Below are 144179 nucleotides of genomic sequence, written 5' to 3'. Positions count from 1 at the left end.
TCCACACTCACATTCATACACCAGTGGCAAAGGCTGCCATGCAAGGTGCCAACCTGCACACTGGGAGCAATTTGGGGTTCAGTGTCTTGCTCAAGGACATTTTGATGTGGTCAGGAGGGAACCAGGGGCTCAAACCGGCAACCCTCTGGTTGCCGAATGATAGCACTACCACCAGTGCCACCATCTTCCCCCAAGAGGGAATACTGTACCCTCTTCAGAAAGGACAAAGGCTTCTACAGCACAATTTCCTCTGTTCAACAAGCCTCGGTCATCTCATACTAAAGAGCTTTTAGTAATGTCGGAACACCAAACGATGTTTCCATTCATTCCCTGCTCACCTTTGAATTTAACAGTATTCTTTATTTTAATTTGTTCTCATTCATTTGTTTTTGCCAAGGTTGCCTCGCAACTGCCAAAACACTGGCCCAACCCCCCACCCATATTTGTAATAAACATGGCATTTATACAGATGACCTGTTTAAAAGTCTTACATATGGCACAGGTTTATTATGCGTTCGGGCCTTTAGGTGGTGCCAGTGGTTTGGGGTTCCCCTATGGCTGGTTTGATTTTTCTTTTTTCTTTTTTGGGGCGGGGGCGGGGGGGGGGGGGGTCATTGGGGTTACAGTATTACATCACACCACATTCATGGCAGTAAGTCTTTTAGAGCCATGAAGGATGAAATGTGTAGACAAAAATGTCTCAGAAGGGTAAAGCTATTTTTTTTCTAATAATTTTCTTAGACACTTAGAAAATTCCGGAAATGAGTTCTAATTCATTCCAAAGGAGAATTAAAAAAAAAATCTGTGCTGCATGAGCTTATATTATGTATCATAAATGATATTATATTTTCCTCTTGTCAGTAATAATAATAATCAGTAGTAATACTTGGGCCCATATGTCTATTCCTTCCGCCTGAGGTTCTCACCAATTACTGACCTTCATTGTAAGAACGATTAAAATGTGATATCTAATACCTTCTCATTTTCTCTTGACTCCATTGTCCATTTTTGCCCGGAGTCATGAAGTTTTTCTGGATTTTTGTATAGAATTTGCTCCATTATTGCGTTACACATTGGTCACAGAAACATCTCACTCAGAGCTTGCATTGTCTTATTGCCAGTTGCTGATTTAAAGCTAATTACTCTTCCACGATCTGATTCAGATGTTTCTGGAGAAAATGGGAGCTATCCAGGCCCAGCTCTTGTCCATGATGACATCATTGCAGCTGACATCTGGAAAAGATTGAGCTTGGACTCAGGGAGAGGAGTGAGAGGTGAAAAGCTCTGCTCAGCAGGCCTACATCAGCAACTTTAACACGCAGAGAACCTGGTGCCTGATAGGAGACACGGGCGGAAAATGAGCTGTAAGAAAAACTGCCGATTTATAGTGCTATATTCATGTCTGAGATCTGAAGAGATGATCAGCAGGGGCTTTTTAGTGCTCTTTAAAATACACAACAGCTTATTTGTGTGAAAAGGAAATGTACCCAACTGAAGCAGAGTATATAAAAATTCAGTACTAGAAACTATTCTATAAAATAGAATTATTATCAGCTTGGGATAGCCAGCATTTCTGGAGCTAACATGAAAGTTTGTGCATTAATTATTTTATTATGCAGGATCACCAGTGGATTCTTAAAATATCAAAAAACCATTAACCATGCAACATCGCCATTGAAGTTATGAATGTTTATCTTAATTGATTTAAAATCAATTATTATTATAAAATATAATAAATATCTTTGTGGGGACCGTCCTTTCACCCAGTCCTAACCTTAACCATAAGTAACCAAACTAAATACGAGACTTCTGATATTTTAATTTTTTTGATTGTGTTCACAGATCTTAGTGGGGACCTAAAAAATGTCCCCACAATGTCAAAATAACAGGATTTTATCACATTGTGGGGGACATATGGTCCCCACAATGTAATATACACTTAATCCACACACACACACACACACACAGTATGTGGGCGGTTTTGACACATTTGTTAATGCCTTTGGACTGCAGAAGGAATTTCACAGAAGTACCCAGAGGAGAACTCCTGCCAGCCCAGGGAGACCACAATGCAGGACGCACGCGATCCACGCAAACTCTGCACAGAGAGTAGGAGGCTGCATTTCAGTAGTAATGAAAAATAATGATTTTTACCACTAGAGGGTAGTCAATGTAGCCATATAGCAAAGACAGAGAAATCAAAAAGCACATTCATCAAGCCTTATAAGTGGGACTGTGAGGAAACTGTCCCTACAAAAGAAGAGGAAAAAAGGGGAGGATCTCAATGGCACAAAACCTCTACAGAAGCTTGGAGACCAGATGTTCACTTCCAGATGACTTTGTAAGTCCCATAACCTCCCTGGGTAACACATGACACACCCACATCATGGACAGACAAACAGCTAATTCAGTAAAAAAGGGCGATTCCAGTTTGCTTCACCATTTTTTCTTAAACGCTAAAAAGTTAAAAGTCTATATTTTTTTCCTCTTGGACTTTTATACACAAAAGACCAGATTCCTTATAGTAATCGCTGTTTTTGTTTAATATCCATATCATAAGCAGGACTGATCCTTTTAATGTTTAATCACACAATGGACTACAGTGAAGAGGTTGGACAAGCTGTCCTTATTCACTTTGATGCATTCATGTTGACAAATGTGATCTAGAAAGCACAGAGGAATTAAAGTTTTATGGGGGAGGGGGGGAGAGAGATGGGACATGTGCAGAGTGTTAGAGCGATGTCGCTGCTTCATCACCAGCTGACATGCATATTGAAAACATGTTCCCTTCCCTTAGAGCTGCCAGAGCCTCCAATGAATGTCAAACAGCGGATCTGCAAACCAAGCAGACATGGTCCACTGAGGTAGCACATCAGAGTCACACAGGGTTAGACTTGCCCGTAGTGCAAGCGCCGACCTGATATTTACTTACTTTTAACCCTATTACTTAGTCTTCTTGGTAGGTAGTCGCTGTCCTCATCCCCAAAATATCCAGTGGTTGGAACTCTGAGTCATGCTGAGCGATTCTGGTACAAAGTGATCCGAAGACGTGGACATCTACAAACCAGCATGTTAAATCTTCATGCCACCGAAACTATTATCTCTATACAGTCTACACAGTGTCCTCTTGTTGTTTTGTTCACTTTATATACATTGAAATGTCAATTATAACTAAAATCACGCTTGATTATCAGCTTGAAATGGAATGATTAAAATGTCCTTAACATCATACTTAGAGTTGGTGGAGAGAAATGTGTTGGGGCCAACTAACATTGCTTAATTGCTATAATTGCCATAATGCATCCAGAGTTGGATATATTAACACTTCTGCTATGTATGCTGCCGGCTGTGGAAGTCCACTCGAGGGCCTATCTGATATAGACCCAAAACTAACAGTGGCAGGGTTCAGTGAATGAGATCGGTAGGAACAGAAGTGCAGAAATATTTGCTGGAGGCCCAAACATGGCATGCACCCATTCTCGCAGTAATGTCTGTGCTGGCCAAAAGCGAGAACTAGATAACATCTACTAAGGGTCTCCAAAAGTCTGAAGAAGCTTGTTTAGCATTTGCGAATGGCTGGGTGCTTCTGTGAAATGCACCGTGAACAAGCTGGCAGCTGACAGTTTAAATAATATCAAGGTTTGACACGTATGTGAATTTATTTACCCGTCATTCTTTCCAGTGCCTCATATCATCAGCAAATACCATCTCACATGATTGGTTTTCCTGACATTATATGCTTAGATTCCTACATTAAACTGGAGATGGAACGAGCTTCTCTAGAATGCAACAATGCGCATATAGGAGAATTTCTGCAAGAACAGTCTGTGCTCATGTGCCTCTGTAAATATACTGTAAAGGAGAAATAACTTTGCCGTTCATTGCTGTTAATTGCTCAGATGAATCAGAGTTCTATTTATTGCTGGCAGAATGATTTTTCATATTCCAAACTGTTGATGATCACAATTTATTTATTAATATGTCATTTTAAAAGTCAATTCAAGAATTCATGAAATTTTAAATCGTTACAACATGCATAAGCCTTAATTTAGCAGCTGTACTTTTAGAACTATGGTCAAGAGAAGTACCTGCTCACTCTGCCCACAACACTAAGCCTTACAGGTACTGCCAGTGGTCACACACACACACACACACGTAGGGTAAACATATCCTTATGGGGACCGCTCATTCATTTCAATGGGAAATATGCTAACGCTAACTATGACAACCTTAACCCCTACCCTGCCCTAACCATAACCATAAGTAACCTAACAAAATACAAGAGATTTTTCATAGCAGTCACCGATTTTTATAAAATAGAGTTTTCCCTTATGGGGACCAGGAAACCGGTCCCCATAAGGGGAAAAAATGGATATTTATCACATTATGGGGACATTGTGTCCCCATAAGGATAGGTAAACCCGCTCACACACACACACACACACACACACGTTTGTATGTGTACAGTATGTGACAAATAAACCTCTTGATTGATTGATTGATTGATTGTATTCATATCTTGGGAGAAACCATTAATGACAACCTTAACCTCTACCCAGCCCTAACGTTAACCATAACTAACCAAACAAAACACAAAACTTTTGACATTTTTAGTTTTTTGATTGTAATCACAGATTTTTATAAAATTGAGTTTCCCCTTGTGGGAGTTGTGGGGACCAGAAATGTCCCCACAAGGTCAAAATAACAGGTTTTTGTCACATTGTGGGTAGATTTGGTCCCCACAATGTAATATATACATCTCTTTGGCAGTCCATCGCGAACGAAGATGACAGGTCCTCAAACTATTGGGGGTTTGAATAGGGACTAAGGGAGGAATGGGGTGGTGAAGGGGATACTATAGTTTCTGTCTGTTGTGCCACTGTGTGTGGCTGTAAAGCCCGATCCTAGATCTGCATATCTTGCCGCAGGTTGGACATGTACTGTAAGAGCTGGATCAGGAAGTTCAGGTCGTGCTGTGACGGCACCGAGGAGTCGTCGCTGCCATCGTTCTGCCCGCTTCTGAGTGCGGCGTTCTTCCAGGTGGTTGACCCCTTTGTTACACATAGTATGCCACAACTGTTGATCTGTCGCATAGGCCTCCAGAAGTTCAGGCTTGATGTTACATTTCTTCAAGGTCTCCCTAACTTGATCTTTGTATCGTCGTTTTTGTCCACCTGGTCTTCTGGTTGCAGTTGGTAGCTGACCATAGAGCACCTGGCGAGGTAGACGTTGTTTAGGGCTTCGGATGACATGACCTACCCATCTCAGTTGTCTCAAAGCTAGAATTGCTTCAATGCTGAAGGACTGAGTCTGTTGGAGAATGTCAGTGTGAGGAACATAGTCTTCCCAGCTGATGCCAAGGATACGTTGGAGGCATTTAATGTGGAAAGCCTCAAGTTGTCTTATATGTCTTTGGTAGACTGTCCAAGTTTCTGAGCCATATAGTAGTGTAGAAAGGCATACTGCTTGGTAGACTGCTACTTTTGTTGATGTTCGTAGATGGTGGTTCTTAAAGACTCTAATGCAGAGTCTGCCAAAGGCAGAGGAGGCATGATTTATACGAGCCTGTATATCATCATCAGCTGAGCAGTTAGGTGTTAATATGCTGCCGAGGTAGCAAAAGTGCCGGACAGTCTTTAGAGGTTTTCCTTCAATAGTGAATACTGGTGGAATAGCAGATGGACAAATCTCCTGAACCATAACTTCAGTCTTTTGGGTATTAATCTGCAGACCCAGTGAGTGGTACACTGAAGACACAATGTCCAGGGTATGCTGCATAGCTCTAGCACTGTGGGCAAGGAAAGCGCAGTCATCCGCATATTGCAGCTCTTGGACATTACAGATGGTCGTCTTCATTCTTGATTGAAGGCGTCTAATATTAAACAGGCTTCCATCAAGTCTGAACTGGATTTGTATGGCATCTTGTGCCTTCAGGGACTGTCTGTAGAGAATTGTTACTGCAGCCAGAAATAAGTTAAATAACACTGGAGCTAGCACGCATCCCTGCTTCACCCCTACATTCACAGGGAAAGCTGGTGATTGCTGGCTGCCCACCAGTACACGTGCCTGCATACCATTGTGTAAATTTGGTCCCTACAATGTAATATATACATAAGAACCACACACACACACACACATGCAGAGCAATACAACACAGCACAGGATCAATCCATCTGCAGGTATTTATCCAGTCTCTGGTGGTACAGCACAAAACCTTAACACGCAACACACCATTAAAGCAATATAAAAACTAAATCAAGGTAGAGTGTGCTTTTAGAATGATTTTATTCAAACAAAATGTGGGCACACTTGTTCCCTGGGTTTTGCCAAATTGCCTTTCAGGAAAGAGCATGTTACTTCCCAGGGATGAGCAGTCATTCCTCATGAAGTGTGGCGTTCATGCACTGAGCTGATTGGTTTAAGATGACAGTAGGATTACAACATCACTTAACGTTTTATAATGAAAACACAGCTGATGATGGAAAATGTCCCATTTGTTCTTCCCAACTGTATACACAAGTGATGTATTTTTTTATTCAAACGATACATAAGAGTAATGTGATGCAATTAAAACCTATGCAAAAACCTCTTGTAGCTAGACCTATAATTTCTCGATACTTGGCAGGTACGTTTTACTTGAGTGTACAGTTTTACATACAGTACACAGAAAGGCGTTATAATTAACCAGTCCGGTTAATTATAACGCCTGGTTTAAAGCTCATTTCCTTTACCTCACTACTGACTACACTGTTCCCTTGTCTTTCTAACTCTAGTTTCTCGTACTCTACTTCCCGACCAATCAGGATTTTGCAGTGCTCAGGCTCTTAAGGAGTCTTGTCCACTGGTGTCGCAAACAGTACAGACTAAAAATGGTGCCTATTTATTGCCTGATCTAAGTCTCCCTGGCAGCTTCCACACCTACCACACGACCTTTGACTTCCCACACCTGTCCATATCTTTGAGCCGTTTACACTCACATTAATATAGACAATCTTATGGGTTCATGAATCAAGTCCAACTGAAATGACAGCAAAGTTTTTTTCTTCTTTAATATATTTTAAACCATTCTTTCACTCAGATGAAAATGCGAGGAAAAAATGCTTGAACTAGTGAATATGTGATGAGACCACAATGGAAAGAATGTGCCCTGCAGCCGGTTTACAAGAGAGCCATGAAATGGTCTGAGGCGATCAGCTGCTGCTTCCCTCTCAGCCACACCCCCGTCTGCTTTCCCATCCAGCAAGAGCAGCGTCAGGAGCTGACTGGACAGACCTCTGCTGTTTCTGCCTGGCTGACTGAGACCAAAGGGATTGATTAATGATGTTTCACGGGGCAGCGATAGGAGACTGACAACTAGTTCTGACTTTGACTACCAAGTGAACAGATATGTTTAAGTGTACAACAAGATATATATTTATTTCACCTTGTCTCCAAACAGAAAGGCGTTTCCATGTGTGAACACACACGCTTGAAAGTTTTTGTTTTCAACACATCTTTTGAATCATTTAATATATAGAACCAAAACTGAATCAGCTTCTTTCATCTTCCAACCACTTCTCCATTAAGGATCCTATTGCAGGGAACCTAAGATACTAAGCAAGGGAACGTTCCTAATTTAGGTTCTCCATGCTGATGAAAACAGATTAGGATAACTATGATTCATTAAAAAAATCTGAACAAGGCCAGGATTGAAGAATCTTTCATGGAAAAGGAGATGGTCTCAGTGAATATTGTTTTTATAACTGTATGCACCAATATAAAGTTATTTATTTTCTGGCTGAAATTTACACTGACTAATGAAGTATTATTGAATACCTTTTCCCTATATTTTTGATAAACGTTCCGTCATAAAAATCCTTTTGAATTTGAAATATGACATTTATATGTATTTAGATTTCAAACTTTGTTTTAGTTTTTGCTGGGAGAAACAACAATCTACTGGTCAGAGTAAAATCCATAAATTTTCTCTGATGTGAAAGGAATGCATATGTGTTTTATTATTGTAGACTGTGTAACCATAGTTACCAAAAGAAGTAAATGCATGTTACATCTTCACAAATTTAGAAAAAACCTTGCAGAAATATGTGTGTCCTCCAGAATGGTAATGTTCCACTTCCTCAGAATCACGTATGGAAGAAAGAGAAGCTTCTTTTTTTTTTTAAAAAAAAGAAAACTCAAATTGTTGCAACCAGCAAAGTTGCAGAGGAGTACAGCTTATCCAGCTGAGCTGTATCTGGTATGTTGTTTACATTTTCTAAGCATCATGTTGGGTGGTCATGAGTGTGCTGTCCAATAAGTGTATATAATTTTGATATATTGTTTGATTCTACAGGGATCAAATTTAGAACATTTCCTGCAAGCAAACTGTTACTTAGCTGTATATACAAAAGACAAAGAAATAGAGTCTTTCTAGTTATCAGTGTTTTAGTTTAATATCCATTTCACAAGCAAGCCAACCGTTACCATGAAAATGTGGCTTTGCTGTAAATATGATATTAAATTTGCTTGCCAGGATAATCCTTAACATAACCCTCATCATAATCTTTAATAGGTCTGGAAGTAAACCTCCAGTCTACTCCACGTTAAACTACACACTTCCTTGTTCATGTCAAAACCTTTCTCCCTAAATGAAACAATATGTAAGATATGATTCAAGCTTATGTCTGTATTTGAACTGTTAGCATTGAGGTTAGTGATGACTCTGTCTGTGTTATCAGATTGCAGCAGATCAAAAGCTAAATGGCCTGCAGCTATTTTAATCTTTTTATGCAGCCGTCACTGGTCTTGCAGTCCTTCATTTGAGCTTTGTGTTCCAGTGCAGTCAAGTAGTGATCAGCTTACTTCATTCACTAAGCTACACGACCCCATTCTTAAAAAAGTGAGTAAGTAGCTTTGGGCAACATGAGGGTAGTTTCAGTTACCAATCATGTCTGTGTGATGAGTATGTCAGCGAAGCCACACAAAATGCTACCTGCTGCTAAATATGTGGAGAAGAATCAAACACTTATCAATATCTGAATTTATCAAATACATAAAATAAGAAAAGTAGGCCTCATTTTCATTATCCTAGTTGTCACAACTTTAAGAAAACTGAATTACCGTTGTTTATGTTTGAACCATTCTTTATATGCTGCCATTGAACAACTTAGACTGTTGAAAACAGTTGACTGCACTCTTATCCTTGGGGCACACATGAAGGCCACGCACAGTGATCTAACCTAAGAAACTTTGCCAAAGTTTGACTTTCCTTGGAAGTGAGGAGGTATTCAGATTCAGATTCAGAATACTTTATTAATCCCTGAGGAAATTATGTGGTTACAGTTGCTCCAGGAAAGTTAGAAAGTAAGAAAGCAGAACAAGTTAAAATAATACAATATATAACATATTACAAAATATTACAAGTAGCTTAATAGGGTGTAAATACAGTTGCTACATAGAGAAATATTCTAAAAAAAACAAGTACGAACTGGTGACAACCTATAAGTTAATGAAACAACCAATATGCACTCCTGGTAGAAATGCAGCCCCCCCACACAGCTTCCCCATACAGAGTTCAGGCCTCTTAATTCATGGGTTTCCTTACCTGCTTCTTTGCGGGCATCTCATCACAAGTCCATTTTTACCAGAATTCACTATTTTCAAATTTTGAAAAAATATCTGTGTAAAATGTGTAAAAATCTAACATGCAAGGGGAAACATTAAGCAAAATAGTGTTGTAAATGCTGACAGAGGGAATTCTCCGTGCACCATGCAAGCCCACCCTCCTGCTGGACCCTTCCACATCAACATATTACGTAACCATGGATATGTGGTCCATGATGGATATGTTCGCGAGACTATAAAAGAAACCGTATATCTGTGCTTGGCTGGGATTTGGGCTTGACAAGACAAGGGGCTTTAATTCCAGGGCAAAGGACGACGCTACATCAGTCCTCACCACAGCTGCACGGTCATAAAATGGCACATTAAAATAGCAGCTGAATGCCAGGATGGGAGTCTCGGTAACCTACAGCCATCATTGTCAATGCCTAAAGAATCTTACTACGGTATTTGCAAAATGCACATACTTGCACCATGTTTAAACACGTTGGGTTTGGATGGGGGCAATGAGATGTGCATATGGCTATAAGACTGACCCAAAAATTGGAAGCTGAAATGCAGATTTCAGTACATTTCCACTGTGAATTTTGCACTATTCAGTCAATTTTTGTTCTATTTGAATGAGCCAGAGCCAGTTATCCAAGGGATTTATTGTAGCAACATATACATATATTTCTGTTTTGTTGAGTGAACAGAATTGTCCTTAAATACACGGTATCCACTATTACTAATTGCTACTTTAATGCAATGATGGATGTTTGGCGCTGTAATTAATAAAGTAATTGATGTGTACAATTATATGACTGTAATTCAAGTCAATTACTTTTCCTTTGATTTTGGCCTTGGTGTCTGTTCATCCAAAGAATGCTAAGTACACAGGCCACACACCAAACATTCTCCATGGCACTTCAAAATGATTTTGTTGTGGGATCCGTGCTGTTGTATGATTCCATAAACCCTGAAGCCATCAATCATGGGGAAATAGTCAAATGTTGTTACACATATTCCAAATGTTATATATTGTAATGGTATTAGGAGGCCTTTCCAAACAAATAAACTGAGGACTTTTTTGCTGTCTGACACCATTTGAAATACTACAGTAATTGTTCTGCTTTAAATGTAATCTGAAATTATTTTAAAGAAATTAAAAAAAAATATTTTGTGTGCAATCAATACTGGTCCTCTTAAACAAAAAGAAAGAATATTTATAAGAATATCTGAATGTGCAGAGGAGTGTGGACTATGTTAAGTTCTTTAACATATGACTGTGTGGTCTTCCATGAAGAATTGGATATTACATACCTAAATCAAAATGCTGACTTTCTGTTGAATGATTCATGTCAAGAGGTCATAGTTAAGGGGTAAAATGGTCAAAGTGGCCATTTTAGACGTGACCTCAACATTCCAGGATAGTGACCGTATGTGAGGATTTTCCAGCCAGCCTTTATCAGGTCCTTCGTCAAATGGCTTTTGCTTTTGAAGCTGAGTTAACCTTTAGCTTATCCATCACTCATACCACAACACCCTCAACTTTATGAGCGGAAGAGGAGCGTAAGGAGGGTTTGCCTATCAAAAGATGATGCTGAACAGGACTCTTTTGGATAGGCTAGCATGTTTTAGAAAAGTAAGGTTAGGCCAGGAACATGCTGTCATATAAATTCACAAGTCATGAAAACCACCAAATAAGCTTACCTGTATAGATGTAAGTTGTAGAAGAAGGGAGGTGGCTGTTGCTTATTTTATGAATTCTGAATGAATTCTTCACATTAGCCTGGAAGAATGGTTTTAACATAAATAACTAAATAACATTCCGTTATATCCAAAGTCTGTTATATCCAGAGTTGCTGTATGCCCAGAACACAACTACAGGACACCATTTACTCATGCCACACCCCAGCAGACACACTTGTGGTATAGATTATTATATTGTACATGTAGTAATCCAACTTTACCTGACCAGATGTGTGACTATTAATAATCCCGACTACGTATCTGTGCTGGATATCACCGGCACGCCAGGCGCCTTGTAGGCGGATCCTGGACGTCAGTTATAGCCGAACAAAACTACAGCTAAAAGCGGCGCTGGGGACTAAATCGTTTGTCCGTTATAAGCGAAATTCCGTTATATGCGAGTCCGCTATATCCGATGCTTTTTCTACATCTTCTTAAAGGCGCACGGCCGGGACCAGCGGACCTCGTCCGTTATAGACGATATTCCGTTATAAGCGAGTTCACTATAACGAGATTTTACTGTAGTGATACTTTATTGATCCCCATTGCCTATCCCAGCCTGCTCTCCATGAGAAGCACCGACACATTTAAAAGTGAGAGCAAGCTTGGGGATCACAGCCCAGGGCAAACCAGCATGCAGGACCCCTGGAGCCACTGGGGGGTATTGGCGTTTGCTGCTTTATGTCTCTGTTTAGTTTCCTCTCTTGTAATACTGTATGTTGGGGAACTTGGTAATATTCTAGCATGTATTTCTTCTTAATGTTTTGTCATGTTACTGCAGTTGCAGTCATCATTGTTTTCTGATATTGTAACACCCATGGAAGTCTGTAATGGTAATCTGTGGATTTGACTCAGCTCTCAATGGGCTGTGCTTCACAACACAGGATTTCCACGTCTATCCATTACAAGTCAGACCACGGCACCACGACAAAGTATTCATAGGCTCAGACTTTCCATACGGCTTGTACTGATGCTAATTTCTTCCGTCAGTGGTGACTAAGTAGACTGGCTGGGAATTTTCAGCCACTGGATTTTAAAGACCAAAGTGTGCTTGAAGTTTGTTTTATGGTCTTTATGCCCAGGGCAAAGAGACCGACCGGACCGGATGAAAGTCTGTCACACAAGGGCTTTTCAGAGATACCATTTGACCTAAAATGCATGTATTTAGGAAGTATCTCTGGCAAACCTAGAGAGACTCCTCATCCTCTACAGGCCATAGCAGGAATTAACGTCATAAAAAAGCGTTAAAAAGTGTGGATGATACCACCTGCTTATTTTAGATCACGAGAAAAGACTGTTTCATTACCAGTTCACAGAGCTTGAAGGTGCTTTTCTTTCTTGTACTCTTAAACTGAATGTAAGAACTAAATCATGTTGCTGTTGGGTATAAAAGCATAATAAATTATAACAGTTTTAAAATGATGGCCAGCCAAAGAGAAATGCTCATTATGAGGTAGAACATCCTGTTGTAAAATCCTGAGACTGGTGTGTACAGCCATGTCAGGGAAATATATGTGTGGTATATTTAAAAACAATGCCCATAAAACTTTAATCATCATATGCACTAATTAAACAAGGGTGTTGTTTTGTTTCTGTGCAGAAGTCTGTATGTATATATCTATGTTCCATAACTATCCCAGCATCTGCATTCTAACTCTAATTCAGAAGGTGCCTTGCCTATTATTATTATTATTATTATTATTATTATTATATTGGTCAATAAAGAATATAGATTACGTAATATAAAGGGTAGACTGTGAGGTAAACATACAATCTGTGTTTTTCAGTAAGCAGTATTTGTGCCTGCAGTATTTTATCTCAAGACATTGCCCCCCCCCCCCCCAGCACACGGTGGTGAATCTTGTTAGCAGAAAAACATTGCATCATTTTTAGTCTGTGGAAAAACGAAAGATCTATGGCCAGATTTAATAATGAGTTATAAACATGTTGCGGAAAGAGACCTCATAAGTGGTGAGTGAACCGACAGAATCCCGCGTCCTCCACTGCGGAAAGCACCGGAGCGTCCAGTGCTCTCATCTCCATTATTTCAATAGTTGTGTCTTTAGCTCTGGTGCTGCTAACTTTGAATACTAATAAAGTTTAAATATTGCTCGGTAATACTGGTATGTCAATGGATGTATCATTGCATCCCATATAGCCTATTGTTTGTTCCAGAACCATAAAGACAGTGGGCAGTGGTGACCTAATGGTCAGGGAAGTGAATTTGTAGTTGAAAGATTGTTGGTTCAAATCCCTGGCCTGCAAGGTACCACTGAGGTACCCGAGCAAGGTACCAGGCTCAAGCACTGCTCCCCGGGTGCTGAACCAGCTGCCCCCAGCTATGTCCCATATGGGTTAAACTCAGACACATTTCATTGCTGTCCACTGTGTGTTGTGATGTGTCATCACTGATCACCTAATTCTAATGTCTAGCACGTAATAATAATAAAGAGAGAAAAATATTGTGAGAAAATCATGGTCTTCTGAGTGAACAAAAATCATATTCATGATTCATATTTTACTCAGCATTGTACAGCCCTACATCTCCTTTTATGTTTCTGTTTAAGACATGAGGTTAAAAAAAATCATATAACATTAGCAAAATAAATAGTTTAAATGCCAAGGGTATGCAAGGGTATGCAAGGGCATGCAAGGGTATGCAAGGGTATGCAAGGGTATGCACATTGCGCACAGGCGTGCTGCTGCAGGCACCGTTCATTTTGACCTCGGTCCTGTATAAATCCTCTATCTTTGTTCTAAGCAGAACCTTATCAAAATGTTTCTCCTTGAATAATATGTCTGCTGCACTTTTGATCACTATCTGACTTTAACTGGAGCCCTGAAACTGAAATGGAGGAAGAATCTCGACTAAATCCTATAAAAGTCTTTGCACTGTGGTTGGATTGTGTGCCATTACAAACACGCTGAAATGGTAGCACTCTGTATAGAGTATATCAAAGTCATCATTTAAATGGACATTGGTAGCCCAAAGAGCAACACAGGTGTCTGCAGAATGGCAGGGGAGGGCAGGTGGCTGTCCGGCAGAGCAGACCACATCTAGGTCCCTTGTCTAGGTCCCTTGTCTAGGTCCCTTGTCTTACACAGCCTTAATGCTTTGAAGTACTGCTTTCTGTGCATGTGCCAATGCTTTTTGATGAGTCTTACCCCAAACTCTTTCTTATGATGAGTGGTTTACCTTAAAAGCTGCAGTAAGATCTCCCAGGTCTCTGGCACGGACAGGGAGCCTCTCCTTTAATTTATTTCTTTCTCAGTCTAACTCTGCCTTTCTGAATGTTTTGCATCTTCCTCACTCAGTGCTGTATTGATGCCTGTATAAATGTTTTTGTTAAATGTTCCTTACACTTCCTCATTGAGTGTCTATTTAAAATGACCTTTCTTAGGAAAACGGCTCTAGTTTCAAGGAAGGGATGGGAAAATATACAGTGCTGGTGCATATACATTATATTATAAATACTCCAGGCAATGCAATTGAAGCTGGACCAATTCAATTTTATCCTCAATCTATGGATGTAAGCTTAATAAAACTAGTATTACACCTAAAATGTCAACCGTTGCTTAAATGTTAGTATAGTGATGAAGTGGCGGATCTTGGTTCTGCTTAATCTAGCGGTGTGAGAAATGTGATGCATGATGTGAGGCACAAGCATGCATCAGGCAGGCAGGTTACCCTCCCCACGTGGAATTTCCACAGATTTCTGGGAAAGCGATCCCCCCCCCCCCCCCCCCGGAGGGACTGTGATTCCAACAAAGGGGGGCCTTCTGGGAAGGACACGTTCGCAATCACTCGCCATTCCGTGCTTGTCTGCATATTTAAGATGATGGCTGCCCAATGGCTGTGTTTTAACGAAGATTCCATTGATGTACAAACTTAATGAGTTTTCCATCATCCCCCTGCTCCTGTCCCACCCCCAAATAAGTCAGAACATATTCATCATCCCAAGCAGCTATTTAACACTCCCACCAAGGTGACAATGACTGCATCTGTGTTCATTTTAATGAACACAGATGAAAAGAAAAATCTATGTGGACAAAGATACTTGTATTCTCTCTGTGGTGGAAGAACACATTTTACATTTCTTTTCTATTTATTATATTTAGTAGCTTCCTTAGAGGTTCTATTAAGAGGATGCCAAGCTATGCTAAGAGTGTGTGACACCACATCTGACAAGTTTCTCTTGTAAACTGGACTGTTGACATATCAGAGGAGCAGGGAAGACTGGGAAGACTGAGTTGACTTTTTAATGGCTGAATGTCATTTAACTTCTTTGTGATCAGCAGTCTGCTCCATGCCCAGTGAAGCATCAGAAATTGAAAAGCATTTTAATAAAAGAACATTTGGAGACTCTAGCTGGGGAATATACAGCTGCACTTCAAAAGTAAGTTATACTTTGGTCAGAATTTACTTCTTTGTAAGTAGCAAGCAGAGTGATTTCACCGACAGGCCCGTGATCAAGGCCGTTAAGCCCCAGTTGCTCCAGACTGGCTAAACTTGCTTTCTCAATTATCATTGTTACGTTGTATAAAAGTGTCTGATAAATAGGATGTAATGTAAGTAGCATGAATGGTTAGGGTTAGGGTTAGGGTTAGCCCTGTTGCCTCACACCTCTGGGACCTGGGTCTGGTTCTCCGCCTGGGTTACATGTGTGTGGAGTTTGCATGTTCTCCCCATGTCGTCGTGGGGTTTCCTCTGCTGCTCCGGTTTCCAACCATAGTGCAAAAACATGCTGAGGCTAATTGGAGTTGGCAAATTGTCTGAAGGTGTGAATGGTGTGTGTACCCTCTGATGGGTTGGCACCCCACCCTGTCTTATTCCCTGCCTTGCATCCATAGCTTCCAGGATAGACTTTGGACCCGTGGTCCTGAATAGGACAAGCAGGTATAGAAAATGGATGGTAAGTGGTGTGGAAGGAATGAATACCGACACACTTGGAATACTATTTCAAGAGTTGTGCTGAAGAACTTAATTATCCAGAGAGACACACCTGCATTGTATATTAAGACATTCTCAATGTTTCCCCAAATCATGAACTCCATGGCCTCTTAAAGTAATATTAGCTATTGGGTGGGGGGTAGGGGGTTGTGGAGAGTGGTGGTTATGGGGGGGGTGAGCTGGTTACCCCATCTAAGTGTTTCCTGGCTTAGCATAGAGCACTGTGATTTTTCTGTGATGAATCAGAAGGCTTGCCTCATAGTTGGACAGTACATAGGTTCCATGTGTTGTCAACTGACAGAGGTTACCGTGAAGTTATGAAGTCTCAGACACTACGAAAATTGACATGATTCAGTGCTCCCTTAACAAGGACAGATGGTTGTGAGATAACTCAAAGTGTCCTTTGAGCTGTGGCATCGTGTTCAGAGAAAGAGAAATGAAACTTCCAGACTAGGCTTGATGGAACTTGAATGTAAGTACCCCGTATCTCAAAAATGGTTTCTGATTTCACACGAACAGCCACCCTCACCAGGAGAACAAGAATGAAGATGGGGGAGGAATGGGTGAATGTTCCACACTACCATCTCAACATGAATACATGTCTCATGTCAGCCAAGATTTTTTGGTTTTAATCACATTTGTGCTTCTGAAAATTGTCCCAGAGAGTTGAATATTAGCCCAGTATAATATAGGGTTTAATCCAATGCTAGAGAACTGGATAGAGAATAATTGAGAGATTTCATTTAAGAATGAAATATTTGCCAAATTAACAATAAAACTGGGTGTCTCCAATCAATTGAAAAGTAATTTTGTATCAGGTTCAAATTTTGTATCACCTATCATCTTTGTATTACACTTTTTGAATTAACATTTTTATCATAAATATACATTTAATCTCTAATTTGAGCAAAATTACTTCAGATTTGAAATTAATCAGTGGCATTAAAATCTGAGAAATACCACCACCAAATTTAATATTCAATGTCATGTTTCTTTAAAGTAACAGCAAATAAACATCAGCCTAATAGCATAACCACCTGAGAAATGTTACTTTATTCATATTAGAATACATGGATCTGTGCGCCCTAAAGCGCCTCTAGTCACATAGTCGGTATTCCTATATGGATATTTAGATAAGCGTTTCGTTTGGTGTTTATTATAAAAACATGTCTGCAGTGTTTAATTTATGACATCAACTTGCATGGATGCGGAGAAAGCATGAGATGAGAGCCAAGAGAAGAAGCTGGACTCCACATGTCTGCAAAAATGGGGGAGGGGCTCCAGAGTCCTCCAGTGAGAGCGAAACAGCGCTTTATTTTTGGGAATGTGACTGACAGACTATAGGGATTCTGAAAATTAAAAGGGACTATAGAGAGAGAGACAGATAGATAGAGAGAGAGACAGAGATAAAGAGAGAGGAAGGCAAGCTATGAGATGTGAGAAGAAGCAAATATATGAATCGTCACTTTAACTAAGAGAAGGGAAAGACCTGGCTATGAGTCACTACTGGTGACCTTTGACCCACGAGAGGGGCAGGGTGTCTCTTCTGCTTCAGGAAGATCAAACGCCTCATTGGAAAAGCAGCTCTGGCTCTGTGGGACATCTGGCACGCAGACATCAGTGAGAAGGATACGTTAGATAGGGGGCGTTGAATGTCAGGGAAATGCGGGGGGTTGTTCCACATGATTTAAATGTGCCATCCTTGGGAACCAGCGGAGAGATCACAAATGGGAGGGCGTGTCAGAAGCCCTTCCGGGAGCTGCAGCTTCGCGCCGACTCCCGACGTCTCCCCTGCCTCCCCTGCAACGAGTCGGGAAGAGCCCCTCCCGATTTTTCCACCAATGGCAACCCCTAGCATTTTGATTATCTCTTTTTGGTTGAAGGTGGGAAGGGAAACGAGTGCAATGAGGCTGTGGAATTTTGGGTAGTGATGGAGGGGATTGGGGGCGGTTCTTTGATATGACTCAGACTGTGGAATGGAAAGTTGAAATGAGGCGGTCAGATATCAGCTCTTACTCCTTTTACTCTCAGAGACTATTTTAGAATCCAAGTCCAAAGTTAAATTCTAGGGACATTTTGTTTAATGACAGCTCCTCTGTGTGCAGCTCTTGAATGATGTAACGTATGATTTAAAAAGGCAGGTGGTTTTAATATTACAGCAGCCTACCATTATAAAACAGAGCCTATTACTCAATGTTCACATGTGTCTGGGTAATGTGGCATAATCACTCTTTCCATGTGGATACAAGATTACACTTCTAGTATATCATAACTTTAGGGTGTCGCAGTGTCCATTCCAAAAGTATTTCGGGATTCCGCAATATATTCTGGAATATCACATGACGACACTCTTGGTATGTAATTGCAATTCTGGGTCGAATACAGTCATATAACTTTTTCAGTTGAAGTGGTTGTCATGTCCCGCTTGTCCGATCCTCCCGTGTGCCAAACCCCCCTCGCTACCTTGTGAGGAATCCCCTTGTTACCAGCTGTGTCTAGTCTTGTTCAATGTAGTCTGGTGTATTTAAGTCCCTGTTCATCTTCCCCTATTCCTGTCATTGACGTTGCTACCTGTTTTGCCCCGTGTGCCTGACTATTTCCACAGAAAAACCCTTGTTTCCCCAATAAATCCCTCGCTTCCCCGACTCCCTGGACTCCCGCTCCTCTGTCTCCGCTCCGTGCCCATTTGCCGCGTAACAGAATGACAGGACTCCACAAAAGAACACCTCGCCTCACCGAGGAGGAGTACAGGTACCTCACCTTGGTGGACGAGGTGATTTACTGGCTCCGGCAGCCCAAGGTGAGTGAAGACCTAACTGCCAGAGCCCTTGCTTTCCGAGCAAGGGAGATCCTGGAGCAGATCTCCCCACCCCCTTGTCTCGCACCTCGCGGAGAAGATGCGAGCCAACTTGCGGCACTTAAGGGGCGGAGTGGCAGAGGCCCTAATACGGCAGGTACACCTGGACAGTGGGTTGCCTGTCCCCCCGCCGTCCGGGCAACACGCATACTCCATCACCCCCGCTGCATCTGTTCGGGGAAAAAGGTGGACAGATCACAAATGGGAGGGCGTGTCAGAAGCCCTTCCGGGAGCTGCAGCTTCGCCACCTAACACCTCACTAGCTGCCCCTGGAGCCTGGCTGCGTCGTGGTAGTTCCCCATCTTTCAGGGGAGGCTACTCCCTGGGGCTCTGGCCAGGATTATCCAAGGCCCATCGACCACCTAGCCCAGTCTTCACTAGTCCTGTGTTCCCGTTTCTGCCCCAGCGTCCTGCCCCACTAGTCTCCCTTGCTACATTTCAGGCCCTGATTCCTCCCGTACTGCACCCGTTTTGGTCCCTTCGTCCTCCCCAGCCTCACCTCCTGTGTGCCTAAGTCTTGTGTCTCCTATTGTGTCCAGTGCTGTGCCCTGTCCTGATCCCCGTGTACTGTGCTGAGTTGTGCACTTGTCTTGTCCAAACCCCATGGCCCTGCTTTTGTTCCCCAGGTCTTGTCACTCTGTCCCCATTCTAGGGTGTTCTAGGGTGTCCTCACCCCCTTCGGTGGTGAGGCCTCCTGCCTCTCAGTTGCCGAGGGTCCCTCCTGCTCCTGCCTTGCAGTCGCCTAATGCCTCTGTGGCTCTCGCCTTCCACAGTTCCCTCCTGGTCCCTTTGTTCCTCCTGTTGGTTTATTCCGGGGTGTGTCCCTTCGTTGCCCCCTCCTTGGGCTCTATGTTTCTGTCGTTGGTGTCCCTGTGTCTGTCTGCATTCCCTGTAGTGTCAGTTAGTGTCTTGGTTGTTGCCCTTGTGCCTGTACTGTGCGTCAGTCCTGTTTTCAGTGCCTCATTAATGTTCTTGCCATTGTTTCCCCGGGTGTTGTCGTGTCCCCGGTCTCGTCCTTCGTTTCCTTTAGGCACGCCTGGAGTGTCTTCCTTTGGGGGGGGGGGGGCTCTGTCATGCCCCGCTCGTCCTATCCTCCTGTGTGCCACACCCCCCTTGCTATCTCGTGTGGAATCCCCATGTTACCAACCGTGTCTAGTCTTGTTCAATGTAGTCTGGTGTATTTAAGTACTACCCTGTTCGTCTTCCCCTAGTCTTGTCATTGATGTTGCTACCTGTTTTGCCCCGTGTGCCTGACTATGCTGATGATGAAATCCATGCACGTGGAGCAGGCTTCCACATCAGGGGATACTGAGGTGCTCAGAACCCAGGGTCCATCATCCATGTGTCTGGATAGTTCCAAATCGCATCACTGCGTGTACTGAGCTTCAAAATCCTGGCTGCTGGGACATTTGGAGAATACAGCTGAGTCGCTGACTTGTTTGACTAACAAAATCACCAATGAAATATTACATTTTAAAACTGAATTTAGTTTATTAAGAAGGAATTGGAATCGGCCACCGGAATCAAAAGTACAAAATAATGTCCATTAATTATTAAGATATTATTATAATACATAAAACAACCTTCATAAAAATCAAATGTTGGTTGGCAAAAGTCTTTGTAGAGCAGCTCACTAGAGAAATATCTGGCATTGTAAGATTTTTTATATCATTTCAGATGAATAAGAAATTATAAATAAGTCAATATCACCTAATAAAATGAAACATTTCAGGTTATGAGCCATTATTATAAGTCATTGCTATTATGTTCAATTCCTGCCTTGTTCAGCCAGTTTCCCTATTTGGCCAGTAGGGGTTGCTGGTCACTCTGTTCATTCCTCTGTTTAGCACCTTCACTATCCCTTGTGTTTCCCTCTGCTTCCTGGGCCACCACTGAATGGGCTGAGCGTGTGGTCAAGTACTCAAGAATTCCTCACCATTGTGTGTTTGAGGTTGGCCAGAGGCTATATGCTACATCCCTCTATAGTGAATATTGTAGTTTTGATTTCTAATTTTGCACCTTTGTTCTGATCTTTGCCTGTGTTTAGTTTCATAGTTATGCCCTGTTACCTATGTTTCTCATCTCAGTGTTTGTATCTTTAGTGCTTTTTAATTGTTAATAATCTATACCTCTCCCTTGTTTAAAAATATTAAAATCCATTCATTCGTTCATCATCTTCTCAAAACTTGTGAAGTTGATTGTGTCGGTGAGCCTAGAACCTGTCCTGGGCAACACAAGGCAGGGGGCATCTTGGGCAGGATGATATTTTAACATCTATTTTATGAATAAATATGTGTAGAAACTGGGCCACCCCTGGATCTATGTTTATAGCTACAATGATGTATTTTCACTAAGGTTTTCTGGTTTGGTTTCCGACTCATTTCATCCGTATATATACACGAATATTCTTTTTTGAATGAAGCAAAGCTCATTCTTCACCAAGAACATTATTATTATTATTATTATTATTATTATTGGTTAATAAACAGATTACCTAAAATAAAATAAAGAGTAGACTGTGAAGTAAATGTACATGTCAGTATTTGTAAAGTCAACTTCCATTGTGTTATTGTGACCTCAGTCCTGTATAAATCCTCTATCTTTACTACACTCACGTAGTACTTGTTCTAAGCAGAACCTTATCAAAATGTTTCTCCTTGAATAATACGTTAGCTGCACTTTTGATCACTATCTGACTTTAACTGTGGCCCTGAATCTGAGATGGAGGCAAAATCTGGGCTAAATCACATAAAATGTGATAGCAGTAGTAGCATCAGTAGTAGTAGTAGTAGTAGTAGTAGTAGTAGTAGTAGTAATAGTAGCAAAAATAATAAAGATTTGATGATGCATTTCACATGTTTTCTATGAAGGCAGCTGCCTCTTAATTTTAAAGTGCTTTCCCCTCTGTTGTCCCTGATGGTAAAATCACCCAGAACTCTGCCTTCCAATCTCCCTGGGGATGATGAAGATGATCGTTTTCACCTCACCCTGACAGGGTGCAGGCCGTGTATATTTAGAGTAAAGCTAGGTCTTTTTTTAGCGATTTCCTGATCATGACATATCATCAACGTCACTGATAACCATTTTTAATTTTTTTTTGGGGGGGGGGAGGGGGGGGGGGCATTGTTGCATGTGACTACCTAACATTAATATGCCTAACAGTTTTATGAAAAGTTCCTCAGCACTAATTAGATTAACACCTCACATACGTTTCAATGTTCTATTGCGGCAAAGCTGCCACCACAGAAGACAAGCCGTCACAGGTCCTACTGAAATTCCGACATTTTATGGTTGTGAAATTCCTCTAATATCCTAAGCAACATTGTGAACAGGAATGGTGTCACTGCCGGGTTTGTTGACAACATGGCTGTGTTCTCTTTGTAAGGTACCAGCAGGGGCTGTGTGTTCAAGCTGCTGTTCAGAATGCAGTTGTAGATTCCTCCCTCCAGGATGCCGGGACGGCCCCACATTCCTCTCTTTGGGATATTTGTCTCCACCCTGTGATCCCCCCCCTTCCCGGGATGGCTTCCCCACACACTGGAAAAGTCCTGGACAGATTGTATGATCTATGCAATGCCACACACAGTGCCTTCACGAGCTTTTTCTTGATTAAAAAACAAAATCATTATGCTGATTATATTAAGTGAAAATATTCCTTGAGACTTGAGTTCAAGTTATTTAATTCAACTTATAACTAAAAGTAGAATAAGTTCCACTTATATTTTTATTGTGGCAGAAAATAACTATATTAGTATATGACAAAAAATATCTATCATTTCATGCCATGAATGAGTTACGTATTTAACGTATTTAATTCTTATGTTTGCTGATTATTAACTTGGTTTTGAAAAAAAAAGGTACAGACTGGGTCAGGCTCCCGTAAATTTGTATCCAACATCTAATCCAGTTTCCATTAAACCTTTCTTTATTCACCATCTTGCTGGAAGAATGATGTTACATACGCTTTGATTTTCCTAATAGAGTCTGCCAGAAGGCGCTGGTGTGGAGTGCACGTGCTAACATTTATTTGCCCAAAACCTTTATTTATTACTCTTTGTCGTTTACAGGTTTGGTTGCGTAACCTCCATTTGTTTTTATAAACGCCTTCTTCTACCCAAAAGATTGTTTTTGCACAAAATAACTTTTCTCAGCTTGGTACGGGTCTTTTTTCACGGTAGTGGAAAGCACGGGAGCACGTGCAGGAAGCTATTAAAGCAGTTTCCAGTCTTCTGAGCCTAACTTCCATGCGGAGGTAATGAGGGAATGGCACCAGTGATGTTTTCTCTGCTCTAGCCCTTTTCAGCATGTGTTACGGCTGAACCTCCTTATGGTGTCAGCAGGAGCTGGGGGAGTCATTACCACTGCGGTGGAGTGAATTGAGCAGTTTTTGGTCTTCGCAGCAAAAGTTCCCCTTAATCTCGTTTTAAATAAACATGTACATTTAAAGTGCCTTTAGTTGTAATTATTAGCTAATTGTGGTGTTAGCAGTACACGGTTACCCTCAATTGTTTTTAGGCTCCATAGTCAGTGTCTGCGGGCTGTACAGAATGGCTCATCATAACTGATAAGGAAATTGAGGGAATGGGACGTGGGTCTTCTGCATTGAAATCTTTATCACACAAATTTACAATGGTAATGTAAACCTAATATACCCAGATTACGATTATATAACTTAATAGTTAAATTACAAAAACTTAAGCAAATCAGAGTTCGCACTTCAGTCTTTTTATTTGGATAAATATGCGTATATTCGTTTTGCATCTTTATCTCGTTATTTTTAGTGAATGCGAAAATCTAGGTCTTTATTTAGCTCCAAAGGCATGTGAAACGTAATATGATATGCGCTTAACAATACTCTTGATGCGAACTTGGCGCTTCTGCCAGTCGTAACGCCTCTTTCGAGGAACATTAACATGACTGGCCGGGGTAGAGACGGCTTTTACCGGCAGCTTTCTAATAAGGACCGGTGTGGGGGGGAAGGAGGAGCAGTCGCGGAGGCTGAGAACTTCCAGCAAACTCTTCGCTTCCACGGGCGCCGTCCAATGAGAAATGCCGCCGTGCCGTGTCGACCGCTGTGATTGGCCCCGCTTTCCTGGCAGCTTTCTAATCTCCGCAAAACTTTTCCCCCTATTATTTGCAGGACCCTCCAGTTGCGGAGACGGAGAAGGGACATCACTTATGATCACGGCCAGAAGAGGAGAGAGGGCGAGTGCAGAAAAGGGTGTCCCATCCATGAACTGACGCAGTAACGGAATCCAGGCTGCAAACTTATGGCTGCATCCAAATAATATTTCCCCCCGTTTTTGGATTTTGGTTGCGAATTCTTTCATCATCTGAAGTTGTCTCTTTACTTTAAATATACGTTATCACCGCCGGGGACATTATCGGTGGTCATGGATACCCATATAAGATGGAAAATAAAACGGTGGAAAGACCTATATGTAATTTTATTAATAGCCATTCTTTCTGTAACTTTGCAAGTCAGCTCAGGTAAGTGGTGCCGTAAGAACAACGACTTGATGATCTTCTAAACTTTGTTTTTAAAATGCAATGTCCAATAGCAGCAAAAGTATATTCCTCTTTGCTGGTCACTTGTCTGTTCATAGTGCAAATACTAGTACCAGCGTACCCCGAGGTAACTAGTTTTAAGTTGTCTTTTTCGATTTTGTAGATGCAACGAGGCTACGTTGTACATTGTTAAATTTTTAAGAACAATAAAGATCATTAAAACTCTGCCTTAAAGCAGATCAAATTGAGTTATTCTAAGTTCATTAACAAAGAGTATGTACTGTATCTGACTGGAGGTATTTGGGTTCAACCTGATTTGTTGTGTTTAACGTCTAAACAATAGATGAAACTATACATTAATTTTATTTTAGGTTTATTAAGCGTTTGTTTATTTTCTTGGGTGCGATAATAGTCCCGTTTCCATTTTAGTTTCATGAACGCACAGAGATTTAGAATCCTGCGCCACCTATAGTACCGATTGTTCATAGAGAACCTAGTCCTGTCAAAATAAATAATACGGTTATTATTATATAAACGAAGTTTTAAAATAATAATAATTCAATAAAAGACGAGATCCTTTCTGTTTTATATCAGTTAAATAAATTAGATGCTAAAGAAATCTCATTTTGGTACTTAGGAACTTCATCCGAAATAGCATACACGTTATCACATCTTCTTATGTACTTAATTTTCCTGCCTTTTTGATCACTTTTGCCTTAGTTTCTGCAATTTATATGCATATCATGTGCACCCTATAATTTTGCTGAAATGTGAGCGTCCCATTAACAAGAGCATCTTCAGGATCTCTGCACTGGAAATGAGATGTTTTGGATTCTTGTGTGTGTTTTTTTCTTGGAAGAGAGCTTCCTTTGCTACAGCTGTTGTATTTGATAGCTGCTGGTCATATCTTGGCATTTCAATGTCTGATGGCCAAACGAAAGGTAAAAGTGAAACGAACCTCAAGCGGGTCTCAAAACTTCAAACTACTTGAATGCAGCTGGATATTTTGGAAGGAATTACTGAGGAGAATCACCACTTGTGGTCATTCACCACTGACTACTACTTGAATTCAGTGCTAAGACATCTGAACATGTACCGTGTGGGCAGAGTATACAGGGAAGTGGTCACTGTCTTGCGAGGATGCTTTGTAGTACAGATATCTAATGTTTAAAGAGAACATAGTGTGGTTATATGCTTGTGGTTAAGTGCTTAAATGCATTACACTGGCCCAACAAAGAACTGAAGAACTCCCGAAGAACACAGAAGTTTTATTGACAGTTAATTGAAAAATAATTATTTTCTGTCTTTCAGAGATATGTACTGTTAAGTGATTTGACATTATTCATTGAGAAATATAAAGCAATCTCCTTTTTCACACCAAAACCCTTCAGCCCATATGGCTTCTTCTTTCCAGAGCATAACAAAACGAGGAAGAACATAGGTAGATTAATAGATGGATGGATGGATGGATGGATATAGATAATAGATAGGCCCTAGATTGATAGACACAGATAGATAGATAGATAGATAGATAAATAGACAGATAGATAGATAGATAGATACAGACGCTCCTCTACTTACAAACTTTCAGACATATGAATGCTGGGCTCCCGTTTCCTGTCCACAACATCAATTTTTTTAATCTGCGCGCCAATTCCGCCTAGTACGACTTCTGGCCGCTACTCCCGCCGCGCAGCAGCGTAGCGTTTGTACTCCCAGCATCCTAGTTCTGTGTACTTGCATATACCGTTAAAATTATGCTGGTTAACGACTTACAAACATTTCAAGTTACAAACAGCCATTCGTAAGTAGAGGAGTGATTGTAGATAGATAGTCCTAAACATGCACTTGGCTAAAGGTCTTGCCTTTATGGTTGCTTGTTGGCACTGGCAACAAACATTGAACAATAAGTTTAATTTTGAATAAAACCTGAAATCTAGAATCAAGGGGTTGACAAAAATCAAACATAGCAGACATTTCATGAAATAATTCTTGTTTTGTTTGTAAAGTGTTTGCAACAGGACGTGAAATTAGATATGTCAGAACTATATGATGGTCCTTCTGAGGAGAAACTATATATCTATATATATCATTCATGGAATTTGATTAAATTGACTGGCAGGAAGCCAGAATGTGTAGAAAAATTATTTGATGATTCTACATGAAAAACATGTTAGAAACCTGAGTCATTTAAACAGGTAACTATATGTGCATAATATTTATAGTTTTCTCTTATAAAGATTATATACCAATATTATGAATATTCTGTCTCATACACGGTGAATGATATATTACACATCATGCTCATTTTTATTTTGCAAATGATAACTCTTTGCTGTAAGTCAATTGAGCTTACATACATTTGTTATAGAAGTAAATACATTTTAACTGGTAAAAACTAGAATTGTGAAAGGTTGTGTGGGCAATAGGTTACCAATCCCCTTCAATTCAGAATTACTAATTGGTGAAATAGGCAACACGTTATTTTTACATGTTGGGTAATTAATGGAAGGCACACATGCAAAACTCAGGGCTAGCGAGAGGGGCACTTTCTCTTTTTATCTTCCTGTAGAGCAGATAGTAAGAGTTGCAGTCCCAAGGGGATGACACCTGGTCTGCTTGAGAGCCACTGCAAAGTGAAGCTCTAACGTCATCAGTATCTCTATCCAGGTCTGACTTTCCCAGCAGTGCTGAGTGGTGCTGAAGTCAAAGGGGCTTGAGCAGCCACCTGCAGGACATTAGAGCGCATTCATGCCTGCAACAACAGCATGGCTTCTATTGCGAGGAAGAATTCTCGGAATTTAATTTAAAGGTGCAGAGGGACCGATTTGACAAAATATCCATTCCTCTTAAGATCTGGTACAGGATAACATGCTTAATTGTATTCTATATAAGGTAAATGCTATGATGAAATCAGTGCGGGGGGGGGGGGGGGGGGGGGTGTGTGTGGGGGGGTACTGCTTGGAACATTCAGCATGCTGATAAAATGCGACGCCATGCTTCTCCCCCATGACTGCTGTTTATTGGCATGCAGTGTAAAATGAATGCAGCTTTTGATGAGTTGCAGAAATCAGGCAGAGATGCTCATAGTTCCCCAGTGTAACGTAAACCCTTCTCTGCGACGTCATCCTCACATCGCGCATCGGTGAGGGAGCAGCGTGTCACAGTGCTTGCTCTGTATTTAACCTCTTGGCCAGGATCACAGTTGGCCGGGGTCAGTTTAGTTTGCATAGCTGATATCTATGACATAGCTAATGCATATTTTATAGTGTGGTTTTATGGATCACTATTCAAATGTTGTAAATAAAAGAGATCCCCAGAACCCGACAGTGTCCTTTTCTAGCAGAAATGCGCTGACGCACTGGAGAGTTCAATGCCAGACCATATGCTTTCCTCAGATATACTTGGAAAACATTCTTTGAATACCTTGTATAGGAGGGGAGGGTCCCCCTGATAGGCTCAGCATCAGTGCATTTGGAGGGATTTGACAGGATGGTCAATTTTTTTCAGCAGAGAAAGATTACCCAAAGAGGCACTGACCATCCTTCATGCCACAGTCTCATTTCATACACATCTGGATCTGATATGTGCCATTGTGCTGTGTGTTTGTTCCAGAGGAACCTCAGTCCAGATGTTTTTTTTGTCTTCTGGCAGAGCATGGATTGTAAAATAAAATGCTATTTAATTTCAAATTAAAATATAGTTTTGTTTCTTTTTTTGATTAAGAAAGGCTTGGAAGATAGCATGCCCTGTTAATTAATTTTCCAAAGATTTAATGGATTTCTTCTATTTGTATTTGAACTGGGCTGTTTCTGAAGATTCTGATCAAAAGTTAATGCTAAATCCAGATATAGGAATATTTCCAGCTCTAGAAGGTTTTCCTTTACAGACTGGCTACAGTTAAAGGCAAAGTACAGAGTGATTTCATTCACATCCTGAGTCTGGCCTTGGCCGTGTTTGGCTGGTGTTTTCGGTTTGGCTGTTTTGGTGCCATTAACTGATGGTGAGGCTTTTATTTAATGGTAAAATAAAAAAAAGACAAGCCAGCACAGTCTCTCATGACTTCTAGTTCTTCTGGCAATATTTATAGTCAAAATTTGTTTATATATTATAGACAATACTTGTTTATATGTTTGGTTATATGTTTGAATACCCCATTTATAAGTACAATATATACACATGTATTGTTTATGTATGTATAAATATGTCAATTTGACAGGTGAAATCCTTTATGTTTCCTCCAATGGCAGGAGACCAGCTCTTCATATGCATCCAGCAATGTTGTTTAACAGCAGAACAACACGATCGTAATTTCAAAGACATATTTTTGGCAAGTGCAAGAAACAGCACTGGAACATCATGGCCATTGCTGTTATTAATTGCAGGTTCTCTGTTGATTTATGGTTGGGTTTTTAATCGCTCACACTCCTACAATCCAGTTTGAACTAGCTTCAGTGATTGGACAGTGAGATAGACTCGTGTATCACGTCATGTATCTGCTAGTAGGAAAAGCTGAAACTTTAGCTCCACTTCAGCCAGTACATTATAGTGAAAAGGCAATTTTGCACCCTTATCTCTGTAGCAAAAGGCAGTGTTTCCCAGTACAGTCCTCGGGGACCCATGCACAGCTGAGCTGCGTTTATGCTCTCTCGGAGCTCCCTGTCACACAGTCCACACTTTTGGGCTCTGGAGTCAGGCTCTTGAGAGATGCAGTGACTCCAGAGTGTACAATTTTACACTGTGAATGGTGGCATTATTGTAGCTGAGGTCAGCATGTGAGATCCGATGGCCAGAGCCAGTTCAAATGAGCTACAATCCTTCAGATGACAGTCTTTATTTCACATCTTTCCTTTTCAAGTCCTAAGATTTAGTGCATTTATATTGTTCCTTTCTGTACTGCCTTAAAGGAACACTTTGTGCCATGTATAATAAAATAGCCCAAAGATGCTCTTAGAGCACACAGCTTTATCTCCTGCACCCCCCACCCCAGCTCTATGCCGCTGGGTCAGTCCCTGCTTTGTTTGGTGCCGATGTGCAACATGCGCTTATCAAACACGTGACAATGTTCCTGTTGGCACGAGGTAATGCATTAAGGCAGGACTTGTTGAAAATTCCACAGATTCCTCCTTCAGTGGCTAAGCCATTTCTTGGAGTCAGTGGTCTGAATTCAGGCTTGAACAGACCAGCCGACGGAAACGACATTGCAGGGGTATCATGCCGTTTCTTTGGCCTGAGGTTTCATCATGGGTTTCTGAGTTGCCTGTAAGCCCTCTGGCAAGATCAGGAGGCTTTCTGTTTCAGATCCATCAGAGAATGTCTGTGGAGTTACACCACTCACCTACCTATAAATCAAAAAAGACTCGAAGGGCTATTTTTGAGGCGAACGCACATTCTTCCTTCCTGACCTTGAACGTTTTATTCATGAGACGTGGCCGTGGTCGTCATGGTTCCTAGCAGTGGATGCGCATTCTCATGCTCGATGAGAAGATGTGGAATTGCTTTTTCAGGGCACTGTCGCATTGGGTTGGGATTTTGGGTTGTCTTTTCTACCCCGCTTGATAATGTGTCAGTTTGGTGAAGGTGTCTGAGCCATGTGGCATCCCACAGGGTCTAAATTAACCCCCCTCGTGGACTGGTTTACATTGACACATTGGCGCGAATACTCTGTCATCGTGGTAAGAAACCACTCAGGGTTTAGGTGTGTATACAGACAAGAGAATGACATTCCGACTGACTGAATAAATTTATATTATTGTATATGCATGTCTTTTGTAATGTACTAATGTAATGTAATGTAAATGAACAAATTAGCTCTTATAATTTACTTGTAAGAATCCAAATCAAGAGTGAAGTTTTTTTTTGTTATTTTGAAGAGTGAGACCTTCATAAATAGAGATCACAGGTAATTCCCCTGCCTTAAGAGCCCTAAGGCCTGACTCAGCACTCAGAAAGCACCCACTGATTGATTGTCAGACACATAGAATCTGAATGAAAGAATACATGCCACATACAGGCATTGTTTTTTATTCTATGAAACATTACTGCAGTGTCATATAGAGTTGAGTGTAAAACTGATAGAACGTGACAGATGTGATGGTTCGCTTTGCCATTTTCGGATGGTACATGTGAATGTAGTTAGAACTGAAAACTCTGCGAGGGAGATGAGCTCATTTGTAGAAATATGATCCTTGGGCCAAAGGGAAGCTAAATACGGCACAGAGCAATACGGAGTATTTAGGGCTTTGTCAGTGATAAATGTGCTGTGTGTGTCTGCGTGTGGCCTTTTGCAGTGTGAACTGCCTGGCAGCTCAAGGAACCCCACTGGTAACACATTTTTATAAAACAGAGAACTTAAACAAAGCAGTTCTGCATATTGTGAAATGGTTCTGTGGAATATGCAAAATGGGCAAAATGTCGTTGAACCTTTTTTTAATTGTACTTTGAATTATCTTTGAATATATGTTTAAATGCACATGAAGACATCCTTATTGTTTATGAAATGCATTGCATCTGGGGAGTAAAGACATTTGGGGACATAAAAAATAGTCTAGAACAAAATAAGCAGATGCAATGGTTTGAAACACATTTGAAACAAGAAAGAAGAAAAGGGAAGCGATATATCTAAATCCTAAATCCCTGTAAGTCAGGGAAGAATTGTGTCTAGATCCTAATTCCCTGTTGGTCTCGGAAGAGGTTTATCTAGATCCTAAATCCTTGTTGGTCAGGAAAGAGGTGCACCTAGAACCTAAATCCCTGTTGGTCAGACCGGAGATGTATTTAGACTGTACACTCCTGTTGGTTGGTGACAAAGTTCACCTAGATCTTCAGTCCTCACTGTCCCCCCTTATGTCCACCTCAGTGCTTAGGATTTATGAAACCAGGAGAGGTTAGGATGTGTAATACTGAGGGGTATCATCTTGAGGGAAGAACCAACTGATGAATCAGTTGTTCCATTCTCAGCTCCAGCCCCAATCTTAAGGCAAAAGCATTTAAATAAAGATTAAGGATTGCACAAGGTTGTTATGGAACCGTCCAGAAACCACGTTTCTGTTGGAATGTTTCTATTTTTACTCAATAGTGAAACGATTAGAGCTCCGCTTTAAAGCAATATAAAGTAGGGCTGAGGTCAGAGTCTGCTAGCTCAGCTCTAATGCAAAACCACTTCATTATCTCAGCAGTGTGGGTACTCTGCACTTGGACCACTTCTGAGCTGGTTCTGTCATAAAGCTCCCTTGTTCTGAAGAGATTGTTAATTTGTTATGTACATGTAAGTCAGACAGTATGTTTATTGGTCTGTGAGTAAGTGTGACACAACCTTCCCAGTTCCCAAGTGACTAGTCCCTACATGATTATATATAAATTATACCATATTTTCATATAATGTTGGTTCAAATTCTTGGCAAAGAAGTGTTCTTATATTCTTTGACCAGGGTATTAAGTGCAATTGCTACCAAATATCCAGTGGTATCGAGCTCATGGATGGGTGTGTTATAGGTGCAGTTGTTCATCCTATGGGATGTGAAGGTCAGTTGGGCCACTACAATAAAATTGTGCTAAAATAAGGCAGGACGGGGAAGTTCCTGTCCTTTAACTGGGGAAGATCTTCTCAGTGATCACCTTCTACAGTGCACTACCGCCTGGCAGGAAACTTCCTGATGCATGTTGCTTCGGTTTATGTAGGAAAGATGAAATGAAAGTTGAAACCCACACAGTAAAGAGCTGAAACATTTTGTTGGGCTCTTTGTAAATTATTTATAGCCTTATTAAAGAATAAAATGTGTTGAATTACTCTGGGTAAATTAAGGACAGGGTGTATTTCAGGACTATTTCAAATTTTCTTCTCTAAAAGCTGTTTACATTGTATTTCTTTACTTGATAAGTCCGAATAGGTGGAGTCCTGCATACTCACTGTCTTACATTCACAGTGCTGTGTGTCATTTGAACTGTTGCTTCATCTCCAGCTTCCTCTCTGTTGATGCCAAATTCGGCCCCTTAACTGTCCATTGGGGGATTAGCATGCAACTGGCTCACTTTGGTTTTTTTTTTAACTTTTTGCACACAATAATACAGTTGGCGCCTTGTTCCTCAGTACATCTGTGTTCGTCTGTGTGTATGTGTGTGAGAAAGACCTCTGCTTTTTCTCTGCATAAGCTAGTTTCCTCCTGCAGACCAAAGTCACACAGTTTCATGTGGTTTTGCATCTGCATGTGTCCAGGCTGTATTCCTTCCTGTCCATTCTGGGATACGCTACAACCTTCATTGCATAAGGATGCTTATTTATGATTATACTAGTTTTAGGGCATTTTGATTTTCAATCTCGATGTTAAGTTATACGCAGTTTTACTGACTGTGCCAAGTTCTATTGTCAGTGCATCCAACAAAACAGTGTGTGTTCCAGTTCATACTGGGAGAACATGACATTTGTCCTCTGGATTATCCTACATGGGATTATGTTTTGATTGTGTCTTGTTAAATTTACTGATAAAAAAAAAATGTCAAGATCACAGTAAAGGCCAAGAGCTGGTGGTTAAAACCAGACAGATTGCATTTGTTTCATTGCCAGCAGATGGCTTTTAAATCCTGTACAATTCTGTGCGTAACAGAGATATCTGCATTTCATGGGGCCTCATTGAAAGACAACTAAATCTGTTCATTCATATGATGCGTGTATGTGAGACTGGGCTCAGAGAGATTCAGTTCTGCATGGCAGTTATGCTTGGGTTGTGCAGTAATATACCGTTAATAGGTTCCAGTGGCCTGGCTACTTGGCCATGCGCTCCATGTCTTTCCTGTGGTTTGGATGCTCAGTAGAGTCTGAGTGTCTGGGTCGCACAAATGCCGAAACCTCAAACTGGCTCTGGAAGAAACTCAGGAGAACAATGCACAGGAGCAGTTAGACGTAATGGAACTCAGATGTTCGTAGACTTGGCAATGTCTCGTTCTGTAGGGTTAGAGACGAAGAGGTACGCTCTCCAGGCAACGGGCAGGAAGGTGCTGATGCATGATGCCAGGCTTCTTCTCAGATATCTTCATCTTCAGGATCTTCAGTGAGAGTGGGTGGTGTATAGACACACCTGTGCTGGTTCTGTACTCTGATGCTGTGTGGGTTCTGGGGAGATACAAGATGTTGGCTAGATACCTTTGGGTGAATTGCACCGGCCAAAGATTTTGGACCATGTTTCATTTTGGACCTTCACACTGTTTTGGACAGTTTGGAAAGGAAAAAAAGACCATAAAGGGAGGGAAAGGAGAAGAGCGAAGCCATATATGTGTGTGTTTGATGGAGGGCTAGAGTGTGTATTAACATCTGGCAATATTTTGCTGTTCACTTAGCACAAAAAATACTCCCAGAACTTCATACAGCATGCTTTCCCAAGTGTGTATCAGTGGATAAATTGGCATTTTGAGATTCACCTGCTTTTATGCCCTGTGTACGCTAGTAAATATAAGCTGAGCAGAGCAGCCCTTCTTGTAGTAGCAATGTTTGACTTGTTAAATTTTTGATAACACTCCTAAAGGAGTCTGGATCTTGAATGTACATGTTAAAGAATCTCAGCATCGTAAACAACACAGAATCACATGCAATGTCCAATTTGATCATTTACACGAGGGAATTGAGTAAATTTGCCTGCAGGAGAGTTGGAGAGTCTGCATGTTTGCGTAAAGGTAGATCTGTAGGTAAAACAGCTGTACAGCTGTTTATACTTAAAATGGGGGGGGGGGGGGTGATTCTGAAGGCTGGAAATGCTCTCCTTAAATTTGTCCTAAATATTGACTTAGTTGTTTGATAATTGTTGGTTTTGTGGCTGTGGTGCCAAATTGAGACAGCGATGGCCTAATGGTTGTGCACTTGAAATCGAATGATTGCAAAGTCCCACTGAGTTACTCCTCCCAAACTCCTCCCAAACACTGCCTCCCGGCTGCTGTATTAGCTGACACCCACTGTGGGTAAAATGCAGGGGGCCCAGCTGTGGCTGGCAAAGGATACGCTCTTCAGCGTGTGGCCATGACCATGGCCTGCAGAAAAAAGAGCAGGAGTAGGCAGAAGGGTGTGTGTGTGTGTGTGTGTGTGTGTGTGTGTGTACAGCAGCGCTGTACGCCGGTGTCAGGTGTCGCTGTGCTCACAAAGAAACGGTCACTGGGGAAATCGCAGCAATGCTGCTTCTCAGTGGACATACTGTAACTGTGGAGAGGAGAAGATCTGTCTCCATTTACAGGTGCCCTCATTAGCAGACCTCTGGCAACCAGTCAGTCTTCCTAGGAAATACTTTGACCTCAGTTTGAGGTCACGAATGCACCAAGGAAAGAGACTGGTGAAAAAAGGAAAAGTTGGGAGCAAGAATGTTAATCCTGTCCAGTCTATACTCCTTGTCTGGGCCGAATGGGGGGGCTCTGGACAGTACTGTTTGATGGCCGGTACCCCATTATGGCTGGTATCCCATCGTGGCTCATATCCCATTGTGGCTGGTATCCCATTGTGGCTGGTATCCCATTGTGGCTGGTATCCCATTGGCATCTGGCCAAATGAGATTAAGATTCTCCTTCCTTTGATGCTGTGTGCATTGGCCAGGGGAAGGTGAGAAGCATGAGTGGGAGAGCATGTGGTTGAATGTTTACATCCCACAAGGCGCTGCAAATCCCAGATGACAGCCACCTGCTGCAATGCCTTAGCTGTGTAGGTGTCAAAGATAACTCTGCTTTTCTGTACTGGAACTTCCTTTAAGAGAAAATATCCATCCATCCATCCATCCATCCATCCATGCATTCATCTATCAATCCATCCATCTTCTAACCGGTAATCTTGGACAGGGTGCGCAGCAGAGAGAGAAAGAGAACAGTTATGCTTAAATACTCAGGGAATTCCCTTGTTACGAATTATTACAAATCAACTTCATGGTGAATTTTGGGGATAATTTGTTTTAAATTATCCAATTATGGCCTCAAGCAGGTGACTGAAGTACTTTTTTAAGGGATTATATACCATGTACTGCATGTGAAGGAAACACGCATAGCAATGTCACTTACATTCTGTTGGCAGTTTTTATAACAGCAATCAGTTCTGACTGCAGAAAGAATGTGGAAAAGAAATTTTTAGAAAACTAGGCAGGATAAAACAGTGAGAAGCGACGTCTGGACTCAGGTGCCTGGAGAGCAGCTGCGTGCCGTTTGGGGCTCTGGCTGGGACACGTCATCTACTTGATGCCTCGACGATCCGACGGCCGGCTTGGCAGATGCCGGCAGGATCCCCTCTGGCCTCGGAAACGTTTCGGCGCCAGTCCGAACGCGAGTGCCTTGCCGTGGTCGGGGGCGAACACTGGCAGCCACAGCTGGCAAGCGGCAGGGCGCTGTCACTGGTGGGACCACGGTGGGCCAGCACAGGAAAGGAGGGAGAACAAAAGACCCCCCCGCATCCCCCCCCAAATCAGCGTGGCTCCAGATGGGCCCACGGCATGCCAGAACCTTTAAAATCAATCATTTGTTTCCCTGGATCAAAACAAACAAAGACACGAGTTGCTGTTGTGTAATTCTGCAGGCTTTTCTGCATTTCTCCCTGGGTTCCTATGATAGGACTCGTGCATATTAAAGGCAGATGGTTCACCTGTAGTCTTCAGATAATAATACTGAGCTTTGGTTCACCAGAGCTGTTTATATCTGAAGTGTAGAGGTTTATAACCATGATCGAGTTTCGTTTCGGTCTCACTGGACGTATCTCACTTTAATTAAGTTGATTTTGCAGATTTTGTTTTGCATCGCTCCCGACTCTGCAATGGAAATCGCTTGTCTGAAGTGTTCCCCTGGCATTGCCTTCTTCAGCTCATTAAGGAAGCTGTGTAATCGGAGTAAGGAGGCTTGCGGTGTTTATACGTGGGGACGGAGGTGCCTCACACTGATCAGATGAGTAGCCATGGGTTTGGCGCCCGCTGTTCAGAAAGCGAAACAGCTCTATTCCCTGATGGATGTTCATTCCTGGCTCAGGTGCTCCGCTTCCTGCCGACAAGCTTTAATACTCCAGTGTGTACTCACAGAGCAGATGTTTTTATAAACACAGGCCGGGAAAGCCAGAAGCACACAGGGCCCACTCCTTGTATGCTTGACTGTTACATCATCCTTTGACGTCGCTAACGACTGAGATGATGCTGGACGGTTTTATATTGTGTCACAGAGGACTGGCAGCACGAGACGTGAATGCTTGTGAGAGTGGTCTGTCAGAGGCGGGCTCTGGCCTGATCTATTAGGACTACACAGGGGTACTGTGGGGGATAAGGATGATTCAAAGGGCCCCTGAGTAACAGGAGGCCCCTAAAATATTTGGAGCAAAATTGGATTGGTCTGGGTTGGGATTCTAATGTGATATGGGGCCTGAAATCTCTAGCGGTGCCCTTGGGACCGTATGTCAGCAAAAGGGCCAGCAGGCCTGTTACTCAATGTTCTCAGGAAACGAACCGGCCTTTGGAATGCGAGGAGCAGTTTGTCTGTCGTGCACATGCTTGTTATTAGGAGTAAGACATCAGAACACACCTAGCTGCCGGTCAACTGTGAGGCCTTTATTAGGGTGGGCTGCTGTCACCATGTTAGTAGCGGTGGAGTCACTTCACTTCAGGCTGTCCACCCCCCCCCCCCCTCCCCAAAGGGCATTGTGTGTAGGAGATAGCCACACTCTATGGGGTATGTAGTTTAGCTTCCTGCCTTAATATAAAACGCCAGCCTTCCTGTCTAAACTAGCCGGTCTGCCAAAATACATCAGCCTTCTCTCGGGCTTGGCCAGTACATGTACAGATAGTCAAATAAACTTCAGTTCATCAAACAAAACAATAAAAAGTGAAAATGTTTGCCCGTGTAAAGCTTTAGCTGCACATGTCCACACACGTGTCCCCCTCCTCAGGCTAGGCCCCGTCAACAAAATCATTACAAAGTCGTTTTGGCTGATGAGCTTTCAGCTGTTCGAAATGCATGAACAGGGAGAAATCAATCTACTTGCCACTGCATGTCATTTAATAGGCAAATTTTCAGCTGTTACTCAAGCGTATCAGCGATGTCATAACAGTTTGTATATCTTCAGCTGTCTGAGTAATTGTCTTGCTTGGAAGATTTATAAATTAAGGCAAATGTTTTTTACTCACATGTTTTCCATGTGAGTAGGTATTGCCAGGGAGAATTAAACAGGCCACTAATTGCAGTTGATTAAAGTTTCTCAGAACATCTATCAGAGAACTTACCATTGTTAGCTTGCATAAGTTAATATTTAAGTTGGCATTTACTGTGAAGGCCTCCCATCCAGGGTGCAGCCCAGCCTTGTTCCTTGTGCTGCCTGGGATTGGATCCCCTCGGTAACCCTAGCTAGGATAAGTGGCTGCAGGTTGGATGTATGGGCAGATGCATAATGGTCATTTACTAATTTAGACACATAGGTAATCTTAACCTGCTTTCCCACTTCTGAGGTCGACCACATACTCAGACTGAAGCTCCTGTTTTGAAGGAGACTCCCCAGGGGCTGAGGTCCCTCTCTTATTTGAGTGGCAGATCCCTGCTGTCTATTGTTACTGCAAAGTGAGTTTTCAGCTGTCCTATGAAAGGTATTACTGTCATTTCATATGTGCAGGAGTTTTCCCCATAGAAATGAATGGAGAGTCGCCTCAAAGGTATAATTACAAACCTGTGTGTGTGTGTGTGTGTGTGTGTGTGTGTGTGTCATGGGGGAGGAGATACATCCTCACTCCAGAATCTACTGCCTGTGATCTCTACATTTTCTCAGCTGTGAACAACCTGCCAGACATGACAGTGGGAAATAAAGATGCCTTTTGTGTTTTGGTTTATCCTGCAGGTGGAAATGGTTGAATGAAGCACATGAAACACAAAAATACACGTTTATAATGTATTATGGTACCTAGCCAATGAGCCACCCATCAGAGGGACACCATGTGCTAACGTGCTATAACCTTCATCTCCTCCGTGTTGCAGTCATACATCTGTATGGGTCACAATCGCAGCACTGACCAAACACAGTAACCTCTCACATGCTATTGACTGCAGTTGTTTGAGAGAAAGGCAGACAGGCTCTCTTGTGGCCCCCATCCTCACTGACCTACATCACAGGAGCTCCTGCCAACATTGCATCAGGGCAGAGGGAAGTGTCAAGGCAACGTACATGTATGCCATTTCATTTGCTTGTGCATACTGTATATGTCTGAGTGTATAATGTACACTTGTGAGTGTATACTGTACATGTGTGTGTGCTGTAAACGTGTGAGTGTATACTGTACATGTGTGTGCTGTAAACGTGTGAGTGTATACTGTACATGTGTGTGCTGTATACGTGTGAGTGTATACTGTACGTGTGTGTGTGCTGTACACTTGTGAGTGTATACTGTACGTTTGTGTGCTGTACACTTATGAGTGTATACTGTACGTGTGTGTGCTGTATACTTGTGAGTGAATACTGTACGTGTGTGTGCTGTATACTTGTGAGTGTATACTGTACATGTGTGTGCTGTACACTTATGAGTGTATACTGTACGTGTGTGTGCTGTATACTTGTGAGTGTATACTGTACGTGTCTGTGCTGCACACTTGTGAGTGAATACTGTACGTGTGTGTGCTGTATACTTGTGAGTGTATACTGTACGTGTGTGTGCTGCACACTTGTGAGTGAATACTGTACGTGTGTGTGCTGTATATTTGTGAGTGTATACTGTACATGTGTGTGCTGTACACTTATGAGTGTATACTGTACGTGTGTGTGCTGTACACTTATGAGTGTATACTGTACGTGTGTGTGCTGTATACTTGTGAGTGTATACTGTACGTGTGTGTGTGCTGCACACTTGTGAGTGAATACTGTACGTGTGTGTGCTGTATACTTGTGAGTGTATACTGTACGTGTGTGTGCTGCACACTTGTGAGTGAATACTGTACGTGTGTGTGCTGTATATTTGTGAGTGTATACTGTACATGTGTGTGCTGTACACTTATGAGTGTATACTGTACGTGTGTGTGCTGTATACTTGTGAGTGTATACTGTACGTGTGTGTGCTGCACACTTGTGAGTGAATACTGTACGTGTGTGTGCTGTATACTTGTGAGTGTATACTATACGTGTGTGTGCTGCACACTTGTGAGTGAATACTGTACGTGTGTGTGCTGTATATTTGTGAGTGTATACTGTACATGTGTGTGCTGTATACTTGTGAGTGTATACTGTACGTGTGTGTGCTGTACACTTATGAGTGTATACTGTACGTGTGTGTGCTGCACACTTGTGAGTGAATACTGTACGTGTGTGCTGTATACTTGTGAGTGTATACTATACGTGTGTGTGCTGCACACTTGTGAGTGTATACTGTACGTGTGTGTGCTGTATACGTGTGAGTGTATACTGTACATGTGTGTGTGCTGTATACTTGTGAGTGTATACTGTACGTGTGTGTGTGCTGTACAGTTGTGAGTGTATATTGTACATGTGTGTGTGCTGTATACTTATGAGTGTATACTGTATGTGTGTGTGTGCTGTATACTTGTGAGTGTATACTGTGCATGTGTGTGTGCTGTATACTTGTGAGTGTATACTGTACGTGTGTGTGTGCTGTACAGTTGTGAGTGTATACTGTACATGTGTGTGTGCTGTATACTTGTGAGTGTATACTGTACGTGTGTGTGTGCTGTACACTTGTGAGTGTATACTGTACGTGTGTGTGCTGTATACGTGTGAGTGTATACTGTACGTGTGTGTGCTGCACACTTGTGAGTGTATACTGTACATGTGTGTGTGCTGTATACTTGTGAGTGTATACTGTACGTGTGTGTGTGCTGCACACTTGTGAGTGTATACTGCACGTGTGTGTGTGCTGTATACTTGTGAGTGTATACTGTACGTGTGTGTGCTGTACACTTGTGAGTGTATACTGTACATGTGTGTGCTGTACAGTTGTGAGTGTATACTGTACATGTGTGTGCTGTATACGTGTGAGTGTATACTGTACATGTGTGTGTGCTGTACAGTTGTGAGTGTATACTGTCCATGTGTGTGTGCTGTACAGTTGTGAGTGTATACTGTCCATGTGTGTGCTGTATACGTGTGAGTGTATACTGTACATGTGTGTGTGCTGTACAGTTGTGAGTGTATACTGTACATGTGTGTGCTGTATACGTGTGAGTGTATACTGTACATGTGTGTGTGCTGTACAGTTGTGAGTGTATACTGTCCATGTGTGTGTGCTGTACAGTTGTGAGTGTATACTGTACGTGTGTGTGTGCTGTATACTTGTGAGTGTATACTGTACATGTGTGTGCTGTACAGTTGTGAGTGTATACTGTACATGTGTGTGCTGTATACGTGTGAGTGTATACTGTAGATGTGTGTGTGCTGTACACTTGTGAGTGTATACTGTACACGTGTGTGTGCTGTACAGTTGTGAGTGTATACTGTCCATGTGTGTGTGCTGTATACTTGTGAGTGTATACTGTCCATGTGTGTGTGCTGTATACGTGTGAGTGTATACTGTACATGTGTACTGTACATCTGTGTATTGCACGTGTCAGTGTGTACTGTATGCGGGTGTACTGTACATTTATATGTACTGTACATGTGTCATTGCGATCTGTACACTTGTGTGCAGAATTTGGATTGTAATGTAGCTTGGTATGTCAGTTCAAATAAATTAATAACAGAAACATCCATAACAGTGTGTGCAAATGACTTTAGATGATGAATAAATGATAGCAGCTGTTGATGAATGTACAGTGAGCCCCTGTTAGCTGCATTGGTGATCTGCTGCATGTTGTCATGCTGCAGTGGACTGAGCGTGCTCTAAGCGCAGCCTAGGCATTTGCACCCAAGTAGAAAAGTGTGGACTTGAGAAAAACCACTTGCCTCAAAATGGAGTGGCTGGACTCTGCGGCAAGCTGTAGGCCGTGTCAACAGCTAAGTTAATTGTATCTTTGTGACCACTGCTTTGTGACCGTGGCTTTGTGATCGTGGCTTTGTGACCGTGGCTTTGTGACCGTGGGTGGCACAGGCCGTGGCTGAAAAGGAGACATTGAGGAGAACAGACAGACTCTTCAGAATGGTTCGGAAAAAGTTTGTAAGCATCATGAGAACCCTTTTTATCTGATGTGCTATAGTCCATGATGACACATTGGGTTTGCACTGGATAAGGTGACCTGAGCTGGAGTAACTAGCATTTGTTTGCTTGGTTTCTGCCCATTTGAGTGGCTGTATTGTTTATTCTGAGTATAATTTGTCTTCTTTAAGTTTCGGCCCTTTTGAGTGGCTGTGTCATTTACTCTGAGTATAACTTGTCTCATTTTTCTCGCACCCCCCCAACCCTCTCTCCCCACAGCGGAACCGGCAGATCTCTTGAAGATATTAGACTTTCACAGTTTACCAGAAGGCGTAACAAAAGCGACAGGTTTCTGCACGCACAGGAAGTCCTCCAAAGGACCAGATGTGGCTTATAGAGTATCCAAAGAGGCTCAGCTTAGTGCCCCCACAAAGCAGCTTTACCCTGGTGAGTATCCATCCCACTCTCAGCCCTGCATCTCTGCTCCATACTGATGGCTGTGCACTGTACGCTGATTTTGCAGCTTAAGCTTCTATGTGGTTCTCTTTCTACAATGTAATCAACAAACTGCAGGGCTCTGGAACTGAAATATGTTGAAGAATGAATCTAAATTCATATTTTGTTTCAATCAATATTCTAAATAAGTATATTTGGGTAAATCGTGTAATCGTGTTTGCTTTTTGGCTGTCTGGGTGTTAGGCAAATTAAAATTCACACTCAGGCAAATTAAAATTCACACCCAGGTTGAAGTTTTTGTGATACACACTTGGGGCATCTGATCACAACGCATTCCTGCCTTAAAACTCCAGTATGGATCATAAGTAAAATACAAAGAAAAGTTGATTATACTGTAGCAGCTCAGGATTACATCCTCTGATTTCTTCCATTCTTTCACTCCTACTTTCCCACTCTTTCTGATCTCTGGACCAATGACACCACTGAGACTATGCCTTGCTTTCTCATTTCAACACCCTTATATGTACAGTAGTTATCCCATGCAAAACTAGGCCAACCAAAATGTTTCACTTATTAATAAAAGAGCTTCCTTGAAAAACAAACAAGAATGTTAAGAAGCATCCCTTCAGTGCCTTTTCATTGAAAAACTCCACTTTACCCCAGATGTTAGAAATTTGACCTCTTTAAGAGGTTGATGCATGCACTGTGGTTTCCGGACAGCCAAAGTCAACACAATCACCTCGAAGAGGCTCTACCTTAACTTATTTTCTTTTCTTTGCGCCTAAAATCACATTATCATTCATTAATCATGTGAGTGACAGAATTACAAGTTCTGCAGATTTCTCAAGTACATTTTTAGTATCTGAAAGTCAGGCACTGAAGCAAAGGTATGTTCTTTCTTTTGGCGGAATGTATGCAGAGTATTTTAATGATATGCTTCTGTAGTTTCAGCATTATTCTCTAATTATGCGAGTAATATATATGAAGACATATGGGCATACTTATTGCCCCCTGGCTGGGCGCCTGTACATTGGGGTTTACCGCGGTGGACAAGAGGGTAGCCTCCCTTCGCCTTCGGGTGGGGGGACGGGTTCTGACTGTTGTTTGCGCTTATGCGCCGAGCGGCAGTTCAGAGTACCCACCCTTTTTAGAGTCTCTGGAAGGGGTGTTGGAGAGCATTCCTTCTGGGGACTCTCTTGTTCTGCTAGGGGACTTCAATGCTCACGTGGGCAATGACAGTGAGACCTGGAGTGGCGTGATTGGGAGGAACGGCCCCCCCGATCTGAACCCGAGTGGTGTTCTGTTGTTGGACTTCTGTGCTCGTCACGGATTGTCCATAATGAACACCATGTTCAGGCATAAGGGTGTTCATATGTGCACTTGGCACCAGGACACCCTAGGCCGCAGTTCGATGATCGACTTTGTAGTCGTGTCGTCGGACTTGCGGCCGCATGTCTTGGACACTCGGGTGAAGAGAGGGGCGGAGCTGTCAACTGATCACTACCTGGTGGTGGGTTGGCTCCGCTGGTGGGGGAGGAAGCCGGCCAGGCCTGGCAGGCCCAAGCGTATAGTGAGGGTCTGCTGGGAACGTCTGGCTGAATCCCCTGTAAGGAGGAGTTTCAACTCCTACCTCCGGCAGAACTTTTCCCATGTCCCGGGGGAGGCGGGGGACATTGAGTCCGAATGGGCCATGTTCCGTGCCTCCATTGTGGAGGCGGCTGACCGGAGCTGTGGCCGTAAGGTAGTCGGTGCCTGTCGCGGCGGCAATCCGCGAACCCGCTGGTGGACACCAGTGGTGAGGGATGCCGTCAAGCTGAAGAAGGAGTCCTATCGGGCCTATTTAGCCTGTGGGACTCCAGAGGCAGCTGACGGGTACCGGCAGGCCAAGCGGGATGCGGCTTCGGCGGTCGCTGAGGCAAAAACTCGGGTTTGGGAGGAGTTCGGTGAGGCCATGGAAAACGACTTCCGGACGGCTTCGAGGCGATTCTGGTCCACCATCCGGCGGCTCCGGGTGGGAAAGCGGTGCAACATCAACACTGTTTATGGTGGGGATGGGGTGCTGCTGACCTCAACCCGGGACGTTTTGGGTCGGTGGAAGGAATACTTCGAAGACCTCCTCAATCCCACCGACACGCCTTCCGATGTGGAAGCAGAGTATGAGGACTTGGGTGTGGACTCCCCTATCTCGGGGGCGGAGGTCGCTGAGGTGGTTAAAAAGCTCCTCGGTGGCCGAGCCCCGGGGGTGGATGAGATCCGCCCAGAGTTCCTGAAGGCTCTGGATGCTGTAGGGCTGTCTTGGTTGACACGCATCTGCAGCATCGCGTGGACATCGGGGGCAGTGCCTCTGGACTGGCAGACCGGGGTGGTGGTCCCCCTCTTCAAGAAGGGGGACCAGAGGGTGTGCTCCAACTATAGGGGGATCACACTCCTCAGCCTCCCTGGTAAGGTCTATTCGGGGGTTCTGGAGAGGAGGGTCCGCCGGATTGTCGAACCTCGGATTCAGGAGGAGCAGTGTGGTTTTCGCCCCGGCCGTGGAACAGTGGACCAGCTCTATACTCTCCGCAGGGTTCTGGAGGGTTCATGGGAGTTTGCCCAACCAGTCTACATGTGTTTTGTGGACTTGGAGAAGGCATTCGACCGTGTCCCTCGGGGAGTCCTGTGGGGGGTGCTCCGGGAGTATGGGGTGCCGGGCTTCCTTTTAAGGGCTGTTCGGTCCCTGTATGACCGGTGCCAGAGTCTGGTCCGCATGAGCGGCAATAAGTCGGACTTGTTTCCGGTGAGGGTTGGACTCCGTCAGGGCTGTCCTTTGTCACCGATTCTGTTCATAACTTTTATGGACAGAATTTCTAGGCGCAGCCAGGGCGTTGAGGGTGTCCGGTTTGGTGACCTCAGGATTAGGTCTCTGCTTTTTGCAGATGATGTGGTCCTGTTGGCTTCATCAGACCGTGACCTTCGGCTCTCGCTGGGACAGTTCGCAGCCGAGTGTGAAGCGGCTGGGATGAGAATCAGCACCTCCAAATCCGAGACCATGGTCCTCAGCCGGAAAAGGGTAGAATGCTCTCTCCGGGTCGGGGATGGGATCCTTCCCCAAGTGGAGGAGTTTAAGTATCTCGGGGTCTTGTTCACGAGTGGGGGGACGATGGAGCGGGAGGTCGACAGGCGGATCGGTGCGGCGTCCGCAGTGATGCGGGCGCTGCATCGGTCTGTCATGGTGAAGAAGGAGCTGAGCCAAAAGGCGAAGCTCTCGATTTACCAGTCGATCTACGTTCCTACCCTCACCTATGGTCACGAGCTGTGGGTAGTGACCGAAAGAACGAGATCGCGAGTGCAAGCGGCCGAAATGAGTTTCCTCCGCAGGGTGGCTGGGCTCTCCCTTAGAGATAGGGTGAGGAGCTCGGTCATTCGGGAGGGACTCAGAGTAGAGCCGCTGCTCCTCCGCATTGAGAGGAGTCAGATGAGGTGGCTCGGGCATCTGATTAGGATGCCTCCTGGGCGCCTCCCTGGTGAGGTGTTCCGGGCATGTCCCACTGGGAGGAGGCCCCGGGGAAGACCCAGGACACGCTGGAGGGACTATGTCTCTCGGCTGGCCTGGGAACGCCTCGGGATCCCCCCAGAGGAGCTGGATGAAGTGGCCGGGGAGAGGGAAGTCTGGGTTTCCCTGCTGAGACTGCTGCCCCCGCGACCCGACCTCGGATAAGCGGGAGGAAATGGATGGATGGATGGATGGATATATATGAAGACAGATATGAGGCAGGAGGAACTGGGAGATTGGAGGTGCGCATGGAAAACAGCGAAGTCCAGCATAGGAGTATATAGCACTGAGTGGAAGGCAGGATTGTATAACAATATGATTATTGATTCTCCCTGGAATCCCCAGTGAAATCTTAGGTTGCCACTGTAAATGCCTGGCAGGGATGTAAGAGGTCTCCAACAGCAGCGGCTCTTTTGAGTCATATCCCGAGTCTTACCCCCAGGGCAGTAAAGACTCTTTCAGCTGCACACAGAAGCTCTTCTCGTCCAGAAGCTCCCTTTTCCCTCCAGCACCTTCTAATGCTTCGCCTAGCTTCTGATTTCCAATTGTGGTGGTGAAGGAGTAGAGAGACTCACCGCAGCGGCTGCCTGGCCCGAGCTGAGCAGATATGGCCTCATCTCACGGACACTTTAACCTGCAGACCCACATCATTTTTTATTTGTACAACAATGGGGCTTTAAGCTGAAAAAATACACCTGATTTGCAAATATGTCTTGCTGCCAGTCACAAGCCGACGTGTGTGACATCCTCAGCCTCTTCAGAGCTCATTCTTTACAATCATTCTCTGTGGCCTGTTTTCTTTCCATTTTATGGCACTTTGTGCTGCCCAGATTCATGGATGTAATTATAAATGGGACACCCCTGCTTCGTAAACTGGACTAAATGGTCCGTTTTGTACCGTTCGGATGAGGGGCAGATTCGGAGCCTGCATTTGGGGCAGTGTGTGTCCCAGTGGGCTAAGCCTTTGTGCCTGTGATCAGAAGGTCGCTGCTTCAAGCCTGACCTTGCCATTTCTGCGGGTCCTTGAGCTAGGTCCTTAACCCCCAACTCCCTGGGAGCTGCAACAGGTGGCCGCCCTCCTGATGGAGGGGAATCAATAAAATGGTATCAATTACTATTACAGAAAATACCTGACTTGACAGTAATTATTTGAAGACCATAGCTTTTTGGTCTAGCGAACTGTTTGAAATAAAAAGATGTTAGATAAGAAACAAACCAAATACAAATCAGGCTATCAAAAAGGAAAAGGGAAAGTACAGTTGAGTTATATTTGACGTATCATGAACAAGTAAAGAGAAGGTTGTGGGTTTATAAGCCATTTAGTCATAATGGCATGAATCAGATTGTGTCTGTTGCATGGACATTTAGAATTTACTCAAACCATGTTTCAGCAATCTAGCCTTGGGAATAATTAGTCATTCAACCTTAAACAATGTTTTAAATTATGAGGAAAATAATGACACACAAGCTTATAGGTAAACTTATTTGATTTGTATTAATAGTTCAAATTTTTCTGAATTAAAATAATGATGAAGGCTTATTTGGAATTGTTTATCAAAAGTTGAAACATTTGTTACTGAAATCTTAAATCTGTTCATTATCTGAATAAGTTTATTTGATAGTCTGCCCTCTCTGAGTTGTGTTTATATAGAGCAGAGTAGTTCAGTATTGTCAAGTTAAACATGATGGTGTAATTAAAGTTAAGAGCTGCTGCTAATTGCTCCATAACTCCTATTATTCTCTCCAGTTTTATTTGGTTTTTATATATTTTTGACTGCTGTTTCTGGCCAAATGTAATGTCATTACATAGACAGCAGCAACACTAGAATTATGCTGTAGCCTGAATATGAGAAAATGGATTCTTTCCCATTTGCATCATAAGTGAAACAAATGGATCAAAAAAGTGGAAAAAACTGCTCTTATTGCAGCAGGCAAAGTGAGGCCTCAGAGAGGAGCTTCGGAATAGTAGTTGGGGTCATCTGGAATCTTCCAGAAAACTCATGACTTCCTCGGAAACTTTACTGTGATTACAGTTCTTCACTGTTTTATATCGGCCCTTTTCAATAGTACTGATGTAAACATGTATCTGGCCATATGTTTTTGCCCTTATTTTACCATTTCTATCTTTGTGTGTCCCTTAATTTATAAAATTTGTAAAGGGTTGTTGCCAATGGAGATTACTTTGCCCAGTCAGAGGGAATATCAGGTCAGTCGCTGTTTCGCTGAGCAACAGAGCTGTTCTGACATTGAGAGCACAGTCTCACTCTAGGCACGTAACCAACGAGCAGCCCAGCCGCCAGACACCAGTGGGCGGGCTGCATTCCTCAGAGACCCCTGATAGCATCTGTAATAACAGCGGGGGGGCTCAACAGAATCGTGTCAGATGTTAAACACCTTTAATCGCCCACCTTCAAAGCTCAGGAACTGGTGGTATTTGCTGAGTCAGATCCTGGCATAACCAAACTAGGCAGCAGCCAGAGGCCCGATTGGCACTGGGGCCCGATTGGCACTGGGGCCAGATTGGCACTGGGGCCCAGACAAAAAAAAACATGGCCAGCTCTAGCTGTAGGCAGAGTAGACAGCAGCCTAAGGGCCTTGAATTACCTGCGTTTCAGAGGAAATAAAAAGATCATGAATTTTTCTGGCTTTTCTGCCTCTCAAGAAATACTTCCTGCCTGAGGCCCCTGAACAGGCAGGGTTGGCCCTCCAGCCACATTCGGAATAGTGTGGTGCTGAGGTATCACCTGCCGCATTGCTGCACTCAGGTTCTCATCCCTGAGGCGGTTTGTCGTACGGTGGGCGCGGCAACGCGCTGTGATCAGTGCATGATCCTTACCTGCCCCCTCTCCTGAACACGTAGAGCCGGCCCTGGGCATTTGGAGTCTACGGGGTAAAGCCTAACCAGAACCGTGAGTCAGAGGACACTATCTGTTAGCTTCACTGTGCAGTTCAGCCACTACGCTGACAGAGGCAGTGGAAACGCTGTAAAATGGGGGGTGGCCAAGAACCAGCTCAAATAATGTCATTGACAGGGGTCGCCATCTGGCCCACCCTCACCCCTACCCCCACCCCCTGTCCAGAAAAAAACATTGTGGAGGAACAACCTCCCACCCTGCAATAGGCAGTATTGACAGTATGTATGTATGGTGAGCCTATATGGGCAAACGTCCAGCGTCGGTTTCTAATCCCATTGCAGTCCTGGTTTCAGAGCAGAATAATTTGAATAACTTGGATATCTGAAACACACAGCCTCTCCGAATGTGTTTTTATTATACCTCCCAAAGATTTACAAAGATTTCACAGTCATGTGCATTGATTACTGCGAGCATGAAGTATCCCAAACACTTCCCTGGGATCCAGGCTGCCCTAGATTTGTTCACACATTACTCTGCAGGCAAAGTGAACTATATGGAAGCAAAACTATTCAGAAAACTGAAGATTGATGAGAATAGCCCCCCTTCCCCCCCAAGGGACTTCTCATTCATTCCTTCCTTTCCTGTCGGTCTGCTGAATTTGCGTAGCTCCAGACATGCATAGCCCTCCCCCCCCCCCCCCCATACTGTGACCTTGTGTTCCCTCAGGCTGACTAGCAACTTTTGGAAATCTGTGATCCCTAAAGTGCAGCATTCCTGGGTGCTTGGTGGGATGGTGGGGGGGGGACTTTGCTTAGAATATCCCACAATGCTCTTGGCTAATGACGTGGCTGCTGGGGGGTGTGAATGATTTACCAACTGTCGAAGAGGTCAGACCACACAAAGAGCTTGTGTCAGAGGTCACGGGTTAAAAAGAGTACTTCTATGTCCCTTATGCAGCTACCCTGCACATTGTGTGGGTGACAACAATCTAAAGTAAGAATTACAGCCACACAAAGCTATGACATTTATGTCTAATTCACATAAAGAAAGATAGTCGTCTGGTGGCTGGGTGCATGTTCTCTGTGTAATAAAAATCCAGTGGTTTTCAATCAGAGAACTTAAAGAAATGGTGGTAACACTTTGCTTGACGGGGCTCAAATACTTAGTAATAACTCAGTTACTACTGAAGCACAAATCATGAACAAATATGGTTGCTACTTGAGATTAAGGTGTGTCACGATTCATTAATGAACAAACTTGAGATCAGTATTTCACTGACTCAACAGTACTGACAGTATTCATGACTTGTTCCTTCAGTAGTTCACAAAGGTTTACAGAACTAACAGATATAGTAACAAATATAGTAATTGCTTGAGATAAAACATATATCATGATTCATTAATGACACATTAATGTGACATCATTATGCAAATAAGACTTAGTTTGTGGTTATTTAATACACAAGTAATAGTATAATACTACATTATTTGTGCCCCGTCAAGTAAAGTGTTACCAAAATAGCATTATTGGAATGAAATATAATGTGAAATCTATCACTGGATGTCAGGATATCTCAACTGCTAAAACCTAAACTGCTTAAGGGTACGGAGTGTTTAAAATGACCTCAAGCTGTGGAGTATTAAGCACATTCAATATTTAAAAAACAAGCCAGCAGAAATTTTCCAGGAAAAAAGAGAATGTTACAACACCCCTGCTGCTTCTGACAGAGAGCAGGCCGCTGGGAGAGGGATTTCACCCTTTTACAAGTCTATTTTTGAAAGGGCTGTCTCAGTGGAAACACCTCAGGCACAGTTAGACAACGGAAAATTGGAAGGAATGCTGTCACTACCTAGCTGCTCATGTTGCTCTTCCCTCAGCATCCTCACAAGGGAACGCCGTCAGAAATTTTCCTGAAGAGAAAAAATAAGGAAATAAATAGTTCCTTTTCATTCAAGAAAGCTGGTGACATACTTAATCCTTCTGTGCTCTGTGCAGTGGTCAGGATCTGTTTCAGAACTGTATTTAACTCAGATCTTTAAGCATTTCAGATGGAAAGATTTTTAAGCTGCCCTTATCCATAGAAGAGGCCTTAATGCTTGATAATGTTTGATGCTTGCAGTGACCGTGTCTCAGTTACGCTCCGTATTATTTAACGGTGAGCATCTGGAAATGGATGAATGAGCATCACTCTTAAGCTGTAACTCCCCATTCCTTTCAGCGGCTGCATTTCCTGAAGACTTTTCAATCTTGATGACGGTGAAGCCAAAGAAGAACAGCCAGGCGTTCCTGCTGTCCGTCTACAACTCGCAGGGCATCCAGCAGCTTGGGATGGAGGTGGGCCGCTCGCCCGTCTTCCTGTATGAAGACCATACGGGCAAACCTGCGCCAGAGGACTACCCCCTATTCCAAGGGGTCAACCTGGCCGACGGAAAGTAAGCCAGTCGCTCCGTTCTGCTCTTGCTCTTCCTGAAGTGATTCTGGAACTACAAATTATTGATAGAGCTGTTCTTCTTCCTCCTTTAGGAAGGTGATGTTTGAAGATGTTTGAAGATGTTTAAATGTCAGAACGTGGGGCTGGTGTTCGGTTCTGCGGGTTATGGTTGTGGCTGTATGCTTGTGCTCAGAAGGTTGCTGGTTCAAATCCTGTGCTTGTCGTAGTTATTTCTTCACAAGAAGCTTAATCCCAATCACTCCAAGGACTGGCTAACCCTGTTTTCTCAATTGTACAAAGCTTTAGATGGAAGCATATAGCAAATAAATGCATGTAACACTAGCCGCGCACTTTCCTTCTACTTCTGGAGATAACCCCACCCGGTCTCTTCCCTCAGGTGGCACCGAGTGGCGATTAGTGTACACAGGCAAACCATCACTATGGTTTTGGACTGTAAGAAGAAGATAACCAAGACCCTAAGAAGAAGTCCTCACCCGATCATCGACACCAAAGGCATTGTCGTTTTTGGAACCAGGATACTTGATGAAGAAGTGTTCGAGGTAGGCTGATTAGCTCGCTTTTGTTCTGAAAATGCACTATGGCTATCAAAGTATATTTGCAGACTTCTATGCCCAATAACATTCTTTTCCCCAGATATTTTCCAGCTGGTTGAAATCAGACATTTCTTGCACAAGCGAATCTTTTCCAGTTTCTGGCTTTATCTGTGCAAAAACATGTAGGAAGAGGATATTGCTTGTGGCAGCTGTATTTTTGCATACTTGCAAAATCAGACATTTCCACAATTATCCTTACGGAAGAACATTCTTTGAACATGTCAAGGCCGACAGTGCACTGAGCGGGATTCCTTCCGGTTGACTCTCTTGACACTGCTTTGAGCGCACATTCAGGGATTTGCCACGGGGAAGAGCTGATACACGAGGCTGCTACCAGCTCAGGGAAACAGGTTTGACATCAACTTGTCCTTTAACATGATATTGGGAGAATGACTGAAGATATTCCAAAGAGCAAATTTCAGTATTTTCATTCTGAGGTCCTCTGTGTGGAGACACAGAGACCAAAAAAGGCGACCCTGCGCTCGATCAGTCGGTTCAGCTCCAGTACTATCCAGCCAACAGCAACAGGGTGTTTGTACCTGTCAAAGCATTTTAATTATGCGCAGGGGTGAGGTTTGTGGCTTTCCCTGCCAACAGTCCCTCTCATGGGCGAGTAGGGAAAGGCTGTCAGGGTACGTACACATCTAGAGAAGAACAGGGTACGTACACATCTAGAGAAGAACAGGGTACGTACACATCTAGAGAAGAACAGGGTACGTACACATCTAGAGAAGAACAGGGTACGTACACATCTAGAGCGCAGCTTGTGGGCTTGAGTTCTCCACTATCTTTACGTTTTTACTCACACTACTTGCAGTAATTAGATCCTTCTTAAAATTTCTTTTATATTTTGGTGCATACCTAGTTTTTATGAAAAATATATGTGTGTGTATATATTTAGGTTTTGTAAAATTAGACTCATGCATACAAATAGTGTGATAAACAGACAAAAAGCATCTTTGGATTTGTGAGGCATCTTTGAAGTTTTTTAGGTTTATCACTGGTCCATGGAATAATCCTGTGCAATCAGACTCAGCTGTTTGAGCTGTCAACTGTTTCCCAGTTACTAACACTGTATGTGTCATTAACCACTTCTTATTTTAAACATCTTTTTAACTGGAGTGAGGTCATGAAACAAATAAACTGCCAGAGTAAGGACTCAATCTCTCCTCTCCAGTCTGTCTCTGTTCCAGTGATCAGCACCTCAACCAGTACATTTCCTCCAAGCTCTCATCACCTTCAGTTTGTTTACTGGGTGCCCCTTCCATTCAGGAGCCATTTTCCAAATCGCAGTCATTTCAATAGCTCTTCTTTGATGCTCATTCTTAGACCTTCATGAAGGCTCTCTGGCAGCACTGCTCGTTAGTGGTTTTCAGTCAGAGCACGAAGAGTAAACAGAGGCAGACCTTTGTGACGGCCAGACGGACAGGGGTCTTGTGCCGTTGACCTTATTTGGCGAATCCTTATAAGGGAACCAACCACAGTAGGAGCAAGTATACGTGCTCTGGAAATCGTCAGGCCCTGCACCCCTGCGGCTGCTTGTTGGAGGCCGGGAGGAAGCTGGTCAGAACTGCAGAATATTCCACATAGTTTCCACGTTATGTTCTTGGTACTTCCGCCCACCCAGTCCCAGCTCCTAAAGTTATTAATGAATCTGAGGCCTTTTTCCTGGACTTCTGGTTGGGGCTCATTGCCCAATCAGATGAAAGATTCTAAAACTAGCATATCTGACGTGAGAACCAATGTAATATACTAGCCTTGTCTTTTTGGTTTCAGCAATGCCCTGGGTTGCATTAAAAAAAAAAAATTGCTTAAATTGAAATATGAGGCAGTGCTCAATACGGCAAAACACTTCAAAGCAACTCGCCTCATGCGAATTTAATGGGCTGACACACAGTTTTTGGAGGCTTTAAATCTTTGGTCATTCAATCCATTCTTACCTGCTGTTGCTGCTGAATTTGTAGCTGTGGCCTTGAGAGCTGTTTTCACAGATGTGTAAAAGCTAAACATCACATTTCAATGCAGTAATAAAGCACCTTAAATACAAAAACCTGGGCACTTCACAGAAAGACATGATGATTATCATGACGATGATTATTACTGATTGGTGGTGATGCTGATAAAATGAAATTTGAGGATGGATCTTAACGCTCACTGTTGCTTGTACAGTGATATTTATGAATTGACAGGACAGCATTAGAGGCACTGAAGAATATAAGTTATATACATATCATCAAAGAGGAAAAAAATAGTTTACAGAGTATCTTCTTATGTGAAAAGAATTATGTATTTCTGGGCAATTTCCCATGATGAACAAGCATTGACTAGCAGCCCAGAAGTGCTGTAATTGCTCTGTGATAAGAAGAGCTTGAAATTTCTGTGGTTAGTCTATGTTGTATCCTGAACATCTCTGCCCTATATATCCTTCCCAGGTTAGTGACTCTGATGCTTATAGTTCTGCTGTATTTTTATGCTCTGTTGTTCGGAGAAATGTTGCGGTTTTTAATGGATTTGGTGTGCATTGTACTGAGCTTACCGCCTGGAAGCGAGTGTGTGCCGACAGTCAGATCGTGTCCAATGCATGAGTGGATCTCCATAACACTGCGATTTTATTCTATTTATCCTCTGCCAACAAAAATCCTAGGCAGTTTAGAGATGGGAGAGAACACCAAGATGAATGGAAACAAAGACAGGAGGTAATCTCTGAATGGATGTGTCTTGTAGTGCACTTACACGTCTGCAGGATTTGGGTTGGGCAGCATCTTTCTCATCTGGGTGTCCATCGCCCTTAGCAGTGTGACCCTTAGCAGTGTGGCCCTTAGCAGTGTGACCCTTAGCAGTGTGACCCTTAGCAGTGTGACCCCTAGCAGTGTGGCCCTTAGCAGTGTGGCCCTTAGCAGTGTGACCCTTGGCAGTGTGACCCCTAGCAGTGTGGCCCTTAGCAGTGTGACCCTTAGCAGTGTGACCCCTAGCAGTGTGGCCCTTAGCAGTGTGACCCTTAGCAGTGTGACCCTTAGCAGTGTGACCCTTAGCAGTGTGGCCCTTAGCAGTGTGACCCTTAGCAGTGTGACCCTTAGCAGTGTGCTTTGACGTTGCCATGCTGTTTTATTCTCTAACCAGTCATGCAATGGTGTCTTTAAGGCTTTTATTGGTTTTGTGCATAAAGGTCTCAATTCCTCTGAAATCGCTTTAATGGCGATTGTTTGGTGCATTTGCCAAACATTTTTTTTTGTTATTATTTGTTCTGTTAATCCCCATGAGCCTGTGCTGGATAAATGACAGCAGCTAATAAGATGGATGTATACCCAGTTAATACTACAGTAATAGCAGGTCTTTCCCCTTATAGAAGATTTGTGCTGTATTGATCCCCGGGGGGTGGGGGGGGGGGAAACCCTTGGTCCAGTCTTGCTGTCAATAAAGCTTGAGGGTTACAGCGAAGGGGCAGCTATCGTGTGGCACCCAGGGAGCTGGGAGTTAAGGACCCAAGGGGCTGACAGACATGTGACTATTCTGGTTAGCACTGTTCACACCTCTGGGACCAGGGTTCAAGTCTCCACCGTGGTTCCATGTTCTTCGCATGACATTGTGGGGTTTCCTCCAGGTACTCAGGTTTCCCACCCACAGTTCAAAACTATGCTGATGCTAATGGAGTTACCAGGTTGCTCATAGGTGTGCATGTGAGTGTGCCCTGAGATGGCCGGGCGCCCCATCCTGGGTTGTTCCCTGCCTTGTGCCCTGTGATGGCTTGGTGCCCCATCCTGGGTTGTTCCCTGCTTTGTGCCCTGAGATAGGTTGGTGCCCCATCCTGGGTTGTTCCCTGCTTTGTGCCCTGAGAAGACCAGGCACCCAATCCTGGGTTGTTCCCTGCTTTGTGCCCTGAGATGGCCAGGCGCCCCATCCTGGGTTGTTCCCTGCCTTGTGCCCTGTGATGGGTTGGCGCCCCATCCTGGGTTGTTCCCTGCCTTGTGCCCTGCGATGGGTTGGCGCCCCATCCTGGGTTGTTCCCTGCCTTGTGCCCTGTGATGGCTTGGTGCTCCATCCTGGGTTGTTCCCTGCTTTGTGCCCTGAGATGGCCAGGCGCCCCATCCTGGGTTGTTCCCTGCCTTGTGCCCTGTGATGGGTTGGCGCCCCATCCTGGGTTGTTCCCTGCCTTGTGCCCTGTGATGGGTTGGCGCCCCATCCTGGGTTGTTCCCTGCCTTGTGCCCTGTGATGGGTTGGCGCTCCATCCTGGGTTGTTCCCTACTTTGTGTCCTGTGATAGGTTGGTGCCCCATCCTGGGTTGTTCCCTGCCTTGTGCCCTGTGATGGGTTGGCGCTCCATCCTGGGTTGTACCCTGCCTTGTGCCCTGAGATGGCCAGGTGCCCCATCCTGGGTTGTTCCCTTCCTTTCATCCATAGGCTCCCCCCTCCACACAACCCTGAATAGAAGCAGTTTCAGAAAATGGATGGATTCTCATTGAAATTTCATGTAATATTTACATTTTTCGTGTCAAATAAACACATAACCTGTACACATGTATAGTGACAGTTTACACTGGAATGGATATGTGTTCCGCAGGCCCCATGACTCTTCCATAATAACATATCTGTCAAATTAATATACAGCAAATGTACTGTTTTGTTTCCACAGATAATTAGTGTCATCAGTGTCCTACAGACCCCTCAGAGCCATCGAAGGTTGTGAAAATGACAGTATGACTAAGGAGCTGGAAGAAGGCTAAGCGCGTTTTAGTATTTCTCAGATTTAATCTTGACCATGGTACAGTGGCACTCATTAGGTCATTATTCTCAGAACCGAAGCATTGAAGCATTTAAAGAGAACGACGGAATGGTTCCACACAGGGGCTGTTGATTGGAGTCTGAGTCACTGTTTGGGGTTATCGTGAGCTGATCTCCTGATGACGCAGCCTCATGCGGTCGCCGACGTGTTATGGCGGGAAAGGCTGCGGCCTTGTGGGCTGCTTCTGCAGTGAAAGCCGATGACTAAGAGCCACAGCTGGTGCGCATTAGCATAGCCAGGTTGCTCCGGAGGTGAGGGAGGTGGAGGTGACCAGCGTCTTGGTCCGGACCTCTGGAAAGAGTGAAGTTCTCTCTCAGCAGACACTGACGTAATGCTTGGAGCAGCCCGGCGTGCCGCATGATATTATGCAGAATGTTGTTAGTGGGGGGACCCAGTCCAGGGAGGTGGGGGGGTGGGGGAGCGGGGGGCCTTTGGCGTGGCAGTGGAAAAAAAAACAGGGGAAAGGCCCCTAGTAGCCTTACATTAAGCAGCCCTTGAGTGTTAAAAATCCCATTTAATATTTCTTGTCTTGGGCTTTGCCAAGATCAACATCCAGTGCCTGTTATCCATCTTTTTCCTGATATGAGCTCTATTAGAGCGATGGAAAGAAAAGAGTGAGAATGTGATATGACCGATATGTGCCTGCGTGTAGAGGGGGAATGTCTGATGTCTGGGACCAGGTCCAAGGCTGAAAGGGAAAATCCTCATCTAATGCAGCAAGGCTGCCCGGCCAGCCGACCTCCTCGCTGCTGGCCTCCTCGCTGCTGGTCTCCTTGCCGCAGGCCTCCCCTCGTCACCTCCCGCCTTGATGTTGGCCCCCTCGCTGCCGCCCCCCTCGCCGCCGACCTCCTCACTGCTGGCCTCCTCGCCACTGGCCTCCCCTCTGCTGGCCCCCTCTCTGCCGCCCCCCTCTCTGCCGACCTCCTCACTGCCGACCTCCTCGCTGCCGGCCTCCCCTCTGCCGGCCCCCTCTCTGCCGACCTCCCCTCTGCCGGCCTCCTCACTGCCGGCCTCCCCTCTGCCGGCCTCCCCTCTGCTGGCCCCCTCTCTGCCGGCCTCCTCTCTGCCGACCTCCCCTCTGCCGGCCTCCTCACTGCCGACCTCCTCGCTGCCGCCCCCCTCAGCTAGAGCCTTCTCTGTGCCCCTGTCTCTGCCCCTTTTTGCCATGTACTATAATGAGTATGTGGTGCACATGAAAATAAAATAAATAAAGTAATAATGCTAGTAACAATAATAAACCCCGTAATGCTAATTTTAAATTAATTGGTTACATCCATCTCATTGTGAATCTCTGTCAAGCCAGAAATGTTGCACTATTGACTGAGCTTCTGGCTGAGGGTCCTCCTTACTCTTTAAGATGCCAGTTGGCTTTGCTGCTGGATCAGCCAGGTTCCTGAGGGCTGGAGGAAGCTGAGCATGACCATGCTGCATTGAACATTGCAGACTGCAGGCTGCGAAGACCAGACATCTGCATGCTTTGCTAACTGGACCTGGCCTCAGCGCTCGGGGCTTTGGCCACACATGTTTTCGTCATTTGGGTTCAGGGAAGACATCTGGAATAAGCTGTGAGATCCAGGAGAAAGAGGAAGGCGTCCTGTTTAGCTCTGTCCAGGTGTGGTGCCACATCCCAAGCTTCCTGTCCTCCAAGGCTTGCAGGAATGTGAGGAGGATGCAAGCATGATGGTGTATCTATGAAACCACCACTGCCAGTGAATGAGAGATATTTCGCCACTGGTATAGTGAGTTATGTGTAAGAGGAGTATATCGTCATTAGAGTTGTAATACTAGTGGAACACAAACCATAATTTTCGGATCTTTGTCCATTTTTATGGACTATTCTCAGAAAAATTGTTAGTGGATTAACTGACCACCTTTTGGCAGACATGAAAGAACATATACCTGAAAAAATGAAGAGACCACTCTGGTTTAAACAAGTCTGCATTTTTAAATCCTGGTTTAATCGTAGTTGGCAGTAGAGGCTAGGTTGCTTTAAGGTTAAAAATTTTGAAGACAGCAGGACAGAAGAACGAAGTGAAGCAGGAGACATTGGGAAGGATCCAGCAGTAAAGGGCAGAAGCGACTTTCTAATGGCAGAGATGAGTGTTAACTTATCTGACAGTTTCTCATGAATCAGAGGATGACATCAAGTGACCTTCAAAAGGAATGAGACACATTAAGTGCAGGTGTGAAGTGCACTGCTAGGACAGTTTGTATCGGGCTCCTAGTAGCAGGACTGAAGTCTCATAAAGCAAGGAAGAAGCCCTTCATCACTGAGAAGCAGGGAAGAGCCAGGCTGGAGTTTGCAAAACATATGTAAATTATTCAGACGCGCACCCATAAATTGAGAAGTGAGTGAAACAAAAAATTGTGCTGTGGTCTCTTAATTTTTTCCATGGCTGTATGCAAACGTAATTTATACATATTTTAATATAACAGGTGTGCATCCATTGAAAAAAGCACACGTCTCCCTTGCCGGCAAAGATGGAAGGAGTCAGAATGAGGAGTCAGAATGATCAGGCTGGGCCACTCTGTCAGCTCTGCAGTGGACGCTGTATGTGATACAGCTGATCTTCTGAGAGCCTCATCCAGCACACCTCCGCCGTCGGGGTTATATGAGGAAGGGAGGACGACGGGCAGCCAGCTGCTGCCGTCTCTGGCTCGTAACGGGATGCGGGCTGCAGAAGCTGGCGCGACGCTTACAGTCTGAGCTCGTGCCCCGGGACGCCTCGGGGGTGCGGCTGCCAAACGTGCCGCCTTTCAGGGCGCTGGCTGAGCATCCGGCTCCCCACGTCTGGACCTCATTCTGAGGGCCGCCACTGGAAAGTAGGACACCGCTATTAAAAACAATCTCCGGCTGCGAGGTCTCAGTTAGTACGTCCCCCGGAGCCCCGAGGGAGCACTGCATCGCTGGCGGCTGACTCACCGCCTGAGACATGACACACGGCTTTGACGAGACAATGCGCTCTTTCATTCGCCTCTCTCTTGCTCGCATTCTCAAAGGCCTCCTGTTTTGTTTTAAGCGCAGGATGGGCAGAGAATACCCCCCCCGCCTTAGGTCCCTTTCTAAAAGAGCACCCTTGTGCCTTGCTGAGATCGATGGATCCAAACAGTGACTCGTCGGTATGGTGATGCTGGTGTGGCTGCAGTGTGGGATTCCCGAATGGCCCCTAACCATTAGTGACTCTCGCCCCAGCGCCAAGACTCTGGGAAGCTTGCCTGCCTACAGCCTTGCCTGTGGAGGGCGCTCTAGTGCAACCAGCCAGTTATCCGGAGACGTTTCGAACCTGTGTTTATAACATTTTTCACACTGTTTTTAGCTGCTGTCAAACTGGGAGACTTTCTGTGCTGATGGGACGCTGCTTTTCAGGCAGGAAGGTCTCTGTAGAATAGCCTGTATGTCTTTGAGTCGCACAGAGTCTACAGTTTGCATTGTACTGGAGAGAATTTGGATGCCTTTGGTTAGCTGTTAGAATTATCGAAGTGGCAACAGCATAGGAGAGAGTTTGTGCCTGTGTGGAGAGGGGGAATAGGAGAGATATCGGGGGGCACAATTTAGTATTTTAAATACTATTAATTGGGGGGATGAATGGAACCAAATTAAATACTGGGGGGCAACCGTCCCTCATGGTTGCTTCCTCCCTGCATGGTGGTACTGTATGTAGGCATAGATGGTTCAAAGGACAGGTCAAGTATCAGGCAATATATCGGGGCACCTGCATGTCTAAAAGGCACAATATCAGTTTACTGTTGTCTGTGTGCGAAGTGCTAGGGTAGGGCAATCGGGGAGAACATGGCTGGGATCTGGGGCAATCGGGGAGAACATGGCTGGCATCTGGGGCAATCGGGGAGAACATGGCTGGGATCTGAGGCAATCGGGGAGAACATGGCTGGGATCTGAGGCAATCGGGGAGAACATGGCTGGGATCTGAGGCAATCGGGGAGAACATGGCTGGGATCTGAGGCAATCGGGGAGAACATGGCTGGGATCTGGGGCAATCGGGGAGAACATGGCTGGGATCTGGGGCAATCGGGGAGAACATGGCTGGGATCTGGGGCAATCGGGGAGAACATGGCTGGGATCTGGGGCAATCGGGGAGAACATGGCTGGGATCTGAGGCAATCGGGGAGAACATGGCTGGGATCTGGGGCAATCGGGGAGAACATGGCTGGGATCTGGGGCAATCGGGGAGAACATGGCTGGGATCTGGGGCAATCGGGGAGAACATGGCTGGGATCTGGGGCAATCGGGGAGAACATGGCTGGGATCTGGGGCAATCGGGGAGAACATGGCTGGGATCTGGGGCAATCGGGGAGAACATGGCTGGGATCTGAGGCAATCGGGGAGAACATGGCTGGGATCTGGGGCAATCGGGGAGAACATGGCTGGGATCTGGGGCAATCGGGGAGAACATGGCTGGGATCTGGGGCAATCGGGGAGAACATGGCTGGGATCTGGGGCAATCGGGGAGAACATGGCTGGGATCTGGGGCAATCGGGGAGAACATGGCTGGGATCTGAGGCAATCGGGGAGAACATGGCTGGGATCTGGGGCAATCGGGGAGAACATGGCTGGGATCTGAGGCAATCGGGGAGAACATGGCTGGGATATGTTTATACTGAAAGGGAAGAGACAGCAGATGTTGGTCGTTAACACAGTTCTTGGGGAAGCCGGAGCGGCTTTTTCACTGTCAGCTTCAGGGGAAGCGCTTCGACTTTTTGGAAGACAGGTAGATATCTCAGTTTTTGCTGATACCAGACAAATGTGAGCAGGAATCTATCAGGAAGAAGTATTACGTAGTAAGTATGAAATACTGGGAAACCTGACTAAGGTATTTTGTTGAACATGTGCTCAGAAGTAGATGATTTTATAAAAATTATTTTCAAACTTTTACTATATTTAGTACAAGGAAAGAAAAAAACGCATAATCTTATGTACAGTCTGTAGGCATCAAAGCACTTCACCAGAAGTCAGAGGCTCTGCAGCTGGGTGTGAGTCACCAGTGGGGGATGATGGCATATTTTATACTAATTCAATTCAATTCAATTCAATTTTATATATATAGCGCATTATCACAACATTACATTGTCTCAATGCGCTTTACATTTCTGCCTCGTAAGGACCCCCCAGTGAGTAAGCCAAAGGCAACGGTGGCAAGGAAAAACTCCCTAAGAGGAAGAAACCTCCCTAATGAACATGACTGTATGAAAAGAAAAACAAATCTGGCATCTGGTGACCTTCATTCTTCATTTCGGAACGCTTACTGTTGTTAAGACCAGGGTCACTGGTGACCTGTGGGATAAAATATCATGTTTATCCCAAAGTTTAATTAGCTGGTGTAGGCATGCTTAAAGTAAACGCTATATATGTAACTCTGGCACTTATTTGCGCAGATCTGGCAGCTCTCTGGTTAAGAAAAGAAGAACAATAAATAAAATATAATAAATATTTATTTTAATTTTACACATCACTTTTCACGCAAGCATGTTTTCAGCGCCATGTTTTTCTTGTGTTCCGGAAGCTGCGCCCGCCTCTTTAGCCCTCTGCCCTCATATGCCCTTCGTGTTCCGGCACCTTCTGATTTACAGATTAAGCACTGAGAATAATGCTGCTTGGGGCGGCTCAGTGGGTGTCACTGTTGCCTCACACCTCCGCGGTTGGGGGTTAGAAAATCCCACCCTGAGTTCCGTGTCTGCACTGTTCCCCCATGTGTCGTGTCAGTTCCCTACCATAGTCCAGCAACATGCATTTTTAACTTGGTTGTTGTGTTTGCCCTGACATGGACCGTCGTCCTGTCCAGCGTGCCCCCTGCCCTGTGCCCTAGGCTGCCTGGGATAATGGTGCAGGCTCCACCCCTCCTCCAACTCTGCACTGGGTTAGCAGCTGGAAGATGCAGGGACATTTTCGTCTTATAAAAATGTGCAGATCATTAAATAAACGTACAGGTTGGGTATCAGTGCTAATGCATTTTCCATCAAAAGAAGGAGGATTTGTGACCTCATCTGGTCAGCTCATAATCGCTGTTAAATTCGGCCCTAAATCCAGCTAAACTTCATGACCTCAGATGGATTTCTTTGCTGCACTCCGTCTCACTCCAAATAAGCGTGATGCTTCCGATTCTCCACGCCGTTTTGCTGGGACACGCAGAGACGGCCTCCTGACTTCTCCACTGATCCGGTGTGTCTGGCTCAGTGAGGCTTGGTTTGCATTAAACACTAAGAAATACCAGAGGCCGGAAAGTGTGTCTCTGAGTTGATTTTTCAGTCAATTCTCCAGTGAAAGACGTGCAGCGTGAAAAGCAGAGTAATTGAATTTCCAGACCTTGTGTTTTGTTGGGAGTGTCACGTCGATTTTGAAATCTCACTAAATGCCTAGTGCTATTTGCACCGTTTAACTGATCGTTTACTTCTTAGCTGCTGTGGGTACTTTCTCAAAATTGTTATGTAGAAGAAAATATAGGCTGTTTGTAATTATGCTTTTTCTCAAATGAAAGAAGAAAAAAGAAAAAAGGGGTAATTCAGAAACTCAAGCAAGAAAAAATTTTCAATAAAATATGCATTTTTATTTTGTAGCCCTTGAGTAATTACATATTTGGAAAAATAAGTTTGAGCCCTTGGCAGATGGATTTAATAAACTTCCACCTAAATTCCTCCTGTATTCAAGAGCACAGTGTCTTTACAGTTTCTCTGTGGGAAGGAAGGAATGGGTTGTGATAGTTATGTGCGAGCCTGAAATTTAGAAAGCAATAAAAACAAAACCACGACATAAACCGTGCGTGTAAATGTACTTCTGGCGTAACTGCTTAAATCTTCAGATTTATTGTTTTTGAAAGAAAAGAGTTAATGGCTTTTAGGAAGCAGAGGTTTGGGGTTATCAGCCTCTCCAGCTCATTTCCTGCAGTATTTTTCCTTGCTATTCGCCCTGAACCAGAATGTTTACACTCTGAGACTCTTAGGTGTCCTGCCTCCCGTCGGTGGTCGTCTTCCTGTGAAAAATGGCAATAAATCCCAAAGATGGAACATTAAATGGATTTAAAAATAAAGTAGAAACTGCTCAAGAAATTGCATTTCTTGGTCAATATTGATAGATTGTCTGGTAATGCTTTACATTAAGTGCACCTTCATAATGCATTCATTATGCATTCATAGAACATTCATAGTACACCTTAACATCCTAACATCCCTTAACAGCTTTAATATACATTAATAACAAACATTACATGATTTTACAATTATAATGTTTGTTATTATTATATAATGTTTGTTATTAATGTATATTACATGGTGTTTATGAATGTTTTATGAATACATTATGAAGGTGTACAGAACGTTTTATGAATACAATATAAAAGCATTATGAAGGTACACTTACTGTAAAGCGTTACCAGTTGTCTTTGGGGTTTGTATGACTTGCAAACTGCTTAATCTACAGCACTTTACATGTTTACCTCTTTGCAGTGTGGATCTGTGGTCTTTCTGGGCTGTGCAAACGATGTATAACAGAACATACACAACATCCTTTATGACTCAAGATTTCCTCATTCCCATCTGTTGTGAATTACCCCCCCCCCCCCCCCCCCCCGCCCCATGATTATTACTTTATCCATTTCCCTGAGTTGTGGTCCTTTGTAGAGTCAAAGATCTTCTCCATCCTTTACTTATAGATTTCAGTACCAGATGTTTGGAGTTGCTTGCAAGTTGCTTCAATATCAATGTATATCGTCAATAACTGTCTATTGTATTAAGGGCTAATATGAAACCATAATTAGAGAAACCACTATGCTTGCTACATAAGTGCATCTCTATATAAGGATATATGCCGTAGATTTAGAGTAGAGGATGAAGGCATCACGGCCATTTAAAACTTGACATTTGGCTGCAGTCCATTGGTTTTTTGTTTTGCAGGGAGATATCCAGCAGCTGATGATCGCCGCTGACCACCGGGTGGCCGATGACTATTGTGAGCACTACAGCCCTGACTGTGAGGTGCCGGTTCCTGAATCCACTCAGAACCAGGACCCGGAGCCATATGACTATGTAAGAGGAGGCCCAAAATTTTTTTCCCCTGCTGGTTTCATTTCTCCCTCTATGACACGCATTCCTCTTCCCAGCTGCCGGTTTCACATTCGGCTTAGGAGTACAGCTCAGCATTAATCGGAGTTGTGCTTCCAGCCAATGAGGCTCTTCCGGGTTTAAGCGGGCAGTTACAGGTGTTTTAGGCCGAGACAGACTGAAGCGGCTCGACCACTTGGTGAATTGGCCTGAAATGAAAATGATGATTCTTTTATTGCAGAGTGACACGCTATTTTCAAAATAGGAGGAAGACTACTGTAAGTGATCTGGGACTAAAATGGAACTCAAGCCCTGTGTTTTAAAGAATAGTGCTACTTCCAGAATGGGAGTTCATTCATAAATAAAATTTACATATTCTCTGAATGCTGGCTTCTGCTGTGGACCAATGACAATATGTAATAAAAATGACTCAAAACAAAATCTAGATATAATATTGTATACATTCTATAACATCATTTCTAACAAAAATTTTGCCTTTTAAAATTATATTCAGTTACATTTAACTACATGGCTATATAAAACAAATAAGAATTAGTGTATGTGCAATCTTAAATCTGGTTTACTTGACACATGTTGATAGACATTCACCTTGATTTTATAGTATATAACACATAGATCTGGCCACCTTACCTGTCACCACGCTGCTGTTTGAGCAAGTGGGGCTTTTGGGTAGAGTTTTTTACTATAAACCGTTCAGGATGTTTCCAGTCCGGACTTGTCTGGGCGAGTAAAGTCCTCTGCCGTCTGCATCCCGCAGCTGCGCTCGTTATCCCAGCAGGATACGCTCGTTATTCCAGCAGGATGCGCTCTTTCTGCAAGCAGTCAGGGTCACAGCAGAGCGAATACGCTTCGAGAGAAGACATCTGCATGACCAAAAAAAAACAACATCCAAATTTCGGTCCTCGCTTGCTTTTCATTGCCGCAAAATTCCTTAAAGCTTGTTGCTGTCTGGTCTGGGATATATTTCAGAGAATCACACTGAAAATCCACCTGCAATAAACAAACCATGAAATACCAATTATTGATTGATTATATATATTTTAAATATCCTGTTCATTTTAGAAACATTATAGTGTTTATTATATTACAGGATTTCTTTATAACCATTTAAGGTAATTCTTTACATTAACTGCAACTTCATACTGCATTCCTAATGCATTCATAGAACATTCAGTGCAACTTCATAATGCATTTATAATGCACTCATAGAACATTCATTAGCAGCATGTAAGTGTTTTTAATGCATTTTGAATGAACTGTTACAACATTTAAACTCTCTCTTACAACTGAGTTAAACTGGCCCACAAGTGCTGGGCTACAACTGATTGTTTGCCCTTTATCTATGCTCAGCCTCCTGGGGAAGACAACTATGACTATGAGTACCCTTACTATGACACCGATCCAGACCAGGTAACTTTGTCACCCAACCAGAATGAAATATTCATTACTCAACAGTCATTGATAGACATATGCATGGATGAATGGATGATGGATTGACAAATATACTTTATATTTACAAGGATAAATTCTATAATAATAATAATAATAATTATTATTATTATAGTTATTATTGTTGTTGTTGTTATTATTATAGCTATACACTCCCTCTGTTCATTTAAATGCTTTGAGTTTTGCATCTAGAGATTAACATATTATTTACAAGACATTAATTGAAAGAGGTATGTAAACGTCACACTAGTGAAATGCCGGGAACTTCCTTTCCATGGTCAGGTGATGTCTACGGCGAGGACGGAGACGGCGGAGGACATCACCACAAAAGTCTACCCCACGGACAGTTACGATGGGGCTGCATATAATTATGAGACCTACGAGGAAACTGATTTGGTCCCAGGATCCCATGAACATGTGGTCAGTGGCGGGCCGGGTGCTGAGACACGGACAGACATCGACCTGGGACTAGGATTCAGAAGAGAGGTCGATCTCAGTCCTGTGCCAGGCCTGGACAAAATTGAATCAGTTGTCACACATAACATGACCCAGGTAAGTGTGTTTTTGCATATCTTGGGCATTTTTAATGCCTATTTTGCTTCCAGATTGTTGTAACTTCATAAATCTGAAAAGTATTGTTAATATACTTGAGTTATTAGATGGAACAGGCTTCTTGGGTGGTCGTCTCGCTGGCATTGATGACACAGTGAACATAATGCGTTCCAGCCCCTGGAGTTATTGTGACATGAACTGTGATAACAGGCTGCATCCAAGTGCGTCTTTGTTCATCAATGGGGTTTTGTTTCTTCCTTAAGGTTGTAAATTATGTGGACCGTGACACTGAGGAATATGGCAATCTGGATTACGGATACGAGTACGGCTCAGAGGAATACACTGATGGGCACACTGGTACGGACCACAGCTCCACGGGCACTGGGAGCAGCTCATCTAGCTCCGCGGGGGGGTCGGCTGGTACAGTGGGTGGATCCACGGTCGTGTCCAGCGGATCCACAGTCGTTTCCAGCGGATCCACGGTCGTGTCCAGCGGATCCACGGTCGTTTCCAGCGGATCCACGGTCGTTTCCAGTGGATCTGCAAGTGGTGTGGATGTATCAATTGGAGCTGGAGCAGGAGCAGGAGCTGGAGCTGGAGCAGGAGCTGGAGCAGGAGCTGGAGCAGGAGCTGGAACAGGAGCTGGAGCTGGAGCATCCCGAATCGGTGGAGGGGCAACTGGTGCAGCGGGCGCAGCAGCTGGAACCGGAGGCAGCTCTGCTGGTGCTGGGGGTGGTCAGGGTGGCACTGAAGAGGCAGAGTACACATACAACGTAGATAATTTCAAGGAGGAGGACTACACTTATTACGAACATTACACAGATGCTGACACTGACACTGCAAAGCAGCTGCCCGCGGAAAAGGATGAGTTCTATGAAGTGGTAAGGAGCTTTAATCCCGGGATGGGGCTCTGCTCTCCATTATCCTTAAAGAACCGAATTACATCTAGCGTCTGCTACCATTCTGCTGCAATGGAGGTGGTGCTGAGCCTAACCAGCCCCCCAACATGGGAGACCGGCGACCGGGGAGGGGGCCGGGGTGGGTGGACGGTCAGGACGATGGCGACATAAGGCTGGGTTTCTTCTCCCGCAGGTCGACGGCGCCAGAGGCGAGAAGGGGCAGAAAGGAGAGCCGGCCATCATTGAGCCCGTGAGTATTGATTTCCATGCTGTTATGAGGCTGCCATCGGGGGCCTCACCCCCCAGTACCCGCATATGTATGGCAACACGGCCACATAGTTCACAGCTGCTGCCCCATGTGGTGCGGAACGGAAATATCTGTCAGAGTTCTTGGCTGAAGGACTTTGAGATATGCTTCATGTAGACCGAGACAAAGCGGGAAGTGGTTTGTTCATGGATGTGTTTCAGATCTGCAGAGCCCATAAGCAGAGGGCTGCAGACTGACAGTATCTGTTATGGGTGACTAGATGAGTCTAGTCCCCTCGAGGGTCAGAAGATCACCGTGGAGTAAGAGCCGTGCATGCTGGGGAGGAGAGAGGTCATATAATTACAGAGTAGCTGATGGCTGAATGTGCATAACCGTGTTGACAGACCACTGTCCTAACCTTCAGAAGTCCTCCACCATGTCCGTCTAGCTCCTTTATCCAGCCTCTCTTGTCCCACCTGTATCAGGCCAGTGAAACTGGATTTTCACCCCATCTGGTCTGAGTAAAAGAATTATTTCTTATGTATTATTTGTATATTTGTCTCTTTGTGAGGACGACTGTTAAGAGGAAAAGAATCATCTTTTTTCCATGGAGATTTCACCAGGAAATTAAATGTGTCATTCCAAATTAGCTGTGACGAAACACAAAAGGCAGTGAAACGACGATTAAGTGTGAACACAGCCAGTAATATAGCAGACTGACCTTAATGAGCCTGTAACTCACATGCACGTGGGGGGGTCAGAAGTTAATGCTCACAGCCCATAAGCATAAAGCACTCTGGCAAGCGTGGCTGCCTGCAGTGTTCCAGAAAACAAGCCCCAGGAAGCAGGTAATATTTTCTTGTATATGAAGAAAGGTGTGTGTGCCTTGTGATGAGATGGCACCCCATCCTGGGTTATTCCCTACCTTGTGCACATAGCTTCTGGGATCTGCTCTGGACCCCCCCCCCCCCCCCCCCCCCCCACAACCCTGAATAGGACAAGTGGGTACAGAAAATGGATGGATGGATGGATGTATGGATGGATGGGTAAAGAAAGGCTGCATGTTAGAGTTGATCATCCTGGATGGGGTGCCGCCCCACCCTGGAAATATGCCAAGCAGAGGCTGAAGCTCTCCGCTGTCCTTATGTAGAAGACACTGTGATGTGGTGACTTTGGCAGCAGTGTCAAGAATGTGGTCGGTGTGTTTGGTTGCGGTACCAGGATTCCATCCCAGGGTGGGCATTTGGGTATGTCGGATGGGAACCAGTCTTCGAATGGTTTCAGAGCCCCAGGGGGATTCCCTGCTAGGCTGTTGTCATTGCAAATATGGCGGGACCTGCGGAGTGGCAGTGACGGCCATGGCGAGGGAGACCCCGCGGAGTGTCACTGACGGCCATGGCGAGGGAGACCCCGCGGAGTGGCAGTGACGGCCATGGCGAGGGAGACCCCGCGGAGTGGCAGTGACGGCCATGGCGAGGGAGACCCCGCGGAGTGTCAGTGACGGCCATGGCGAGGGAGACCCCGCGGAGTGGCAGTGACGGCCATGGCGAGGGAGACCCCGCGGAGTGGCAGTGACGGCCATGGCGAGGGAGACCCCGCGGAGTGGCAGTGACGGCCATGGCGAGGGAGACCCTGCGGAGTGGTAGTGACGGCCATGGCGAGGGAGACCCTGCTCCTAGCCACATCCGCCCTGTGCAAATGCACGCTCACTCCTGCTGTCATCAACGTCTACCCTGCCACTCTGGGGGTTACGGTGTGGCAGCACTGCAAACACACAGCCGCCTCAGAAAGCACGGTGTGAGAGTGGTGTAAACGCATGCTCACTCCCTCCCTGCAACTCTGGGAGGGCGAGATCACTGCAAACACACGATCACTCCCTCCATGCCTCTCTGGAGGGGCGAGATCACTGCAAACACACAGCCGCCTCAGAAAGCACGGTGTGAGATTGGTGTAAACACACGCTCACTCCCTACCTGCCACTCTGGGGGGGCAAGATCACTGCAAACACATGGTCACTCCCTCCCTGCCCCTCTGGGGGGGCGAGATCACTGCAAACACATGCTCACTCCCTTCCTGCAACTCTGGGAGGGCGAGATCACTGCAAACACACGCTCACTCCCTCCCTGCCCCTCTGGGGGGGCGAGATCACTGCAAACACATGCTCACTCCCTTCCTGCAACTCTGGGGGGGCGAGATCACTGCAAACACGCGCTCACTCCCTCCCTGCCCCTCTGGGGGGGCGAGATCACTGCAAACACATGCTCACTCCCTCCCTGCAACTGTGGGAGGGCGAGATCACTGCAAACGCACGCTCACTCCCTCCCTGCCGCTCTGGAGGGGTGAGATCACTGCAAACACACGCTCACTCCCTCCCTGTCACTCTGGGGGGGCCGAGATCACTGCAAACGCACACCCACTCTAGCTTTCACGGACGCCTCACCATGCAGTTTAGAATTTCGTCTCCACAAAGATCCGATGAACAGAACCGGAATTCCTGCCAAGGGGAATAGAGCCTCGGGTTAAATCTCGCATCGGTTCGGCGGGCCCCACGAGGGCCCCCGAGGCCACGCCGCTCGCCCCTGCTGCTTGTGGGGACTCCTTTCTGCTGTCAGAGCCTGTAATGTGATCCTGCGCTCTGGCTCGTCCTTCTTGTGGGTCACATGAGTCGCTCTCATTATTAGCCTGAATCGCATCTGTTTGGATGTGTTGCAGGGAATGCTGCTCGAAGGCCCAGCTGGTCCTGAAGGCCCCACTGTAAGTATCTGCCTCTCTCACTCACTCTTTCTTTCTCCCACTCCCTCTTTCTTTCGCCTGTCCACTTAACAGCCTAGTCTGGCTAGTCTCCACACACCAGCCCCCTCCCCTGGTTCTCTTAGACTTGCTGTCTTCAGCTCAGACCATTATTGGATGTAGTTCACATCCATGACTCTGCAAACCAGTCAGGGCCCTAATGCATTCTCTGTTTATTTTTTTGCTTATATAAATATTTGAATATACTTTGTAAGACGCAGCCCTGAATCATTTGGCGTCGACTTTTATCAAGTCAGAGAAACAGCTGAGATGTCATGTCTGGATGCGAGAGCGACTTTTTCAAGCACTTGCAGTGTGACATGCTCTTTCTTCTGCAGTGTTCTGTCCCTATAATACTTGTAATTAAAAAAAATAAGAAGTCAGTCACCTTTGCCAAGATCTACACAGAACAGTAGAGAGTAGAGAGAGCTATATTGTAGCTCTGATGGAGGGTGGGAGTTTCCGCCTTTAGCCGACGCCCCCTTGTGTGAAATGGGCCTCTCCCCATGTGATGTGTCATTGGTTAGTGACGGCGTGTGATGTCATCTGCAGGGTCTGCCTGGCCCCCCAGGATCATCTGGCCCCCCTGGTCCGGCTGGAGACTCTGGAGAGAGGGTACGTACAGCCGTTGATAGTCCCCATGGTCCGTCTACGGCAGAACCCTCACAGTGCTGTGTCATTGTTCCTTGAGTACTGGGAGCCAGTGAGCTTCCTGCAGGCTATGTGAACAGCCCAGATAGAGAGCAGCGGGTTAGATCGCCCCCCCTCCCTACCCGCCCAGTTAGTCACAGCCCGCAGGACGTCTCGCTTTCTCAGCCCGGGTCGTCACCCCTTCCATCACTTAGCTCTTCCTCGACTGCTCGTTCTGGACTGTGGGAATGTGAAGATCGCATCCAGACTGTAATCTGTGTTCTGCCAGCTTGTGATGAGTGTTTAGATGGGACTCCAGTGACCGAGCCCCCAGACAGCGTACAGTACCAGAAGGGACCTGTACACAGAATAACTGATAGGGCTTCATTTGATAAACGGGGCCAGACCAGCTGCCTGTGACTTTTTAAAAATAAATATATATTAAATAAAATTTTGGGTGGCTGTATGCCGGGCAGTGCTACACTACCTAGTAGCTAGTTGCCCTGGGAAAATACCACACTGTACCACAGCTCGACTATCCCAACCTCACACGTATCTCCCAGTCTCACACGTATCTCCCAACCTCACACGTATCTCCCAGTCTCACACGTATCTCCCAGTCTCACACGTATCTCCCAACCTCACACGTATCTCCCAACCTCACACGTATCTCCCAGTCTCACACGTATCTCCCAACCTCACACGTATCTCCCAGTCTCACACGTATCTCCCAGCCTCACACGTATCTCCCAGTCTCACACGTATGTCCCAGCCTCACACGTATCTCCCAGCCTCACACGTATCTCCTAACCTCACACGTAACTCCCAGCCTCACACGTATCTCCCAGCCTCACACGTATCTCCCAGTCTCACACGTATCTCCCAGCCTCACACGTATCTCCCAGTCTCACACGTATCTCCCAGCCTCACACGTATCTCCCAGTCTCACACGTATCTCCCAGTCTCACACGTATCTCCCAGTCTCACACGTAACTCCCAGCCTCACACATAACTCCCAGTCTCACACGTATCTCCCAGCCTCACACGTAACTCCCAGTCTCACACGTATCTCCCAGCCTCACACGTAACTCCCAGCCTCACACGTATCTCCCAGCCTCACACGTAACTCCCAGTCTCACACGTAACTCCCAGCCTCACACGTAACTCCCAGCCTCACACGTATCTCCCAGCCTCACACGTATCTCCCAGTCGCACCCTCACACCTAAAATCCAATGTGATCATCCGATTCCGACCGACATCCATTTCAACATACGACCTGTGTGTCGGAACAGAACCCGGTCTTAAGCTGGAGTCTTCGCTGAGCTCCCTGGTCCCTCCCTTGCTCTTTACTGCATCCTCATCTCTTGTTTAATATAATTAGCCTACATTTCTCTGGATCTAAAGCAGCCACAGGTCTTTTCATTGGTTTATGATTTGTTTTGTTTGAGGGCTTCATATGGTGCGCATGGTTTGCTCAAATATTACTGTGTCAGCGATTTCTCATGAGAGACTCCATCTCAGGCTGATGGTGACTCTGAGAGAGTGATCGAAAGTGCCTTTGTCAGGCGGACTTAGAGAAAGAGGCTGGCAGGGTCACTGATGGTCAGAAAGATGAGGGCTCCTCCCAGTGCAGTGATCATTCAAGGCAGACAAGCATCAGTGTTTACTGTTCTGACTCTCTGTCGGTCATTGAAAGGTCCAGAACTTATTGTCTTTATCAATAACAATAATATCATTCTTTAACAATAATATCATTCTCAGTATCTGTGGGAAAAAAGTCTGTTCATTCTCAGTGTCACGGTTCATTTTCTGTATCAGTGACTTGTACTGCATTTACTGCGCAAGTGAGTATTCTCCGTGTTGTGATCTGTTCTTTTACCGTGTTAGTGAACATTATCTGTGTTAGTGATTTCTTCATTGACTGTGTCAGTGAAGATTTTGCTTCCCATGTTAGTCATTAGCTCACTCTAAGTGGTTGTTATCACTAAATCAAGGGAAGGACAGTCTAATTGTCGGGGATAATTAGAGAACTTGGTGCAGTTAATCATTAGGGAAGGAAAAGCTTCTTACTGTCACAGAACATCAGAAATATCTGATCTCCTATTAATCATCTGTGCTCATTAAAAGAAGGTTCGCTCAGTACTTGCAGCATTGCTGATTGTTAAAATTAGATTGACCCAGACTCTGTCAGAGATCATGGAAGATGTAGCTCATTTTCAGTGTGACTGATTACTGGGGGGGATCTTATAGTGTCAGGAATCATTACGTGAAAAAAGTTCCCACAATCAGTGGGTCAATCAGTCCCACAAGGAGAGAGATTAGTTGGTGACATGAGGAATCATAGTTGTTCTTGATGCGTCACTGATGAAACAGAACATTCTAATCACTGGTGATCTTCAGAGAGGGAGGAGCTGCACGTTCACAATGTTCCGTCACATCTAGTCTAGGATCATCCTTCTTTTTTATGAGAACATTACTGCACTAAAAGGCAGCATATGGCTCAGTGGGCTAAGCCTATATGCCAGTAATCAGAAGGTCACCAGTTCAAACCCAGCCTCAGCATGTCTGTGGGTCCTTGAGCAAGGCCCTTAACCCCCAGCTCCCTGGGCGCTACTACGGGTGGCTGCCCTTCACGGACAAATTACTCCACAAAGAATAAGTTCAGGGAAGTGTAATGACAATTTCCCCATGGGGATCAGTAAAGTATCAATTATTGTTATTAAAGATCATCTCTGCTTCTCTTTCTTACAACAATCAAGCAATCAGCCTACATGGATTTCAGGAAGCAGAATGTTTTGTGATTGTGTCCATGCTGACTGCGTGATTAAGCCATTTACGACTCGGAGTTTCATTCCGCAGTGTTGACGTGATAGTTTTGCTCGTTCACAGGGTCCCCCCGGCCGCCCAGGGATTCCCGGAGCTGATGGCCTGCCAGGACCCCCAGGGACTGTCTTGATGCTGCCTGTAAGTACATGAGAACAATTGCCTTTTATCTTTCTGTGAAACTTCGGAAAGAAGGTAATAATTTCTAACATGAATATTTGGCTTGTTATACTATCTCACATTTTTTTTGCTTTGTTCTAAAGCTGCAAATAATTAAGCAAAAATATGTTTTGCTCTGAGTGCATGCCTCATCTTTGGATTAGCCGTCAGTGTGTGCTTCTCCTCTGATGTCCTGTTACTGATCCCCATATGTGCTTCAAGGCTGGCGGCTCCATAATGCTGTACGTGTTACATCACTGAAACAAATCTTATTATAGTATGATTTTATAACCACGATGTAATAACCTCTGCATGTGAAATTCAAAATATTTCTGCAAAATGCTGCCACTCAGTGGTAATGAACAGTAAAAATGATTGAGAAAAACAACACTTACAGGTATGTGCTGCCATATGTCCATTATTTTGGAAGCAGAAACAACAGATCAGGCTGGGTTTACAAGAAAACAAAAGAACAGCTATATTAATGTATAATAGTTAAAACATATATGGTAATCACTAAGTTTAACCAGATGTTTAATTTCACAAGCTTGTAGCTATGCAGGATCTTGGAACATGATAATACTAAAATATTAATGTAAATGCTTCCTATTTGAGGCTGTAGATCTCCCTATCCAAATCTACATGAAAAGTATCCTGCATTTGGAATTTTTACTGAAAGAGGAATGTTTTTGACATTATTGTATAACAATACAGAATGGTTACTAAGCATTTAATCAATGACAGACAGCAACATCACATTTCCTGTCTCTCTCCCAATTGGCCACATAAAGTGCGCGGAGCCCGAGACGCACTTCTCACTTTTTCTCCGCCTGTGGCCTTTCCCATGTGACCTGACTTAGGGAGCATTTGTTCAAGTTGCACAGGATGAATAGAGATTCAGGGAAGTTTACGCCTTTCTCACTGAGTTTCCTGTGGCTTGCTTTGGGCCGATCAGATATGAGATTCATGAAGGACAAGCTGTGGTGAGATGCGGCACAGGCTCCAGCCCGTGACATTTTACCCTGAAAAGCAAACGTTTACAGCACAGGGTTGGCTGTGTACTGCGGGCTGGGTGAGCCTCCTTAAGACTGAGGCTGAGAATAAGCACGCAGGAGTTTACAGCACAGGGTCGGCCGTGTACTGCGGGCTGGGTGAGCCTCATTAAGACTGAGGCTGAGAATAAGCACGCAGGAGTTTACAGCACAGGGTCGGCCGTGTACTGCGGGCTGGGTGATCCTCATTAAGACTGAGGCTGAGAATAAGCACGCAGGAGTTTACAGCACAGGGTCGGCCGTGTACTGCGGGCTGGGTGAGCCTCATTAAGACTGAGGCTGAGAATAAGCACGCAGGAGTTTACAGCACAGGGTCGGCCGTGTACTGCGGGCTGGGTGAGCCTCATTAAGACTGAGGCTGAGAATAAGCACGCAGGAGTTTACAGCACAGGGTCGGCCGTGTACTGCGGGCTGGGTGAGCCTCCTTAAGACTGAGGCTGAGAATTAGCACGCAGGAGTTTACAGCACAGGGTCGGCCGTGTACTGCGGGCTGGGTGAGCCTCATTAAGACTGAGGCTGAGAATAAGCACGCAGGAGTTTACAGCACAGGGTCGGCCGTGTACTGCGGGCTGGGTGAGCCTCCTTAAGACTGAGGTTGAGAATAAGCATGCAGGAGTTTACAGCACAGGGTCGGCTCCTCAGTGTGACACCAAGAGAAGAGGCGAGTCTAGGGACACTGGGGGCCCTGGGGGCAAAAATCTCCATGGGCCCTCCAATGCACCCCCCCCAACATGGTAAAATTTATGACCATTATTTTAGCGTATTTAAGTCTACATTAATAATAGAGAATTTAATAAACTAAGTTAATAAATTTCATTACTGTGAATACACAAATAAAGGAGGTTTGTCGTTGTAATCGGCAGCCCTCGGGCCCCCCCCCTGCTCAAAGGTATGGATGAAGCTGTGCAGGTCCTAAGGGGGTCGGGGGATTCATAGTGGCATTGCTCATGAGTGCCTGACCTGCTTGACTTATATCTTACTTATTTACCCATAAAAAGACCCATAAAACCCCTAAACCTTCCCCGTAATTCCTGCTTATTAATTACCGGGCCATACCTTGCTTTTAAATGTATTATATACGCTAGTATATTTGGGTGTTTTTTTAATATGCTTGTATAACCGGGAACTTTTTCAGCCTAGCTGCTCATGCTAATGCCCACATATAAATATAGGTTTTTGAGCTTTATGTTAGCAAAAATTTAATGAAATACGCATTTGATGCTGTATTCTATTGTAGCCAGCAGGTGGCACTGAACACCTTGAAGATAAGTTGCAGGCACGAGATGGAAATATGTCAATCTAAGAAGCGTGAGGAATAATTTCAGCCTGTTTTAAATGGAAGGAGTACCACAGTGTTCGTCTAACACTACTCTTTATCATCTAAGAAGTGACTTGCAGATCAGTTGTTGCTCTACTCTAGTATCATTCAGAAAAACTGCCTTCTTCCATTTGTGATCTTATACAAAAGGCCAAAAAGGGGCGGCATGGCCCACGTCACTGGGCAGGTCCCTTTCCCTGGCATGTGTGGGCAGGTCCCCTTCCTTGGCATGTGTGGGCAGGTCCCCTTCATGGTCATGTGTGGGCAGGTCCCCATCCCTGGCATGTGTGGACAGGTCCCCTTCCCGGGCATGTGTGGGCAGGTCCCCTTCCCGGTCATGTGTGGACAGGTCCCCTTCCCGGTCATGTGTGGGCAAGTCCCCATCTCGGTCATGTGTGGGCAGGTCCCCTTCCCTGGCAAGTGTGGGCAGGTCCCCTTCCCTGGCATGTGTGGGCAGGTCCCCTTCCCAGTCATGTGTGGGTAGGTCCCCTTCCCTGGCAAGTGTGGGCAGGTCCCCTTCCCTGGCATGTGTGGGCAGGTCCCCTTCCCGGTCATGTGTGGGCAGGTCCCCTTCCCTGGCAAGTGTGGGCAGGTCCCCTTCCCTGGCATGTGTGGGCAGATCCCCTTCCCGGTCATGTGTGGGCAGTTCCCCTTCCCGGTCATGTGTGGGCAGGTCCCCTTCCCTGGCATGTGTGGGCAGGTCCCCTTCCCGGTCATGTGTGGGCAAATCCCCTTCCCGGTCATGTGTGGGCAGGTCCCCTTCCCTGGCATGTGTGGGCAGGTCCCCTTCCCGGTCATGTGTGGGCAGGTCCCTTTCCCTGGCATGTGTGGGCAGGTCCCCTTCCCGGTCATGTGTGGGCAGGTCCCCTTCCCTGGCATGTGTGAGCAGGTCCCCTTCCCTGGCATGTGTGAGCAGGTCCCCTTCCCGGCCATGTGTGGGCAGGTCCCCTTCCCGGTCATGTGTGGGCAGGTCCCCTTCCCGGTCATGTGTGGGCAGGTCCCCTTCCCTGGCATGTGTGGGCAGGTCCCCTTCCCGGTCATGTGTGGGCAGGTCCCCTTCCCGGTCATGTGTGGGCAGGTCCCCTTCCCTGGCATGTGTTCTTCACTCCCTGAAGTTTATCTGCCCATGAAGCTAATTGAGATAAGAGGGGCAGTGGCAAGCCGACGAGCGGAATCGTTACCGCTGGTTCCTAACTTGCGAGAAAGAATGAGAAGACGACAGAGGCGTATCTGCGCTGGCTTTTGTTTTTACAACTGGAGGAACACAGAAGAATACAAGAGATATATGTGGGCGTTCTTTCCTTCTGCAGTGTGCTCTGTTCTGTCATTGCTTTAGTCACGTCCCTGAGCTCCTCTCCCTCTTCCTCTCCATCCTCCTCCTCCTCCGCAGTTCCGCTTCAGCGCTGGCGGGGACGCTGGTCAGAAGGGACCTGCCATGTCAGCACAGGAATCTCAGATGCAAGCCATCATGCAGCAGGCCAGGGTGAGTTTGGAGGGCCAGACAGACCCATATGGAGCACTCATGTCCCATGGACACACACACACAGACACACACAGACACACACACACACAAGCTCGACGCAGGTGTACGCATCCCCACATAAGAATTGAAATATGTATTAGTCATAAAAACATGTTTTTTTTGGACGCAATACTCCATACAGAGCTTGCTACCCAATCAGAGATGAACGGTTACATGGACAGAGGAGTAGATTTCCATCATCGCGATCATGCAGACACACTCCTTTAAGCCCATAACATCCAGTCAGTCTGTAAGGGAATCAGATGCTGTACTCTGAGTCACCGCCCTCTAACTGGCTTGTTCTACTTCCCAGCTGGCTATGCGTGGTGCTACCGGCCCAATGGGTCTGACTGGACGACCAGGACCTCTGGTACGTGATACTTTGTCTGAATCGTACATGTGTCCTTGTTTACTAACACAGCCATTAGGAGGCTTTGGTTTGTTTTGCAAAATAAAATAATATGGGTCCTTTTGCATATTTCTGTCTGATCGTTAACTAATGAAGCAGCTGAGAAGTTTATGTCTTGGTCATTCTTGAGCACCTCCCAAATGTAGATGTTGGCTGTAGCTATAAGCTGCAGATCTCTGCTATATGTGGTTAATTGGTGCTGTTTCTATTGGCTTTTTCAGGGCCCCCCTGGCGTTAATGGGTATAAAGGAGACCCTGGTGATTCCGGCCCGCAGGTGAACTATGGCATCATGTTGCATTTTGGTTCTTTGTGATTTTGGTTTCTTTTACAGCCCTTCTCAAAGGCCTTCACATGCAGTCTTTCTTATTTATGCTACTTAGAGGTGTCTAATTCGGTTGAAGAGAATAAAATGGCAGCATTGCTGTTGTAATCGTCCGATTTCAGTGAAATATATGCCACTAGGAAAACCCTCGTTAGTCCCATGATGATGCTATTGCAGTGCATTAATGTATCTTGAGTGCTCTGTAACTCCGATCTGTATTAATGCGGCATAATGCCGTTAGGCTCCCTCACATGCTTTTCTTACCCCTGGTATTACTCTGGTTTTTGCTCCAGGGACCTCGTGGTCCCCATGGCTCCATGGGGCCCACCGGGAAGCCAGGCCGACGGGTGAGTAAGAACATCAATGATAGAAACGTTGCGGGTATGATAATGTGGGAGGGGATGAAGGATATAGGTACAGACACCCCCTCTGTTACGACGGTCCCTGACAGGATATAGGTACAGACACCCCCTCGGGTTACGAAGGTCTCTGATAGGATATAGGTACAGACACCATGGGTTACGACGGTCCCTGACAGGATATAGGTACAGACACCTCGGGTTACGACGGTCCCTGGTAGGATATAGGTACAGACACCCCCTCGGGTTACGACGGCCCCTGACAGGATATAGGTACAGACACCCCCTCGGGTTACGACGGTCCCTGATAGGATATAGATACAGACACCCCCTCGGGTTACGACGGTCCCTGATAGGATATAGGTACAGACACCCCCTCGGGTTACGACGGCCCCTGACAGGATATAGGTACAGACACCCCCTCGGGTTACGACGGTCCCTGATAGGATATAGATACAGACACCCTCTTGGGTTACGACGGTCCCTGACAGGATATAGGTACAGACACCCCCTGGGGTTACGACGGTCCCTGATAGGATATAGGTACAGACACCCCCTGGGGTTACGACGGTCCCTGATAGGATATAGGTACTGACATCCCCTCGGATTACGACGGTCCCTGATAGGATATAGGTACAGACACCCCCTCGGATTACGACGGTCCCTGACAGGATATAGGTACAGACACCCCCTCGGGTTACGACGGTCCCTGATAGGATATAGGTACAGACACCCCCTCGGGTTACGTCAGTCCCTGACAAGATATAGGTACAGACACCCCCTCGGATTACGACGGTCCCTGATAGGATATAGGTACAGACACCCCCTCGGGTTACGACGGTCCCTGACAGGATATAGGTACAGACACCCCCTCGGGTTACGACGGTCCCTGATAGGATATAGGTACAGACACCCCCTCGGGTTACGACGGTCCCTGATAGGATATAGATACAGACACCCTCTCGGGTTACGACGGTCCCTGACAGGATATAGGTACAGACACCCCCTCGGGTTACGACAGTTCCTGATAGGATATAGGTACAGACACCCCCTGCGGTTACGACGGTCCCTGATAGGATATAGGTACAGACACCCCATCGGGTTATGACGGTCCCTGATAGGATATAGGTACAGACACCCCATCGGGTTATGACGGTCCCTGATAGAATATAGGTACAGACACCCCATCGGGTTATGACGGTCCCTGATAGGATATAGGTACTGACATCCCCTCGGATTACGACAGTCCCTGATAGGATATAGGTACAGACACCCCCTCGGGTTACGACGGTCCCTGATAGGATATAGGTACAGACACCCCCTCGGGTTACAATGGTCCCTGATAGGATATAGGTACTGACATCCCCTCGGATTACGACAGTCCCTGACAGGATATAGGTACTGTACAGACACCCCCTCGGGTTACGACGGTCCCTGACAAGATATAGGTACAGACACCCCCTCGGGTTACGACGGTCCCTGATAGGATATAGGTACAGACACCCCCTCGGGTTACGACGGTCCCTGATAGGATATAGGTACAGACACCCCGTTGGGTTTGGACGGTGACTGATAGAATATATGTACAGACACCCCCTCGGGTTAAGACAGTCCCTGATAGGATATAGGTACAGACACCCCCTCGGGTTACGACGGTCCCTGATAGGATATAGTTACAGACACCCCCTCGGGTTACGACGGTCCCTGATAGGATATAGGTACAGACACCCCTCGGGTTACGACGGTCCCTGACAGGATATAGTTACAGACACCCCCTCGGGTTACGACGGTCCCTGACAGGATATAGTTACAGACACCCCCTCGGGTTACGACGGTCCCTGATAGGATATAGGTGCAGACACCCCCTCGGGTTACGACAGTCCCTGATAGGATATAGGTGCAGACACCCCTCGGGTTACGACGGTCCCTGACAGGATATAGTTACAGACACCCCCTCGGGTTACGACGGTCCCTGATAGGATATAGGTACAGACACCCCCTGCGGTTACGACGGTCCCTGATAGGATATAGGTACAGACACCCCATCGGGTTATGACGGTCCCTGATAGGATATAGGTACAGACACCCCATCGGGTTACGACGGTCCCTGATAGGATATAGGTACTGACATCCCCTCGGATTACGACAGTCCCTGACAAGATATAGGTACAGACACCCCCTCGGATTACGACAGTCCCTGATAGGATATAGGTACAGACACCCCCTCGGGTTACGACGGTCCCTGACAGGATATAGGTACAGACACCCCCTCGGGTTACGACAGTCCCTGATAGGATATAGGTACAGACACCCCCTGTGGTTACGATGGTCCCTGATAGGATATAGGTACAGACACCCCATCGGGTTACGACGGTCCCTGATAGGATATAGGTACTGACACCCCCTCGGATTACGACAGTCCCTGACAGGATATAGGTACAGACACCCCCTCGGGTTACGACGGTCCCTGACAAGATATAGGTACAGACACCCCCTCGGTTTACGACGGTCCCTGATAGGATATAGGTACAGACACCCCCTCGGGTTACGACGGTCCCTGATAGGATATAGGTACAGACACCCCGTTGGGTTTGGACGGTGACTGATAGAATATATGTACAGACACCCCCTCGGGTTAAGACGGTCCCTGATAGGATATAGGTACAGACACCCCCTCGGGTTACGACGGTCCCTGATAGGATATAGGTGCAGACACCCCTCGGGTTACGACGGTCCCTGACAGGATATAGTTACAGACACCCCCTCGGGTTACGACGGTCCCTGATAGGATATAGGTACAGACACCCCCTCGGATTACGACAGTCCCTGATAGGATATAGGTACAGACACCCCCTCGGATTACGACAGTCCCTGATAGGATATAGGTACAGACACCCCCTCGGGTTACGACGGTCCCTGGTAGGATATAGGTACAGACACCCCCTCGGGTTACGACGGTCCCTGATAGGATATAGGTGCAGACACCCCCTCGGGTTACGACAGTCCCTGACAGGATATAGGTACAGACACCCCCTCGGGTTACGACGGTCCCTGATAGGATATAGGTACAGACACCCCCTCGGATTACGACGGTCCCTGAGAGGATATAGGTACAGACACCCCCTCGAGTTACGACGGTCCCTGACAGGATATAGGTACAGACATCCCCTCGGGTTACGACGGTCCCTGATAGGATATAGGTACAGACACCTTGGGTTACGACGGTCCCTGATAGAATATTTTGATTTTTTGATGGGAAAATGGTTTTCACTTTCAGGACATTATTCAATAATTTACATGAGATATTCAACATTTTATTACAAAATAGGCTTTGTGTTAATGGTTTTGCCGAACTGTAGGCTAATGTATACTACTAGTGAAAAGTTTTTGGACACACTGAAATTTTCTACTTTTGCATATTACTTACTTAACATTTACTAAAAATATACTCAACATAGTTTGCTAACAAACAAATTTACAGTAAGTTCACTATCTGAATACGTAAAGGACAGCCTAGAATTTGACTCTGCCGTCACCACACAAGCCAATAGTAGGATGTCAGACATGCTCTGTTAATACTCTTTAAAATTTGTTTTATTTGACTAATGTTTTTATTCATAGTTATTCACTAAACTTTCTAATGCTTAACAAGAATAAAAAATCTGCAGTTTATGAAATGGAAAAATTGTAAAAATCTGGTGTTCAAAAACTTTTAACTGTTAGTGTAAGTGTAATCATGTTTTTAAGGTAGGCGGGGCCTGGCTATGATGTTTGTTAAATTAGGTGTATTAAAATGTAATAAAATGCATTTTTGCGGTAATTTCGCTTTAAGACAGGTTTATCGGAATGTAACCCTGTCATAACCTGAGGAGAGGCTGAATATACACAAGAATGAATCTGTTTGGGGGTCACTAACAGCAATATGACAGTGTATTTTGTTAAATACTAGGCAGCGATAAGCTATAGAGCAAAATGTTTTCAGTGTACATCTGCACAGCAGTGTTTCTCAACCCAGTCCTTGGGGAGCCCCAGACAGTCCACATTTTCGCTTCCTCCCAGCCTGCAACTCACCTGTTCCAGGTGTTTGGTGTTTCTGATTGGCTGGGAGCTGGGAGGGAGGAAATACGTGAACTGTCTGGGTGTTCCTGAGGACTGGGTTGATAAACACTGATATATAGCACATGTAGCAGAAAGGTGAAAGGCAATGGGAATGCAGCGTGAATGTTTGCATGGTGTTTATCATTTAAAGAGGTGGCTAGTCTGTGAGATGTGTTAATTTCCCTTGCTAAACAATGCAATGCACAACTGCTGTAAAGTGCGTCACTTTCACATGTATTTTAGCAGTGGGCTGGCACCTGATTTTAAAAAGTCAATGACTCATTTCCTTCACTGACTCGGCACAAAGCCCAGTCCTTAGTTTTTAGTTAGAAATTGATTGAGAAAGCAATAGGACATGTCCAAGGACATCATAATGGCCAGTTGTGTGTGGAAATCAATAGCAGCTCTTTCTCCTTTGGGCAGCTGTAAACACAGTATCACCCTTCTTCCTTTCACTCCATAGCATTAAAAAGGTGAAGTTTTGGAGTTTCTACATAATACGTTAATATGTTCATTTTCCAAAGTCAATGCACTATGGAGACTTGGATAGTATTAATACTGTAAAGGCTCTGAAAGTACGCTTGAGATTGGAACATCTGGTGTGAAATGGGAAACAAGGACTTGGTGCCACTGACCGCTAAGGAGCCCGACACTTTAGCGCCTTTGAAAAGAGTTATACATTTTCCTCGTATTATTACTGTTTTCCATGCATTATGCAGACGACCCAGTACGGGTCTGCAGACGAATGCTGTGCATAGTCACTCAGTAGAATTTCAGGTTTGACTCTTGAGAGGGACCTAACTGTATAGTTGTATTTCTGGTTATAGGCATGAGTCTGTCTTGTGTTTATGAGTTTGATGTGGGCTTCTTTGTTTGATTTGGACCCAGGGACGTTCTGGAGCGGATGGAGCCAGAGGCATGCCCGGGCAAACAGGAGCAAAGGTGCTTAAACCTCCAGGCATCTCAAATGTCTACAAAGCAGCACGTTGCCCCTTGGGCTCCGCATGGACACACGTGACTCTCACAGACTTACAGACAAATATGAGTCTCTGGGAGCCAACAGGACCAGCATCTAGCCCACCCAGAAAACGACATCTTGACGTCTCACGGCTAACTCAGGCGTCTCCCTCTGAGGACGTAGAGACCTTCTCGCAGCTCTCCAGTCTGCTCACCACGCCTATAATTCCCCTTTTCCCTTTTTATGACAGGGTGAGAGAGGCTTTGACGGATTGGCTGGACTTCCTGGGGAAAAGGGACACAGAGTAAGTGTGCTTTGTCGGTCTGCTCCGAACGTCACATAATGGCAGAAGGTGACTGACACTGTTAAGTAGCATATTAAAGGGGAAATGATGACTGATACTTATTAGCGTGTATGTTTACGATGTATCCATCATGCCCCTGCCAGCTGACAACTTGCCACCCGTTTGCTGAAATTCACACAAAAGACAAGTCAAGTGAGCTTTATTTATATAGCACTTTAACAACAGTCCTGGTGTCTCTCCTCACTGTTTTTCTGTTTGGTCTTCAGTTTAAATGGAAAAGTTTACTAGGTGTTAGTTGTTGCTCCTAGCTGCCACGCCATTGGCCGGCTGCTTTCGGACCCGGTCGCTGAGAGTTCTGGTGTTTCCAGCGGGGTGGGATCCAGGGCCTGAGCTCAGCTTCTGAAGGTCCCGCCGCAGCCGTTAGCTGGCAGGAGCGCGAGGGTGCCGGTGTCGACGTCAGCTTTGAGTGTTAGTGCCACCGGGCCTTGGCACTCGCGCAGAGGCACCGGCCGTGCGGACCTTAGCCACGGCGCCGCCGGGCCTTGCCACTCGCGCAGCGGCACCGGCCGTGCGGACCTTAGCCATGGCGCCGCCGGGCCTTGCCACTCGCGCAGCGGCACCGGCCGTGCGGACCTTAGCCACGGCGCCGCCGGGCCTTGCCACTCGCGCAGCGGCACCGGCCGTGCGGATCTTAGCCACGGCCTAAACAGCCACGTGGTACTAATTTTGTGGGAAGGAAAATCCTGGCCTGGGCGTGTCTTCAGTGCCCTGGTTCTGTCCAACTACCCCAGCCCTGAATTTTACTTTAGTTAACAGATGGGTCTTGTGGTGTAAGATGTAAACCTGGTGTGTGTGTGTGTGTGGGTCATATATACTCAGCAAAAAAAGAAACGTCCCTTTTTCAGGACTGTGTATTTCAACAATAATGTTGTAAAAATCCAAATAACTTTACAGATCTTCATTGTAAAGGGTTTAAACAATGTTTTCCATGCATGTTCAATTAACCATAATCAATTAATTAACATGCACCTGTGGAATGGTCGTTAAGACCTTAACAGCTTACAGAAAGTAGGCATTTAAGGTCACAGTTCTAAAAACGCAGGACACTAAAGAGACTTGTCTACCGACTGTGAAAAACACCCAAAGAAAGATGCCCAGGGTCCCTGCTCATCTGCGTGAACGTGCATTAGGCATGCTGCAGGGAGGCATGAGGACTGCTGATGTGGCTAGGGCAATAAATTGCCATGTCTGCACTGTGAGACGCCTAAGACAGCGCTACAGGGAGACAGGAAGGACAGCTGATCATCCTCGCAGTGGAAGACCACGTGTAACAACACCTGCACAGGATCGGTACATCCGAATATCACACCTGCGTGACAGGTACAGGATGGCCACAACAACTGCCCGAGTCACACCAGGAACACACAATCCCTCCATCAGTGCTCAGACTGTCCGCAATAGGCTGAGAGAGGCTGGACTGAGGGCTTGTGTGTTCCTGGTGTGACTCGGGCAGTTGTTGTGGCCATCCTGTACCTGTCACGTAGGTGTGATATTCTGATGTGCATGTTAATTAATTGATTATGGTTAATTGAACATGCATGGAAAACATTGTTTAGACCTTTTACAATGAAGATCTGTAAAGTTATTTGGATTTTTACAACATTATTGTTGAAATACACAGTCCTGAAAAAGGGACGTTTCTTTTTTTGCTGAGTATATATATATATATATATATATATATATTACCTTGTGGGGACCAAATGTCATCTTATTTAGATGTTATGGAGACCTTATTTAGATGTTTCAGTCCCCACAAGGGGGAACTCAATTTGATAAAAATATTTGACTGCAGTCAAAAACCTAAAAAGTCTTGTATTTTGTTTGGTTACGTATGGTTATGTGGGCTGGGTAGGCTTGTAATAGTTGGAATCAGGGATTTCACTGCAGAAATTAATGGATGTTCCGCACAAAGATATGGATACAAACTTGTGTGTATGCATGTGACTCTGTGCATATGAGTGACCTGTCCTTCCCTCCCATGTCTCTGTTTGACCCTGTAGGGTGAGTCAGGAGCAGCAGGCCCTCCTGGTCCATCCGGAGAAGACGGTGAGAGGGTAAGAGCACCTCTTCCCTCCTGGCTTCTGGATATGACTCACTAATCTTCTCCTTTCACTCCTGGCCCAGTCCTACCTACCACAGCCATTGTTTTCTCTGATTCCTTATCACTATTGATAGGGCACAGAGCTTGGTATCTCACCTGGTTGCTCTGCAGCACCCCCAACAAACACGTTTACTACTATCAACAGCAGCACACATGTTTTTTTGTTTTTTTACCCATAAACCCTTATATGATTACATCATGGAACATGGGGAGACCTTTATCCACAACCAAGCTGGATGCAGGATTGGGCTGAATCATCTGGGGAAAAAACTGATGCGCACTTTCTGCCCTACGTCCTGTAGAATATGGCGTCTTTGAACTGGCCCTAGTCCATTTTCTGCCTTTCAGTCTTTAAGGTCAAGTGTTGCCTGACTTTTTTGTTTGTTATGCACTGATAGGGTGACGATGGAGAGATTGGACTCAGGGGGCTGCCTGGTGAACCAGTAAGTGTCATTCTCTTAATGCCACACTGTTTAGGGACAGCTTTCTGATTGGACGTGACAGCAATATAGAACAGCAAGACAATGACTGAATGCAGTGGCCTTAATTTGAGGTTTAATCAGCAAAAGGTCTATAATGAAATGACTTGAAATGTTGGAGTTTTTAATTAATTTTAGGCTGAGTAATAAAACAGATGTACTTTTCAGCCAGTTAAAGGCTGGTGAAAAAGTTAAAAGAGATACAAAATGCTGCGGTCATGCAGACTGATGACTGTTTGTGCTTTGTGAATAACTGTCATTGCATTTATTACTTTATTAGTATAATAATATAGAAGCACAATGGACTGTTAGCATTTGTTGCAGCTGTTCAAGCAGGAAGAGATTTGCTTACATATGGACTTTAAAAAAGAGCTGGAACATCCACAAAGGTGCAGCCGGGGCCAGGCAGTAGGGATTGCGGTTCGATTGGGGCTTTTGCTTATCGTTTTCATGTGTGAGAAGCTTCTGGAACTTCATCTGCTTTCTGTAAATGAAAGCTGACATTGGGACGGTCAGCATTTCCCCTGGAGGCCCAGTGACAAACTGGGGAAGGGTATCGCCACTTCCACACAGACGTCAAGACGATTTAGCTTGTTTTTTTCAGGTTTGGGAACTCTCAGACTTGGAAGAATTTTTTTCTAGTGATGACTTAAGTTAAAAGGTCCCTAAACAACAAGGAAAGCATTTATCTTTTCTTTGTTCTGATATAAACGACATAAATGAAATATGATAAATTCATATCTCTTGCCTCATTTTTAAAACAATACTAAGGCTGAAGTGATACACAGGGACTTTATCTTTGCCGCCTATGTCTGAATGTCTATGTCTGAATGTCTATATCTGAATGTCTATGTCTGAGACTTCTGTCACCGTTTCTTGAGATTTATACAGATTTAATGATGCTACCTTTTATTTCCCACCAAGACCAGGAAATGTTGCTGAATTCACTCTAAAATATTAGTCTATCTACGGATTAATCTAGTCAAGTGTTGTAACATTATTCAAACTTGCTACCTTATCTCTAACAAAAGAACTAGAGAGTACATAAGACTCACTATAAAATCTGTATTATATGGTACATCATCTACTGTTGTTACTCCACTATTACATGGTCAGCAATTACAATGATCGTAAGTCGATTCATTTAGTAAAAGGTGTCTTAGATATAATTCATCATTTCCTGTCATCTTTCCTGCCCTCTTCTCTACAGGGACCTCGTGGATTGCTGGGCCCAAAAGGACCCCAAGGAGCTCCTGGTTCTCCTGTAAGTGTCAAACTTGCACTCTTTTATTCATAGGGTCAGTGTGGAACATGCATGCCACACCCAGTTACCGTAGAGTTTCCTGGTAGATGCCTCTCTAGTCATAATGGTAGTGTTCCAGTAATTTAGTGATACCTCACATCCAGTATTGTGTTTCAGGGGGTGACTGGAATGGATGGCCATCCCGGACCCAAAGGGGGCATTGTGAGTGCAAGTTGCACATGTCATCGGCTCAAGCAAAACCCAAAAGAACCCTCACAGTTCACTGCACAGTGCAGATATTGTACATCACTCATTAACCTGCCTTATTTCCGCTTCACTTAAAAATGCCCTAACTTCTAACCATGATCTCCAATAGTTCTCTAGGCAAGTGATCAATCAGTGGCTGCCGAATGTCTGTAAACTCATTGCTATTGCCCTTAAGTGTGGCACTAAGCCTTTCCATTGGTAAAACCCTGAAAAATTCTCCTTTAGCAGTTTGGAGAGTGATATGTTTCTTTAAATCACATTTCATAGCCCTTCCTTCTGTAATGCCATCAGTTCTTCCCGAAGAGCCCATGGTCCTAATGACAGCCTTTCTGATTTAATGATGCTGTCTGTGTGCTGGGGGCTTTTCCCTGCTAGGATGGATTGGGGGGTGCATCTCCTCGGCAATTCTCCTCCTAAATTGCCAGCCGATTGATTTTCAGTTATCTTTAGACACTTAGACTCCTCCTGCTTGTGTCCACGCTGATGGGAATGTTCACCACAAGAAAGAACAATTATCCTAGCGATGGTCTGCGGTATCGCTCTCAGTCCAAAAGGCACACATTTAAATTGCTATTGGCCTGAGTTCGCGCCTCATCTCCGTACAAACTCCAAAGGCTGTTAGTGGATTTTTATTCCCTAAGAGTGGAGTGTCTGCTGCCAAGTAGTAGGCAGAAATATCTCATTTGCCCATGATTATACAATTTGGAAATCTGAAATAAATCAGTGTAGGGCCATTCATTTAATGTAAAAAAGCAATAGTTGTGCTTTAGACAGTTTAGATCTGTGGGTCTTGGTGCATTTTGTTAATGACAGCAGTCCGTAGTGAGGCAGGTGGCTATTGTGAGGATGTACAAGGGAAAGGGCAGAAATTCACATTCAGAGCATGAAACTGGTGTGCGTGACTTTTTCTGTGCATCTCTGCAGGGGCCACAAGGTGAACCTGGCCCCCCAGGACAGCAGGGAAATCCAGGCGCTCAGGTGGGTCGCAGACAGACTGCCAAATGATGAGCTGGAAAAAAAGGACATGGCCAGTCTGCATTTACTGGGAGGTCTCAGCCAATGAAGGGAAGGGGGAGGTGCTGATGAGGGAGCGTGATGTTTGGGGCATGAGGTGCTGATGAGGGAGCGTGATGTTTGGGGCATGAGGTGCTGATGAGGGAGCGTGATGTTTGGGGCATGAGGTGCTGATGAGGGAGCGTGATGTTTGGGGCATGAGGTGCTGATGAGGGAGCGTGATGTTTGGGGCATGAGGTGCTGATGAGGGAACGTGATGTTTGGGGCATGAGGTGCTGATGAGGGAGCGTGATGTTTGGGGCATGAGGTGCTGATGAGGGAGCGTGATGTTTGGGGCATCGGCCCATGAAGGAAATTAGTGCTTTTGAATATTTCTACCGAGTTTTGAAAAGATGTGATAGATGGATTATAGCTCTAAGCATAACCCTTCCCTTTGAACTAAAACAGAACGTGACATTTGTAAATCTATGTCCTTTGCAATCATGACCCTTGTAGCCGCCGGTGTTTTACCCTCCAGTACCAACCTGTGTAAACAATGAACCTGGGGCACCAAACTAATGTACTTAGATCAATTCATTCATATAACTAACTCATGCAATTTTACAATAAAATCCTTTCTGTTTATTATTATAAGTTCATAAAGGCATAATTCAGTCTTTTATCATGTCTGAGCTGCTGGCAGCACCTATCCCTGACATGACTTTGAAAGTCAACTTTTTGTTTCTTACAGGGTCTTCCAGGACCTCAAGGACACATTGGGGCTCCTGGAGATAAGGTAGTCCTACACGTCTCACATTATATACCACAATCACTTTTGTCTTCAATAGACTGTTCATTATAGTCTGACTGTGGAAATGTCACAGCCTAGAGAAGGTCCAAGCCTATCGATCATATACTCAAGCTCACAGCCAAATGCGTTTTCTCACTGCTATGATATCGATCCAGATAGTTGAAAGGTGTTTGCAAATCCATTCCGCAAAGAACCCATTCTGACACACTCCTGTGATAATTCTACACTACCAAAGATGCAATCACCATAACGGATCTGCAGGGCACTATTGAACACTGGGCTGTGGAAAAGCTAACAGTTAAAATCGGTGTGACTCTGTTACTCCATGTTGGTTGGAAAAGGCAGCATCAGAACTGAGGTGTTACACACGTCTTTGCCCACGGACATATTGCTGGGGCACCAGTGTTGTTATTATTTCACAAGTTCATTAAACATAACAGGAAGTGTGAATTTACTGCCTGGAGGATGTGAATTAATTCAATAGGATGGTCACATGTTTTCCCAGAGTGATAACAGTATTTAACAGCAGTGTCAGGCCCCTCTGCTTCATTGGTGGTTGTGAGGGCTTTGCCCAGACCAAGCCCCGCCTTCTTGGTCCCACCATGTGTCCCCAGGGCAAAGGGCAAGCAGGGGCCTCTCAGGCCTCTGTGGTCAGGATCACCACTCAGTCCCAACGAGCTGCTCCAAGATCTGAGGAACTCGTTAATGGGTCATAAAATGTGACATTTACCCCCCCCCCCCCCCCCCCCCGTCGCCCCCCCAGAGGCCTGTGTAAAATCAGTAAAGTGACTGATTGTCAATAAAAAATAAGTTATGTACTACATAAATGCTGGAATTCTAGCAGTTCATTTTTTTTAAGATAACAGTATTATTCTGTGTTACAATATTATTGCTTTAGAATATTATACATAGTTCCTGAGGATATTAAGCTTATAGCAACTGCTGTAATGGTGCAGTACAAATATTGATGTATAGAATGAAAAGGATTGATTTTATGACGTATTCTGAGATGACATATACTTACATATTCAGCTGTGGTGTGTGGCAATATTTTGCAGCCCTTGATCTTTGAGGTTGGTATTTACATTTTTAGGCCTAAAAATATATGATGGATCTCGTTCATTTTTTGCCCTCCAGTGTGAGTTTCCCTCCAGCAGGGGGCACCATTGATATGACGGGTGTCTCTGTGCATCAGAGGCTTCTTTGCTGTAGGTTCCGGTTTTTAACTCCCTTGGGAGGTACTTGTTTGCCCGTCCCTGATAAATCTGTGATGGCCGACGTCTTCCTTATACAGGGTCCCACTGGCAAGCCAGGCCTACTGGGAGTGGCGGGAGCGGACGGCCCTCCAGTGAGTCCGTCATCGAAATCGCTTAAAGGGCCTGGGTCCCATCTGTTCGGAGGGCAATATGGCCTCCCCCCAACCACAGCCATCTCCACTCATTCCTTGTGCCAATCTGTGTGCCCAGCATGACAGACGATCCACTCGACATAGGCTATACTTTGAAAACACCTTTAAATGTGCATGCACATGTGGGTCATCCCATCCCTCATGCTTGTCTGGGGGGGGGGGCACTTTATTTTAATTGCTCATTTGTACACAGCATTGATTGCTCTCATAGGGTGCCATATGTCAGAGAAAGCTATTATAATATTATATCATGCTATCATTTAATAATAGGGTCATCCAGGAAAGGAAGGACCGCATGGCGAAAAAGGAAACATGGTAACTCCTCCTTTTTATATTTTATTCATTGTAGTAATATTATGTTGTAAAATTGTTCAGTGTGTTTTACATTTTCTCGTTTTCTATCTTGCAATGCTAGGGTCCCAATGGTGCACAAGGTCCGATTGGCTATCCCGGACCCAGAGGTGTAAAGGTGAGTTCTGCTTCAGGGTATTGTTTGTATTGGATTATGGGTAATCAGTCACTTCCAACCCCGATCGCAGAGACACAGTTAGCAGGCCCATGCAAGGTTTCCGATTGAGCCTGAATCTGCGACCCTTCAAGGTCAGGTGTCAGATTAGGTTTGAGAGATGGGTTCTTAATGTCTGGGTAACAGTGCATTCATGGCATGTGCCCTTCGATGCAGCGTTATCTTGGCCTGTTTGTTTTTAGAAGACTAAATAGGGGCTGTAGGTCGCTATGCTATGACCATGACCACCTGTCATATTGTGGAGGATTTGTTGTATTGACCAGTTAATGTTCGTGCATGTTGTAGGCCTCTTCATCCAGCCCTGCACCTACACTGATTGCTACACATATGCCTACCTGAGCCGTAATTTCAACATTGTCAGATTTTCTGGCTAATTGTTTCAAGATAGTGGCTGTTTCAATGCAGTGGAGCACAGTAGCAATTTAAAATATTCCTATCATACGTTTCAGGGTTTCCAGACAATAAGGTGGTTTCACTGTGCTCTGTTCTGCTAATACTCTTCTGCTAATACTGTTTCTCCTTAAGCAACAAAACACTTCTCTACCATTCATGTCTGCCACTTGTTCTGGTTTAGAGATTTATGTAAAGAAAAACAATCTTCTATTGAAAGTGTCTACCACGTAATGTTTGGCTGAATGCCTTGCTGTTATCACTACAGATCTGAGTAACAATTATAAAATATTTGTGATGTTTTTACATACCACTAGATGGCAGTAATATTATACTTTCCACGTGTTGGATTTCATAACCCAATATGCATGCGGCAGTCCGTTTAAACTATATATTTATCTTACAATTACTTTGATCAAGTTATTCTCTTTTAGGGAGCTGATGGTGTTCGTGGATTAAAGGGAACTAAAGGAGAGAAGGTGGCTACTTTTGTTTTTTTTTATTATTGTATTTTAAAGACTTATGAGTTCTCTTCCCCAGAAGAATTTAGCAATAGGACATAAATACAGTTTAAAAACATCGTTTTAGATATGTGTACTATGAGTAATTCAATTTACAGATTTTGATAAATTTTTGATAAACTACTGATTTCAGTGTTGAGTTATTTTATTTTAAAGCACATCAGTATAATTTCTCAGTTTTTACTGCCAGATGTTGATACTGATAAAATGAATCTCCATTGAGGATGTATGGATATACATACATTCCTCTTCCAGATTCAGTTCTTGGCTGTTCTCATTTAACTGTTTTATATGTTGGCTGATTGCTGTCTCAGGGAGAAGAAGGATTCCCTGGATTTAAAGGAGACATGGGTGGCAAGGGTGACCGAGTAAGATATTCTATTTATTAAAAAAAGGATGTGGAGATGAATTAAAAATAATTCACTTCATAAATGCTTTATTTTGCTTCCCCCGCACTACATGATTAGCAGGACATGCAGGGATGCGGCAGGAATCCCCGGCTGTCTCGGAACTCCCCGAGCCGTCCTGTGATCGCACTTCACAAGCTTCCGCGGGCCGTCCCGGCGCGTTTCACTTCAAAACATACCATCTGCATTGTCCCCTCATTTCCAATTACTGCTGACAAGCCCCGCTTTCAAAGTCAAACCCTGCATGCAGAAGATCACAATATCGTAACTCAGCGGAGGGAAGCGAGATGCAAAACCCAGCATTAGCCGGGCTTCATTAGGAATTCAATTAGCAGTAAAATCTGACATCATTCTGCGCTGCCTTACAAGGGCCACTCATACTCACGTCTTTAATCAAAACATCTGCGACCTCTTTTATACACCTGAAGAAGGGAAATAGTCAGTGTGAATATGTTAAAGCAGTGTTCTGTATCCTCCACTTAAAGGAAGCACACACACTTATATAATAATTTGCTTATTTATGAGTGGAAAAATTCCCTTTATTGTGCAGTTATCTAGTGTACAGGTTCTTGTCACTGACAGTGACAATGACATATTCTGTGACAGTTTTAACTCTTAAAATGGGTGGGGGGGGGGGGGTGTCAGTGGTGCAGTTTATGCTGTCACCATAGTAACTGTGCAGTGAGGGAGTGACTTTAATTCAGGTTTACAAGACTAATCCTGGCACTGGATAGTAAAATAAGAAGAGTATTAATGAATTTTAAAGCAGAGACAATAAAGTGTGTTGTAACTCATCCCGTGGTGTCTGGCAGGTCTGGAAATTGCTTTATCCAATTTATTTCTCAGACACTGTGAATGGCAGTAAATATGATACTTACAGTGAGGGAATTAGAATATGAAAGTATATTTCACAGTGGGAGAGTGACATTTTCTCCTGCTCTACTTAAAAGTGAGAGGTAGAAAACGCCCGTGTAAGTAAGCATTCAGGGCCGCCTGCCGATGCAGTGCTTCCTTTGCTTTCCGTTTAACACTGTATTTGTGCTGCAGTTATCTTGGGTTTCTCCAAACAGGGGGAGATAGGAGCTGCTGGACCTAGAGGCGAGGATGGACCAGAGGGTCCCAAAGGCCGCGCTGGTCTTCCTGGGGATTCTGGCCCCATCGGCCCGTTTGGGGAGAAGGCATGTGAAGGTTTTATATTCTGGATCTACCACAGCGTAGTAAAAGGGAAAATGATGTTTAGGAGAAAAGACGAAGCACTGCATCCTCTTAGGGACTGGGGTAAATAGAGAACTTCTAAAACAAGTGGATCTTAATCACCTGAAAAGCTGTCTTGTCTAAAATCCAGCACAAATAATGATAAAGATTTATGTCTTGGGTGTTTAGTGACTGGGTACAGAGTGAATGGCTGGTTTGACATATGCATGGGGGAGGGTTTGTGTTACACTCTCTCTTTTGGGGGGGGAAATATAATACAAAAGGGAGATTTTTGGGAGATCTTTGGGACTTCCCAAAGAGCAAACAACCCCTTTCAGCAAACGGGGGCACCCGTGACGGCTCGGGGCTCCACCCTAAAAGCACTTCAAGTGATGAAAAATAAGTCTTAAAAAACATGAGATTGATGAGATTTAAATCTCATCAGTGCTGATTTTGACTTTAGATTTTTAATGAAACATGGACTGAATTAAATTCCTTAAGAGACACAGAGAGACATGAATACTGAGACATTAGAACTGCAGATTGGTTCTCTACTTACCCTTAACTTTCTCTTAACACTTGTTAGGGAAAGCTTGGCATTCCGGGATTGCCAGGTTATCAGGGAAGACAAGGTTCAAAGGTAAGTTATTAAACTCTTACCGGTAGACTTGCCTGTAAAAATAACCTGGTGTTGAACTTCCATGTCCCACAAGGGACAAGAGACTTTGAAAGATCCTGATTAAACATGGCAGGGGAACCTTGAAGAATCTTCTGGTGTTTCTTCATCGAGCCTGTCTTTGAACAGCACAAGCCTTGTTTGAACTGTCCTGATCAAAGTGATCTGATTTTCTCAGGCAGTTTGGTGGCCGCCTCACGTTCAATCACAGCACATTGCACAAGACTCATCCGCTATCCCGCTTTGATGAACTTGGGATTAAATCTTCTCTTCTCCTTTGTCATTATCAGGGCTCTCAAGGATTTCAAGGATTTCCAGGAGCCAATGGAGAAAAAGGCACACGGGTGGGTATGTTGTGGGTGTTTCTTCCCACTGTAAGAATCAGAGATCCCTGGCTGTAAGGCTTGATGAAAGTCAGGCCCACTTTAGTAAATCAGACTTGAAGAGTGAAATTGGAGGTCCTGACAATATGAAATAGATCTGAATTCAATGGAGTGCACTTCTTTCTTCATTAGCTGTCATTCCGAATAGCACAATCAAAGCAAGCGAGACAGAAAATCCTTAGCGCCTACCAAACATATCTTTGTTGCGTGCCTGGAGTTAGCTCGGGGCTACAGCCATGCTGTTCATTAGCCCTGAGTCTTTAGCTATATCTGAGCGGAGCACGGTTTACGCCACGAATTGCCCAATGCCTTCCTTTTCAGAACGTCTGTATTTTAATTCAGTAATTATTACATCAATCCTGCCTACAACTACATTATTGGTTAATTTTGTAATTGATTAGTTGATTGATTTATGCAGTTAATCACTTTTTTTCAAAAGATCCATGCTGTATATTATATTCAAAAACCAAAAAAAAGTCCCTGTTAATTTACTTATAAAATTGATTTGTAGTTTTAAATATGTGCTGCTTTAACGATATTCACAGTGAAAAACGATCAAAAATATTTATATTGGTACAATGTGGTATTAATTCCTTGGTCTGATTGTTTAATTGTTTTCAGAGAGCAGAATGTTAGCTGACTCTTCCATTAGGAAGCCCTTCTTTCCCGTTCTCCCCATATTTGCTGGCTTCTTTGGTAAACAGAAGGGTGACTGAGGTGTCTTTGTAACCATTAAGAGGGTAGTGAGTTTGAACAGGTCACCGTTGTGTCAGCCAGGATTTATTGGGGGTGCTCTGATCCATAGCGTGGCCAGGATGTGATGACTTGTCTGTCACCAGTTTAATTCTGCTGCTGAGTCACACCTGTGAGGACATATGGCTCTGTCAGATTTGTCAGACTTTAATCTGCCTGGGCATTGCTCACGGCTGAGGGATGTGTGCTCTTTCTAATTCTCCTGCTTCGCCCCTCAGGGAACAGCTGGAAAACCAGGCCCCCGTGGCCAGAGGGGGCCAACTGTGAGTTTCCTTTAACTTTTCTTTTGGAAATGTTGAAAATAGATGGTGTACAGTTTATAGAATGTGATGTCTTTGAACCTCGTTGACTATATGCCTTCCACAGGGTCCACGTGGAGAAAGGGGTCCGAGGGGCCCAACTGGAAAACCGGGACCAAAGGTGACCTTCTTCCCTGCCTTTTAGCGCGACCCTTTTATTGCTTCTCTCAGTGAGTCATTTCTTCATATCTACTTTATTGGACAGGGTACCTCAGGAACTGACGGGCCTCCTGGGCCCTCGGGTGAAAGGGTATGTAAATGAGGGGTGTGGTGATTCTGATTATGCTAAAGAGGCATCAGTGTAGAGTTGGTGATGCCTTTTCAGCACTGACCGGGACTTCTCTTCCAGGGTCTGCCAGGGCCTCAAGGTCCAACAGGATTTCCAGGACCAAAGGGTCCCCCGGTAAGTGGAAAACTTTCAATCCATTTTCCAGCTTGAAGACGAAATGTTTTTTTTGACATGTTGATTTGACTGTACTTCGATTTGAGTTATATCATGTTTTTTTGCATTTAGTTCAGTACGCGATATTAATCGTCTAATGTGCTCTGTAGGGGCCGGCTGGAAAAGACGGGCTGCCGGGACATCCTGGACAGAGAGGCGAAACAGTGAGTGCTGGGGGTTTTCCCAATATCGTCTTCCCTCGATTTACGGTACTAATTAGTATCAGAAAGAAACACCATAAATCAAAAAAACGTAGTCTGAAAACCTGTTTCCATTATTTGAAATGATAAAACACATAGTGGCATTTCTAGTCCAACCAAAAAACCTCAAAAAAATTTCCCCAAATATCACTGGAAGGCAAAAACAATACTGTATATAAGTAATAAACAAAAAGCTGAAATCAATGACAAAGGCTGAAACAAGATGTGTAAAGACAATGCAGGTGTAGAACAACGACTGAATGCTTGAAGAAATGTTCACCCTACACTCTGCATTTACATGCAGCCGATGTGTGTTTTGCTAACAAATGGTGCACCTGTCAGATTTATTCTGTTTCTTTGGCTGGAAACCTTTGAACCAAGAGAATTGGTCCATGATACTGCGCATAGTTTTTTGAAACTGTACTATCAAAAAAATCATGTCATGCAGCAAAGTATATTCATTGACTGAAAAATTGTTACATTGAAGAAATCAGTCTATAAATTGAAACTCAAGACCCATTGTGGTGGAAAAGCCTAAACTGAATCACTGTTAGTTCAGGGATCACAGTACTTGTGTACTGTTACATACCAAATACTGCCTAATTGCCTAATCTGCCATAATCTGGCCTGATTCATGATGCATAGGCTACAGTCTGTGTATAACTGTATATATAGTAACTGCTTCTTATCTCCTCAACAGGGTTTCCAAGGCAAAACAGGACCACCAGGACCTCCTGGTGTTGTGGGACCACAGGTGCGTCACCACGTTTTGAACACTATCAGACCCATTTTTATAAGACTTGGTTGGATGACAAAATAATGTTCAAGATTTCAGCAGCTCCCATTCTACAGTCTCCACCCAGCAAGAACACCCCGAGTTTCTTAATCGACATACAAAAAACACCCCAGGATTAAACCTAAATTAAAGATTGTCCCTTAACGTTGAGTATTCTAGAATGATACGCATTAGCAGGAATGTCCAAACAGAGCAGTAAATATGTGCGTTCTTGTTTTCACCATGCAGCATGTCGACTTTGCTACATACAGATTAGTGACTTTAAAGACGTCAAACATTCGTTTTCATTGTGTGCAGTTTCACCGGTTGCTGCGGATTGCGTTTAAATATTTCAGAGGTGTTTTTATTTCCTGGGTGGTGGCAGCAGCCATTAGGCAGTCGGGTGCTGTTTGTACTGCCGTCAGGAGGCCTCTGCATGAAGTCCTTTGCCTTCCGGCGTTTGCCTTCCGGCGTTCGCCTTTCGCGTGGCCGGGGGAAGGCCCAGTACTTTACCCTCGCATATATCACCGCTCCACACTTCATACATTATGTATGGCCAGTCAGCAGCCTCTTCCACGGGAGAGCTTTTGCAAATGCTAATCCAGGTCATTACGCACAGACTAGTGCACCACCTTGATTCCGGTTACCAGGCACACGGACCGAGGTGTAAGGGGCAGCATCCAGCATTTCCCCTGATAGTCGCCATTATACTGCTGTCGGACGAAGAAGAATTATTCAGTAAACATCATTACAGAAATGTACTCTAGGATAAGCTGTTAATTTAGAGGCAAAGACCCAAGCAGCACTCCTTGTCCCATATTACTGGGGGAAAAAAGCACCCAGAGGGCATGCTGTGCCGTAAGCTGTGTCCAGGATGCGGTGCGTTAGGCTGGGCGGCACGCTGAGCTGTCGAAAGGCTGCACCTTCTTTTAAACCAATCTCCCCGGCCAGACAGGTCTCCGGACAGGGGGAACCGGCCCAGTGGTGTCCCCTTGATTAGTAAACGGTCTGCAGCACTCATTCAATGAATGGAGCACCTGCTAATGCCATATTACTGCTTGACACCCTTAAGAATGCTTTTATACTTGGGTATATAATCCATGTAGTTATGAAACCTTGTTTGATTTTAACACACAGTAGGTGACAAGCTTGTTGCCTGCAAAACAATAGCCTACCTGCTAAGTGGGAGAAAAATGATGTCATGTGAGAGGTCATGTGATTTTTTATATTATTTCCCCAGGGCCCCACAGGTGAGACTGGGCCAATGGGGGAGCGAGGACACCCAGGACCACCTGGACCCCCAGGAGAACAAGGTCTTCCAGGAGCCGGTGGAAAAGAGGGATCCAAGGTGAAGACATTCATCACGCTAAAGTGTTAGCCCTACGCTAACAGCCCTTATTACACACATCCACCTGCGTTCATTCAGCCAGCATCACTCCTCAGGACACACCTTCCGTATTTCTACGTGCACTTTGTCTTTCACAAAGTGAACATATATAGCAGTACTCAGAGATCACAAACAGAAGCACCTTCGCCATTGCAGGGTGACCCAGGTCCTGCCGGCCCGGCAGGGAAAGACGGCCCCCCAGGTTTGAGAGGCTTTCCTGGGGAACGAGGCCTACCCGGACCCACGGTAAGCATCCCTGCTCTCATTGATGCCTTCATTCAGATTCCAGAAAATAAGATAAAGGTAAAATTCTCAGTCTCTGATCTCTAGGATAGCATGAATGTTTATTAAAAAAAATTGAGGAACATTTGATGGCTTCCTAAAATAATTATGTCAGTGAAGTATCAATTGGTGCTGCATGTGTTGATCACGAATGTGTTGCTTTTTGCAGGGATCTCCTGGTTTGAAAGGAAACGAAGGCCCCAACGGTCCACCTGGACCAGCCGTAAGAGCCGATTAAAGCTTTTCACAGAAACTAATGTCTTGGGCGATGGTCAGGCCTTCACTGAGAATGGAAGTGATTCTCTTTTAGACATAGCTTTTGTAAAACCTGTAAATTATTTTTATTTATTTATTTATTCAATTGTCGTTTTTTATTTTTATATTTTTTTTTACCAACACAGAAATAGGTCTAAACATATTAATTCTTCTGGGTGATATTAATATATTTTTTAGCTCCTATATTTAAAGAGAATATTTAAGAAGCTTGGTGATACATTATAAGAGCAGGAGAATAATTATTCTCCCACTGAGCATGTTTATTATGCTGTAGTCAGCGATGAAAATAAATCTTACTCTAGGGGCTTTTTGAAGGTTACTGCTGGAAGCCTGTTGTTATTATCGTATTACAAAGGGCAGTTTTATGAAACAGATTGAATTAAAATAAAGTTTTATTTGAGTTCAACAGTGTTTAAAATGACTGCCAGCTATTTCTAATCACATGCAGAATATTAAAGAGATGTTTATTGAATTATAACAATCTGTTTTAAGCATCTCATTCCTGCTATTGTTTGAACTGCTTGCACTGTTGAAACGCAAATTTCACTTCTTCACGTATCTTATCAGTTTAATTAACTTTGCGTAGTTTAGATGGAAAACAACACATTCTCGGAAATATGCATCAGTCAACAGTGAAAGTTATTCGTATATAAAAATCATGTTGAAATCTGCATAATTTGCAGTGTTTTCATATTATTATGGCCAGGTTATGTTTGCATTAATTAATAATCACAAATCCATGCCCTATATGAAATGTCAGCCTTATTCCAATCACCTAGAAGCATATTTACTGTGTGCGCTGCCTCGGTGCAGGGTGAGGAACACATTGCTTATTGAGACCTTTCAGTGTTTTATGGACCCGTTCTCATTCCTCTGTCCACAGGGCTCCCCTGGAGAAAGAGGCCCTGCTGGTGCAGCCGGACCCACTGGCCTTCCGGGACGTCCGGGACCCCAAGGTCCCCCGGGTCCCGCTGGAGAGAAGGGTACCCCGGTACGACTGTCTGATCTAAAATTACCTTAAATTCAGCTGGGCTTTCTGTAATGGATCGTGCAGATACTCTTTCTGTCAGCCACAGCAGTGTCCTGCTTTTGCAATACATGTTACAGGGTGAGAAGGGTCCTCAAGGGCCAGCTGGAAGAGATGGGATTCAAGGTCCAGTTGGACTCCCAGGACCTGCAGGTCCCCTGGGGCCCCCTGGAGAGGATGGGGATAAGGTAAGATATAAATGGGCTAAACCATTTCTCTGGCTCTATAAAAGAGAGACGCTCATAATACTGTGTAAACAATGTATATGCTAATATGACCTTTAATACAGCCATCTGTCATAAGAAACAAATTATCATGCGTTTCAGAAATGTTGCTCAGTAGATACAGTTTGCAACTTCATGTATTTTCTATATTCTTAGGTATTTTGGGAAGAGTAGTTCACAGGGTGCAATTTCACCCCCTACTGGTCAGAATAAAATGCTATTTGAACATATTAATTTTAATAAAATTATATTATTTTGTAGTTATATTTGAAATTGTGACTTGTGTGTTAGTCATATCAATGTGTAATAATAATTTTAATAATTGTATATGTACATGGTGTTTGTTTACTTGTGTGTTTGTTCGTTTACTTATACAAATTTACATGTATAAAACTTTTTGGCCTATAATGAATGACTGGTGGACTTTGTTACCTTAGCCTATTCGCCTATGGGGAAGAATTCTACAATTAAATTAGTAATCTTGTAGCTAATGTTCAGGAAGACAATTGTATTCAAAATAGTAATCTTGTAGCGAATATTTGGGAAGAATATTGCATTCGGAATAGTGTAGCTAATTTTTTGGAAGAGTAACGCATTTAAAATAGCATCATGTAGCTAATGTTGTTGAGGAGGGCAGGTATCTTGCAAGCTGTGATCGTATTAGTACGAGATCTTCTGAAAGCCTAATGGCAACAGACAGTTATGTAAATCACAGCTGCAAAAACTACACAGAAGACGTGTAAAAAGTTTAAAAAGATGAAGACAGGACAAGGCAGGATAGCTGACACACGTGCCAAGACCCTACAGAGTTTACCCCATACGGTGAAATTTCCCCGCTGATTTTATGGCTCTTGAATACCAAAACCCATTGAGAACATCTGGTAGCTGAAGCCCTAAGTTGGAAGGATGGTGTCTATAATTAATGTGATTTACCGGTTTTGTGTTTCTCACTCCTCCAGGGTGAGGTTGGTGAGCCAGGACAGAAGGGCAGCAAAGGCGATAAAGGGGAACACGTGAGTCATGCCATGTTACCCCATGCTGTCCTCCCCTCCACGTCCTTTAAAATTAGCTATTAAGGTGCTTTTCCACCACATCAGGTACCAGGTACTTTGAGAAATTACCAAAAGTACGGTACTTCAAGGTGTTGGTTTTCCACTGCCTTAAAAACTGGTACCGCCTCTGGATGACATCACAAAGCGAAGTGGGGAATTTTGTACTGAGCTTGAAAAATGGCTGTAGTGTATTATAGGACTGGACGATGTGCCGTATTAATAGCAACATCGCATATTGTGCACATGCAATTGTTACATCGCTCGTAAGCTAGATTAAAATCAGGCTTTTCCTTACTTTCAATTCTGCATTACATTATAGTGCAGGGAGTTCCTCTAAAGTTCCACTAAAACATTTTACTCTATTATACAAAAAAAAAACCTTAGCTAGCTTTGCAGTTTTAATTGTTATTCCTTCTATAGATTATCTAATATATGCTTAAAAATCAGTTCAAAATTTACCTGCTTTTGCATCAGTGCTGCATGTGTTCTCCAAGACATTCATAATCATTTTCATCTTTGCTGTTTATATCCCTCCTGGATGGGTTTGTGAGAAATTTATGAGCTCCTTTTTGCTTTATAAATACCCCAATAGTTTTTACAATGAAATCACATTGCTATATTTACAACAAAATGATATCGCTATGGCGGCACACTATATGCATGCTGTCACCGTATATTAAACAAAACACTTTTGAAATTTCTTGTCATGCCATCCTGATCTTTTTGTTATATCCATTCTTATGAGCAGATAGCAATTATTTATGTATTTTTTTTACTTCATTAGTCATTTTCTGAGTTCATAACATTTTTCAAGATTGTGGTTGTATTGTGTTTCCGAGGCAAGAAAGTGTTTCAAGTTCTATCACAAAGTACCAAAGAAGTACCACAGCTGGTTTGGCACTTTTGGTACTGGAACTTTTGGTACTGGAACTTTTGGTACTGGAACTCAACTGGAAGTCAATGGAAGAGCAAAAGTACTGAAAGTACCGTACCAAAAGTACCATACGAAAAGTACCGTACCAAAAGTATGGTACTTGGTGCGGTAGAAAAGTGCCCTTATAAGCATAGTTGTTGGGTCATATCACTTATTATATAGATTTTTGAAGATAATCTAGTGAGCATTCACTAATCTTGTTTTTTCTTGTAGGGTCCTCCTGGTCCCACCGGTCCACAAGGCCCAATTGGACAACCTGGTCCTGCTGTAAGTATTTCTTATGCTTAATAATGCTTAACTTTGTTATATATGTCAGTTACAGTGAATTGCTGATATTTGTAGAATTGATTTCCAGTATGTTCATAGGAAAGTTAAGTAAAATGATAATGTTAAATTATCATTCCTGATAGTTATCCAGTCTCTACTAAGGTCAGAGGTATCATCAGTGTGCCTTCCTCATGCTACGTTTGTGTAACTGATAAAAGTAAAATGAGTGCATTTTGGTGGTTTGGTGCCATATGCTTCCACTGAGAAGGTCTGCAGAGCTATTTCACCATGCAAACTCAGCTGTGTTGTGAAAGGGAGCTGATGGGGAACCTGGACCCAGAGGACAGCAGGGACTCTTTGGGCAAAAAGGCGATGAAGGACCCAGAGGCTTCCTAGGACCTCCTGGGCCAATCGGCCTCCAGGTACAGTAAAGCTAAGCTGTCAGAGTGGAGGTGAGACTGGGATGAGATTAGCCCAAGTTATCCAGACTGGATTCCGCATCTGCGGATTCAACCAACTGCAGATTGAATTTTTTTTTTTTTTATTAAATTAAATTAAATTAAATATCCAGAGTTCCAATATCAAAACATGTACATTGTCATTATTCCCACAAAAATAGTATAACAACTATTTATACAGCATGTATAATGTATTAGGTGTTATAAGTAATCTAGAGATGATTTAAAGTATAGGGACTGCTGTGCATATGCAAATTTATACAATTTATATAAGCGACTTGAGCATCACGGATTTTGGTATCTGCAGGGTGTCCTGGAACCAATCTCCCGTTGATGCGGAGGGGTAACTGTATCACTACTTAGCACCACAGTTGATTTCTTCCCCTACATTTTAAATGCAGGGACGTCCTGGTTCTACTGGTGAGAAGGGTGAGACCGGAGACGTCGGCCAGATGGTAAAGCCTGCTCTGCTTTGGGTTGCTTTATCATGCCGTTTTCTGTGTCCTTATCTTCACACTTGATCTCCTGTTTTTCTCCCTCAGGGCCCCCCCGGCCCCCCTGGCCCCAGAGGCCCCTCAGGACCCCCCGGCGCAGACGGTTCCCAGGGGCCACCTGGTGGCATTGGCAACCCAGGCGCTGTGGGAGAAAAGGTTTGCTCCTTTCTCTCTACTCTCTTTAATAAAACATGTCTTTTGTCGCACTTTACATGTGCTGTTATGTTAGGTTCTCCAAACCATCATAGCATAATACATGACTGCAAAGGGCATATTTCTGCTTCTAGTGGTTTAACATATATTAATAATTAATGGACAGTACAACCCTGAAGCACAAGTTCCTACTGTAGTCAGGAATTTCACCAGTCTGCTTCTTAAGAAATAAAAATGCAAGGCGTACTGGTGTACCATGCTGTCTTTTTTTCTCATGTGTAAGTACAGGCGACCCCTGGGTTAAGAACATACAACATACTGACAACTCGTACTTACGAACGGACTGCCATAAAGCCCATAATATTAAATATTTCAGTTAAATACAATGGTTTGTAATAACAACGCATGTATTACTTTGTGACGCTCATGATAACATTGTTCAGCTTCAGCAATTCATTATTTCGAGGTACAGCACAGTACTTTACGTAGTTATTTTTATTCTTTCTGTATTATTATTATTATTATGTTCTGTATTATTGTTGCTCTGCCTTACCTACAAATTCGACTTAAAAGCAGACTTAAGGAACAGATCTTGTTTGTAACTTGCCTGTAGTGGGTTCAAATAATAAAAAAAGGTTATTTATAAAATGTACAACAGTATGGCAAACAGCAGTAGATGCAGGTGATGAAATGAGTTTAATGCGGATTCACCTAAGTCAGAGTTCCACTGAATTAATGAGTCTTGACTTCCTGCTTACGACTCCCATCAACATTCTCTAAACTTGTCGAGGAACGCTGATGCATGAAGCCCAGTTGGCAGATTATGAAAAATATTAAGATGAATAGTGTGACAGAGGTGGCACCGAATTGCCTGCACTGGACAGTGGGTATTGATTTCTACCTGCTGTCTGCCCTTATCAGTATGCGCTCATGTGTGAATGTATGACTAGCGCTATTTGATTGGATCAGCTTCTCCCACTGGAATTCCTCTCACCACACATCTCTGTTTTATTGCATAAATCTAGTCATTTTGCTGAGTGCAACTGATCTCATAGGGTCCACAACTTCTTTAGAGCACTTATTACAGCAATGAAGCTATGGCCTAATTTTAAAGTCAACAAGCATGCAGCCTCAGACATCTGCACAGCTGCTTTGCCGGGGTTTGGATTTTTAGAAGGCCAGTTAACTGTATTTTTTGTTCAGAATTGCTGAAAGCCAAATTGCCAATTTTATGGGTGGAAGGGGATTCATTATGTTGTAAATGCAAACACTCAGCGCTTATACAACCAAAATTTGGGCTCAATTGAAATGTGGAACCAACTAGGCATGGTTTTATACACGTGTAAGGATTACTGATGGAAAAGGAGCTTAATTTCCATACAGTCTGATCACTGTTGGTGTGCAAGTGAAAAGAATCTCAAGAGGTCACCATATCACCATGAGCTATATGTAACTATACAGCTGTTAAATTGCAGTTTTTTAAAATATCATCGTCTTGTTGATGTTTAGTAGTGATCACATATGTTTTTGTCTTTGTCCAAATTTATTTAGGGTGAATCTGGTGAAACTGGAGAACCAGGACTTCCAGGAGATCTCGGTGCACCAGTACGTGAAACGAGACCCCGTGTCACAAACTAGTTACCTAGCATTGTGCAGCAGATCCCATGATATGCATAACCAGTACTTTTGAAAGCTTCTGGCATAATGCTAATAATAATGCTGTTGCTAACAATAACTGTTAATAATCATTACCATAGTGTCCAGATGTATGACATGTGTCATATTTTTACTCATAAGCATCATCACATATGTAGATGTCTGAGAAGGTTGTTGGCCTTATGTGTATCGCAGCTGTGTTTTTTAGTTTTGTAATGTTGAATTGTGAATTTTCTCAGGGTCCCAGAGGTGAACGGGGTGAAAAGGGCGAAGCTGGCCCTCCTGGTGCTGCTGGGCCCCCTGGTCCCAAAGGTCCTCTTGGAGATGACGGTCCCAAGGGCAGCCCGGTGTGTACAGACCAAGATCAATACCAAATCAGCCAGCTATCAGATAATCACATCACGTCATGTCACATCACATCATATCACATCACATCATGTCACATCACATCACATCATATCATATCACATCATATCATATCATATCATATCATGTCATGTCATGTCATGTCATGTCATGTCATGTCATATCATATCATATGCACTGCATACAGTATATAAACCAAATAACTAGCTTTATTGTCATCATATGTTTATTTGTTATTTGTTTTTGGGGTTACCAATGTCAGAATCAATACAAAATTAACAAAATGAATAACTTTCATTAAAATTTATTGAGATGGTATCTTTATGTTTAATATCCTGTCAAGGACAAAAATCAATTAAAAACTGAATCTAGCGCTAGTGTCAGGTCGCTACCTAATTAAACCAACTGCATAATTTCCCTTTTAGGGTCCAAGTGGAATTCCTGGGGATCCAGGTCCCCCTGGGGAGCCTGGTCAAACTGTAAGTTATTTCCAGAAAAATGCAATTTCACTGTGTCTAGCAGAGTTGTATCTGTGAAATGCAAAAGGCCATGTTTATCATAGTAGGTTTCTCGGCCGTTTCTGCTTCCATTTTCAGGGTCTGGATGGGCTACCTGGTGACAAAGGAGATGATGGAGAAGCTGGTCAACCTGTAAGCTTCCCTCAAGATCTCCCATTAGTTTCTAACGTAATAATTGTGAGTAATGTACTAGCCCTATATGCTGTTTACAGTTGCCTGATTGGTCTTTCTCTGCTGTCTTAGGGATCTCCTGGCCCCACTGGAGAACCTGGTCCTTCTGGCCCTCCTGGGAAGAGAGTAAGTTATTTAGAGGAAGATAAGTGCTTAGATATATTCTTATTGGCTCCCTCTTGCAAATTTCGTGGCCTGGAGTTGTGAACTAATACACCATGTACTTCCTATTCTCCATTTCCCTTCTGTCTCCTCTTGTTATATTTTTGCTATGTTATACTATATTTCTGTGCTACTCTTTAGGGTCCACCTGGTCCTATTGGACCCGAAGGAAGACAGGGCGAAAGGGGAGCTAAGGTAAGGTCCTAGCGTCAGTACCTGTATTAGTAAGTATAGTGTAATGTATGTACAAGTATTAATGTAAGTACACTTCGCAGGGTGAGTCTGGTCTGGAAGGACCTCAGGGGAGGACAGGCCCAGTCGGGCCTCAGGGATCTCCTGGCAAGCCCGGCTCAGAAGGTCTTAGGGGAATCCCAGGCCCAGTTGTAAGCATAACGTCAACATTTATTTCTCTGTATATGATGATGGTACTTTCATTACAATAGGACAATGTTTCATAATATTTTGTCAGCACTTTCAGTCATCGTGCGTCTCTCTTTTACTTTTCCAGGGTGAACAGGGTCTCCCAGGTTCTCCTGGCCCAGACGGACCCCCTGGACCAATGGTACAGAGAATTCTAAGTCAGTTTTCCCTGGTAGCACATAATTAGATGGCGAGTACAAATGAAGGATTTCTTGCCTGTCTGCCCTTCTCTCAGGGTCCACCTGGATTACCTGGCCTTAAGGGTGACACTGGTGTTAAGGGAGAAAAGGTAAGAGTAAAACATGAGCCAGGATTGGTGCCAATTTCAAGGCCATTAAGCCAGTGTTGACAGAATCAGGAAAATCAAAAAATCCATCCATCTTCCAACTACTAATACAGCACAGAGTCACAGGGGGCCTGGAACCTATCCCAGGCAATATAGGGCATAGGGCAGATGTATACCCAGGACACACACACACACCATGGGCAATTTATAGACATCTTGTCATCTATCTGCAAATATTTGCTGTGAAAGGAAATTGTAGTACATGGAGGAAAGCCACACAAAATAGGACAGAACATACATGCTTCACAGACCTCCTATAATTAACTACCAAGCTGAGAAATCTTCAAAATGATGAGATAGATGATTCTACTATCTTTGGTTTCCCGGCCTTTTTGTTTGTTGACTATTTTTTGTGAACCCCATCATATGTGGGCTTTCTTCTTCAGGGACACCCTGGGCTGATAGGGCTGATTGGACCTCCAGGAGAACAGGGAGAAAAGGGTGACAGAGGGCATCCAGGACCTCAAGGTGCATCCGGTCCTAAAGGCGACAATGTAAGGAACGTGCTGTAACAAAATCACTTCCATATGAAGGCTGTGTTGTATGTATTTGTCTTGGTATAGACTAAAATAACAAAATTAGGGTGGGTAGATGTGCAACCTGTAGAAACCATGTGACTGTGTCCTCATTAGGGTATTGTGGGCCCTGCCGGTCCCATCGGCCCCCCTGGACCCCCCGGATTACCAGTAAGTGGAGATGTAACAGGATGTGGCAGAAGTGTTCATTCATCCCCATGAATTCTCTACATAGCTGTGAGAAACAAAACTTGTGCTGACCTGAGTTACTTTTTGAGATACTCACTAGTTTTTTCTTTGTGTGTTTGGTTATTTTCTTCCCCATTTACAATGTGTCGGAAACAAAATCTCATTCGGTTGGTGATTTGACATCTGTAATAATGAATCCTGTGTTACGGTCGATACTAATCCAGGTCAGTAAACTCCTCACACTTACACTGCGATTCTTTTCTTTATAGGGTCCTTCTGGTCCAAAAGGTGCTAAGGGCTCATCTGTAAGTACTTAAATTCCATCTTAAATCAGTCGTTTGTGAAGGTTCTTTGGGGAGTAGATCTTGGGTCTGTATCACAAAGCAGGATTTCTTGCTTAGCTGGATAACTTCTCTAAATTTTAGGTAATATGGACTAAATGTAAGTGAATGAAGATAAAGGCAATTTAAACTAGGGCACCTTAAATCCAACAAGTTATCTAATTAACCAATAAATCCAGCTTCATGCTACAGGCCCCTACTGATGAACTTCAATGTGTTATAAAGAACCAGGTGTAACAGTATTTTTTGTTCTGCTTGTTCCAGGGTCAAACTGGTCCAAAGGGTGAAGCAGGTGTCCCAGGATCCCCAGGCCCTCCAGTAAGTCTCAAGACTGTTTCTAAAATAGTTCAGACTGCGAATGCATGTTTGGGGTACTTGCTTAACTGGTACTGTATGGACACCAGTGTTGTGGTACGATTAGATTCTAGGTGGTTTTGATTTTCTGAAAGAGACAAATGAAGAAAGGTGTTGTCAGTGCTCATTGCTGTGGTTTGTTTTGCACAGGGTCCCCCTGGTGATGTCATCCACCCGCTGCCAATCCAGTCTAGCCCCAAGAGGAGCAGGAGGAACATTGATGCCAGCCAGCTCATGGACGACCCGGACTCCGATGCCAATTACAAGGACTATGACGATGGCATGGAGGAGATCTTTGGCTCGCTGAATTCTCTGAAGCTGGAGATCGAGCAGATGAAGCACCCACTTGGCACTCAGAACAACCCAGCACGAACCTGCAAGGACCTGCACTTGTGTCATCCTGATTTCCCTGATGGTGAAGCATCTAGCTGTTTTCATAGCAACCCAGCTGTTCCAAGAAAAACTTTGAGCTTGGTCTGTTTAGTCACAATTTTCCAGTAAATATGTAAATATCTGTTTAGAAACTTTTTTCCTACTAATTGTTCACCACTATATTGTCTGCATGGACGTGTGAGTACTTCCCCACCAGTACTTTCTGCACCCAGGTAAAGCAAGTTGGCTGTTTGTTGTCCTTGCAGGTGAATACTGGATTGACCCCAATCAAGGATGCTCCCGGGATTCCTTTAAGGTTTACTGTAACTTCACTGCAGGGGGAGAGAGCTGCATCTACCCAGACAAGAAGTCTGAAGGAGTAAGTTAGCCTGGACCAGGCATAGCTGCATTCCACTATACCACTGTTTCCCAATCCGGTCCTCGGGGAGCCACAGGCAGTCCACGTTTTTGCTCCCTCCCAGTTCCTAGTAGAGCAAAAATGTGGATTGTCTGGCAGGGAGCTGGGAGGGAGCAAAAACATGGACTGACTGTGGCTCCCCGAGGACCGGATTGGGAAACACTGCACTTCACTCTTGTTCTTCTTAGATTCTTATTTATTTATTTTTTAGGTTTGTATTACTTAATAGTTACATTGATTCTTACAATGATTTAATATCATCTAGTATGTACATCAATAGTGATTGTTTCAAATCAGTTGCTGTAGCACTCACTTCTCCGACACGAGTTTATGAGTTGGAAAAAAATACCAATTAGAGTCAGTATTGATCCTCCCCGGCCCTGCAGGCATCAGAGGATGCTATTATTCTCTTCTCCAAAATACCATTACAACTTCGGAACATTGTTGCTCACCTATTAAAGGGATGAAGGTGCCTAAGGTATATATTAGTGAATACCTATTACTAATTTTCTTTGGCCATATCCAAAGAATTAATGAGTTTTGATATTGGGATTGTCGAGAAAAGCTGTAGCATAATTACATAAAACCATGAAGCATTAGCACACAGAACGTAGAATCTTGGTCTATAACGAGGTCTGTTGTGACACTGTTGAGTGGCTGTCATTCCGCCTGTTGGAAGATACACTTGTATGTCTGAATAATGGATGAACTTTCAGAACAAGGCCATCTAGGCGTGCAGGCTGACCTTCAGGTGTTGCTTGTCGAAAATAATCCACTTCGCACTTATGATGAACCTGTGTGCAGTGTATCTGTGTCAAGAAGTAATTTGGTTTGTGAAAATCTTGGCTTTTGAAGTATGACGGAATTACCGGCTTTGGTTAAAAAAGAAGCGTTGATTCATCGACTGCATTGAGATGGATGAGAGTTGCTGTTTGATTCTTACACAAGTAGGTTGTCCTGCAGATTATTGCTGACTCAGTTTTTCTTCAGAAATTGTTTTGATATATATATTTTTTTTTTTGCATCTCCCAGCACCCGGTCTCCTGTTGATTTTAATGTATCTTTCTCCCTCTCTATCCTGCCCTTTGCAATAGACAAGACTCACTTCTTGGCCAAAGGAGAATCCAGGCACCTGGTTCAGTGAATTCAAACGCGGTAAACTGGTAAGACCCCCTGCTTCCCATCTTTTACCAGCTCTCATATTTTACAGAGTAAAATGGCCCGTTGGCCCAAAGACACGCCAGGCACCTGGTATAGTCGTTACAAGCGAGGGTCCCTGGTAAGTCGCATGCCTGCCTTGTCCAGGGGCTCCACCTCGCACGTCCGGGAAGCCCCCACATTGCGATGCCTCACGTGCAGCCCAGCGGCTGAGGTGCATCACTCTTACTGACGGAAAGGTGTGTACCCAACAAGCAAGGCTACTTCCCTATAAGACCAATGCTGTCTTAGGGGGATAATTATGGCATATACTAAAAGTGGCTGCCTATTAACTGTCAGTTAAATTACTTTGCACTGTTCCAGGATACCTTTAAAATATTAAAAGTAAAGAAAAAAGTGCTGCAAATTGGTCTTGACAGACATGAACAGATTTTAGTAGTTCACCAAGCCCTGGAGGCTGACTTACTCTGTTGTTTTAATGACTATTGAGTCCCTGGCTTTATAACACTTCACATTATCAATCAATTTCCCTAACCCCACATCTAATATTGACTTTAGGTTTGTTATAAAAATGCCCAGCGACAGTTAAATCCATATGCAGATATGGGGATTCTGTTTTTTTCCATATACCGTTTTGGGAAAGTTCTGCTTGTATGTGGAGTATATGCCTTTCCTCTCGTCAATGCTAAGGTGATCACCTGAAGGTGACTGAATGCCTGAACGCTTCATCCTTTGAAGGAAAACCACAGCAATGAAACACAACCTGAACTTTTAACTGCAGTGTAAACAGAGAAATGCATGCATAGTATAGCATGGTAGGAGCCGCACTCAGTCACAGTACAAGGGCTGCGGGGTCTTCAGCCATGCTTGAACGGTGGCCGTCCCTGAGACTGACAGGTAATGTCGCCCATGGTGGAGTTGGCTGGATGGGGGGGATGAATGGTGACAGAACCCTATAGACCAGGGGTGGCGAACCTGATCCATGGAGAGTCGCTGTGGGTGCGGTTCTTTGGGATGACTTCTCAGTCATCCAATAACAGAAGGTCCCCAGGACTGTAGTTGAGAACCACTGCTTTACTATTGGCTGATTGAGAGGCCATGCCAAGGACCTGCACCCACAGCGGCTCTCCATGGACCAGGTTCGCCACCCCTGCTATAGACGCTCACCTTCGGTAGGCTGGACAGGCCACTGTCAGTGGCAGGGTTGCAAAGGGGCAGTAAATTTCCAGAAACTTTCCATTCCATGGGAAGTTAAGCTGCGGAATTTTAGAATTATTCCAAGTTGGAAATTTCCCATGGGAATTACCAAGAACATATGGGAATTAACAGAAAATTCCTAGAATTTTGCAATCCCAGTCATCAGGCATGTTCACAGCACGGTTTTCTATGAAGCATTTTTAAAGATGCAGTGCACAATTCCATTTATTTAATAGGCATATAGCCTACCGTATAATATATTATATTTATGTAACTTTACTTTATTAAAATGTATCACCATAACCCTCATTAGCAGAAGCAGTGTGAAGATGGATGGTTTATGGATGCATAGGTAAATTTATATTATACAACTGATTAGCTGAATCTTTTCGTAATATCAGTAATTAATTCTGACAATGCATTTTTCACTGAAGTGGAACTGTGCCATTAGCAGGTCCTGGGCCTGTCCAGTTCTCTCACGTTTGGCTGCTATGGTTTTTTATTCAGTTCATACTTTCCTGCGCTTCATGGCATGCGCTTTAAACCAAGTCAGTCCTGTTTGTCTGCAGAGCAAACGTGTGGAACTGATGGAGCACTGATGGGTTGGTATGGCTGTCAATTTCATCACGAGAGTATCACGGTTTTCCCCGAGACTGAATGGAGGATAACATGATGAAGCTGAAGGAATGTACTTGGCACTCGCTGGAGATCATGTGATTGTCAGTAACAGCATCTCTGGTCCAATCATCCCACCTAACAAAGGATCTCAAAGGATCTGGTCCTTTATTCCATTAGCTGCCCTTCCTGGTAGACAGAGACTCTGGGGGAGACACTGATAGTGCTTTCAGTTGTAGGACTTGTGTATGTAACTGCAGATATATATATATATAAATTATATTATTATATTATATTATATTATATTATATTACAGATGTGTTTGGGTGTCTGCTTTAAAGCCACAAATTGACTGGAGGATGCATTACATCTCCCGATTATTCATTATACATATATTTTAAACATAGTGCTCCAGACTGCCTAACAATGTATAGCGATGGTGTGCTTATGGAAACGCTTATTTGTTTGTTTGTTTATTTATTTACAGGAGTTTAAGTACATGATTATTCTTACGTAGCTTATAATATAAATGTAATTGACGTCTGCTGCTTTGAAGAGGAGGGTCAGTGCCACCTTCCACATCACCTTGTGGTGTCTTAGTGATGTGTCTTTTAGTGGACAGACGCCTTTATATCGGACATCAGTAATGACTGAGGATCCTGGCTGACATAATACAAAATGTCTTAAGTAAAGATGTCAGTCTAAGGAAAACCGCTCTGTGCTGCCATAGACGCTGGTGGAGGTTGTTATATGAGTTTGTGTACCCTAAAGGCGCGCAAGGTGACCAGGCCCTGTCTAGACCGCTTGTCTTGTATGTCACCGAGCAGCTCTCCTATGTGGACTCTGAGGGCAGCCCCGTCGGCGTGGTTCAGATGACCTTCCTGCGGCTCCTCAGCGCCTCGGCCCGGCAGAACCTCACGTACAGCTGCTACCAGTCGGTGGCCTGGCATGAATCGGAGCAGGACAGCTACGACAAGGCTGTCCGCTTCCTGGGCTCCAACGACGAGGAGATGTCACACGACAACAACCCGTACATCCGCGCTCTGCTGGACGGCTGTGCGGTACGCATACCACGTCACGGGAGTCATGCGAGATGCTGATGTGGTCTCACAGTGCTTCAGTGCTGCTTCCCGGCTTCTTTACCATTTATGGCAGAATATGAATGAAAATGTATGAGATATGAGTTAATATATGAGCACTGTCTTTTTGTTACAATGTGCTCATGAATGCATATTCCTCTGTATAATTGTCCGTATTTATGTTAGAGGACTAAACGTTCTCTAATGATAGCGTGAGATCTCTTGTTTTGATTTGTGTCCTCTGTGTGTCAAATGAGCTCGGAGAAATCAAGAATGACTGAGCATTTATTTGGGGCATATATTGGAATGTTGCCATAATGCACGATAATAGCTGAGATGGACAACACCTTTCTGTAGCACAGAGTGAAGTACTGTAGAGATTTACCCTCTGTGCTTCTCTTTTTAATGATTATTTTTCAGCTAAAGAAGGGCTATGAGAAAACAGTACTTGAGATCGACACGCCCAAGGTAGAGCAGTTACCCTACGTCGACATCATGTTCAATGATTTCGGTGAAGCCTCACAGAAATTTGGATTTGAAGTGGGACCAGTTTGCTTCCTGGGCTGAGACGGTGTTTCCAGAAACACAGCAGCAAGGTACGAACTTTCTGAACGCAGCGGAAAAAAAGAACGAAAAAAACAACAAGAAGTAAAACCACAGTTTGTGCCATTCTGTCTCCAAAATGTAAAGATTCAAAACAAGGGAAAAAAAATAATAAGATTTAAACGTAAAGAGCAACCTCGTAACCTCAGTGTAGCTTTGCCGTCACATGCAGGTTTTGAAAACGGACGAGTCGCTCCCTTTTCTGTCACCCTCCCCCTCGTCCCACCCCCCCCCCCCCGCTTCCCTAAACCCCAAAACTGTTTCCCAGTGCCGATCCCAGCACACCTCTGAGTAGCTCCAATTATATTCTTCACGTTTCCCTGAAGCACCCTATCAGAAACCTTACACCTGTGGGAAGGCGGGACTTGCGATGGCCAGCTCCAATGGCCATTGAGCGTGCTTTCTCCTTTCCTCTTCTTTAAACCTTGAAGCTTTATTTTGTGCATAATGTTTACCCATTCCTCCGAATGGTGCTTATACATATATAAATATAAATATATATTTTTGTGCGTGTGTTTGCGTGTGTGTGTGCATTTGTATATGTGTATGTGTGCGTGCATTTGTAAGTTTTGTATATTTTTTCCTTGTTAATGTTTAATAATTATGGCTTCAAAACATGCATGTGACCTTTATGGTAAGGATGGAGATAATTGTTCAACAAAAGACCAACTCGGACAGGGGAACATTTGGAAGTGGAAGAAACCAGCACTGACATCTTGATGCAGGAGTGAAGCACATCTTTTTGTAATTTAAATTATAATAAAGGTTGGAAATGAACACAGTGCTATCACCTGAGTGTTGACTTACAAGCAGAATGGTTACTATGACAGCCTCTTTGTCTCTGCTCCTCTGTTGTAAAATGCCTATTGCAAACTTTGGTATAGCTGAGTACTTGTCAGGTTAGGCTTAAGGTAAGGTTAATTTTTCCCTGTTTTACTCCTTAAACATACACAACAATACTGGCAATGATAAATGGGAGAAATATCACATTATTACAGTAAACAATACCATAGGTGCTATTTTATTACGTATCTGGTGCTGTGTATTTTATAATTGTGTACATAAAGGACAACACTGATGATGTCTAACATTAATCTCCCAGCTAATAACTTGTGGTTTCTGTCTGTGGCTGCTTTTCTCTGCATACCCTCACATTGCTGTGCAGAACCAGACTGTTTCATATCTTTTTATGATATATGGGAACCCCAGAAAATGATAAATCTGTAATAACAGCAATGTTTCATTTTAATAATTACAGATTGATTGTTGAATGTGCGTCACATTTAATCTATATTAAAAAAAAAAAAAACTTGGGGGACTTACTAGGATTGGTTATGTTGGTTCATGGTCACTGGATTTCATTGGGCACAATGCGTACAACGATTTACAGTTTTGCAGAATCCCAGTGTAAAGTGACCTGTGTAGCTTTCTTTCCCAATTTGTAAGATTCTGTGCTTTGTGGCAATCAGACTATGCCAAAGAGCTTTGGCAGAAACCTTAACAGAAGGGCATGTAATAGGAAACCCGCACTTTGTCTTTCTCTGGCGTTGCATTCTTTCCATTTAAAAAACTTGAATTCAACAAGGACAATCAAAAGACACAAAAAATGTTTAAACAAGAAGGTTTCTTTTTACTTTTTATTTATTTTTTAGGCTAAAACAGCATCATGTTCTCCTGTCAAATCAAAGCGTGCTCACAGAGATAGGACTGTATGCTCTCTTACACGTATATTACAATACTCTTGCCATTACCTTGCCCTGCCGTAGTGCCTTTCTAAATCAAATATTCTTCTCTGCATTGCTTTTTTGCTTTCAAGGATTTACCACACACACACACACACACACACACACTTTTGTTGCAGTTTGAATAATTGTTTTGCTTTTTAAAATAATTTGACTTGAACAATTTTTGATCCAATAAATGCAAACATAAATTAAATATGAATTGTTGGTGCAATGGGTCTCTTTTAGCATAAAGTTCATTTTTGTAATTTTTTTGAACCATCAGAAACACCTGTCTAGCCAATAAAGGTTTTCTTGTTTTCCTTGAATGTGTGTTTTTGAATCCTGTCAAACCTGTGTAAGAAAGGATAGATATATTGTTTTTCTGTCAATAAATTTCAGTTTACTTTAAATTCCTTCTACTCCTCTAAGGTGTGCATCTTGTACAGTATGTCTTTTAAAGCATTAAATTTTATATGCATGCATGAATCCATAACATTTTCCTCTTGTTGTTATGTCACATTCATCCACACATTGCTGACTTCATGAACATTTATAATGTTGTATATTTGCTTTATATTTGCAGTTTATTTCATTCTGAAAAACAAGTGAGAATGTTGGGGTGATGAAGCACACACACACACACACACATATATATAGAAACATTGATTACCTCATTACAGTAACACCTGTCAAGGGTGTCATTATATTAGGCAAGAGAACAGTTAGTTCTTGAATCCAGAAGGATGGGGAGTGTAAGGACCTGAGTGAGTCTGACAAGGGCCAAATTGTGATGGATAGACGACTGGGTCAGAGCATCTCCAAGACGACAGGTCATGTGGGGTGTTCCCAGTATGCATTGGTCAGTATCTACCAAAAGTGGCCCAAGGAAGGCCAACTGGTAAACTGGTAATGAGGTCATGGGCTCATAGACATGTGTGGGGAGTGAAGGGCAGCCCGCCTGCTCCGATCCCACAGGAGAGCTACTGTAGCACAAATTGCTGAGAAATGCTGGTTATGATAGAAATGTGTCAGAACACACAGTGCATCGCAGTTTGCTGCGTTTGGGGCTGAATGGTCAGAATGCCCAAAAGCATCTACAGTGGGCATGTGAGTATCAGAACTAGATCAGGGAGCAATGGAAGAAGGTGGCTTGGTCTAATGAAATTTGTTTTCTGTTACATCATGTGGATGGGCGGGTGCGTCTGCGTCATTTACCTGTAGAAGAGATGGCACCAAGATGCACTGGTTAAGACACTGTGATGGTTTAGGGCAATGTTCTGCTGGGAATCCTTGGGTCCTGGCATTCATGTGGATGTTACATTGAAATGTACGGTACCCCCTACCTAAACATTGTTGCAGACCAAGTACACAGTGGTTTTCCCCAATGGTGGTGTCTTTCAGCAGGATAATGTGTCCTGCCACAGTCACATTACAAAAAAGGATAATGGTTTAAGGAGCATGAAAAGAGTTGTTGACGTGGCCTCCATTCTCCCCAGATCACAGTCCAATCGAGCATCAGTGGGATGTGCTGGACAAACATGTCTGCAATTTTCAGGACTAATAAGGATCTGTTGCTAATCTCTTGGTACCAGATACCAGAGGACTCCTTCGGAGGTCTTGTGGATTCCATGCCTCGACAGGATTGAGCTGTTCTGGCAGCATGAAGGGGACCTACACAACATTTAGGCAGGTGGTTAATTTTATGGTTGACCGGTTTATGTATTCATTTCTTTTTTTGTTTCTTTGTCTTGAAGATTATGGGGTGATACTGTCAAGCCAATACTGCTCAAATGGAAATATCAAAAAATAAGCAAAAGTTACAGAACCTATCGGTTTTGCCCCGTGCAGTGTGGGTTGAGGTCTTAAATTCAGCAAAATTGCTACTAAAAGCAGAACCAAACATCCGTCCATCCATTACCATTACTAGGTTGGGGGCTAAGAGACCCATTCCAGGCAGCACCGGACACTCTGGGGCAATTTGGAGATTCTCTGTACTGGATGTGTCTGGAGCAGAGCTTCCAAAGCAAACCCACACAACACAGGCAGAACATCCAAACTGCACACTCACAGAATGAAGCCTGGGGACACAACAGCACCCCCTACTGGGCGGCCACGCTAGGCAGGTTCTATGCAGTTTTACGATTTCATCCTTAGCGCTCGTTACAAAGTTTCGCTCAAGGTGGAATGTGAAGCACATTTACTTTATGAATGGAAATGCAGAATAATTCTGTGAAACACTACAGGAGACGCTTGGTTAACACAACCACCTTGCTGCTAGCTGTGGATAATGTAATGGTGATCCCATAATCTGTACCCACTTTAACCCCAGGCCTGCTTACATGTCGTCGTTGGACTTACACTGCCCCCTAGAGCACCTGATGGAAATAAAAACCTTGCACAATTTTTAACGTTTACTTTTTTGCTTCGCTGTGGCTGTGCTTATTCTCTACAAGGTGCATCGTTGTTTTTCTGCCGAACTCCTGCTGTAGGAACTGACATCTCAGTTACACATAAAAATGATATAAAGGCAAGAGATTGTATGGAAGACTCGACAAGCTTCAATATACTGATGTGAAAGTACATCAGATGTTGTTGTTGTTTTTTTCCTGTGATAAATACAGGGTATCTGTGAGCGTAAGGCTTCTGGATGTGGCCTGTTTCCTAGTATAATGCAGAAGGGCAGAAAAGTAGGTCAGTACATTATTCTACAATATTCAATTAGATTCATATTTACATTGTGCCTAACCTGACACCATTTCCACAAAAAGCCTAACAAGTACCCATACAGTACTTCTGGCACATTGATATCAAGCCGGAGTAGCACATAAATCATATATCTGTGATATCCAAGCTGGATTGTCGACAAGTCACCTGGTTTCTGCAGGTCCTCCTCTGAGGCTCGAAGCGCTCGTGAGGAAAGGCTTCCTCTACCTGCTCTACTCTTTGTTACAAATATGCAGAAAGCAGTCAGTCTCAAGGCGACCCAGCTTTCATTTCACACTGCCTCTCACTACCCATCTTATTCTCTCTCTCCCTTTCATTTCACACTGCCTCTCACTACCCATCTATCGTGTGCCCATCTTATTCTCTCTCTCTCTCTCTCCCTCCCTCTCTCTCACTCCTCTCCTGCTCCTCCTGTTCTTCATCCCACTGGTGACAGATGGAGACACGCTGACTTCTCGCTCGTTATTGTTAGTAACAGAGAACAGCAGCCACTCCATTCGATGCGGCCCAGATCTGCACCTATCCCCCTGAAGGCTGCACCTTCTCTGATAGTGTTTAGCTCTGCTGCCTGTATAGTTTAGCTTCTCCTAATTTGTCATTTATAGTTATATATATATATATATATATATACACAGATACACTCAGCAGATTGATTGATCTTGATTGACCTTAATTTCGGTTTTATTCGAATGAATGAACGATGAATTCACTTCAATTGTTTGTTTCTTTGTTCGTTTTCCCCAAAGATATCCCTCATTGTACTGCTTGCACCTTGGGTGTAGAGAAGACTGCTCCCTGAAGCCTGCGCTCTCATTGTCAGAGCTCAGTGCTGGCAGCAATGTGGGTGGTTTGGGGTAAACCTACTGTAGGCCGTAGCCCATCCACTGTCCTGCCAGTGAATAGGCCAGATGGTTCTCACAGCAGGGCGCTGGCCACTGGTGGCCTGACAAAGCTTGGCATAGGATGAGAAAACCTGTGACCTGACTCTCATGGCCTCTTGGAACAAACACCTTTGCACAAAGGGCCCCAGCTAATTTTCTCCTAATCAAACCTTCAGTTTTATGTATATTTCCTGACGTTTTAAATCGCAAGGTGAGGAAATGCTTTTCGAATTCACAGCAGGTCCCCGTAAAACCTCTGTGTTTGCACAGAGACTCTCTAAAGGTAAAACAGCAAAGAAGTTTGAACCTTCCTTTGTGGACAAAATGACGAGCCACACAAGAAGCAGATGGTAAGGACAGCAAAGATATACAACATTTCACTGATACTGTCTTAATCCAAGAGTGCAGGCAGAGTAGAGATGTGCTTTCGTCACACTGATTTTATCTGACACGTCACCAATGGAGCTCTGGTTGCTTTCCTGAAAAGGCTTATTTCCAAACTAGGGTATACTACACATACATAATGTGGCTAATGCTGATTTTAATACACTTAATATTTTCTTCTTTTCTAACATCAAATTTAAAAACTTCTAAAGCAAGAAATGTCACCATCAATATTGTATGTGCGGCAGGAATTCAGAATGACAGCAAACAAATGAATGTGTTTTTGCCCCATAGGGATCGTTCATTGAACAAATACTGTACTGTGCCTTTGAATAGAACTGCAGCATGAAATGACATGAAACGCTGAAACTCATTTCCCCAGAAAATACATTTTATATTCAATCTAGAGAAAACAGGCTCCCAAAAGTGCAGTCATATATAGCAAAACAAAGTGACCTTCCTCCCTCACAGAAAAATCTAGTAAATTTTAATGGGTGACGACATGTGAGAACCAAACAAATGATAACAACATGTCAAATAATGAAGGAAGAATGCAGACTTCCAGATTGGGAGTGGACAAGACTGCATGTGTTTCTCGTAATTCTGTGCAGTAAATTCCTTTGTTTTCACATGCACTCCTCGTCTTCTGTATGCAAAAGAGCCCCAAAGCTCCACAGCTTAAAATTAGAGGCAGCAGACTTTTAGAAGATCAGGATGCTGTGCTGCTGTTGAATTGCGCTCAGACTGATTATTGAAATGTGGGGGCAGCACTGTGTGTCTGCAGGCGGCATGTTCTAAGGGACTAAGGGGGGACATGATCCAGGTCTATAAGGTTCTAACGGGTCTGGATGCTGTTCAGCCAAATGGCTATTTCAATATTAGTTTAAATACTAGAACTTGTGGTCATAAGTGGAAATTAGCGGGAGGACATTTTAAAACAAATTTGAGGAAGCACTTCTTTACACAGCGTGTAGTTAGAGTATGGAATAGTCTTCCTGCTAGTGTAGCGGAAGCTAAAACCCTGGGTTCCTTTAAATCAGAGCTAGATAAGATTTTAACATCTCTGAGCTATTAGTTAAGTTCTCCCCAAATGAGCTTGATGGGCCGAATGGCCTCCTCTTGTTTGTAAATTTCTTATGTTCTTACAGTATGTTCTTCCTGAGTCTGCGTGCTCTTCCTCTCTGTGCAGGCGGCATGTTCTCCCTGAGTCTGCGTGCTCTTCCTCTCTGCGCAGGCGGCATGTTCTCCCTGAGTCTGCGTGCTCTTCCTCTCTGTGCAGGCGGCATGTTCTCCCTGAGTCTGCGTGCTCTTCCTCTCTGTGCAGGGTGCATGTTCTCCCTCAGTCTGCGTGCTCTTCCTCTCTGTGCAGGCGGCATGTTCTCCCTCAGTCTGCGTGCTCTTCCTCTGTGCAGGCGGCATGTTCTCCCTTAGTCTGCGTGCTCTTCCTCTCTGTGCAGGCGGCATGTTCTCCCTCAGTCTGCGTGCTCTTCCTCTCTGCGCAGGCGGCATGTTCTCCCTGAGTCTGCGTGCTCTTCCTCTCTGTGCAGGCGGCATGTTCTCCCTGAGTCTGCGTGCTCTTCCTCTCTGTGCAGGCGGCATGTTCTCCCTCAGTCTGCGTGCTCTTCCTCTGTGCAGGCGGCATGTTCTCCCTCAGTCTGCGTGCTCTTCCTCTCTGCGCAGGCGGCATGTTCTCCCTGAGTCTGCGTGCTCTTCCTCTCTGCGCAGGCGGCATGTTCTCCCTGAGTCTGCGTGCTCTTCCTCTCTGCGCAGGCGGCATGTTCTCCCTCAGTCTGCGTGCTCTTCCTCTCTGCGCAGGCGGCATGTTCTCCCTCAGTCTGCGTGCTCTTCCTCTCTGCGCAGGCGGCATGTTCTCCCTGAGTCTGCGTGCTCTTCCTCTCTGCGCAGGCGGCATGTTCTCCCTGAGTCTGCGTGCTCTTCCTCTCTGCGCAGGCGGCATGTTCTCCCTGAGTCTGCGTGCTCTTCCTCTCTGCGCAGGCGGCATGTTCTCCCTGAGTCTGCGTGCTCTTCCTCTCTGCGCAGGCGGCATGTTCTCCCTGAGTCTGCGTGCTCTTCCTCTCTGTGCAGGCGGCATGTTCTCCCTCAGTCTGCGTGCTCTTCCTCTCTGTGCAGGCGGCATGTTCTCCCTGAGTCTGCGTGCTCTTCCTCTCTGTGCAGGCGGCATGTTCTCCCTCAGTCTGCGTGCTCTTCCTCTCTGTGCAGGCGGCATGTTCTCCCTGAGTCTGCGTGCTCTTCCTCTCTGCGCAGGCGGCATGTTCTCCTTGAGTCTGCGTGCTCTTCCTCTCTGTGCAGGCGGCATGTTCTCCCTGAGTCTGCGTGCTCTTCCTCTCTGTGCAGGCGGCATGTTCTCCCTGAGTCTGCGTGCTCTTCCTCTCTGTGCAGGCGGCATGTTCTCCCTCAGTCTGCGTGCTCTTCCTCTCTGCGCAGGCGGCATGTTCTCCCTGAGTCTGCGTGCTCTTCCTCTCTGTGCAGGCGGCATGTTCTCCCTGAGTCTGCGTGCTCTTCCTCTCTGTGCAGGCGGCATGTTCTCCCTCAGTCTGCGTGCTCTTCCTCTCTGTGCAGGGTGCATGTTCTCCCTGAGTCTGCGTGCTCTTCCTCTCTGTGCAGGCGGCATGTTCTCCCTGAGTCTGCGTGCTCTTCCTCTCTGTGCAGGCGGCATGTTCTCCCTCAGTCTGCGTGCTCTTCCTCTCTGTGCAGGCGGCATGTTCTCCCTCAGTCTGCGTGCTCTTCCTCTGTGCAGGCGGCATGTTCTCCCTCAGTCTGCGTGCTCTTCCTCTCTGCGCAGGCGGCATGTTCTCCCTGAGTCTGCGTGCTCTTCCTCTCTGCGCAGGCGGCATGTTCTCCCTGAGTCTGCGTGCTCTTCCTCTCTGCGCAGGCGGCATGTTCTCCCTCAGTCTGCGTGCTCTTCCTCTCTGCGCAGGCGGCATGTTCTCCCTGAGTCTGCGTGCTCTTCCTCTCTGCGCAGGCGGCATGTTCTCCCTGAGTCTGCGTGCTCTTCCTCTCTGCGCAGGCGGCATGTTCTCCCTGAGTCTGCGTGCTCTTCCTCTCTGCGCAGGCGGCATGTTCTCCCTCAGTCTGCGTGCTCTTCCTCTCTGCGCAGGCGGCATGTTCTCCCTGAGTCTGCGTGCTCTTCCTCTCTGCGCAGGCGGCATGTTCTCCCTGAGTCTGCGTGCTCTTCCTCTCTGCGCAGGCGGCATGTTCTCCCTGAGTCTGCGTGCTCTTCCTCTCTGTGCAGGCGGCATGTTCTCCCTCAGTCTGCGTGCTCTTCCTCTCTGTGCAGGCGGCATGTTCTCCCTCAGTCTGCGTGCTCTTCCTCTCTGTGCAGGCGGCATGTTCTCCCTCAGTCTGCGTGCTCTTCCTCTCTGTGCAGGCGGCATGTTCTCCCTGAGTCTGCGTGCTCTTCCTCTGTGCAGGCGGCATGTTCTCCCTGAGTCTGCGTGCTCTTCCTCTCTGTGCAGGCGGCATGTTCTCCCTCAGTCTGCGTGCTCTTCCTCTCTGTGCAGGCGGCATGTTCTCCCTCAGTCTGCGTGCTCTTCCTCTCTGTGCAGGCGGCATGTTCTCCCTGAGTCTGCGTGCTCTTCCTCTCTGTGCAGGCGGCATGTTCTCCCTCAGTCTGCGTGCTCTTCCTCTCTGTGCAGGCGGCATGTTCTCCCTGAGTCTGCGTGCTCTTCCTCTCTGTGCAGGCGGCATGTTCTCCCTGAGTCTGCGTGCTCTTCCTCTCTGCGCAGGCGGCATGTTCTCCCTGAGTCTGCGTGCTCTTCCTCTCTGTGCAGGCGGCATGTTCTCCCTGAGTCTGCGTGCTCTTCCTCTCTGCGCAGGCGGCATGTTCTCCCTGAGTCTGCGTGCTCTTCCTCTCTGTGCAGGCGGCATGTTTTCCCTCAGTCTGCGTGCTCTTCCTCTCTGTGCAGGCGGCATGTTCTCCTTGAGTCTGCGTGCTCTTCCTCTCTGTGCAGGCGGCATGTTCTCCCTGAGTCTGCGTGCTCTTCCTCTCGCAGTCCACGGACATGCAGTTAGGTGGACTGGTGCCTCGAAATCACCCACAGAGTGTGGGTGTGTGCCGTGTGATGCCATCCCATTCAGGATGCCCCCTGCCCAGTGCCGTGTGCATCCTGGCATAGGCTCCAAACACACCCTGTAAATGAATAAACTTTAATATTTTTAGATATAGCAATTTTAATAGCTAACAGTAACATATGGTTAAATCGGTACAGTGCAAATATACAGTGTTTCTGACTATTGATGTTTCTGTGCACCATATTGTATACAATAAGTTAAAAAAGAGCCATAAGAGAATATGACTTCACAGCAGAGACACTAAATCAATTTCCGTTGTTGATGTGCTCTCTGGGCAGCAGGTGGAGGTGGGAATTGTCTGCCATGAATCCCCCCCCCCCCCCCATTACAAAGGTTAAAAACTATAACTCAGGAAAACAACTCTCTTTTGAAAACCCTAATCCAATATCTCTTGGTAAATAATTCAGTTTCCTACGCTACACTTTGTATCAAATATTAATGCTTGGATATAGATGTCATTTCTTTACATTATGACTGTTTTTCTATACAGGGTGATAAATGCAAAGTAATTTGGGAATTCTTGGTAAAGCGGAGGCAAGAGACCATAATTGAAATCGGAAGGCGATGTATTTGTGGTGGTAATGGGCTGTTTATCTTTCCGCGCACAAACAGAGTACAGATCCTAAATATTTCTGGACTTGCTTTCTTTAGTTGTGTGCACGGTGGCTGTGGTGACGGCGGCACTCCTGTCACCTGAGATTGCTTTGAGTGAACAAGGTGTGATCTCTCGCTTGGCTGCCTCTCGAGTCCCTGCCACCCCCACACCAGATGGCCGAAAGCTTCAGGAGGAATCGCCGTGAATAAAATCGTGCCAAATGATGGGAGGCTTTAAATAATAATGACCTCAGACGGTATGACGTGGTGCTGCAGTGTAATTCTGGTCACTGTAAACGTGTGTAAATGAAGATTAGGCTCTTTAACCTTCAGCTTAACTGCACTCCTTTTTTTAGAGGGAGGTCACAGCCTGGGAATGATGATGCCAGGACAGCTTCTGCTAAAAATCACCTCGGCAAAATCCATCAGCAACTTGTTTTTTTTTTTCTTCTGAAATTAAAACCCCATTGACCATGACTGTAACATACAATTACAATCTTCCGAGTACTCAAGGGTTAAATTTCTGGTTTTTGTAGAAAAAAAAAAAAATCACAGCTAGAAAGAGACGGAAACAGAGAGCCAGTGACAGAGAACAGCTCTTACAATGTTACAATACCGCATTCCCATATAGACAGTTATAAATGTTGAAATATGTATTGTCATTCCAAAAATGTAAACCTTGTGTGTGACAGCTAAACTAAGTCATCGTTATTACTATTATTATTATTATTATTATTGTTGTTATTATGATGATGGGTGGTGAGGGTTAGGGTTAGGGTATTCTGGCACCCGACGTGGGGAATGGGGGGATGATCAGCAGACCCTCATCCCTTCCTTTATGCTATTTGACCTATTTCTGTCATGATCGGCCCACACTGGAAACAAATAAGACAAATGAAGAATCTTCATCCACACATAACTGAGGTCAATTCGCTGCGGATGCAGAGCGTGAGGATGAAACATACGTTTAGTTGTGCTTAGTTGTGAAACTGCACCCTAAACAGTGTTAGTCTTATTTTAAAAGATGAAATCTTTATTATTTAAAATTATTCTCAATATCTGTCTTAAATCGCACCCTTTTGTGAGGTGACTATTGCATACCCATTGCGATGTCACAATATACATCGCTACCCCCCCATCTAGCTCTCTAGGCTGGATTATGCTGAGTGACCCCCCAGGGCAGCGGAAAATTATATTTGTCGGTCCATTTATATCAAAAACACTTCAGTAGCTCAGGGTCACTGACTCCTAACTTTCTACAGTAGCTCGCGTCTGTTTCACAAGAAAGGTAATAATGAAATATCAAAACTAGTATAAATAACTGTAATGCTACAGAATGCAACCAGATGTGTGATTTTGAATTTTTTTTCTCACTCACTCTTTTGCACCCCCTGATCGCGCCCTAGGGCATCGCCAGTGTGACATATGGGGTGGCCGGCCCTGCCCATGGTGTACCCAATAATAACAACAGCAGCAGTAATGGAAGCATATCCCCAGCAGCACGAGGCATGTGGCTGGGATCATCATCATTTATTATTATTATTATTATTAGTAGTAGTAGTAGTAGTAGTAGTAGCCGTAGTAGTGGTAGTTGTAGTATCGTAGTAGTACTAGTAGTATAGTAGTATAGAAGCAGTAGTAGTGCAGTAGTAGTATAGTAGTAGTAATAGTAATTGAAGCAGCAGTAGTGCTAATAGTAGACCTACAGTTTTTAATATAGTTACTGCTGCTAAGCGCTCTTCACTGCATGGGTACTCCATGGGTACTCCATGGGTACTGCTCCTTTTAGCAATGAACCCTTGACTGGCAGTGGACCCATCGCCAGGTGGGCCTCTCCCTGAAGAAGTGTTGCTCTTTCTATTGACAGTCATCATGTGTTAAAGAAAAGTCTAAAAAATAAAAGAAATGTTAAAGGAAAAACAAAATCAATATCGCAGTTCTGTTACTGTGAGTCGAAACAATTTGTGGTTTTGCTGAAAAGAAATATAGAAAATTGTGATGAAGGCAGATTGAAAATGTAGTGAAAGAAAGAAGTACAATGTGTAACACAATTAATAATAAGATGATAATAAGAGTAAGAAGACTGAGGGCCACAATTAGGCATCCAGTTCTCTGTGAATGGACTCGTTGTTAAGGTTTGTTGTTGCTGCCATTAAAAAAGAACAGAGGTTACTGACACTCTGTCTCATCCATTGATCCCTCACAGGACCACCTGAGATATTTCCAATAAATTATAGCTCGCCAGATTTATCACTGTTGCCCCAGCTATGGCTCCTTAACAACAGTCCCGACCTGCTCTCTGATTACATTTCAAATGGATCACAATTCTGACAGCAGCCCAGGGACTGCTCCCTGTTTTTGTCTACTTTTATGTCTATCAAGATGGTTTTATTGATGTCCAGCCAAATCTAAATCAAACATATATTTTTTTATTGGGTTATTTACCCTCCTGCCCTTATGTACAAGGCTGAGTGAGGAAACAAAACAGGACATTTCAGAGATCTGTCAGTGTTAATTGATTAGTTTCAACAGATGTTTAGTTATGATCTGTTTAAGAAGTAGTGCCAGGGTACAGCTTTAATCTTTACTCTTTTTAATCCTTAATGCATGAATGGAAAAAAAAACACTTTTGTGATCAGTTGCCCTTTCTTTCCACTCGATCGTGTTGCTCAGAAACACAACTTTTAAGTACATTAATTGCTATAATATACCAGCCTCTGGCCAGTGCATAACTGATTTGAGTGACATGTCTTTCATATTTATTAGTCTAATACTATAATACTGCCTTATAAGGAAACCAATGTACTTAATTAAAAGATTGACTGTTCAAATGTTGCACAAGGATAAGAACACGGTACATCCTGGGAATTGTAACTCACAGACAATGCACAGTTCTCTATCCAATACCACCATATCTGATCATGATGTGAAATATAACAGATATTCTGCTCAAATAATTAACCCTGTCAAAGCATTGGTTTGATCATTCTTCCATTCTTTTTCTGGAATATAATGGCTATGGATGCATGTGTAAACTGAGTTTGCGGTCGTTTGTTCTTTGTGTTTTTATTATGCTGGTGCAATATAGTCCACAACACTGACCAGGATAAGTAGATAGAAGATCGATTGTTGGATTGGTTGATGGATGGTACAACATAAATTGATTATATACACTATATGAACAAAAGTATTGGGATACCTGGCCATTGTACCTACAGAAACTTATGACATCCCAATCTAAATACATAAGTACCAATATGGAGCTATCCCAGCTGGGGAGGCTTTTTACAACTTTATGGAATGAGTCTGTGGCAATTTTTGCCCAGAGGAGAATTTGTGAGGTGAAGAGCCGGATGAAACCCACATTGTTCCTACTGGACCCGAGGTTCGACCAAGAGGAGGACCCTCCTCTCCAGTACGCCAGCATAGACCTTCCCAGGGAGGCTGAGGAGTGTCATCCCTCTGATGTTGGAACACATCCTCTGGTCCCCTTTCTTACAGATTGGGACCACTGCCCCAGTCTGCCGATCCACCTCCACTGTCTCCAACTTCCACTTAATGTTGAAGAAGCATGTTGGCCATGACAAACTAACAGCATTAAGAGCCTTCAGGAGCTCACGGTGAATCTCCTCCACCCCCGGAGCCTTACCTCTGAAAAGTTTTTTGACTACTTCAGTGACCTCAGGCCTAGAGATGGGCAAGTTCCCCTCTCAGTCTTCCAGCTCTACTTCATCCAAGGAAGGCATATTCCTGGGATTCAGGAGGTCCTCATCATATTGAAGTTAGAAGAGTTAGAACTAAGCAATCAGAAAAATCTTGGCAAGCTTAATAGTCTCCTGATAATCTTTCAAATCCATGACGGATTAATCGCCTCCGCCCCCGGAGTTTCCCCCGCTAAACGTAAGTATATCACTATGGCTCCCGTCGTTTGCTCCGAGTGCAGTATGTTTAGTTATTCTTCTCCCGTCATTAGCGGTACGTTTGTCTGCGATAAGTGTAAGCTAGTTGCCAGGCTGACGGAGAAGATCGCAGACTTAGAGGGACGCATCCGAACGTTAAGGGAGATTCAGGAGAGTGAGAGTTTTATTGACGCAGTATTAGCGGCTCCGGATATGTCCGCTATAGTGAGCCAGTCTCCCCCCGCTCCGGCAGCAGAGCCTTCGCAGCAAGGCGAGTGGGTGACGACCCGGCGGCATAGCCGTAAGTCCAAACAGTACTCACACCGGCACCATTCACCCATTCGCGTTTCCAACAGGTTCTCCCCACTCAGTGAAACACCCACTGAGCCGCCTGTTGAAAGCGCTCTGGTAATCGGCGATTCTATGCTAAGAAACGTGAGAGTAGCGACTCCAGCAGCCGTAGTTAATTGTCTCCCTGGTGCCAGAGCGACCGACATCTTATCAAACTTAAAAGTGCTGGCTAAGAGTAAACGTAAGTATTCGCATATTGTTATCCACGTCGGCACAAATGATGTCCGATTGAGGCAATCGGAGATCACTAAAGCAAATTTCATAACGGTGTGCAGCCTTGCGAGGAAGATGTCCGCATCAGTAACATGCTCTGGCCCCATCCCTGCTAGACGTGGCGACGAAATGTACAGCAGATTATCGTCGCTGCAACGCTGGCTGTCAGAATGGTGCCCGATAAATGGTGTGGGTTATGTAGACCATTGGCGGACGTTCTGGGGTAGGCCTTGGCTTTTGAAGAGGGACGGTATTCACCCCTCGTGGGCTGCTGCCGATCTCCTATCAAAAAGCATAGCTCACAGTCTTAGGGCAGATCGCTGACTAACCAGAGCCAAACCAAGGCGACAGGCAAAACGGCTTAACCGACCGCCTGCTAGTCGCTTAGAGTCGTCACCCAGGCTTCATATTATTGAGACTGTGTCTGTTCCCCGCGGTTTTAATCGTGGGGGGTCATTCCATCGTAGTTCGTGTCTTAAAAACCTTAGAGAAATTAGACCTATTTCAACTCTGGATAGTAGGTGTAATGCAAACCTAAAACTTGGACTCCTGAACATTAGATCGCTGGCTCCTAAGACATTGCCCGTAAATGAAATCATTACTGATTCTAATCTTGGTGCCCTATGTCTTACTGAGACTTGGCTAAAACCGAATGAGTTCTTGGCACTAAATGAATCCACTCCAGCTGAATATAGCTACTGTATAAGCATAATCCTCGACCCGATCGCAAAGGTGGCGGAGTTGCTGCAATATTTAAGACCGACCTAGGAGTGCGTGAAAATACTGGTTATAGCTTTAGTACGTTTGAATTTATTATTCTAAGTCTTGCTAGCACATCTAAGTGTAGTTCTACACCTCCAATCACCATTGCCATTGTGTATAGACCGCCAGGCCCCTATAGCAATTTCCTTAAGGAATTTGCAGATTTCTTAACAAGCTTGGTGGTTACTACCGACAAGGCCTTGATTGTTGGTGATTTTAATATTCATATGGAAAATGAAAGTGATCCATTAACAAAAGCATTTACTACCATTCTTGACTCTGTCGGTGTACATCAGAATGTAACTGGGCCAACTCATGCCTGTAACCACACCCTAGACCTGATTCTTAGTCATGGTGTCCTGGTAGAACACATATCAATTATCCCACAGAATCCTCTACTTTCAGATCATTACCTTTTAACATTTCGAATACAACATAACCCCCCTAAGGCCCCAGGCCAGAGGTACGATACTAGACGTTCCATAGCCTCATTATCCGCTGCAACTTTTCTGGAACAGCTCCCACAGTCCTTTAACCTAACCTCTGAAGTGTCATGTGTAAATGAACTTGAACAGGTAACCGTGAACATGGTAGAATCATTTCGTACCACTCTTGATCATGTAGCACCACTCAAGAAAATAAAACATAGAGATAAGAAACCTACCCCCTGGTACTCTAACCGTACACGTGAACTTAAACAAGCTTCACGAAAGCTAGAACGCAAATGGCGGTCAACAAAATTAGAAGTTTTTAGATTTGCCTGGAAAGAGAGCCTGTCTAAGTATAGACATGCACTAATGACTGCTAGGTCTATGTATCTCTCTAAACTAACAGAAAATAACAAAACCAATCCTAAATTCCTGTTTGAATCTGTATCTAGGTTAACAAAGAATCATTCAATGTTAAACTCACAAGTCCCAGAAGCTCTTGGTAGTGATGCCTTTATTGCGTTTTTTAATAATAAAATAACCACGATTAGACATACCATCACGAGCACGCCAACGGTTGCACACAACCACCGATCCTCTGCTAGTGCTAGTGTTATTAGTACTAATGATAACACCTTTGAATGTTTCACTCCTGTAGTGCAGACAGAACTCCTTCAGTTAATTTCCTCTTGCAAACCCACTACTAGCCTTGTTGACCCAATACCCAGCAATCTACTTAAGGAAATTGCACCACTGATTAGCACTACATTGTTAAACTTGTTAAACTCATCTCTTAGTCTTGGATATGTTCCTAAATCTTTTAAAATGGCTGTTATTAGACCTATCCTAAAGAAACCAAATCTTGAACCTAGTGACTTAGGAAACTATAGACCCATCTCAAATCTTCCCTTCATTTCTAAAATTCTAGAGAAAGTTGTTGCTCACCAGCTGTCTTCCTTTCTTCAAAATAATAATGCTAACGAGCTATACTGTATCAGTCTGGTTTCAGACTCAATCATAGCACAGAAACGGCCTTAGTCAAAGTGATAAACGACTTGCTTATGGCTTCCGACCGTGGCTGTATATCGCTATTATTCTTACTGGATCTAACTGCAGCATTCGATACTGTAGACCATAATATTCTTTTGGACCGGCTGGAAACATTGATTGGCATTAAAGGGACAGCACTACTGTGGTTTCGTTCGTATTTAACTGATCGTTATCAGTTTGTCCATGTAAACAATGAGTCATCCATAGCCACTGAAGTAAGATATGGTGTCCCTGTTCAATCTATATATGCTACCGCTTGGTAACATAATTAGAAATTACAGTGTTAATTTTCATTGTTATGCTGATGATACACAATTGTATCTATCTGTCAAACCTAGTGACACATCCCAGCTCTTCTTTAGCCGACTGTCTGCTAGAAATCCGTTGTTGGATGGCAAGGAATTCCTCATGTTAAATACCGAAAAAACTGAGGTTCTTTTAATCGGTCCTAAGGATGCCCGCAATAAATTTGTAAACCCCAACCCTAGCGGCCTCCCTATTCAATTTAAAACAGTGGTCAGAAATCTTGGTGTCCTGGTAGACTCCGACCTCTGCTTCAGTGCTCACATAAATAGCATTACCAGTACGGCATTTTACCATCTACGGAACATAGCCAAGCTTCGGAAGATGCTTTCCTTTCAAGATGCAGAAAAACTAATACATGCCTTTATAACTTCTAGATTGGACTACTGTAATGCCCTCCTTTCGGGTTGTCCATCTGGATCCCTACATAAACTTCAGTTAGTACAAAATGCAGCTGCCAGAGTTCTCACAAAAACTAAAAAATTTGATCACATTAGCCCTATCCTGTCTTCCCTGCACTGGCTACCGGTCAAGTTTAGGATTGACTACAAATTATTGCTATTGACCTACAAAGCTCTGAATGGCCTTGCACCACAATATCTCAATGATCTTCTGGTCCCTTACAACCCTCCTCGCCTGCTTCGTTCACAAGGAGCAGGATATCTATTAGTTCCTAAAGTAGACAGGGCTGCGGCAGGCTGCAGAGCATTCTCTTACAGAGCTCCGCAGCTGTGGAATGGTCTCCCGGCGGATGTGCGGGATTCAGGCACACTCTCGCTTTTCAAGTCTAGATTAAAAACGCACTTGTATAGCTTGGCGTATAGGAAACCTAGTTCTGGTACCAGCTAGTCGCTCACTCCCAGTCAGACTAACAGTATGAGGTGAAGCGCTGGGTGGGGATCGGTGTCATTGGCTTTGGATAAACTGATGCGTCAGTGCTGTCACTCTAGCTTTACACTAGAGTGCTGATGTTCAGGGAGTCCCCATGCCTGTGTTCCCGCCTGTCTCTCCCTCTTTCTCATGCTGCTATACCCAGATCTGCCGGAGCCTAGACGAATATTGCACTCGATCATTTTGCTTGCACTGCCTATGGTTTCCTCAACTCTGGCTAATACACAATTATTCTTACTTCCTCCCTCACCCCTTCTGGGGTGTGCTCCATGGAGCACAATGTCATTGAAGAGTTTATGCCTCTGCGGCCTGCAAGACAACTACCTCCACCTCCGGCAACTACCCTCCAACCTGCCTGCCCTTGGCTCAACGCGATGCCTCGCCATCCTTCCCTGCGGCTGTGCCTCTATTAATCCTGCCATCGTGGATCAAGCACCCCGTGCCTGCACCGGTCAGCCATTGCATTGAGACTTATATTTCAACCCCTGTATTAGCTTAGTCATATCATCTTGTTTGTTTGACTCATCTGCCGGCCCCTGGAGGATGGGCTCCCCCTTCGGGTCTGGTTCCTCCCAAGGTTTCTTCCTCTTAGGGAGTTTTTCCTTGCCACCGTTGCCTTTGGCTTACTCAATGGGGGGTCCTTACGAGGCAGAAATGTAAAGTGCATTGAGACAATGTAATGTTGTGATAATGTGCTATATAAATAAAATTGAATTGAATTGAATATTCTTTCCACAGCCTAACTATTATCCCTATTTCAGCTCAACAGCTTTCCATCCTTGCTGTAAAGAACATAAGTAAAGCCCTGCTTCCCCTGCCTGAGTCACCTGACGGTTTGCCAGAATCTTTTCATGGCCAACCGAAAGTCCTTCTCCATAGCCTCACCAAACTTCTCCCTCACCTGAGTTTTTGCTTCATCAACTGCCAAAGCCACTTTCCTCTTGACCTGCCGGTACCTGTTAGCTGCTTCAGGAGTCCCACAAGCTAATCCAGCTTGAAAGGCCTCCTTCATCAGCATGACAGTCCTCCAAAAGGTTCAGGGATTGCCACCGTGACAAGGACTAGTCACCCTAGTCCTTTAGGCTCAATGTCCCCTGACTCCCTTGAGATGCAAGAACACTTCTGTTGGAGATGTGAGTCAAAGATCTCCCAGACAGGGCCTTTTCCAGGTGTGCCCAGGATTCTCTCACTATTGGTTCTATTTGAAGATTTAATGCAAAGCGTAAAGCACAAGGAGCAACTACCATTTATGGCCGTGTCCAAATCGCCTTTGCTGTTTTGATGGTGGTATCTCTCTACCTCCTGCACCAGCTCAGGTTCCTTTCCTGCCAGGGAGGTTATGTTCCATATGCAAAGATCCAGTTTTGGTAGCTGACGATTGGTCTGTCAAGGCTCCTGCCACCCGATCTACATAACACCCGACCACCACGGCTCCCCCTGCAGGTGGTGGACCCACAGGAGGGTGGACCCATGCTATTCGTTCAGGTTATGCCAAACTGGGTCCCTTGGGTGGAAGCCCAGGCTCCAGGCGCTCGCCTTCAAGCTCCCGCCCCAGGCTTCGGCTCAGGGTGAGGTTCCGGTCTCCTCAGTCTGGGCAGGATAACATGCTCCATTATATTGTTCATCGTGGGGGTTTTCTGAATCACACTTAGTCTGGCCGCTCGCCTAGGACCAATTTGCCTTGGGATATCCTAACCAAGGGCAATTGCCCTCAACAATATAGCTCCAAGGACCATAGAGGCACACAGACATTTCATGACCAGCTCAGTTAATTAATTAGTAACTCAATGAGGTATTGATTAGCCAAATAAGGTGGGGTACTTGTTCAGTCAAAAAAATACAAAAGTTTTGAAATGCAACCTCAAACACACTTCGACACACATAACGTTATAGTTTTACAACAATATGAAGATCATTAAAACAGTGTTTTTCTGACTGCCTAAGACTTTTGCACATTACTGTGTGTGTGTGTGTCTGTGTGTGTGTGTGTGAGAGAGAGACAAAGAGAGAGAGAGAGGGAGAGAGAGAGAGAGAGAGAGAGAGAGCGTGTATACATCTAATGTAGTGCGGATGGGGTCCTAAGGTGACATATAATTATAAGCTTCCATAGCAGAAGAGGTTACATGACTGAAATATGTTTTTGGATAAAACACTGCATAAGGAGACAGATTTTTCCCCAAGGTGCACAAAGAGGCCAGAATCCTACGTACAGCCTGCTAACTGCAGCCCCTGCAGCACTGATCTCGCAGGCTAACGGTGCCTCTGAAAATAGGACATTCATTTCATTTTACTGAGATGAAAATAAATCAAAGCCTTGTGCCGCTACCTGGGAGCTTGTGGGACTCGCAGTGTCTTGGTCTAATAATACCTCAGACATGACTGTAGAGTGGGTGGGTCTCAGTGCCCACATCTGAGAGGTGGGAGGTGTCCGGAACATTGTGACATTGTAACAATGCGTGTTCGTGCATAAATGGATCAGAAAGAGATTCTGCCATTGCTGCGGTAAAATCTGTAGGATCAACTATCATGTGAGCTACTCATCCTAACATATGACATTAATAAACAATAAAACTAATATCATAATATGTTCACACAAACATACACTCACCTAAAGGATTATTAGGAACACCATACTAATACGGTGTTTGACCCCCTTTTGCCTTCAGAACTGACTTAATTCTACGTGGCATTGATTCAACAAGGTGCTGAAAGCATTCTTTAGAAATGTTGGCCCATATTGATAGGATAGCATCTTGCAGTTGATGGAGATTTGTGGGATGCACATCCCGAGCACGAAGCTCCCGTTCCACCACATCCCAAAAATGCTCTATTGGGTTGAGATCTGGTGACTGTGGGGTCCATTGTAGTACAGTGAACTCATTGTCATGTTCAAGAAACCAATTTGAAATGATTCGAGCTTTGTGACATGGTGCATTATCCTGCTGGAAGTAGCCATCAGAGGATGGGTACATGATGGTCATAAAGGGATGGTAAGAAACAATGCTGAGGTAGGCCGTGGCATTTAAACGATGCCCAATTGGCACTAAGGGGCCTAAAGTGTGCCAAGAAAACATCCCCCACACCATTACACCACCACCACCAGCCTGCACAGTGGTAACAAGGCATGATGGATCCATGTTCTCATTCTGTTTACGCCAAATTCTGACTCTACCATTTGAATGTCTCAACAGAAATCGAGACTCATCAGACCAGGCAACATTTTTCCAGTCTTCAACTGTCCAATTTTGGTGAGCTCGTGCAAATTGTAGCCTCTTTTTCCTATTTGTAGTGGAGATGAGTGGTACCCGGTGGGGTCTTCTGCTGTTGTAGCCCATCCGCCTCAAGGTTGTGCGTGTTGTGGCTTCACAAATGCTTTGCTGCATACCTCGGTTGTAACGAGTGGTTATTTCAACCAAAGTTGCTCTTCTATCAGCTTGAATCAGTCGGACCATTCTCCTCTGACCTCTAGCATCAACAAGGCATTTTTGCCCACAGGACTGCCGCATACTGGATGTTTTTCCCTTTGCACACCATTCTTTGTAAACCCTAGAAATGGTTGTGCGTGAAAATCCCAGTAACTGAGCAGATTGTGAAATACTCAGACCGGCCCGTCTGGCACCAACAACCATGCCACGCTCAAAATTGCTTAAATCACCTTTCTTTCACAATTCTGACACTCAGTTTGGAGTTCAGGAGATTGTCTTGACCAGGACCACACCCCTACATGCATTGAAGCAACTGCCATGTGATTGGTTGATTAGATAATTGCATTAATGAGAAATTGAACAGGTGTTCCTAATAATCCTTTAGGTGAGTGTATAGTCAATCTGAGGTGATTTGCCTAATAGCATGTATCTATTCAATAGTTAATAAATATAACATATGAAAGCATTAGATCAATCTGCATTAACGTTCTGGTAAAATAATAAGTGTCCTGGGTGGAGATGTATCTTTGTGTTGCATAACTTATGTGTTATTTAGAACAGCTATGCAATGCACTATATTCATGCAATTTTATTACAACAACCTTTATCGACCATTATAGAACCTAGTACTGTTAATTTTCTCTCAAGATTTTTTAATCTGGTTGGGATTATAGTATACTAATTATTTAGATAATATAGAAGTCAAAAAAAGTATTACATCCTGGATTATGCATGTAATTATTTTTCATAAGGTGTAATTAATCTCAGGTGCACCTCTGATGACATGAAGGTTCTATCAACCTTGAATTCAGTTTAGGTATGAGAGGAAGTTGCAAAGTGTGTACATGTCTAATGCATTAACTCATAAGACTCATGAATACAATGAAGTGAGATAATCCAGCAGCAGTGAAATACAACAGATTGGTCACCCTGGTGTCAGGGTTAGCCCCTGCTGTGGTCCTACCGTGTCCCTTCCCCGTTTGACCAGCAGGTGTCGCTGGTCATCCCGTTCTTTATGTTAGTCTTTGTTCTCCTCTGTTACCTGTCTGGTCATGTGGCTCAATGTGTTGAGCATGTGGTTGTCTGTGTACCTTCTGTCCTGTGATTGAATCCCACCTCCTGTTTTTGTATTTTGCTCCCTAAGGTTTCATTTGAGTTTCTTTAGTTCTTGTGTCTGATTTTGTAGTTGGTTTTGGTTTTGTTCCTTGTGCCCCTGCTTGTGTCTTTACCTGTTTGTAATTCCCTAGTGTTGGTTTCTATTTCCCTGTTTCCTTGGTTAGTTCTTAGTTTCCCTGTTTTGTTCCTTTGAGTTTATGTTTTCCTGGTCTCTGTTAATTAGTCTCACCTGTCCTGTGTTAGTCTTATTACTATGGAGTCAGAATAGTGCCATATGTACTTGTATGTGTACTTTCCAATTTGCACCCGTAAAAAGAAATTTGCTCACACAATTTACAGCTATTTACAGCTATTTTGTAACACAATTTACACACAATTTTCATTCGCAAAAAAAAATATTTTGCAAATACAAGTCAATATTTTTTGTAAATGCGAAACCAAGCATCCTCATTAAAATATTTTTTACAAAGATAAAATGATTTTCAATCATAGAATTTGTTGCGTCGCGTGTGGGCGAGCGAGCAAGGAAGTAGGCGAGTCGAGCCGTGATTACGGGTAGAAACGGGGTTTATTTGGAGCGGACAGGACAATACGACAGACAACATCAATGACTGATCTAGGGAATACTGACTCAGACGCAGACTAAATACACAGGATAGGCCAAACAGAACAGGCAACAGGTGATTACAATCGGGAATTAACACGAGGCAACGAGGGGGGCGTGGCACACAGGAGGATCGAACAAGCAGGTCATGACAGAATTAGCATCGGTAAACAAATTAATTGCATCATAGTTTGATAAGGCGTTATCATATCATTACAGCTAGCGTGGCTAATTTATTCTGTACGTCAGTACAATTTTTATCAAATCGTTGGATTTATTCAAAATTCTGACTACTATCTTCCCATATAAAGTCCTGGTCTAACACCTTCATCTTCTTCAGCATGTTTTTTTATTGGAAGGCCAGGATTGGTTGTTACCTTACCTGCAGCTTTATGATTGGCTAGAATATGAATTAATTTGATTGGTGGCTATGCGAGCAAATATTTATCTGCAAAGCGCTAGGCAAATTAGTGCCAAAATTATTTATATGCGCAAGTGTGAATTTGCACTCGCAGGTTGGTATTTGCAAGAGGACTTGGATTGGCAATACAGGTTTTGTACTTGAAAATCATTCTATCTTTGTAAAAAATATTTTTATGAAGATGTTTGGTTTCGCATTTACAAAAAATATTGACTTGTATTTGCAAAATATTTTTTTTTGCGAATGAAAATTGTGTTCAGTGCGAGCAAATTTCTTTTTACGGGTGCAAATCGGAAAGTACACATACTGTACAAGTACATATGGCACTATTCTGACTCCATACAGTATATTACCCAGTTTTGGTTTCTGTATTTAAGTCATTGTTCTGTTCTGTTCTCTAGTGGTTCGTTGATCGTGATTGTGTGTTAGTTGGTTTGTATTGCTTGTGTTTCATGGTTGTTGTTTCAGAGATTACCAGTATTAGTTGTGTATTTAGGTTTTGTTATTTAGTTTTGTTAATTAATCCCTGTTTAGTTTCTGACCCCTCGTGGTCCTTTTGTTTTGTTAACCCTTCCTTGTGTTTTTCTTAGTTCAGTTAAATAAACCCTGTTTTGTTCTTTGAGCCGCAAGTGGGTCGTCCACCCTTTTTTTGTACCTGCACCATGCCTCGTTCCTGTGCCCGAGCCGCCTGCATACATGACACCTGGTTATAATAGATAGTTTGGTGGTTTAGGATATGGTTGAGATGAACTGTAATTTGTTGAAAATAACAGTGACTGCTGGTTTATATGAACTGTCATGTGTAGAATTTAGCACTTCACGTATATGACTGTAACTGATGGTTCATATGAAATGTAATATGTAGCAAACAGCAGCTCGTCAATAGGACTGAGGCTCGCAGTTCAGATGAACTGTACCATGCAGAATATAGCAGTTCCTGTATGAGACTGTGACTGTGACTGGGACTGATCGGACTCGCTTATGCTCCCACAGTGTAGCCTAAGAGTGTGAGTGACCAGGGCAATAGGTTAGTATCTTTTTAAATTATTTAGCAAGTACTTCAGAGACATGTACCACTCAGAAGCATGACAACACACTGGATTTTTACACATACACTGATGTCACCACATTAATAAAACTTCCACGTTTTTAGGGCACCAATAAATGCGAGCAGAGGGACACAACACACTATAACCCCCCAGCACCCATAAACTGAATGAGAAGCCAGAACAGAGACGTAACCCCTGTGACACACTGGCACGCCTAATTAATTCATACAAGCTTTTGCTGTCGAAAGTCAGCATGAAATAGCTGAACATATGCTCAGTAAAAGTACTGGTTTGAGCAGTACTCCTAAAGCCCATTAGTTGGGATTGGAGAGTCAAAACCCATTTTTAAATACCCGGATGACATGCTATGATGTCCTGAATTAAATAACGGTCTGTAATAGGTTCTGGAGATAGAAGAGCGGTGAAATTAGGAATGAATGTTTTATGACCCTCTAAAGCTATCTGCTTGAACGTTACCAACAGGCTCATATATAAAGGCTATTTACACTGTGCATAATGTCTCTTCCATTTTTGCTGAGTGCTTTTTATGCTCAGTGATTTCAAAGCAAAACGTTTCATTTTGTCAGTATAGAGAAGCCAGAGAGCACCTTTAAAGCTCTACAACTTCTAAAGACGCAGCTACAGCTTTACTGTAGAACTACTTTTATGATCGCAAGGGTCATAAAAATGGCATGAAACTCATTGCAGATATTTTATTTGATATAGTTTTATATATCCATCCATCCATCCATCCATTTTCTGGTATTGCTATCCCATTCTGGGTCGTAGGGGGACCCAGAGTCTATCCTGAAGGCTACAGGTGCAAGGCAGGTAGTTTTATGTGTCAACACACTCATTTGCTTATCTGGAGACTTACATGCAAACTTAGTGTGTTGCCTACACTGCTCAGATGAATGCACATTTTACAAAAGCTATTAAACTCAAGTTGAAATTTTAATTATTATTAATTTTCATAATGATGTGTCTGGGCAACTAACATTTTTAATGTATATTTACATTTTATTCATTTACTAAACTATTTAAATACATTTTCATTTGTGTTTCTACCATAATGAAGCTGTCTATACAAACAACACCTAATTTGCTGATCTTTGCAGGCTGATTGTAAAAATCGATTTTTGGGCATCAGTTACCTTCTGGTTGGCCATTGTAGCAATATAGAGGCGTCAAGGCTGTTCATCATCATCCATTTTGCAACCTGTCTTTGCCTTGACAGCCTTTTTGATGCCAAGAGAATGGTTGTCAAATTCTTTTGCTTAGCTTGTTTCCAAAGAATTACTGTCGGTTTTGAGGCTGTTCACTGATTCAAGAGTAATTTAAGAGTTTATCTCGATTTTCATAATCCTCTTGTGGACTTTTGCTGTCAGGAAATATGTCATTGATTCTCTAGTGATTTCCAGGAGAGCAGTATATAACCAAAAACAAACTTAATACTTGGCTCATCTATGTTTTCTCTGGCTATAGATTATCAAATTCTGCCATTATTTGTGATAAATTCTGTGACTTTTATAGAGCACATGTTACTCATGAAATATATGGTTTACTACAACCAGATGGTCTGGTAATCTTACAGTCACACACACTTACACACATTCATATGAAAGATATAATTGGTCATAAGTTCATGCATTGATTGTGTGACTAAGGTTATGCATTGGAGTCCTAAAGGACTCCTTCACTTTGGGAAATCCACTACTACATGTAATTCTCAACCGTGTCATAAGAATAATTACATCCTTTGCAAACACTGAATGTATTATTCTTCTCTGTTAATTGTAGAAAAAGACTTCTATTCCATATTTTTGGAACAGGATAATCACATTAATGAAAGTGATCTACTGTAATTGGTAAAATAAATGGGGAATGTCTGATTTAAAGAGAAGCCAGTAAAAAGTGTGGATCTGTCTGGTGACATCATAATGAGATCAGCCCCTTTGAAAAATCCCATTCATACAAAAGACGACAAGAAACAAGAGCTACATCTAAAACAAACCACATGCTAATCGCACACAAACACACCTTGTCACTGGCTATAATTTTACTTTCATTAAGCAGCCCCAAACCAATCAAACTCAAAATCAAATGAAAACTGGTAAACAAATAGTGAGTGGACTAAAAGAGTTTTTTTGTGGGAATGTGGGAATATGTGGATATCAAAAATCTGTTTGCACAAACACATGCAAACACATGCAAAACGCATGCATGTGTTTGCCATTTAAGTGCCATTTAAGCACTTTTAAAGTCCATGAGGATTGTTGTGCGATTGATGGACTGAAAGGATAAGGGAAACGCATCACACATCATCCTCACCGCATCCATTTCTAAGATAATAATCATGAAAAAAACACTGCATTTACATTGAGACAGGCAGGTTTGAAAATCACCTAAACTCATTTCATTGTTTACATCCAACACAGTGAGCTGAATCCTGTTTCCTGTTATAAATCCCAACCACTAATTCATTTGTTGTAGAACAAGCGTTCTCAATCCTCGCCCTGATAGAACTGTGTGTGCGCAGGATTTATTTCTCCCTAACCATCTAAGGACTTGACTGAACTAATTATTTCCCATAATTGAACAGATTTTGCCTTCTTTTCCCACTGCAGGGGTTGCTGCAGCTCTGCAGAATGCTGGAAAACCTGTGCACACTGTATCTGTTCAGTTAGCACTTGCTGCGTTACACAATCTGCGTAACTTTGGCAGCAGACAGAATGTGTGAAATTAAATGTTAAAAAGCCCACTTATAGAATAAATTACAGCTTATTAAAATTGTTCAAAAGACAAACCTGAGGAGTTTCTTCTTGCCATATTTTCACTGATGTGTCTAATGCCGTTTATCTTCTCCCTGCTAGCGTCCCTGGGCTTCCCCATATGTAAATGAAGGGGCTTAAAGAAAAGGCAGTGTGGGATTTATGGAGCGCTAGCCAATCTGGGGCACCACCTGATGCCTAGCAAACAAGGGAAACTTGATGGCACTCTTTCAAAGCACGCTTTTAATGCCCAGCTATCAGGCTAACCTTTCTGAAATCAGCTCGCTATTCCCAGAGATGAATCAAGGATAAGAGCCACATCTCGCCGGATTAAAGGGATTCTGCTCCTTCTGGGCTAGACGCTGACTCAAATCTTTCCTGGCATCGGAGAAAATGTACAATGGCAGATGTGAAGAACCCAGTAATCAATGAGTGACAGGCCAACCATTCGCTACTGGATTATGTTGTGTCTGGGCAAGTGACAGAGAGTAGAGATACTGGGAAGAAATGTTAAATGAGAATATTGGTCGTTTTCTGAGTTTCTGAGGTAATGTCTCGGCAGAGGAAAGGGTGCCACAAGTGAAGACCATCCTTTATATGCAAATTACTTACAGCCATGTTTTCAGAAATAGTACATCACAGTAGTTGATTATTTTTTTACTTCTTTTTTTTTTGCCAACAGCTAAAAGCATAAATTTGTTAATTAAACCATTCTGTTAAATTTTATAATTTGATTTATAATTCACTATTAAAGTAAAATGGTACTGGGATCAAACCAGGGTACTCAAAAAAACACTGAAACAGGAATAGTGTTTTATGTATATCAAAACACCAAAAATGAAAAAAAGGACTCATTTTAATCTTGGGGAATATCTTAAGCGTATTTTTGGTGCATAGAATTTAGCTCTAATCATTACATTCAAAGGAAGTGAGTCATGATATGGATACAGTGCCCAAGTTCTGAAGTAAGGAAATTGCTGAGTACATGAGCACCAAGGTTGGATATAAACAGTATTATCCTAAACTTCATTTTTAAAAGTAGAACACAGTACTTGAGTAGTGTTTCACAAATTTAGCAATTTGCCTCCAAGAGACTTTTGTAAGAACAACTGGCAAATGTGGAAACAGAAGAGATGCTGGAGAAACAGGCTGATTTAGAAAAATACAGCTAACCTCCCCCAAAAAGAGCTAAAGAAATTC

At 44.2% G+C, this 144179-nt stretch overlaps 1 protein-coding gene across 2 annotated transcripts; it reads left to right on the top strand.

Moving 5' to 3' along the window:
• Window positions 1-24167: 24167 nt before the first annotated feature.
• On the top strand, window positions 24168-117514 carry LOC111833387 (collagen alpha-1(V) chain-like). Of its 2 annotated transcripts, none has more exons than XM_072703298.1 (66): window positions 24168-24629; window positions 41984-42151; window positions 50766-50979; window positions 51376-51538; window positions 64275-64406; window positions 65793-65852; window positions 66174-66443; window positions 66707-67324; window positions 67536-67592; window positions 70302-70343; window positions 70932-70994; window positions 73900-73974; window positions 77753-77845; window positions 78198-78254; window positions 78515-78568; window positions 78910-78963; window positions 83962-84015; window positions 84282-84335; window positions 86396-86449; window positions 86895-86939; window positions 88186-88239; window positions 88396-88440; window positions 89410-89463; window positions 90230-90274; window positions 91584-91637; window positions 91968-92012; window positions 92113-92166; window positions 93048-93092; window positions 93449-93502; window positions 94612-94719; window positions 95322-95375; window positions 95702-95755; window positions 96766-96810; window positions 96914-96967; window positions 97052-97096; window positions 97196-97249; window positions 97399-97452; window positions 98189-98242; window positions 99504-99611; window positions 99807-99896; window positions 100102-100155; window positions 101092-101199; window positions 101316-101423; window positions 102419-102472; window positions 103659-103712; window positions 104027-104134; window positions 104572-104625; window positions 104713-104820; window positions 106369-106422; window positions 106713-106820; window positions 107265-107318; window positions 107436-107489; window positions 107601-107654; window positions 107832-107885; window positions 107966-108073; window positions 108199-108252; window positions 108346-108399; window positions 108843-108950; window positions 109089-109142; window positions 109430-109465; window positions 109766-109819; window positions 110006-110270; window positions 110494-110606; window positions 111856-111924; window positions 114443-114676; window positions 115115-117514. In XM_072703298.1, exons 1-66 carry the CDS (start codon window positions 24533-24535, stop codon window positions 115259-115261), a joined length of 5916 nt encoding a protein of 1971 aa, XP_072559399.1. In that variant the 5' UTR covers window positions 24168-24532; the 3' UTR covers window positions 115262-117514. The 2 variants fall into 2 exon arrangements, with proteins under 2 accessions (XP_072559399.1, XP_072559390.1); XM_072703289.1 differs by lacking the exon at window positions 111856-111924 and adding an exon at window positions 111740-111808 and having other exon boundaries at window positions 24170-24629.
• The last annotated feature ends 26665 nt before the right edge of the window (window positions 117515-144179 follow it).

Source organism: Paramormyrops kingsleyae, chromosome 2 (genome assembly GCF_048594095.1).
Source record: "Paramormyrops kingsleyae isolate MSU_618 chromosome 2, PKINGS_0.4, whole genome shotgun sequence".
Classification (NCBI taxonomy): domain Eukaryota; kingdom Metazoa; phylum Chordata; class Actinopteri; order Osteoglossiformes; family Mormyridae; genus Paramormyrops; species Paramormyrops kingsleyae.
Note: the sequence above shows the minus strand (reverse complement) of the source record. Positions and strands in the feature narration are given on the sequence as shown.

Bases quoted from the DNA above. Each gene is read 5' to 3' on its own strand.
- LOC111833387 (XM_072703298.1), top strand. From the start codon at position 24,533: ATGGATACCCATATAAGATGGAAAATAAAACGGTGGAAAGACCTATAT. The intron at 107,490-107,600 runs GTAAGCTTCCCT...CTGCTGTCTTAG, and splicing joins ATGGAGAAGCTGGTCAACCT to GGATCTCCTGGCCCCACTGG. The intron at 107,655-107,831 runs GTAAGTTATTTA...GCTACTCTTTAG, and splicing joins CTGGCCCTCCTGGGAAGAGA to GGTCCACCTGGTCCTATTGG.